At 35.7% G+C, this 144,179-nt stretch overlaps 8 protein-coding genes and 1 long non-coding RNA gene across 49 annotated transcripts; 5 read left to right on the top strand and 4 right to left on the bottom strand.

The window, feature by feature from the left end:
* Positions 1–24,499: 24,499 nt before the first annotated feature.
* LOC112276375 (exocyst complex component EXO84B) lies at positions 24,500–32,916 on the top strand. 15 transcript variants are annotated; one of them, XM_090247278.1, is made up of 13 exons: positions 24,501–25,008; positions 25,592–26,716; positions 26,919–27,005; positions 27,440–27,537; positions 27,876–28,494; positions 29,020–29,475; positions 29,893–30,027; positions 30,249–30,351; positions 30,526–30,629; positions 30,918–31,100; positions 31,822–31,958; positions 32,219–32,324; positions 32,461–32,916. In XM_090247278.1, the coding sequence occupies exons 2-13, from the start codon at positions 26,576–26,578 to the stop codon at positions 32,473–32,475; spliced, it is 2,184 nt and encodes a 727-aa protein (XP_090103404.1). In that variant the 5' UTR covers positions 24,501–25,008; positions 25,592–26,575; the 3' UTR covers positions 32,476–32,916. The 15 variants fall into 15 exon arrangements, 14 of the variants coding, with proteins under 14 accessions (XP_090103405.1, XP_090103404.1, XP_073387071.1 ...); XM_073530970.2 differs by having other exon boundaries at positions 24,505–25,008; positions 25,598–25,671; positions 26,486–26,716; positions 30,249–30,629; XM_073530969.2 differs by having other exon boundaries at positions 24,505–25,008; positions 25,592–25,671; positions 26,486–26,716; positions 30,249–30,629.
* Positions 32,917–32,922: 6 nt separating this feature from the next.
* Positions 32,923–41,770, bottom strand: LOC112276374 (ABC transporter B family member 25). Of its 16 annotated transcripts, none has more exons than XR_002967984.3 (15): positions 41,481–41,762; positions 40,757–40,898; positions 40,274–40,576; positions 39,564–39,751; positions 38,638–39,054; positions 37,928–38,169; positions 37,495–37,696; positions 37,091–37,312; positions 36,627–36,817; positions 36,271–36,513; positions 35,423–35,986; positions 35,047–35,143; positions 34,461–34,710; positions 33,468–34,289; positions 32,923–33,245 (listed from the first exon to the last, which is right to left on the bottom strand). XR_002967984.3 is itself a non-coding variant. In XM_090247273.1 (14 exons), the coding sequence occupies exons 4-14, from the start codon at positions 39,699–39,701 to the stop codon at positions 34,150–34,152; spliced, it is 2,706 nt and encodes a 901-aa protein (XP_090103399.1). In that variant the 5' UTR covers positions 39,702–39,751; positions 40,274–40,576; positions 40,757–40,895; positions 41,481–41,770; the 3' UTR covers positions 33,354–34,149. The 16 variants fall into 16 exon arrangements, 3 of the variants coding, with proteins under 3 accessions (XP_090103399.1, XP_024363403.1, XP_090103400.1); XR_002967983.3 differs by having other exon boundaries at positions 40,757–40,895; XR_016500793.1 differs by lacking the exon at positions 41,481–41,762 and having other exon boundaries at positions 33,468–33,553; positions 33,745–34,289; positions 34,446–34,710; positions 40,757–41,458.
* Positions 41,771–75,807: 34,037 nt separating this feature from the next.
* On the bottom strand, positions 75,808–80,483 carry LOC112276750 (homocysteine S-methyltransferase 2). 2 transcript variants are annotated; one of them, XM_073531029.1, is made up of 8 exons: positions 80,342–80,483; positions 78,698–78,920; positions 78,134–78,190; positions 77,741–77,964; positions 77,421–77,550; positions 76,935–77,138; positions 76,603–76,674; positions 75,808–76,165 (listed from the first exon to the last, which is right to left on the bottom strand). In XM_073531029.1, exons 2-8 carry the CDS (start codon positions 78,881–78,883, stop codon positions 76,004–76,006), a joined length of 1,035 nt encoding a protein of 344 aa, XP_073387130.1. In that variant the 5' UTR covers positions 78,884–78,920; positions 80,342–80,483; the 3' UTR covers positions 75,808–76,003. The 2 variants fall into 2 exon arrangements, with proteins under 2 accessions (XP_073387130.1, XP_024364158.1); XM_024508390.3 differs by lacking the exon at positions 80,342–80,483 and adding an exon at positions 79,699–80,175.
* Positions 80,481–83,328, top strand: LOC112276753 (uncharacterized). Of its 3 annotated transcripts, none has more exons than XM_073531031.1 (5): positions 80,481–80,622; positions 80,777–81,069; positions 81,254–81,493; positions 81,847–82,586; positions 82,987–83,328. In XM_073531031.1, exons 4-5 carry the CDS (start codon positions 82,217–82,219, stop codon positions 83,148–83,150), a joined length of 534 nt encoding a protein of 177 aa, XP_073387132.1. In that variant the 5' UTR covers positions 80,481–80,622; positions 80,777–81,069; positions 81,254–81,493; positions 81,847–82,216; the 3' UTR covers positions 83,151–83,328. The 3 variants fall into 3 exon arrangements, with proteins under 3 accessions (XP_073387132.1, XP_024364173.1, XP_024364174.1); XM_024508405.2 differs by lacking the exon at positions 80,481–80,622 and having other exon boundaries at positions 80,833–81,069; positions 81,847–82,021; positions 82,273–82,586; XM_024508406.2 differs by lacking the exon at positions 80,481–80,622 and having other exon boundaries at positions 80,833–81,069; positions 81,847–82,021; positions 82,266–82,586.
* Positions 83,329–83,628: 300 nt separating this feature from the next.
* Positions 83,629–89,107, bottom strand: LOC112276751 (uncharacterized). Of its 2 annotated transcripts, XM_090246875.1 has the most exons (7): positions 88,634–89,107; positions 87,784–88,438; positions 86,972–87,051; positions 85,775–85,984; positions 85,088–85,570; positions 84,732–84,932; positions 83,629–84,332 (listed from the first exon to the last, which is right to left on the bottom strand). In XM_090246875.1, exons 4-6 carry the CDS (start codon positions 85,966–85,968, stop codon positions 84,890–84,892), a joined length of 720 nt encoding a protein of 239 aa, XP_090103001.1. In that variant the 5' UTR covers positions 85,969–85,984; positions 86,972–87,051; positions 87,784–88,438; positions 88,634–89,107; the 3' UTR covers positions 83,629–84,332; positions 84,732–84,889. The 2 variants fall into 2 exon arrangements, with proteins under 2 accessions (XP_090103001.1, XP_024364162.1); XM_024508394.3 differs by lacking the exons at positions 86,972–87,051; positions 87,784–88,438; positions 88,634–89,107 and having other exon boundaries at positions 85,775–86,336.
* A 21,365-nt stretch (positions 89,108–110,472) lies between these two features.
* Positions 110,473–112,793, top strand: LOC112276341 (uncharacterized). 2 transcript variants are annotated; one of them, XM_024507576.3, is made up of 2 exons: positions 110,473–110,650; positions 111,016–112,793. In XM_024507576.3, exon 2 carries the CDS (start codon positions 111,023–111,025, stop codon positions 112,346–112,348), a length of 1,326 nt encoding a protein of 441 aa, XP_024363344.1. In that variant the 5' UTR covers positions 110,473–110,650; positions 111,016–111,022; the 3' UTR covers positions 112,349–112,793. The 2 variants fall into 2 exon arrangements, with proteins under 2 accessions (XP_024363344.1, XP_024363345.1); XM_024507577.3 differs by having other exon boundaries at positions 110,474–110,650; positions 111,038–112,793.
* A 4,310-nt stretch (positions 112,794–117,103) lies between these two features.
* LOC112276325 (uncharacterized) lies at positions 117,104–120,499 on the top strand. Its single transcript, XM_024507542.3, has 4 exons — positions 117,104–117,719; positions 117,826–118,328; positions 118,543–119,269; positions 119,587–120,499. Exons 1-4 carry the CDS (start codon positions 117,566–117,568, stop codon positions 120,216–120,218), a joined length of 2,016 nt encoding a protein of 671 aa, XP_024363310.1. The 5' UTR covers positions 117,104–117,565; the 3' UTR covers positions 120,219–120,499.
* An 896-nt stretch (positions 120,500–121,395) lies between these two features.
* On the bottom strand, positions 121,396–121,812 carry LOC149986370 (uncharacterized). The gene is made up of 2 exons (XR_016500465.1): positions 121,666–121,812; positions 121,396–121,528 (listed from the first exon to the last, which is right to left on the bottom strand). It is a non-coding gene; the product is annotated as an uncharacterized LOC149986370 (long non-coding RNA).
* A 219-nt stretch (positions 121,813–122,031) lies between these two features.
* Positions 122,032–127,657, top strand: LOC112276323 (putative SWI/SNF-related matrix-associated actin-dependent regulator of chromatin subfamily A member 3-like 1). Of its 7 annotated transcripts, none has more exons than XM_024507536.2 (5): positions 122,032–122,171; positions 123,266–123,348; positions 123,755–125,448; positions 125,772–126,078; positions 126,463–127,657. In XM_024507536.2, the coding sequence occupies exons 3-5, from the start codon at positions 123,922–123,924 to the stop codon at positions 127,275–127,277; spliced, it is 2,649 nt and encodes an 882-aa protein (XP_024363304.1). In that variant the 5' UTR covers positions 122,032–122,171; positions 123,266–123,348; positions 123,755–123,921; the 3' UTR covers positions 127,278–127,657. The 7 variants fall into 7 exon arrangements, with proteins under 7 accessions (XP_024363304.1, XP_024363300.1, XP_024363299.1 ...); XM_024507532.3 differs by lacking the exon at positions 122,032–122,171 and adding an exon at positions 122,604–122,819; XM_024507531.3 differs by lacking the exon at positions 122,032–122,171 and adding an exon at positions 122,604–122,934.
* The last annotated feature ends 16,522 nt before the right edge of the window (positions 127,658–144,179 follow it).

The following is a 144,179-nucleotide window of genomic DNA, read 5'->3' as shown; positions in this document are numbered from 1 at the left end:
AATGTTGAATTCAATGTAGATCAATATTTTGGTGCTACAACCAAAGGTTGCTTCATTGTAATTGAAGGCTGAATAACATCCAAATCCTTCAGAATGTCGTAGGGTTCCATATTGAGAATAATTTCCTATGCTCTTTTACGTTTCATTGGTTTCGATTTTACTCTGTTCGATAGTAATTCCTTCTTGGCGATTGGGATTGCCACAGGTAATTTTGCCAACTTTTCTACTACTAAAGGTTTCTTTAATGCATAAGATCTTTTATTGGACTATACAGGTATTGGTACTTGGTTAATTGGGATTGATCTTGATGGTCTCGACAAATTGGTATGTAGAATCAAATTGGGTTCCTCAGTCTGTTGAGGTCTCAATATTGGGATACGTCCCAATACTAATATTGGTTTATTTAGTCCCGTGGACTGCGCTACTTGTTCTTCTACGATTGGTTCATCCAGGTCCTGAATTAGATTCTTAACTTTTTATTAGCCTTTGGTAAGCACTACATTCACCATCTCGACACGATGTACTAGTGAGTCTCGTTGAACAGGGCCTGTCTTCTGTCGGTTGGCTTGTTTGCATTTGCTGGTCCTGATTATTATAATTAAAGGACGCATTGCACTACTGATAAGTGTGACCAGACTACTTATAATTTCCACATATTGGAGCATAGTCATCACTAGCCCTTGGATTAGGACATTCACTTACATAATGTCTGATTTATCGGCAACGATAGCAATGAAGTGGTCTCCTGCCAACTCTTTCAAGGATATTGGGTGTCTCTACTAGTATATAACGGCTAGGTCTGTTCCATGTCGGATGAGTAAAGGATCCTGGTTGACCCATTGGTACTGTAGACTCTGACATTGGCTTTGTCATGGGTGGATATTGATGGTATCCTAGATGGTTCATTACCAATCCATGAGTATTGGATACACCTTCTTAGAAAAATTCAGAGTTTAGGAAATTAGAATAATTCTTGTTTTGTTTATTGGCTCGATTTTCATTCCAACCAAACCTATTATTTTTTTGTACTTGATTGACATCCCACAAAGTTGGTTGAGTCATTATCTGATTATTGAGTTGTTGTTGCTTCCGTAAATTCCAACAGTTGGTGGTAATATGCTTGCCCCCGCAAAAGGTACATTGTACAGTCATTTGGGGTGGTGAAAGACATTCTATTATTAAATGACCTTACCCCTTACAATTGCTGCACCAGACATTGGGACACATATTGATTGGTTTATGCCTTTTTTCTTTATCTTTGGCTAAATTCACAGCCAATTCATCCATTTTTTTTGTCAATGTTAACAGCAATGACTCATCTGGATCCCTTGATACCAATGCATTTGGCAATTTCTTCGTAGGTGTTGGTTTTTGATATACAAAATAAGGTGCATACGGATGTGATGATGATGGTGATATAGCCTGCAATGGAACGACATCTATGATTCTCTGTGGAATTATACCATAATCATTCTTTCTTAGAAAACCTTTCGATGTGTCATTCCAATTTGTCATTTGATAACCTCCTTGAGATAGAATCATCGTGGCTCCAACTGTTAAGTTCTGGTCATAGTGACATTCTTTCCATACTTTTGCTCGCTTAAGAGATGATGCAATGGTGGCTGATTGGGCCTCCTTTACAAACATCTTCAATTCTGGTGGGTGTAGTCCATTAACCAATATAGACAACACAAACGATTTTGGCATTTAATTATTTGGCCATTTTTGAAGTATATCTGCTACACGACCATAGTATGACTGTATTGCTTTCTCTGGTAGTATTCTGTTGTTCATTAATTTTTCTCTAAGACGTTCTTTAAAACCAATTGGTCGAAAATGGGCTAAAAGTGCATTTTTCAATGCCTCCCAATTAATAAATTGTCCCACAAGTTGGCGGTTATACCACTCAAACGATGTGTCTTTTAATGTCGTTGGCAGCCATTGCAACCAAATATCTTCAGTTTTGCCATTATTAGCTATATTTGCTATAAGAAACTGAGACAAATGTTGATCTGGATCTGCACGTGGAAAATCCAAAAAAGTAGGTAATGGCACGACGCTAATCGTTCGATCACCCACTTCACCCATTTGAACTGCAATCGGAACTGTTGGTCCTTTGGACGTCATTAAAGATGTCAATGTTTCGCTCAATTCCTTATTAAAATAAAAAGTATCTCCCACAAAAGTCTTTTTCGAACTTCCAGGCCTTCCCGATTGACTATTATTATCTCCAAATAATTTTATTGCTTGAATATGAGGTAAAAACGACAGGTTTTGATATACTCTGAATTGATCTTTATTGGCAAGTGATTTATGCTCATCTTCAAAACCAATTTTGTTAGGATTGGATGTATTTCTAATTGAGAAAATATCCAGTGGGGTACCTAATTCCTCTATGCCTTCCTCGTTTTTCGTTAACGGCTTCGAGAGGTATGCTGGATTATTAGCAACGCTCTCTGCGAGTATTCTTGGGAATTTTTTTAATGGTATGTACTTCTGAAATATTAGAGGTCGAGCGACGTTTGGGTATGATCGAATATGGCAACAGGCATGCAACCACGGCTTAATCCAACTTTGTTGATGCTTCTTTTTCAATTTGCAATCTCACTCATTACGCAACAAATTTCTTGCTTGCAATCACTCTGTTCTTTCCTTTGATTGCTTTATTCTCTTTGTTGTTAAATTCTCATTCTTAATAACCATACTCTTTCATTATTTCTACTAAGTTTCCTTCCTAATCTCCTTTATTGCTTTGACAGTTAATTTCTAACACTCAATAATGTTGTCAATTCCCGGCAGCGGCACCAAAATGTGATTATCGTTTTACTTATTCTAGAAGAAACCTCCCAAAATAAACCTATATAAAGAAATTCGAACACAGGGAAAGACCATGTATATGAGCTCCAATTATTAGGGTCATGCAATTAACTGCTACTGCTGAATGCTTACAATACCAAAGAACACTTAACTTTTCTTCCTATTGTCCACTCTCTCATATCAATACAATAACATCTACGACATCAATTTTAGTACTCTGTATAATTCATGAACACACAAGCATATCCCAAATCCTGGAACGAACAACTTTCAATTCACAGAATCTGATCAAGATAATTCCTTCGATTACAATACCTCTCTACTGAACTTACAACCTTACGATAAAAAATGACTGGAAACTTCCATACGTCCTCAATCTTTCACAACAATTGATAAACAATGATCCTTAAACAACTTTATAAATCAAACATTGATTCATTAAATCGATTCTCTTCACTAGAATCAACACTAACACAAAAGAAACAAAAAAACTAAGAAGAAGAAATAGCACCAAGCTTATTCCCAGCTCAGTACTATCGTAGTCTGGCATTTTCTTCCCCTCTCCCATCCTCCTTATACTACCCTGAGATACCAATTCCTATACTACAGATGATAATTACTTTTCCTGACTATTCATCCATTTTACCTACTGAACCACCTTTTCAGTAGTTATCTATTCCTGTTTACACTATACACTAGGTATCTACATTTTGAAAATAACTACTTATTCTACAAGTACTAAACCTATCCTTTCTCTTTTCTTTTTTTGTAAGTAATTTAATAGCATCTTCAACAGCTCTCTACTTTGTTGTTAATCCTTCTTCTTCTTCCTTATCTTCAAGAAAAACCTCTAACTTCTCTTGTAATTCTTTATTAGTAGCTTGAAGAAACAATTCAACCTTGTTTGGTTCCAATGTTAACTTTTTTATTTTTGATAATCGAAAGAATTGCCTTTCAAATTCTCTTAATAATTCTGTAGCTTGTAAATTTTTGTTAGGTCGCTCAATCCATTCCAAGAATGATTTCTTGGTAACTCAATCAGTATCCTCCAAAAAATACTCACCCTTCAATGCATGTGAAAATACCTCCCAAGAACTTCCAAATTGCTCCATAATAGACCTTTTATGCTCTATTATCTTTGGTATCATAGCAAGCTCAAATAATTGAATCATTTCCTTCTCAAAAATGCAATTCAATTCTATTTTCCACATATAATATCTTAAATATTTGAAAATATCCCTTCCATCAAATTGGTCAACCTGTTTAACCACTGCTTGTAATGCTTTGGTTGCCAAAGCCTCTTTGCAATCATTGCCTTGTTGCTCTTGCATAAATAATGTAAATGCTTGAAACATTTTCGCAGTATTTGGATCAAGATACATACCTTATTCACTAGTAGAAATTCTACTTGAAGTTGTGCTTGAAGATCCACTTAAAGCTCTATCCAAAGCTCCATCAAAAAGTCCAAATTCAACCTTCTTATCTTCTGCGCCATAAATTCCAAATAACCACAAATATAATCCAATACCTTCCACCCCAAACTTTCACATCGGGTTCACTACTTATGTTGTATTATGTGTTGTTTTGCTCAAGAATGCACTAGGCACCTAGCTATGGAAGGTGAGATTGTGTTTCACAAACAGCCAAGAAATTCTAATAGATTTTGCCTATATAAAAAGAATATAATCTAAATTTCAATTCAAAAGTTCTTAAAACACTCTTCTTAGTATTTTTAATCATATATAAATCCCAATTACCTTATTACTTTTATATTTAAGTAATTTAGATTTTTCTTATAAGCCCCAATCCTAATCAATGAGCTTTAACAAGCTATAACATCCAATCCGACCGTCCACTTGATGTAGAATTTTGCATGAAATTGTCAATGTAAGTTTTCTATATGCTCAAGAATTTTTAGCCTAATCCAACTTACAGATTGTGAGAAAACCTCCAAAAATTGCACTGATATCACTCGGCTGCCAATTTAAAAAGTGAAGCACAAATCCCAGCAACGATTTTTCTCTTTCTAACTATTAACTTTGTCTCAAAATTGGTGTGTAGCTTGATCTTTAAGTCTTTCAATACCATGACAATTTTCACCTTAATCTGACTAATAGATCTTTAGATATCATAGAAACCCTATTCAACCTCAAACTACTACCTTCTAAAACCTTCTTGTGCTAAAAACTAGATATCTCTAAACCATGCTATTAGATTATCACAAAATTTTGTATATATTTAGCACACCTAATAATCCAAAGAGTTTCAAGTTTTCAACGACATCGGAGGGGGTGGATGTTATGTCATATTTGAGCATGATAAATAAAAACTAGATAAAAATTATTAAATCTATTAGTTCTTAGCTTATAGTTTTTTTTTAATAAAATATTTTTGAGAAATGATTAGAAATAAGAATTAATTAATTAATTAAATAAATATTAGATTAGAATAAATATTAATAAAAATATATATATATATATGAGAAAATTCTATTAGTAATAATTATTGTAATTATTAAAAATTAAAAGTACAAGGAGAAATTTATACAAGGAGAAATTAGGATTTAACATAATTAATTTTTATAATATCCATTTAATATAAATAATTATGGATGTACTCTCAATAGATCTATAAATAGGTATATAAAGTTTTATAAAAAAATAAGTTATGATTTGTGAGAAATAGAGATTTAAAGAAGAAGAAGAAGGTAGCAAGTTTATAAAGAGAAGAATTGACGCTATTGACATCAAGTAGTGACTTCGGCTTCTGGAGATAGATGGATGATAAGGTGCTTAGGTGGCATTTAGGAGGTTCCAAATTTGAATCTCCATGGTGATACATGAGAAGAGATGGAAAAAGAATATTTTCAAAAATCCTCAATTAATTTATTGAAGATATCTAGAGAGTTGGTCTCATAATGCTTGCATTAGAAGATTATGTTGGATGACAAGGGTGTTAGTCACCTGTGGATGAGAGTGAAGAATCTCTCTTAATAGTAAGATGATGTGTAATGCTCATGCCTTCTATATATACATCTTTCTGATAGATTGGTATATAGCTTCTCCTTAAAAAGAAGATGCTACAAGTTGGTAGTGGCTTAAAGTGAAATGGCATCAATCCTCTAGAATCTTGATTTCTAAATTTTTTTTTTTTATTTTAAGACATATATATATTGAAATAAAAATAAAAAGGTTTAGGATTTAGGATTTGAGAGTAGGGTTTAGGGTTTGAGAATAGGATTTAGGATTTGGGAGTAGGATTTAGGATTTAGGATTGAAAATTTTGAGAAAAAGGGGAGCAATCATCTTAGGAGGAAAATATAAGGATTCTTTAGGGGGGTTTTGGCTCTCTTGTGTTTTCTTTTGTAAATTTTTAAAGGAAGGGATTTCTAGATATGAGAGAAATTGAATTTTACATAGGGTTCATGTTTTATAGAGTGTTATGAATATTCTAGAATTACAATATAATAGAGCAATCAGTAGCAATAAGAAATCCAATGTTTTCTCAAGGCAAATTCTTTGTCCACCACACCGCATTGATCTTTTGTTGTTCTTGAGCTTCTTTTAACTATGCCTTTATTGTCACATGGTACTTTAAGAAATGATTTGTCAAATCTCTTGCCATAGGATTATCAGCTTCTGAAAAGTCAAAAGTATCGAGTCATAGAAGATAACCATAATTGATAAAGAAAGATGTTTGTTTTATAGAAGAATGTATTGTATTATTATAAGCAAACTCTACTAATGGCAAAAGAATTGTCCAATCATCTTGTTGGTAATTGATGGTATATTTTAAATATTTCTCCAAATCTTGATTAACACTCTTTGTTTGTTTATCAATTTGATAGAATGTCAAAGATAGTTTTATATTCACTTTTAAAATCTTAAAAAGAGTTTGCCAAAATCTTGATACAAACTGAGTTCTCCTATCGAATATAATATCTTTGAGTAATTTATAATAATGATAGATGTTGTCAAGAAAGTGTTAGGTGTTTCTTTACATATGATAGATATTTTACATAGTACAAAATGTGCCATCTTAATAAAACAATCTACTATCACAAATAGTCATAAAAACCTGAGATTGGAAGATCCATGATAAAATCTATAGAAACAAAAGACCATACTTATCCTAGAATAGATAATGGTTGAAGAAGTCCATAAGGTCAATGATGGGGAGTTTTTTTTATCTTGAACAAATGTCATATGATTAAATAAATTATTTCACACCCTTCCATATTTGTAGCCACCAAAATTTTTTAGATATAAGCTCCAAAGTCTTGTTGTATCTAAAAAGTCCTACTATTGAAAAGTCGTGACGTGCTTGAAGAACACATAGTCATATTTTTTCTTTGGGAACATATAAACGACCTTCAAAATAGAATATATTATTTTTGAACTCAAACATAGAAATATCTTGCGACTTAAAAGAAAGATTTTTGATATTTTGAACAAGAATATCAAAAAACATACTTAATTGGATTTTTTTCTAAGGATTGAATCAACAATCAATGTTGATTTCATTACTCGAAGATGAAAATGCTTTGGCTTTAAGAAAATTATTCTTTATTGATCAAAAGATGCATCTCCTTCTTTTGGTACAAGATACAAATGTTTAAAAAGGACATCAAATAAATCTTGTTATTTTTCTAGTCGATAAGTGATATTAAACTTAAATCTTGATAAAGACATATTTTAATAAGCCTGGTTACAATTCAAAACATGTGTTGATATGAAATACTCGAGGTTCTTGTGATTTGTATACATGGTGACTGGACTTAAAGCGCCTTCTAAATAATGATGCCATTCTTGAAAAGAATCCATGATTGCAAAAAGTTCCTTTTCATGGATCTCATAATTAATCTCAACTGCTAAAAATTTTCTTGAATGAAAAGCTATTTGATGAAGTTTGTCATCAGTTCCTATTTGTGACAAGACTATATTCAAAGCAAAGTCACATGTACCTCTCTTTATAAAAAATGCTTTCAAGAAGTCAATGTGATACAGGATTAGTCGAGAAGTATAAGCTTTTTTTATAGCTTCAAATGATATTTCTACTTCTTTATTCTACTTGAGCTTGTCTTTACAAGTTAAGCATGTAAGTGGTACTATAACTTGAGAAAAGTTCTTGATGAAGATCCGATAGTAATTGGCAAATCCTAAAAAATATTGTACATCTTTTACTGTTTTTGGAGTCTTCTAATCCATGATTATGTGAATTTTTTTAGAATCCATTATTAGACCATTGTTTGAAATGATGTATCTTAAGAAGTTAACTTGAATAGTCTCGAATACACACTTTTTCAACTTGGCATACAATCTCACATCTCTAAATTTTTGTAACACATGACAAACATGAACTTCATATTCTTTTGCGTTCTTAGAGTAGATTAAAATATTGTCTAAGTAATAGATAAGAAAATTATCTAGAAACTCACAAACAATATCATTCATAAAATATTAAAAAACAGCTGATACATTTGTGAGTCCAAAAGGTATGACATTATATTCAAAGTGTCCATACCTTGTTTGAAATGTAGTCTTCCATTCATCTCCTTCTTTAATGCGGATCAAATTATATGCTCTTTGTAGATCTATTTTTATATAGATCTTAGCTTGATTTAATTCATTAAGAAGTCTAGATATCAAAGGCAGAGAATACCTATTCTTGATGGTAATCTTATTGAGTCCTTGATAATCCACACACATTTGTAATGATCCATCTTTTTTTCTTTACAAATAACATAGAAGCTATTGCAAGAGATTTTGAATGGCATATGAAATTCTTGGCTAAGTTCTCACTAATGTACTTTTTGAATTCAGTGAACTCATTTTGTAATAAATTATAGATTGGACCAAATGGCGGTTGAGTTCTTTCTTTAAGATTGATTGAACAAGCATATGGATGATACTTTGGAATAATATCTGCATTCTTCTTCTCAAAAAGATCTTGAAAATCTTAATATTGACTTGGAATTTCACTTGAAATCTTTCTATCATTTAAAATAGATGTGGCGTAAGTAACAAAAGATGATCCTATTTTTGCAGCATGCAAAAAAGCTTTTGCACCTACAAGTACAAGTTTGGCTATACTAGATTCATGGCTTTCTACTAGATTAGAAAAACTCTTAATGATGTTTGAAAAAAAATTAAGTTTATGAAAAATCTAATCTATCATAGGATTATACTTTTTTAGCTACGATAAATCTAAAATAATTGGATTAGAGGGAGATCTAATTATATTAAAAAATTACGTTACTATTATGACCATTTATTACTATATCTACAGGAAGTGTTTCATGAATAATATCTCCAAAAGATAAGAGATGACCGTCTATGACTTCTATGTTTATGAGTTTAGTTTTTTGTACTAAGTGTATATTATGACTTTTAACAAATTCTTTATCTAAAACAAGTTGAGGCTCTTGAATCTATTAAAGTAGAGGCTTTGTAATTATTAGATCCTAAATGTACATCTATTATAAAACAAGAAGAGGATTATGAGCAGAGAAGAAGACCTTTATTAGGAATTATATAAGATTCCAACTATAGGGTCCCTATTATAATTGGATAAATTCATTTTCCGATGTCAGGGTAGAGAGAGTTTGCTTCAAGAAAGTGTTGGACTTCTGGCTGCCACTAAATACTCAATCAAGTCTAAGATATAAAGTACTAAGTTTATATATATAATATTTTTTTTTTCGGCAATTACATCAAAACACAAGCCCAAGTACCAAGAAAACATCCAAATGTATGATAAAGATCTTAAAACCTTACATATCCTTCTGAGAGATGTTTCCTAAACTTCAACAGCTTATATCTCACGATCTGATTGTTCAAACAACTTTAAATTTTGTAAGAAGTATTGATATACTTTCAAAAACTTATACAAAAAAATTCAACTACAAATTCATTACGAATCTTGAAATATCACCAAAACCTTAATAGTAGCTTTAAACCCTAACTTACTTACACCCACATGCTAATTTTTTTATATCTCACAAAATAAATATTCAAATACCATGAAACTTTGATCTATAGCTTCTTAACTTAATAACTCGCACTTATGAAAATTTTGAGCCAAATATTCATCCAAGAACTCAAGATATGGCTCTAACCATTATTAACAACAAAATGACTCACTTACTACCTTTGAATTACATGTGCTGTCTTCAATGTCCTATAACTTCTTTATGTACACTTAGAATTCATCAAAAAAATATATGTAAAATGTAGCAAAGAAAGTGCTCTCTCCAACTTCAGTCGCCGATCTTTCATTGCTCTCCGTACGCATATGTTATGCTTTGAAGACTGACAATGGGTACAAATTTGATACCTTAACTTTGAACACCTATATCTCCTTCACAAAAACTCGAAATCATACAAACTCTTTATCCAAATTATACCCAAAATCTTGAAATTTTTGATCTTAGCCTCCAAAGCTCGAATGACTTGGAAAAAAAAATCCTAATCTCTAATAAGGCCTCGGGCAGCCTCCTTGAAGCTCATTAGGCATGGCCTTCGACCAATAGGATAGAAGTTTTCCATTCCTTGCCTTCATCCAACTATGCCTTGCTTTCATTCCTTCCAATAAGCCTCCTATTAGTTAAGATTTTCTTCTTTAGGCCTCAACCTTCTTTGAAAGTTTATACTAAATATCTAAATCCTACATAATATAAACACTACAATCAAAATAGATAAATCTCCAAATAAATTTTTTTATATCAATTCTCTTTAAATTTATTTACTAACCACTTTAATCTACATCAAGACTTATAAAATATATTATATATTTTAATTAATTTTTACATACTATAAGCAATTAAAATATGACATCGACATGTTTTCATCTTTGACAGAAATATCCCTCATTTTGCATCATTTCTTTGAACAATATTGAGCAGTACGCTTAATTTCTCTACAATATAAAGATAGTTTTTCTTGAAAATAACAAATCTTTTCTTGTTTGGTAAGAAGTTTAAAATGTACTACATCAATTTGCATGTCTCCTACTTCCAAATATTTAGATTGAGAAGTTGTTGGTGTTGTCATAGAATTATAATAATGTTGAGGTTTCTTTATATAATTCTGAGATTGAAACTCAAAAAGCTAATTATCACATTTCACAACAAAGTCAATTAACTGACTCAATGTTTGAGGATATAGTAAATTGAGCATCAATTTCTTTACTTCATATTGTAATCCGTAGAGAAATTATCTAATGAATGCTACATCATCCCCGTTGATATCTTTCCTAATTGTCAAAATTATGAAGCGTATAATATCACTGATAGATTACATTATCGCAAGATACAAATCTCATTAATTGTAATATAGATTGCATCATATTTTCCATATATAGATCAAAATCCTACTAAAAATATTTCTAAATTATCCAATATTGGATCACATTATTCAAGAAATGATAAAAACTATGATAAAGTAGAACCTAAAAGTAGTATCCCAATAAACCTGACTTGTGATCCTTGAGTTGGATACCTTTGAGGTTGTAGTTCAATGACAGGTTGTACTTGATTGATAAATCACTTTAAAAGAGGGTAATCCATAATTTCTAATGCACTTATGTCTTATCAAGAAAAAAGACTAATCCACTCTTAATCAAGAAAGGACAAAGCTTTGATATTGTATGTGTACTCTTATCAATCTGTCAAGGAGACAAACTGAAAGAAGATGCATAAACTCGTGGAATTTGTGTCAAAAAGAAAGTGACAAAATAGAAGAAAGTATATATATTCAAGGAAGAACTAGAATGGCTATTGCCAAAGACTAGAAAACATAAGACTCTTGAAACTAGATTAAAAATAAGAAAGGAGTTGACAAGAGTGAAGAAAGCTTTATTCTTGTCTCTATATATACTATCTAATTAGGGGCTATATGGCGATGTCATATAGGACCTCCAATATGTGTTCACTTTGTAAGACACATGCCTTGACTTATAAGGGAAGTTTTTTCCATATGTGGACCACATAGTTAGCTTGGTCTTCAAACTAATAACATCTGTGGCACATGGCCAACTTGTTGATGACAATTTTAATCCAAAAAATCAATTATAGACACCTATAAAGTCAAAGTAGTATCTATAAAGCTTTTAAGAAGCTTCTATAGAAGATATTATAGAATTAACTTGTTTTTACTTATTTCTACTTATTTCTACATATTTATATAAGTAATTATTGATTTACATATGTATGTCTATGACACTTTGATAAATTAAAGGAAGTATTTATTATTGCTCTAATATTGTAATTGTATGATTTTAATCTCTAATGTACACTTGACATTGATTCTATTGACTTTGCTATTGAAGCACTCCTTTAACAAAACTTTGGTAGGAACCTTCAACCTAAGGTGTATGAATCACACAAGCTGAGAAGGACAGAGTGCAATATCTTTATATGTGATTGGGAGTACAATTAATAATTATTCATACTACAAAGGTATGGCGATACTATTTATTGAGGAAGCCAGTGGTTGTTTGGATTGACCATCAATCCTTGCTACATTATTTGCATCTAAAAAATATGAAATTATTGCATCATAGTTGTTAAGAATAATTGTAGCTTTTTGATATTCAGCTTCAGTACAAACAAGGGTGACAACATATTCTATTAGATAGTTTATCATAGAGACTAGACTTGAAGGACAAATTAAAAGATAGGACTGAAATTACTACCATTAATAGTATCATTTTAGATCTAACTAAAGAGAGAGAATGAAAAGAAACTATACAATGGGATGTTTATTTCAAGATAGTTAGTGATTGATTGAAAGTAAGTAATATACAATATCAAAATTACATTCTTAGTGAAGGCTTCTTCTATTTGAAGAAGAAAATTTATATATCCAACAATACTAAACTTTCAATACATATACTTCAGAAGGGACATGACATTCCAATATCTAGACATCTAGGATGAGAGAAGATCCTAGAATGGATCTCAAGGATATGATTTTGGATAAGTTTGGATTGTGATATTTGAGGCTTTGAACACACCTGCAAGTCATATCAATTTAACAAAGTAGGCAACATACTGTCTCTTGGATTATTATAGCTAATTTTACTATCTACAACACATTGAAAGTATGAGACTATAGATCTTATTATGTGTTTGTCGCAGAGGCCTCATAATCATACCGTGGTTGCCATCTTTGTGGATTGACTGTCGAAGCAACTTCACTTAGCTATTACGTACTTGGATATTGATGCGCCAATGCTTGCATGAGTCTTCTTTGATATTATCTTTTATCACCATAGATTATCTTGTATCATCATTTTAGATTAAAATCCATGCTTCATGAGAAGTTTTTGGCAAGCCTTGTTCAAGCTACTATGCACATGACTTGCCATGTCTATAGCTTTCTATCCTCAAATAGAAGGGCAAACACAATGTATAAATCAAACCTTGGAGGATATGGTGTAGGTATTTGTAGCAGTTCATCATAATAATTGGAATGAATACTTGACATCCTTGGATTTTGCTTATAATGATAGTATTTAAGCAAGTACTAGTCATTTACTATTTTATTATAATATTGATCAACATCTAATTATGCCAGTAATTCTCTATCATCCCATTGATACCAACAACTCAATAATGGAAGAATTTATATAATAGCTTACAATGGCCTTACAAGAAGCATGACATCACCTCTTTATTACATAAAATCGATAAAAGAAATATATGAATAACCATCAACAACACAAGATCTTCCAAGAAGGTGATCAAGTATTACTCTCCAATGCTAACTTGTCACTTGCTACATCAACTTAAATCTGTAAACTAGCACCTCGATGGCTTGGATTTTTTTACATTTCTACAGTGATATCTAATGTTGCATATCACCTTGAGCTTCTACTACATATTTGGATCTATCTAATCTTCTATGTTTTGCAACTGGAAGAATTTCATATTGAGCCAAATCGCTTTCTGGATTGACACCAACCACCACCACCACAATCAATTGTAGTTGATGACCAATAAGAATATGAAGTAGATAGTATTTTGGAGCTTTATTATTTTTATCATGGTAGTAGATGTCCACAACTTGAGTACAAAGTTCTTTGAAAAGGTTATTCTATTCATGATATAATGTCGGAACTTGCACAAAATTTCATCCATTGCTAAAAGACGATTTGGAGATACTATTAGGAATGAAATGAGGACGTTCTACATTAATAGAGAGGAATTAATTATAATAAGATATAGATAAGATAATTATATAGATAATTAGAACCATGGAAGTTTCTAGAATTGGGATAAGGTTAGTAGAGCAAGTTGGATCCAATGTAGAACATTCTAGAAAAGATTTAGGATAGTTATTTAGATGGAGCCTATGATAGAACCTTCTAGAAGAAAGCTTAGGGTAGTTATCTAAATAGGGTCCATCATGAAACTTTTTAAAAAAAGATTTTAAGATGGTTATCTAAATGGAGCCTATTATCTAAGAACATTCTAGAAAGTCTAGGGTAGTAGGACAAGATATAAATAGGACTAGCCAAGGCCTTTTGGAACATCTAGTCAAATATGTCTTTAGACCTTTTTTCTTATTAAAGTTTGGTTTTTCATCTTTCTATTCAAATCTATTTTGTTCTATTTCTATTTGCTCAGTTTTATCTTTTATGTCATAATTTATTTAGTTTTGTTCAATTTTCTTTTAGTTTGTTTTTTCCTATTTTGTCAAAAGGCCTTATGTTATTATTGATTGGAAGGATTTTGGATTTTTGAGAAAGTCTAGTCTTGTTTCATATATAGTATCTATATAAAAACTTGTCTCGTAAGTTAAGATATGTATCATACAAAGTCAACATATTTTTGGAGGTCCTATAAAATGTCACCATATAGATCTTAGTTAAATAGTATATATAGATGCAAGAGTGAGGCCTTTTTCACTCTTCTCAATTCTTTTCTTGTTTCTAGTTTAGTTTCAAGAGTCTCCAATTTCCTTTTTTTTTGGCAATAATTATTCTAATTTCTTTTTTAATATACATACTTCTCTATTTCTATTTTGACATATTTCTTTGAAAGAGTCTCATTTATTTATTTGCTTTCATTGAGTTCTTATCTTGGATACACTTATAAGAATGAATTCAAATCATAAATGATTTTTGAATCATTTTTCATTAATAGTACAAATCAAAAAAGAGCTCTTTTAGATAAAAGTGCATCTATGACTTAATTTCAGTAAATCTTTTAAGGTATTAGAAGAGATGTAACCTTAGATAAAACTTGACTTATTTCAAAAATCTTCAAAATTTTGATCTTATTCTATCAAACTTCTTGAGCATATTAATTCTTGTCCCTAATGTATTTGTAGAATCAAAACTTTTTAGATTTGGTTGTGAGGTTAATCTACTTACTTCCTTCAAGTGTACAACTTCTTAACGTAGATTCTAAATTTCTTCTATAGACATAGGATTAGTATTTTTGTAGTTGGTACTAGTGATGCTTTTAATTTCTATCCCAAGAATATTAATAAGCTTATAAAGATCTATAATAGTTGTAAATCTATTTTCACTTCCACCAAGTATAACATAAATGATTTTTCCTTCCATTTCACACAACTTGATAAATTTGCAAGTTAAATAAGAAGAAAGTAATCTACAATCTTAAATATTAAATAAAAATTTCTACAATGAAGGATGATTCACTCTCTTTAAGGAAAAAATTGGTATTAAAAAATTAAATAATAAGTTTAAAAGTAAATAATTTATAACTTTTATAACATAATAATAAAAATAAGATAATTTTCACACTTCTAAAACAAGATAAGAATAATGAGTTAGGACTCTTATCAAACTATCGAAGACATGAATCTCAAAGAAAGAAAATCTCAATACATTCATATGTCACTCAAAAAAAATAGAAAAACACTCAAAGATGATATTATATTAAACTAGAATAAATATTGCCAAAGACAAGAAGATTTGAAAGTCTTGAAATAAGTCAAAGGACTAAAAAGGCATTGAGAATAGCAAAGAAGGCTTTATTCTTGCTTCCATATATACTCTCTAATTAGAAGCTATATGGCAATATTCTATAGGACTTCCAATACATGTTGACTTTGCTAAATACATGACTTAATTTTTAAGGCAACTTATTTATATGTGCACTACATAATTAGCTTATTCTACAAGATATTAACACAAGTGTCTTGTGATTAACTTATTGACTAAATTTCTAACTTATCAATTAACATGTATAAAGTCAAAGCATTGTCTATGAAGCTTCTAAAAAGCTCATCTTAAAGATATTATTAAATTAATCTACTTTTACCTACTTCTACTTAATCATATAGGTAATTATTGATGTAAATATATATGTTGTGATATCTATGTAAAAACCTAACCAATAGGATTTACATAATAGAAAGCAAATTGGAAATATCTAGCTTATGTAAAAATTGGATATTATAATAATTAGAATATAGAAAATTAGGTTAAGAGAGTATATAGTTGCTATAAAAAAAATGAATAGTCACTAGAATTTGAAATAATATAATTAACTATCAAAATCAATGGTTGAAAGATAAAATACTATGTACAAGAAACAATTATTATGATTATTATTATTAATTTCAAAGTATTATTTGAATTCATTTAAATACATGTTACTTTCTAAATTATTATTTTATTTTATTTATTATTTAATCTAAATTAATTACTTATAATCCTTCCATTAAAGCTATATTTTATATAATTTGGATCAAAAAAATAATTGATGCAAGATTTTTTGAATACAAGTTTCAACTACAACTTTTCAACTTTGTCACAAAAGAAATTTTTCTTTGGATTGGTACTTGCAAATCAATATTCAAGAAGAGATATAAAAATCCATAGATGATTTGAGGTGATTACCAAGTTTTTTTTGAATCAAAGCTAAGTCTAAGTAAAACTTTCTAATCTATCAAATGTCAAGTTATTGATTGCTTCTAATGCAACTTTTTAAAAGTATAAATCTTATAAAAGAAGTTGAAATAGCAATGTAATAAACTTATGAAGATCTAAATGTTCAATTCACATGAAAGAAAAATTTTAAAGTTTTTGAAAGAAAATATTATCTACTTAATATATTCTATCTATTTCTATTTATTTCTATTTTCTTCTATTTTCTTAAATGATATTTGAATCTGTTACACCTACTTTAATTAATTACACAAGAACAAATTATAAATCAATTTTGCTACTAAGGCCATATGACTTTGCTTAGCAACAAATCTTATAAAATAGATATAATAATAAATTTAAAAGACAAAGCTAAAGATATATTTTTTAAAATACATAATTTTTATTTAATTATGTTTTATTTTAAAATATCTTTATTTAATTAAGAATAATATGTTATGATATTAAATCTTGCATTTTAAATCTGTAATTCTTTTTACATATAAAATTTAGAAGTTTAATTATTTTTATTATATTCATCAAATATAAAAACATATATTATATTTTTTAACTATTATAAAATACAATCATATTTTAAACTATAAATATTTTTAATTAAAATCATATAAAAAGATATAAAATGGTATAATTTAAATATAATATTTATTTATAAAATAAATATATCTTTATGCATATGTATCTTCATAAATCTTTTTTTAAGATGAATTAATTTTAAATTTTGGATTATTTTAAAATAATAAGATTATAATAAATTTTTAATGAAACACTTGATTAAACCATTGGTGTTACTAATGTTCATGCTTTGTTACAACCAATAAGAGTTAAAGAAATTAGAAGCAACCTATAACTTGATGGTTGGGCTACAAATTCATATGTGTGGATTAAAAAAATAATAATAAAGTATTGATGGAGAATAAAATATAGCTAAATTATTAAAAATAAATCAATAAAATTTAATTAAAATACTTTATATACTAAAAAAATTTACACGCAAAGAATTGAAACAACACTTAATCTAAAGTATGATTTTTTTAATGATTTGATTAGATACTTATAAGATAGAAGAAAAAATATATGTACATTATTAATATTAAAAATTATTCATATATATAAAAAAAATCAATTTAAAAAATATTTTCGATTGTAAATTGAAAGAAATTATAGGTTTTTATAGAAAATGCTTATAGAATGCTTTAATGCATTCATATCATGTCATTTTAAGTCAAAGACAAAGAAAAATTAGATAATTTTAAATCTTTAATAATAATAAATACTACACAAATATTTTTAAATATAGTATATAAAATTTTATAGCATATTCCCTAATTTTAGATATTATATATTATAACCAAACAACCAAATGACCATGGATAAAAAAAACCACTAACCAAACTAAACTACAAATATTTGATGAGATTGGCACTTGATGCCATATCATGTGACAACTTGCAATAGAACAGAAGGACATTTAGAAAATTATATCAATATCTTGATTATGTCTAAAATTATTTTTGTGTGCAAAACACAAAGACAAAGTCGACAATTTTATATCAAAATGTAATAAGAATATTTATCAAAGCTTACCTAATCCATTTCTATTCTTGCATTCTACTCTTGCATTCTTACAAGTTCTTTTTATGTACATTTTTCCAACTTTCTATACAAAATAATCTTCAATCAATATAATTTGTCATTTCTTAATGCCAATTCAAACTATTGAGAATATTTAAAAAGACACAAGAGTAATAGTAAGTAATACACACACACACAAGAGTAGTAGTAAGTCATACACACAAGAGGGTTTCTAAGGAGAGAGAGAGCTTCACACATAAAAATCTATTGTTCTAGTTGTGTCTCGTATACAAGAAGAAAAAAGGGGAGAGGATAAACAATACTTCTCCACTAGACTCTAAATACTGTAGCTATGGTATTTATTATAGTCTATAGTAAATATTATGGAGAGCGCCGACTACATTTAATGATCTCAGCACTCCTCCTCGCTCATCATAATATTTACATAATATAAAATTTGTATAGAATTATGATCTATACTTTTTTCAATCTTGCAAGATAACCAATTGTTGCCTCATTAAAACCTTATCTAGAAAAATCTTATTGTATTTAAAGACAAAACCATAGATGAAGGAAAAAGAATACAACATCATTTTCTTTAATTATTTAAAGAACTCATTAACTTTCTTATTGAAGAAAAGTAAGTCGCCACATACCAATGCCATAAGTAAGTCGACGATGGTTGCACAATGGGAGAGCTTTGGTGAAGAGATCAGCAAGGTTATTTGTAGATTCAATTTTCTTAATTTTAAGTGCTTGATCAGTAATCAAGTCGTGGATATAACTAAAATACTTTGGATCAATATGCTTTGTCTTGTTGCCTTTAATAAAACCAACTTACATCTGTACAATACAAGCATTTTTATCTTCATGCAAGATAGTTGGAGAATCATCATATGAAAATCCATGGATTGTTTAAATGAATTTATCAATTGATCACAACCAAATATATTCTCGAGATACTTCATGTAAGGCAATAATTTCTGCATGGTTGGATGAAGTTGCAGTTATTGTTTGTTTTACTAATTTCCATGATAATAGAACTCTATGTCTTAAAAATACATATCCTTTTTGAGATTTAGCAGTTGTAGTATTAGTTTTATATCCTACATCACAATATCCAACCAATTTTAGATTTGTTGATTGTGTGTAGTATAATCCCAAGTCTTCAGTACCTTTTAAATAATGTAATAAATGTTTGATGCCATTCATATGTCGTAGTGTTGGACATACACTATGTCTTGCAAGAATACTAACTGCAAATGTAATATTTGGTCTTGTAGATGTAGCTAAATACAAAAGTGCTCCAACCGATGCGAGGTATGGATATTGATCTCCCAATATTTCTTCCTCCTCCTCGTGTGGACGGTATGGATCATGACCATCACGACCACATCCAACCATTGGTGTAGACAATGGATAAGCATCAATCATAATAAATCTTTGCAAGATTTTTCTAATATACGTTAGTTGGTAGAAAAAAATTCTATCATCTGTTACATGCATAATCTAAAGACCAATGCAGAAAGTTATTTTTTCTAACATTTTCATCTCAAATTCACATATATGTAGGTTAGTAGCTGTAACACATTCAGATATAGTGTCCACTAGGTTAAGATCATCAACATATACAATGATGATCACAAAACTAGTTTTATCTTCTTTGATAAACAAACAAGGGATTATTGGATCACTTATAAAATTATTTGTAATTAAATAATCTCAAAGATATTGATACCTCATGCGTTCGGATTGTTTTAAATCATACAAGGCATTACATAATTTAATACCACGATATTATCCTAGAGCATGTCGATTTGGAGTTCCTATTTCTAAGTCAGGTGGAACTTTCATATAAATATTTGCATTAAGAGAATCATATAGATATGTAGTTAGTACATTCATCAGATGAATCTTCAAGATGGCATGAACTGTCATTCCAATAATATATCAAAATGTAATTGAATCCATGACTGGAGAATAAGTGGATTTATAATCAATGCCAAATCATTGAGTAAATCCTTAAGCAACAACATGAACTTTATAGCAGATTATTTGGTCTTGAGTATCTTACTTGCGTATTAATACCATCTTATATTCCACAAGACAAGATGTAAGAGTATCTACAATTGGACCAAAGACTTTTTTCTTATGCAAAGAAGCATACTCCTCCTCAATAGCAGTTTTTTATTTTGACCAATCAGAGTGACGCATCACTTCCTCAATGGTTTGAGGTTTAGAATTATCTTCTTTGCAAGAAAGGGCTTCTATAATCATATATGTAAATGATTCATCTACTATAATAGATGGCCGGTTCTAAATATCATGTGTAGCACAATACAGAATAGATAATTCTTTACTCAACTTGTTTTTATTCCTTCCAATTCCAAGATTGTTTTTCATAGGAATTAAAGGTACATTATGCATAGATATATCATTATGAATTGGTAGTCCCACAAGATGAGTGGTAATTTCTTGAGAAATAATATCAAGATTAGTCAATTTTATAGCTTTCTTCTTACGTGGTTGCTTATCTGATCCACGAGTTCTTTTAGTTATTGTTGTTATAACTTGAGGTATTGTAGTCAATGGCACTACAATCTGAGAAGGTGCATTTTGAGCCTCATTAATAGGAATTCTTGTAATTCTAGATACATCATTGAAGCCATCAGGTGTTTCATCTGCGATCCGTTTTGGATATAAAATCTTAACAACTTCAGTTTCTACCAAAGATGTCCTAGGATCGAGATTCATTATAAACGATTCTGGTGCTTCAAATATGAGTAATTTACTTTTTTGTTGATTAGATACTCCTCCTTAAAGAGATCGAAATATATTTTCTTCAAAACAGTAATTTTATAAATGTTCACGCAATAATGTGGCAATTGATGGATCAACAATATGAATAATGCTTGGTGAATTAAAACCAATATATATGCCTTCTTGTCGATGAGTTCCAATGGTATGTCATTGAGGTTCTGGTACTGGAATCCAAGCACAGCAACCAAATACTTGTAAGTGAGATATATTTGAAACATGATCCAAAATGAGTTCATGTGGTGAAACAATTTCAAGAAAAGAAGGACAGAGGCGTATTAATGCTGCAGCATGTAAAACTGCATGACTCTACATAGATACAGATAAATTTGTGTGAAGGAGGAGTGACCAGGTAATGAATTGTATACACTTTATAAATGACTCTGCAAGTCCATTTTGAGCATGTTCATATGGAACACAATATGTCAACTCAATTCTTGTTGTAGTACAATAGTCTTCAAAAGACTTTGATGCAAATTCTTTTGCATTATCCATATGCAATGTTTTTATAGGATAATCAGGAAAATGTGCCCAAAAATGAATAAATATAGATATAAGATTAGCAAACACCATATTTTGAGTTGATAATAATAAAACATATGATTGTTTACCTGATGCATCAACAAAGACCAAAAAATAATGAAATGGTTCTGATATTGGATTAATAGGACCACAAATATCACCATGCAATCTTTCAAGCATTGGTGGTAATTCTTGCGGAAGTTTCCAAATTGAAGGCTGAGTAATCATTTTACCTTGCATGCATGCATGACATAATTCCATAGAGTCTATATCTACAGGCTTTAAATTATGCACAGTTATACATGGAATGATCTCTCTAAATAATGTGGATCCTGGATGTCCCAATCATCCAAACCAAAGAGAAACACGACTCTCTGTGATAAATGATGCAAAATTAAATATAATAGAAAGCCAAATCACAATTTGGTATAAACCATTTTTTGTAGCAAAAGCTTTTTCAACAACTTTATGGTTCTTCGCAAGAACCAAAACCTCTTTTCTATTTAAAATTGCGGTCGAGAGGTCATAACCATTAATATGCACATCTCGATAGCTGATCAGACTCCGAGGTGCTGAAGGTGCAAACATTGCATATTTACATTTTATAATGGAACTCGTAGGTAATTTTACCATTGCTATGCCCTCTTGGAAATAAAAACGCATTTGTTCTAGCCATGGTCATCATATTTTTAGTTTACCAAGTTGAAGATTTTTCAATAAAAAATTGTCTATCTTGCAAGATAGTATGTGTTATTGTAGAATCAATGAGCGCATCATTTGATTCATCATTAGAGGTTTTATCATTCATATAAGCCTCTGAGTCATCAACACCAATTGAATCCATGGACGCATCCATGGTATGAACTTCATGAGCCTCAGCTCATAGTTTCTTATTTACTTGGAACATTTTAATAAAAAAATTTGAAGTATGGCATGCATGTGCTAAATGTCCAATCATTCCACACTTATGGCAAGAACACATCTTTGATTTTTGTTTTCTACTATAATTAATAATAGAACATTTATTCTTTCCATATGGGTAGAAATGGTCATGACTATGACTACTCTCATATTTATAAGCATGTTTTCTATGTTTATATAATTTTTTCTTAGATTTTGAAATATTAAGTGCATGAGATTCTGGAACTGTAGTTTCAATAGGACAAGCTTCCACATTGCTTAAGAATAGCTCATTTTGCTTCTTCACAAGAAGTAGATAGGACATGAGATCAGAATGACTCTGAAATTTCATGTTCCTATATTCTTGTGCAAGCACAGCAAATACAGGAGGAAATGTAGAGAGAGTTTTCTCAATCATTTCTTCTTCAGAGATGCTTTGTCCACATAATCGTAATTATGAGACAATACTATACATTTCACTATTGAAAGCATTTAAATTTAGAAAATCCAAGACACGTAAATGTGTCCAATTATGACGTGCGTGTGGAAGGAAAATGGTCTTTTGATGATGAAACCTGGATTTAAGATTCTTCCAAAGTTCTACATGATCTTCCATTTCCAAGTATTGATGTTGTAATGCAGGTACAAGATGACAACGAAGGAGAAGAAGTGCTTTCCAATGAATAGCATGAGGAATAAAAATACTTATTGTAGGAGATTCTTCAAACATAATGGCATTGAAGAGTTGTTCTGTAAATAAATTTGCTTTTGCCATTTTTGCCCATAATAAATAATTGTTTCCATCCACAGTCAATGGTGGAAATAAAAGAGCTTAAAAATGTTGGGGTGCAGTAGTAATAGTTGGAACCATAGTAGAGGTACTTGAAGATGTTGAAACACTCATTTTAAATGAATCTGTAAAGAAAATACAAAATCAAGTAGAAAAGTTGAATATAACGTACCTTAAAATATAAAGTCAAATAAAATGATAAACTTGAATTTTAAAAATAAATATATATATATATAGATAGGGAGAGATTATGGATTAAGGCAGCAGAATAGCAGTAAGATGGCAGCAGGGTGGCAGCGACGAGCAGTGACAGTAGCAACGGCAGGGTGGGCAGCAGCAACAGCGTCAGCATCAGCGTCAGCGGCGGCAGGGTAGGCGGCAGCATTAGTGTCAGCATCAGGGATGGTAGGGTGGCAGCAGCGGTAGTTCAGCGGTTGTTTGGTGGCTATTTGGTGTCTGTTTGGCAGTTGGCGCGGGGCGTAGTAGGAGCAAGGTGAAGCTAGGCTAAATCAAGTATTCTAAGCAAGTATTCTAAACAAATAAGGCAAAGAGTGGAACAAGTGCTCTAAGCAAGTAGCTAATGTGTGAGGGGCCAGGAAGAAGAGTAGCAAGATCATAAGGCAGACACTGAGCAAGAGTAGCAAGAAAAGTCAAGACTAGAGCAAAAAAAAATTGTGGTAGTGTGTAGAAGAGAGTCGTGCTGATAACGTGTTGAGAATTTTTAGAAAGATACAAGAGTAATAGTAAGTAATACACACACACACAAGAGTAATAGTAAGTAATACTCATACACACAAGAGTAGTAGTAAGTCATACACACAAGAGGGTTTCTAAGGAGAGAGAGCTTCACACATAAAAATCTATTGATCTGGTTGTGTCTCGTATACAAGAAGAGAAAAGGGGAGAGGATAAACAATACTTCTCCATTAGACTCTAAATATTGTAGCTACAATATTTATTATAGTCCACAATAAATATTATGGAGAGCGTCGGCTACATTTAATGATCTCAACACAAACAAAGCTCTTTTGTATCTTTTTTGTTAAAATAATAGATTTTGGATGTGTTTGTATTCATCTATTTAAATATTTATATATCTATTTATGCATCTATATATATATATATATATATATATTACTCTTTATTATATATTTTTGGTTTATTTTAACATATTACTTCTTAAGCAAATGAATAATCTCCCATATTAATAAAAATTATTCTAAAAGGTTTTGATGATTTATTTATTTAATTTGAGATAAAAAATTAATTGTATGTTTTCTTATTATTAATAAAAAAAATCTAAAAATAATTATTACAACAAATAAATGATCCAATTGTGATACATCTGATTGATTGGAATGTTTTTATTATTCAAAATAAATAATCATGATAATTTTTCAAAAACAAAATTACACAAAAATTTTGTGTTAGGGAGTAGCACTCAATCTCTGAACGTGACTTGCTATGGCATCGATGGAATTGTTGTGAAGTCATCGAGGAAGAGAATCAGGTCCAGGGAGCAGTCGTAGTGGTGGCTTATCGCAGAGGTTGCTGCTGCTGCCGCATTTTAGCCCCGTGCTTTGTTTCAGGGTTTCGTTTGTGACGTGAGGCGACCTTGCCGTTCACTCTTCGCATTAGGGATTCTACTGCTTGCCACCGATCTCATGGTGTGGTGATATGACTCTCATTCCTCGTTTTCGTCTTCTTTTTGAGTTGATGGCTGCTTGTGATGTTCTACAGTTTCAGTGCAATTGGAAAAAAAAAAATCACAGAAACTGTGGTGAGAAGCAGAGATTAGGGCGAGATTCATGTGTATTAGCCGCATCTCACCTTTTTTCTGTCTTTTTTTTGTTTTTTTTTGTTTGTTTGTTTGTTTGTTTGTTTTTTTTCTTTTTTTTTCTTAATTTTATGCAGATAACAGAACATGATCTTGTTTGATTTCTCCCCGCAAGGAAGTGTGTATTAGAGAGTGACAGTTTGTTTATAGGTGACGATTAATTGGTCTTGATTCGAGTGTGAGGAAGATGTTCATGGCTTCTTAGAAATTCACTGGAGTTTTTCATGCATCGACCGTAGATATTGGTGGAAGGCATGGTACTTGTACTGAAGTAACTTGTCAATTTGTTGAACCGCAAGTTATTTTTCATTGTTATCTCTCTCCAGGTTTTAAAGATTGGTTGGAGAATTTAAAGGCCTTGCGTGATTCAGGTGCAGAATGTGTTCAATGTATTCACTATGATTATGGTGCAGCTGCAGGCGTTGCAGGTTGCGCAACATCCGTTTTGCTTAGGAAAACTATAGCCAGCGTATCTTCTCGCCTGATGCGCGAGGTCAACCTCAGTGTTTCTTGAGATTCCACGTATTCTGTGAATTTTGATGTTCTTGAATTCGCTTTAGGTTAAATTGCTGACATGTACTCCAGATTTACATTGATGTTAACTGATTGCAAAAATTCCCCTTCGCTTTTTAAAAACTGAAGCTGAGCTCGACCTGGATATGTGCTGTTGCGACGAAGGTATCGAAGATGGTAGATCCACTGATTGAATGAGATTCAGTGCAACATCAGATTGCTAGTAGTGAATCACTGTCTTCTACAATTGTCTTTTGCTTGTGATTCATTTTTTTGTAGGATTTTATTTGTTTCAGTGGTTTAGATTTGTAATTAAGAATTTGCATACAAATGTTTTTTGGAAACCGAGCAATAGGTTACGTATGCCATTTTGGAAATCACCCTAACTCAAATAGGAATTTTGAAGTTAAGCGTCAGGAGAAGAATAAGTGGGGTACATTGTTTTTGAATCTCCTATTGTTTACCTATCTAATTCGCTGCAATAATGTTCCCTTCATATTTAATTGAAAGATCAGAGATACCGGTAAAGCACATTGCACATGCCACATTTCAGCCGGGAGCTAAGTTAAAGCAGGCTGGGGAGGTTCTGGTAGAAATTGTTGCATTTAGAATTATGGAAACCGTATGCAAGAGTTATGCACATTGTTTTGGTCAATGTGCTAACACGGGTGGAAGCTAGAAGCGAATTCCATTGCTGTAAGAGCTTTGTGTAAAGTGGAACAATAAGTTCAACGAAATATTTTCTGGTGTGGATGCCTGAAGCTGACACTAATTGACATCTGTAAGTTACACAGGTCGAATGTCCCCCTTTTCGTCGGCATAGGTATTTAAGAATTGAAGGGATAGAAGAAATGTAGTGCTCCACATAGAGCTATGATTTTTCAATGTCGTTCCGTAATACCCCTAATTATGAAAGCCCTGACGATGGATCTCGACGGCGCGAGCTTTTATTGTTTGAAGAGGAAGATTTTTCTCCCACTTCGTATGTGCTTGACAGACTCCGCCCAACGGAGAAGGAGAAAGAGGTGTGATCAGTTTTTCCACTTAATAATTCTTCCCAAGTCTCTATGAGCTTTAACGAGGATTGTGTCTATTTTATCAGATTTGTTGCCGCTAAGTTTCACATAAAATCTTACTTCAATTCACCTGATTATATCACGGCATGCTACATGGGAGAAAAATCTTCATGAACTCGTGATAATTGCTGGTGCCTCTTCTGTTTGCCAGACTCCATGGAAAGCTGTTGTCTACCGAAACTTCTGTGCCTGTGTAGGGGAACGCAAGGTCAACTGCAGCGCAGCTAACACAAAAAATGTAAGATAAAATTCTCTTCAAAAAAATGTAAGATAAAATTCTCTTCAAAAAAATGTAAGATAAAATTCATATAAACGTTGGCAGCTTGTGATAGTATTACTATCACCAAACATCGATCCCAGCACGTAAGTTTAGTATTACAATCATCCACGCGAACCAGATCAGAGTCTAGAGGCCACTACTCCACATTGTGGGATTTCATAAGAGGAATTCACCTCACGCTACATTGTTTTTAGCCGGGACTTGCTAGCCTTGTCCCTGTGTACCTGCAACTGCAGCTTTAGCTTTGTGCCCAGTCCTTTTCCGTGTGATGACTGTTAACATAAGCGCCTTCACGCTCTTATCAATTGTATCATATTTCTTCCTCATCTTGGGAGTGAAAGCTGAGTTAATCTTGTAGTCTTTCACTCAATGCTTCATCTGGGCATGGACAGGACCTCAAAGTCATGATTGCGGAGCTGAAAAAGTTGCAACGTAAATCCGCGAAAGAAATGATAAAATCCATGTTATCTCATTATGATGTCTTCATTCAGTAAGATACGTTGGCTTGCACCCTAGTAATTTCCACTTCGGGGAATATCTACAATTTTGGAATCATAGCTATCCTGACGCTTCTATATGTACAGTCTTCATGGGTGCAAGATAATCTTTGCCGGTTGGTGTGGGAACGCACTTAGTTCAGCCAATGTATTTACATGTGTCCCTGCATCAGAAACTCGCATCGAAGGGCATCAAATTTAGGCAAATCATATTGTGGGTCGTTTCCAGTTTTTTGTGCAATGGGATGTTGAAACCAAAGGTGGTGAGAAGAAGTTTATGTTTGGAATGAATATTCCAACCAGGATTTAGAAACTTGTTTACTGGTTGCAGGGCGTCCCGGGAGGTGACTGGTTTAGAAGTGGATATACTTAAATTACGGACTCTACTACGTTCCAGAGCAGATGTCGTCCTAAGTTTAGCAACCATGGAATGGCCAGTCCTAGATTCTAAGCATTCAGATATCAGCTCTGACATCCACATGGGAGAGGGTTCAATCACTTCAAAGTTTGACGATAAGGCAAAAACATTTCCTGACGCCTTTGACGTCTTATTGGAGGAACGAAGGATTGATTTAGCGCTATCAGCCTTGGAGGAAGGTGAAGATATGATAGACAAGGGCTATGATTCTACCAATGTGGAGGACAACTTAAATCCTGTGAAATCAATATCTGCAGCGGTTTTGCATGTTGCATTATCAGAGAGGAGGATAAGGCTTGTGAACTATTTGAGCGACGTGTGCCGACAGGTATCTGTCCGGGGTGTGGAGCTGCGCTCTGCTATATCTGCTCTAATAAGACTAGGCGAAGGAAATCGTGCGCACACTCTGCTGCTCCTCGCTCATCGCGGACGCCTTGAGCACAAAATTCATGGTCTTCGTCCAAGCGGAACATCCTATGGGGGCGCCTTTACTGCTGCTCTGTCTCAAATGACATTCTCTGCAATATCCCAGGCACGGTCATCGACTTCACCTCGCTACTTGGTTTAATTTTTCTGTTAAAAAAATAGTACGAAACTCGGCTAATAACAACCAAGGATGACGTTCTTTGTTGAATTTCCTGAAATACTAATCTCAGACCTTGACTGCCCGTTGCTCTGTTTTGTTTTCTGAATCCTAGTTTTCAAAAGCTCTGAGCAAGTTCGAGCTTTCTGTATGGAAATACTAGTTCAAGTGCAAGAACCAATGATAACAATGATAATTAGGTAGATTAACCATATTTGGTTGAGATGGAGGATAGTTATGTGACTTAGTGCAATGTGATTAGCTTTTAATTTTCATTGTCTGGCCATTGAAAAGCTTCCACATACACAAAAATATAAAGAAATACATTAGATTCATTCTTTCAGATCATGATATTACTCCATGAATATTTGTTTCAACTTTAATTTAACGTGCTCCATTATCATAGGCTGCACAAATCTTGACCAGAACGTTGCTCTCGTGTTGTCGATTTTGAACTAGTCTCGGATTCCACAGGCTGAAAGAGATTCATTGACAGTGTTTGGAGCAATTCCAGCTTACGCTTCAGAGCTGGTGGTGTGGGCTCGAGGCGTAACAGAGATCTATGCCCACCAAATCAAGCAACATGTGCTGTCGTCGGCTGCTGCAGCAGGAGGACTTCGAGCAGCGGCTGAATGCGTTCAGATTGCGTTTGGTCACTGTTCGTTACTGGAAGCTCAAGGATTGTCAATCTGTCCCTTGCTGGCTAAGGTCTTTAGGTCGAGTATCGAGCAGGCTTTGGAGGCAAATTTGAAGAGAATAGAAGAGAGCGTGACTGCTATGGTATCAGCTGATGATTGGATGCTCACGTTCCACCCGCAAACACCACTATTTGATTCACAACTAGGTCGGACCCGATCCGTCAAACGAAACTTGAACCGAGAAAGTGTAAAGTTATCTTGCAGCGCTCATCGATTCAACTGCATGGCCCAGGTTTTCTTCATCCGTTCTCTTTTGCTTGTCGGTTTTTGGCACCATATTCGTCACTTTTGTATGTTCAATATTACACTTTTAGACTAAGTTTGTCAGTAAACTTCAACTTGAAATTCATTATGTCACTGCTTCTGTCGTAAAATTATTTGTGTGAGACATCAAATAATTGCCACGGTTTAAGTTGATTGCTTTATCTCATCATAATTTGGAAAGATTATCATGGTTTCTTTATATATCCAATTTAGACAAATGATACAATGAACCCACAACCTTATCTCCAACAGACTGATCTGTAAGCTTGCTTTGGAAAAACCAAGGACTATATCCCATTGTCAAGGGACCTACGTTCATACCATTATCAGATGTTTTGCAGTATTTGTCACCCGCTTCTGATTGTAAATGACTAGTTTCTTGTAGGACTTCATGGCAGGCGTTTCTCCACTTGTGAGCATGCAATTAGCTGGAGTAGCATTAGAAGGTCTCGCTGTACGATTCAACAACTATGTCGACATGCTCATTAAAGCAGTACCTGATTTCTCAGAGGTCAAAAGGGTGAGAATTCTTCTTCGTATTGAAGACTTGTGATTAGATGGTCCTGGTTGGCTTTCAAAATTTATCTACACACAGAGTCTAGTTTCACAACGTTCACTTCTGCATACAAAAAAATCTTCACTGTAATATAATTGCAAAAACTCATAGTTATAGTGAATGTTTCATTTTAATAGAGCGTATTATCCACTTTTACAGCTGATAAACTAATTCTTCTGGCGTAGGAACAAACTGCGCGCACCGTGGTTGAGCAACTCGGTCTCTTAAGTAATGCTACAGCACTCGCTAATGAGCTGTTGCCTCGCTCAGCCTTAAAGCTACTACCAGGTATTGAAAAATCATGCGAGGGGATCCTTGAGAAAGCTCAGGTCAAAGAGGCAGATATAGAGTCAACATTCATCCCAGAATTGAAAGACTGGCGACAAAATTTACGGAAGGCGGTCAAAAGATTGCAATTTCATATTTGTAAATACCACGTCAAACTCCTGCTATATTCTGCAGATAGAAATGAACTTCAGATCAATCCTGCAACATACCTCATTCTTGACGTGGAAGAAACGAAAACGTCATTACAACCAGACTGCATGCCCTCGTTGGTTTTTCAGGTTCGTTTTCTTGTGATTTGGCTAGGCTGCAGGTTCTTGACTGTCTTTCAATTTGCTGAGGTTGAAAAGTTAATAATTGTAGGGGTGCATCGTTACGATTCTGAAGATACTCTAATCAATATTGCTGGAGACTGTACGGCTTTCGGAGTGGAGATTTTATTCAACTTTATATTCCCAAGTTTCTTACCATCTCAGTGTGTGCAAAAGTGCTGCACCACTGTAGGTTTTTCTTTTATTTATTGTGCCGCTTTTTTAGTATGTTGACGTGAAGTGCTTCTTTTCTGGCAGTTATTATTTGCTAGGTTGAATTCTATTAGCGAAGCTGCTGAAGTGGCATTTATCGACAGAGGAGTAGTTACCCCGTTACTCGCACGTCTCTTGGAGGTCTTCGTTATTTACATGGACGAGGATAAGTTTTGGAGCACAATTGAAGACTGTCCCAGTAGGATTGGTCCCACTGGCCTAAAGCAAGTAAACACTCTCTTCACCCTGTTAAAAATAATGAATTGTGGGGAGGCTGTTTTCATCATGAATTTCAGCATTCAGTTCCTTTCATGGCAGTCCATTCATGTTTCCTTAATGGTTGAAATCGTTAGGGTGGTTATAAATTGTGAACAGCTTTGTTGAATAAACGCTTATTGCTTAGTGATCCCAATGAACACAATCATTGGGGAGACGGTATGGACAAAATTAACCTGATAAACGCAACGACTTCATGGATACGGTTGGAGTTCCCTGGGAACTTTAATCTGTAACCAGCCCTGCACCACTTCATCATCTGCAGTTTGCCTGTCTCTGATCTACGACTTCATGCATGGAGATGATGCACCACATGGATACGAGCTAATTTACATAATATGAACTTCTTGTCCCTAATAGTAGGCGTCAGTCGGCTACCAATAGAAGATAAGTTAATGAGTCTCTTTTGACACAAGCTCAAGCTAATAATTCTTCCAATGATGTCTAGCGTATCGATCTGTGATTTCAGCAGAATGCAGGAATATGAGTCATGGGTCTCGAATGAGAGAGCTTAATGTACCGACAAGTACCAACAAGAAGTATAGTGGTTGTAGTTTGGTTTTGCAGTGGAGTATCTTTTTAACGTAGCCATGTGCATTATTTGCAGTGAAGTTTTGTAAATTGAATTTCAGTGCAGAGTTTACTAAGATGCACATGATGTTCTGGTCGACAGTTTGTTTTGAACATGCAATTTATAATCCAAATGGCATCAAGCAGCGGTTGGGGATCTCGCTCATTGCATTCTCTGTTGACTGGCCTAACTTCTCGGGCTGTTCACGCTTTTGCTGCAACGGGAGCCGATCCAGAAAGGTTGGCAGTTCAGGTCCAGGTGTAGTGTGATAGTATACATTATATAAAGGAAATGCATAGGAAGATCTCTCATCTTACATGTACCTGTCGGGCGGTTTCAGCGCATGGAATTTGATTGCATGCAGGGCTTCTGGAACCTGGAATTGTAATTGTTGATTGTCCAGGACTGAAGTTTTTGAGGTCATTGGCCGTCTATTATGAAGACTAACATGTACCAGCAGTTATCTTAGAAATTGCGTATGTGATCTTCTATTTTGTAGTGTGTTGCCAAGTGATGATTGGTTCTTGGAGGCTGCTCACACAGCCATTCAAAAGCTGACAGAAGTTTGGAATCAGATGTCTGTTCCTGCTGAGCCAGTTGCAGAGGTAAATTAGGAAATATAGTGTGGACCAGGGCCTGATCTCAAATGAATTATTAAATCTTTCGTAGATTTGTTCTGAAACCTTGGCAGGTTCCTAACGTGACTGGTCTCATTCCATTATGCTGTTTTTGGTATACCAGCTTTTGAAGGAATGAGACAGTTTCCTCGGTTCCCAAGTCGTAAAGGTGCTTCCAGTGGGAAGCGTTCAGACATGGTAGAGCAGGAATGGTTTTATTGGCCTTCGTTCCCGACTTGCTGTTTCTGATACCGTGGACGATGCTCATGTTCAATTCACATGACATATTTTTTAAACTTCTCGTCAGACGTGCATGAGGCTCACGGTTGAAGGAGGCGGCGTCTCAGTGACTATTGTGGATGACACAAAGAAGATACTAACACACATTCCCGACCCAAAGGAATCACTGTATGGAAAATAGACAAATTGAAATGAAAAGAAACATAGTTAGAAATGCGTCCTCGTAGACAATTATTATAAACATGTACTGCATTTGTTGGATTGATACAGCACTGGAAAACACACTGCCTTGAGAACGATTTTTATTTTAATCAAATATTTAACTACTCATTGCCAAAAACCACCATTTCAAACAACAATATTCCATTAAAAAATTCTCTGCACGGTATAGATCTTGATGGAAGTTCGATGTGTGTGGGTCAAAATACCAGCATTGAGTCTCTAGAACTTCTCCTGCCTAATAAATACAATTGTGTAGTAAGATTGACGTCACTGCCAATTTCTCTTGTTATGATATTAAAATAGCCTCAGTCGTCGAAGTATCAACCAGGTGCTGGCTGCTTGTACTCAAAAGTAATGAGGGTTGTTAAGGTGGGCATGAGTCACATTTATATCTCCTTCACACTATTTGAGGGTAAAGTTGACAAGGCACAAGTTCAGAGGACCTGCCTGGACACAACACAATAATCTCCAAATTGTGATGACATTCAGAAAACAACACAAAACAGCAAAGATAAACACCATGTGAACAGTGGATATTCAGCACTTCAGCCATAGTTTGTCAAAAACCGACTGTTGTTATTTATAAGTATAGCAGGGATTTCCCGTGAGTTGGGAAAAGAAAAGAAAAGAAAAGAAAAAGCTCACTAAGTAATTGAAGTCAAACTGCACCTTAAGAGATGGGAACGCTGCTTTGAGTATTTCTGGTCCTAATGATTGCGCCTTACATCCCTTGTAGAGTGACTGGGCGCCAATATCTGGGACAAGCCGGCTTTTAATTACAGATCAACTCTTGAAATGCCCAAATTACCAAATCCAAATTGGAAACTTAAACTTAAGAAAATTCAAAATTGTAAAGAACCTATGACCTTAAGACAAAACTCGTTTCCAAAAAATTGCCTATCTAAAGTAATTGAGAGGCAGTAACCCACATAGAACAATACTCTACCCAATAATTCTAAAAAAATATGGAGTTTCAGCCCATTCTCCAATTTCTCTCCGGGCGCTGCAAGGCACAACCAGATGAAAACATCCAATATGTGCTGCTAAAATTGACGAGTACACTGGTAGCCTCTTCGATAGGGCGGAAAATGTTTTCCAGGTTGGTGATAACAGGCAAATTGAGCCGAAATCGAGCTCGTGGGGGAGCCAGTCTGTAATCTGCACCTACTTCTCCATGTAGCGTCACATTGGCGTGGTAAAGCTCTGCAGCACGTGCTCTTGCCGGTAAAATTTAGCAATGCTATGTGTGAGAGCTGCTCTTCGAGTTAAGGAGATAGTTTCCTCTAAATCCTTGCAGAGGGTGACAACTGGAAATCAGATATAGTGCAAGATGTGCGGAAAGCTGTAAAATCTACAGTTTTCCATTCGAAGTCTCATCGATTAGCGCGTCGATTGTATCAGCAGCTGTGTCAAGCTCCTCAGGATCCTCCATAATGCGATTGCTTACTTTATGCAACTGCCTCCTCACAAGCTTCTCATAAACTCCACTCTCTGTAGAATATACCCATGGAGTGTTAGTATTGCAGAACATTTCACAGTTCAGAAGAGCTCTAATTCATCATCCATGACACTAGAACAATTGAACATAATATTAACCCAATTGCTGGATAGAAGGCAAAGCAAAATTACAAGATCCAAGAAGCGTACATATCAGTGACATACTCTGCATCAGGAGTTCCTCGTGAGTCCCCTGTTCAACAAGACGACCTTTGTCCAATACTGCAATGTTATCAGCGTTCCGCACGGTCGAAAGTCGATGTGCGACTAAAACGATAGTTCGCCCTCCCTCCCCAATAAGCCGATCTAGTGCTTGTTGCACCAATGCTTCACTCTCAGTGTCCAGAGAACTTGTCGCTTCATCCAATAGCAAAACTTTAGGTCGCCGTAGCAACATTCGTGCAATTGCAATGCGCTGTAACCATTCACACAATCAGAATTAAAACTCGAAACAGATCTAGAGCATCATGAACCCAACAGACAAGTTATGCCCAGATGAGCTTTAGGATCACGATATAATCAACGCTAACATTCCAAGACTTCCCAGAGCGCAAGTGTTTTAGATGGACATTATGTGGCCCAGTTGAGTGGCCCCTACCTCCAGACAGGCTATACATTAAACAGACACTAGCAAGGCAAAATTTTCCATTTAAAATGATAGTCTACTACGCAACACTGGACAGTGATTATAGAGCGTCGGAATTACATACAGGGAAGAAGTGTTTTGAAGAATGAAATGTGATTTAAGTACCTGTCGTTGACCCCCAGACAGTCTAACTCCTCTCTCCCCAACTCTTGTCGCATAGCCCTCGGGAAATTTCATAATGAAGTCATGAGCATTCGCATACCTGGTGTGCAAAATTAAACCGTGGTAAAACTTTGTCAAAAACCACACTAAGACACTTGTGTAAAACTAAAATAAATGAAGTTGTTGTGTAGATATCTGTGCAATGTCTGTCCCATAACCGCAGCTTTGTAATCCCTCGTGTACAGATTCCGCCAGTGCAATATGCTTACGTAATAAGCAAACTGGAAACTTAAGATGTACATCACAAATGAAACGAGCACAAAACACAGACAAAGCAGTTTCCCAGGTGACGAATGTAAAAAGCGAATGAAGGACCTACTTTGCAGCCTCCTCCAAATCTTCTTGCCGCCAACTTGACAATCCATAGGTGATATTTTCTAGAATTGAACAAGCGAACATTTGTGTCTCTTGTGCTACCAATCCCATGTGCTGGTGAACAGATTTAAGATTTAGATCCCTCAAATCCCAGCCATCCAAAAGAATTCGCCCTGCAGTGGGATCGTAAAATCGCATAAGGAGATGAACAATGGTCGACTTTCCACCGCCACTTCGTCCAACCAGCGCACACACGTCTCCTTTGCCAACTGTGAGATCAACACCCTGCAGGACAGGATGTTGTGGACGCATTTGATAGCAGAAGTACAAATTCTCAAGCTTAATCTCTCCATCCAACTTGGAAATCTGAGTGCCCGAATTCCGATCAATATCTGGGAGAGCATCCACCAACGACAGCACACGCTGTGCAGCACCTGCGGCTCTGGTCAAGGACATCAATACTGACATAATGCTCTGATATGCACTTTGAATTTGATTCCAATACAATTGAAACGTGATCAATTTTCCCGCAGACAGTCGATCATTCATCACGAGCACTCCTCCGTACCTGCAAATAAGGCTCATATTATTTATCCCATCATTACGTACACCGCATCGTTTCTGTATACTGACAGCAATAAATGCGAGAACTAAATAATTCAGAACATGTGCAACAATCGATAGTAAATCCACTGTGTTGACTTTTGAGAAACGCCTAGCGTTACATAGAACGTTTCTGACTCCAGTCGAACCAAATGCCAACCAAACAATTACTTGATCCTAAGTCAAAGTCTGGGGAAAAAGATATACCACCAATATCAAAGGCAGGGAATCAAGAAGGAAATAGTTTACCAAAGGATTAAGACTGATGCGCCTAAATCCAACCAATCGTTAACAGCAACAGCCCCTGCATAAGCATAAGCATCCCTAACACCTTTCTGCATAGCACCATAGGTTTTGGATTTAAAACGATCTAGTTCCGTATCTTCAGTGGAAAATGCCCTCACTGTACGAATGTTCCCAATAGCTTCAGAGGCGGCTGAATTTGCCTCAGCAAGCAATGCATAACGCTTGCGATTGAGTTCCCGAGACCACCTGCTCGACCCAAACAAGAAATATAGTGTTCATAACGTCAACTAAACAGAACATTGAAGGATAACCCAAAGAGAAATGTATGTAAAGCCCATACTTAACATCAAACCACATACCTTGAATAAACCGCTGTAATATGCATAATTGGAGCCATTGTTGTAAAAGCCAGCATACTCAGCTTCCAACTTATCATAAAGCACATTGTGAAACCACCCACGAGAGAGAGACAATTGCGCAAAAGAGCGGATAGCATCCAATTCACTGGCTCCGCCATTGAGGAGACATCATTTGTAAGCCTAGATGTGAGCTGTTCATAAAAGTTCACAACGTTAGTGATTTAGAGCAGGTAGAAGTTGTGCACATTTCATTACCATAACAATCTGAATTCCTGATGACAAAAAAAAAAAAAAAAAAAAAAAAAAAAAAAAAAATCCTTGAGACCATATCATCCGCTCGTAAACATGCCTTCTAGTTTAAGGTGATAATTTCAAGCGCTCTTTCCTATCAGTTGCAGAAGTACTGAAATTTACTTCTTGTATTCAAGCATCCACTAGTCTCAGATTGAAAGTAGCACGCCCACCTCGCCAGATGTAGTACCATCAAAATAAGCAATGTCTTGAATGACAATGCCCATGAAGAGCTTGTCTTGCAGAGTCTTTAAGACACGTTTCCCTACTACAGCAAAACAAAGGTTTCGCACAGCCTCAAACAATCCTGTCATTAAGCTAAAGGCAATCAGCAACAGAACATCCCTCTTGAACAGTGATACATCCCTCTGAATCACATGATCCAGGATACGGCCCTGCAAAAGGCGGGGATGAAGAACGAAAGACGTCAGTAAAAACACCTTACGTAGAACGCCACTAGGAGTGTGCACTGCAAAAATGTCTAAATATTCGGCTATGGCACTGGATCTCCGCGTGAAGAAAAGAAAGAGAAAAAATGCCTGGATAACAAAGAACAAGGTCAACATGCAATGTATACCTGATAGCTTGGTAGTATCAAACTTGATAGAGAAGAAAGACCAAGACATAAGAGAGCGCATGCCAGTAAACAAGCTTCATTTTTGGCCAATCTGATGGCACGCAATAAGTAGCTGTTCTGATCAATCTCTGTCTCGTTTTTCAAGCCTTTATCGCCCTTCAAGGTGCCTTCCTCGGTGGGATCTCCATTCGCAAGGTTCACGCTGCACTTGTCAAACAGAACTAAAATGAGTTTGTATTTCAGATAAGAACAGAAAATGCGATGATATCTAACTCCATAATGCTACTGTTCAAAGTATCGCTGTACTCCTTTGTTTTTGCAAATTACGCAGATAATCTAAACAGAGTAAAGTCTTTATCAAAAATTGATCACGCAGCGTAATAGGTCAGTTTCATGCAAAACTGAACAATTATAAATGATGCAATGAGCCGACCTGTTTGTGATCACGGAAACACGAGAATCATGTGAGTCCGGTCGACTACGCTTAGAATTCAAGAACATAGCACGTGCCAGAACACGGTTGGCATCCACAACCCTTGACAACAGAGAACTTTCTGCATTGATCCACACAACAGTTGTGCTCATCAAAACACTCTGCAATACTTCAACCCGGACGTTGAATAGAGAGTGTTCCACATCAAAATAGAAACTCACGCACTTCGCTCCTACATATGCCTGCATCCCAACGGATATCACATACGATCAAAAACCTGACACGCAACAAGCTTCCCATCATGCAAGGCTCCATGTCCACCAAATTCTGTAATCGAATTTTCTGTGTTCTCGGTTAAAAACACATGTACAATTTCTACTGCAAAATCTGCGAGGCACTCCACATTTCCTGGATTAGAACTTCCATGCGCGATAAAATACTCGATAAGCACAAGCAATGAACAAATATAAGCCACACGTGCAGACTCATAACTCCACATAAAACCAAAGGTAACCGTGACTGTAAATTCTTCACGCTTGAGAAGCCATTCGCGTCAGATACACAGGTCACGTGCTTCAGAACCTCTGCAAAAACTGGTAATTGGAGAGGTTCTGGAAATCTCATTGCTCCACTTCCTACAAGTTTCAAACTTGAAATAAAAAAATTAAAAAAAAAAAAAAAAAAAAAAAAAAAAAAAAAAAAAAAGTTACCTGAAATGCAGTGCAGATTAGAAAAGTCGCAAAGAGAACAATGTCTTTCTTAGATGATCCTGAAAACCACTCTTCGTATGCGGTAATTGACTTAACCTCCAACTTGGGTTCCGTTTTCGTGAGAAGAGGCTCTCTAATGCTACCAATTGCTTCACCATTTCGAACTTTTCCATTGACTTGAACCAAACCTTTCAGGTGATCATCCCTTTTTGGTTTTGGCTTAAACTTCAGTTCCTCTTTAGCAACAGCCTCACTCATAGCCAAAAGACTTCCCACATGTGCCAAACCAGCAAGACATAAGATTCTTATAACGCAAAGCACAATCAAATCTGACGTGTCCCTGTAAAAGTCTTTCAGCGAACTCCAAATCGGAAAATCACTCTTATCACTCCAGAGATGCACAATAGTGAATAACATCTGCATAAACCACAAATCATGTCAACAATACCGAAAACTCGCAACCACCAAAATCCACCAAAATGCGCTACGCATTACACCATTCCGTTGTGATTGAAGACACTAAGCTCGACATTACATATAAGGGAGATCCGTGCTGCAAACAAGACATAAAAACTTCGGCCAACACATCTAGGGAAAAAGAAAACCAGCTGTCGAGCCAAGTAAGTTCTATACTCAACATTTTCCTACGTCACAAATTATCTGATGGAGGAGATGCACGAGACCACAACCAAACAATCACATGAGGGACCGCAGCAGGATATAATTAAAGTCATCCAACTTTGAGAGCTACTGCTTCGGGGATTCCACGAAATAGCTAGACACTACGGATAGAGTGCAACTATCGTAGGATGCCGCCAGCCACTCTATCACTTCAGATCCTGAACGAAATTCCCTTCAGCTATATCTGAAGAAATTGTCAACGCCAGCGGACTACTCCAGGGTATAATATCAGAGTGAGAACATACCAGAGAGGCCACGATGTCGATGCAGAAGGTAACAATAAAAAGTGCGAGACGCCATGCTCGTTGCTTTCGTGCAAGGTTGACATTAGTTGTGCCCAGAAACACAGGTGTCTCTGGGTTATATCCGCTCTTCTTCCCCATCCAGTATAATGCGAGTCACGACCAAGAAATAATTTGAACTCTTGCAAACTCTGCGTGGTTGAAACAAACAGACTTCCGTTACCATATGCAAGAAGGAAGTACACCCTAGCAGACCTGCGCTAATCATCTGTGTAGGTTTGACTTCAACGCAAGCGACTAGTGTGCCCTACACCGAGTTTTGATGTTGAACCCTACAATCTGAATCATTTCTCTTACTAGCGTACATGTCGCTAATCAACTCCACTACAGCCAATGAATCTTCTTAGACGTCATCAAAATAGAACACAAGCCGCACATGCAGATTGTTCGCATTCAGTGCCACACCAAGAGAAGCGGTAAAAACCTCCATGGTTGTTAGTCAATTTGTCTGTTTCCAAGGAAACAACACACAAGTTCAACTACAGTGCTTAGATTTGCCACTGCGTCCTTGCCCAGCACTACGAGCACACGCACTCCAAAAAACACTACTCTACGTGGCTAGAGTAATACCGACCTCCTTCTCCATCTAAAAAATCCTCTCAGAGATTGCACTCAAAGCATCTATTTTTAACAGGGCAATTAAAGATGCCAACCTGAAAATGAAGTAGGGCCAGCAACGGTGGCGATAGCAGCCTTGACGCTGAAAAGTGACACTCGATTGATAGATTTTATCGGCAGAAAAATGTAATCCGCACGGAGGACTAGTTCCTTTGAGCCAAGAGGGTGAGATCGGCAAAAGGAGTAAATGCTTGTTCGATGCGTCTTCTGTCTCGTTCGAGAGAGAATTGATTCCAAATTGAGCCCTTCGACTCACACCAGATCTGTCAAAAGGCTTGGTCCAACATTTAAAAGACGTAGAAGCACATGAGACGCTGTCAAAAAGGAATAGCGAGGACCTGAGACAGCACGCACGACTTGTGATCAGGCGAAAATCAAAAGAAAGTGGTGCGGCTTCAGCATTACCTCAAAATACCTCCTGCAAGCACTTTCCGTAACATGCAGGAACTGCAGAGGACTTTATCAAAAATATGCAGGAGGAAACGGAATTAGCTACGATCCATATGTTAAGAACAGACCTGCGAGACGTACGGCTCCGCGCAGCAATTCTCCACAAATGCAATCTCGATGACAAAACTTGGACGTGTAACCGTCAGTACTTTCACACTTAGAGCAGATACATGAAAGCCTCCGCCGTGAGAATGGCCCATCAATTCGCTGCTAGACAACGATCATGGTAATGACGTTCAGATCCTAACAGCTCTTCAAAGACCGACGGCCTGAAATGCACGACAAAGACGAACACAGAAACCAGCACACGAAAAAATTGTTCAAATACATCTCTCTCTCTCTCTCTCTCTCTCTCTCTCTCACACACACTCTCTCTCTTTGACGCGCGATCGCAATTGTCATCTACCGCCAATTCCTGCTTCCCAACGACGCAGCAACCAGAATTACTAAACACATTGATCCCACAAACAAATTAATCGCCACCGTCATCGCCACCACAACTCAAAGGTCCCTTCAAGGATAACGAAGAAAGCCCCTGTGCCTCCCACCACAGACGCAACAAATACGACGCAATACTCGTGCCCTTCACCACGCGACGTCGCGCAAAGCAAGCTAGATAACCACACAAACCAACACCGAAACCATGGAAACGATCGCAGGACGGCACAACGGGTGGTAGAGTGGACGAACTCTCACACACAGCGAGGGAGAGAGAGGCCCCGTCGCGCAACCTAGCGAAAAAGGAACAAAAATAAACAGAGGAAACAAACCATGATCAGTGAGAGGCTGTACCTATTAAGAGCGGAACAGACAGACAGGTGTGAAAAGCCTGACACATGGACTGCGGCCTGCCTGCCTGCACCGTGGGACAGCCAGACAGCGCTTGCCGCTCGCCGCTGGCGCTGCCAGAAAACGGGACCGATCGAACAGAGAATTAGAGTTAGCCTCCCCCTCCGAGCAGCAGCGCCGCATTACATTCCCAGCATCATCGACACAACCGCTTCCTTACCACAACCACCGAGCGCTTGAATATTAGCCTCCTCTGAGGAAAGGAAAGGAAGGGCGGGAGAAGAAGAAGAAGGAAGGAGGCAGCAGCACGGGAAGAAGCCGAAGCAAGGGCGGGACTGGGCGGGGGCGGGGCGGGGCCGGAGGGGGGGTTATCACGGGTGGATGACTTGGAGTCAGTCATAGCACGGCCGGGCGATCCCAGAGGGAGGGAGGGAGGGAGGGAGAGAGAAGGGGTGCCCGTGGAGAGTGGGCGCCCATTCCCTTTCACGAAGTGGCCGTTGGTGAGAGGATGGAGACCGGGGTGTTGTGAATGGGCGGCGCAGAGCGACGTCGACCCCATCCACCCACATATTCATTCATATGTGTCTTATTCATTCATCCATTTTATCCCGGGTGCCGTGATGAGCTGCACCCGCTGGGCCTGCCTGCCTGCCCTCATGGACAGTGCATCGCGAGGGCGAGGAGGCGGAATTCCCGTTTTCCGAGGGAGGGCGACCTTTCCTGTGTCCCCCGGTGCCAACTCAGCCAAGTCCACGAGGGACGGAACGGATGTGGCCCTCCAGAAGGACGAGGCCAATTGCACACTAATTATAATAACAATAATAATATTAAATATTCCTATACTCAGAGCCCTCTGCCATGTCATCTTTTCCCTAACAACCCCCACTCCAACCTTCGGTGTTGACAAAGTTGACTGTATCTTTGTACCAGCTGCAAAGAATTAATCAAAAATGGGACTAAAGAGAGATAGAAAGAGCCCCCACCCCCCCAAAATACAAATACACACATATATTGTGGAACTCAAATCTATTACTACCAAGTCATGTAATGCGAGCTTGGCATGTGTTTGTGGGGCTGTTGTTTCCTGGAATTTGTGAGGCTTTGTTTTTCACTCTTCTTCAACTTGCACTTGGGCATGAAACCCCTCTGGCATTATATGAAAAATATTGGGGAGGGGGTTTGATTCTCCTTGAGTCTATATTAAACATCCACTTTTGTTGACCCCCTTGATTTCCAATTTCATTTTATTTTATTTTCTTCATTATTTTGCTTTCCCAACTACTCATACTAGATGTTGTTCCCAAAAACAATGGAACTTTTCTTGCACAAATCATGACTTCTGTTCTTTTCTTTTCTTTTCTTTTTTAATCTTAAAGAAATGAATAAATATGGATCCATATAATTGATATGATGTGTTTAGGAATTTTTGATGTGATTTTCCTATTCCAAAAGCAATGCCATGTTTCCTTGTGTAATGTGATGTAGTTCATCAATCCAAAAAGGGACATATATTAATCAAATTGTGTGATCTCAAGATATAATATCAATAGAGCAACGTGTTTGAGTTTATAACAATTAATTTTATTTCAAAATTCTTTCAAAGTAAAAGAATGTATTATATGGTTGCAAAATCATAAATACCTAAAATCAATTTCAATCAAACAAAAGACATGTGCTCATGAAAATTCATTCATACATCCTCACAAGCTTCTTCTTTTTGACAAATCTTTCTATTCCAAATTGCATAAAACATGTGAAAGAATCAACTAAAACCCAATTTAGAATCCATCCCCTTCAACACAACCAAACATGCACCTTGAAACGTGACAAATTTTGCAAGAATGGACAAGAAGAGAAGTCTTAACCTACCTTCACATATTGCATGTCGAATATACACAACAAAACGTTTTTGTTAGCCGAGCATGGGCGTTTAAACAAAATGCACCCACTAAACAACCAAGTCCCATTTGGAGTAGTGGTTTAAATCCTTTGAAGATAGGGACAAATAACAAAAAGATTAAGCAAATGAAGAAAATCCCTAATTAAAAATATACAAAGAAAAAAACCAAATAAAATGGATGCACTTGCCATATCAACAAGCACCCCCCTCCTTTTCAAATAATATTAGGATGGTTGCATCTTTCATGAATCTTAGATTTGGTCTCAAATCCTTCGACACATGTCTATGTGTACACAAGTTTTGGGCACTTGGGTGTGAAAGTGCACATGTTCTTTGGAATTTAGTAGTCATATTTTATATGTAGAAATAGAAAGAAATGTCTCCAATCCCTTTATCCTTGGATCAAGCCTCATGGGACCATTGCAAATAGTAATTTCCTAACCAAGAGGCTCTAATCATACATGTGTTTGATTTGGGTGTTTTTTATTTTAATAATAATAGTGCATAACAAATGCCCACCTTCAAACACTTTTGGGCCACACCACTTACAACATTATTATTGTTGTTATTATTGATTCATCACGTAGCATCAAAAATTTCATGTCAATTACCAAATATTGCATGAAAACAAACTTACCTTTCCAAAATGGAGTGCCTTAATTTAGAAAACATTAGATATTTATGTTGTAATAACCTCAGTTTTTTTTTTATTCAATTTAATCATAAAATTTTTCTATGAATGCAGAAAAGACAGTCTAGAATGAAGTGATTTGAGAATACTAAATTTGCTTGTACAAGCAACTTATTTTGATAATATGTAGTATGTTTAATATATATATATATATATATATATATATATATGAAGTTTTCACGTGAAAAAAAAATAGATGAATATAAATAAATATATGTATTCTAAAAAGCTTTGATATAGATCTTATTTTCTAATTATAAAAAAAAGGGGAAAGCTGGCGAGCATTGTAGAAATTAGGAGACAAATGCTGAAGTATGTTGAATGTATTTAAATTACACTTATTTTTTAAAATTACGTATAATTTGAAAAATATATTAGACACCATCTTTACATTGATTTCACTTTTAGTTTATTATTATTGATAATGAATACAATTATATTAAGATTTGTTAGAGCAACAAAACAGATCTTCTTATTGGCTAAAATATTTTATATCTTTTGGACTCTGTATTATTTTTAGACCATTTAAAAAAAAATTAAAATTAACATTCTTACAAGTATTTGAATAAAATAATTTAATATATATGTATATATATATATATATATATATATATATATATATTAATTTATTCTTAATATTGGCCAACTTGTTTTGGTTCCATAAGCATATGCCTTAATAAATAATATACTAATAGTATGATTTTATATAATATTTATATATTTCTATTTTTCCAAATTTATTTTTAAATTGTCGAATTGTCTTATGAGATAAGTAGGAGATAAAGATTAAATTTCCTTTTGGATACCAGTATTAATATTTTATTAGAATAATACATAATAAACACATATTTTAAGCTTTAAACGTTATTTGGAAAAACAAAGATGTAAAAGACATGTATCCATTATAGTCTATATATCTATTAGATTTTTTTTAATGTTTAAAATTTATTTTAAAATAGATACATGTATATACATATTTTTATTACTCTAGATTTTGGTGCATCCATTAAAAATATAAATTATATATATAATATAAACCAATAGATACATATACATACAAACACACACAATAATTTAATTTTTAGTAAGAAAAACAATGATATAATTACCTGAAACTTATATAGACAATAGTAAGGTATTTCTTGTCTTAATGTATTACTAATTCCATAGCCACTAAGTTCTATAATAGCTTTTAGATGAAGTTCTAAGAATTACATAACAACATAAGAATTCAAAACTATTTCTATGAAATCTACTATAAATTAATAAAATATCTTATTAAAAATTTTTAAAGAGTATTCTTATATTTTTTTGACATATACATATATATATATATATATATATATATATATATATAATATTGTGGGTTTTTAACTTTGCATTCTATTACATAGTAATAATACAAATAAAAATAATGATATATTTTGAATTGAGATTTTTAGAAACTGGAAATAGTAAAATTCATAACTAATTATTATGATTAGAATCATTTTTACCTCTATTTATATTTTACTTAATAATTATTATTAAGAATTAGTAATTTATATAAATTATTTTATTTTATATATAAATATTTCTTCTGAATTATAAAGATATTCCAACAACAAAATTATGTTGAGTAGTTTTATTTATATTAAAAGATTTAGGTTTTATGATTATGACAATCATATAAACAAAATTATTTATAAACCACTTACTTAATTGAAATAATAAGACTAAATCTTAAATAATAAACCTATTAGCCTAGGAAAATAAGACACAAGACACAATCTTGGTTTTGTATGAAGTGTGAATCTTCTATGTAGGTTAAAAAAATTTCCAATTGTAAATGTACATTACTATTTAGATCTTCAACAAGGTCTCTACTCATAATATTAATCAATCATATATATATATATATATATATATATATATATATAAGTTAATAAATATTTAAGTTGTATTGTTAGATATCAATGTATTCTAAAACTTATATGATTGATAATTTTTAATAAAAAATTAAAATCAAGTGTATAAAAATATAATTTATACATATTTTAAAAAATGTATTTATAATTGTGTAGTATCAAAAAAATGAGTTACATGTAAAAATATTAGAATTATAATTGATATATATATATATATATATATATATATATATATATATATATATATATATATATATATATTTTTATTTATTTAATACTTTGATATGAGAAATTTGATTACTCACTTGAACTAAATTAAGATTAACAAGTAAATATGTATAGTTACCATAAAAATAAAAAAAATAACACTCAAAATGCAATATTTGCCTTTCTTTTATATCTATTAACAAAATAAGGTAGTGGATACATATTGTACCAAATCAAACATGAAAAAACTTATAATCTCTATACTTTTAAATTTTAAATTCATAGTTTTACAATAAATACATTTATTATTCGTTTAAAGATCGAAAAGAAATATATATAAATATATATATATATATATATATATATATATGAGACAACTTGAGTATAATATAAAGAGACAAAGAAGTCTTTTAGGTTGTTGTGAAGTAGAAAATGCAAAGAACTTAGAAAACATGGGAACAAGGGAGTATGGATGAATGAAAAAATGGATGGATGTTCCAAAGATTATAGTGCTTAATGGCATGGGTTTCTGCAAATATATATCTATATATATATATATACATATGTTTTAGTAGAAAAGAATTCAACTTATTAAATTGAATAATTGTTTTAAAGAGGTGTATAAAATAAATCATTTAGTGCAGACTTCGGAAATCTATGTTTAATTTAATTCTAACATATTTTGTCAAATAGGATGATGAAAAAGATTTATTTTTCTATGATGCTTCTCTTTTATTTTCCTTAAATGGGTGAAGGTCACAAATACTATGAGTTTCTTTAAGGAAATGGAATTCACTTCTTGCTCTTTTTTTAAAAAATAAAAAAATAAAAAAATCAATCTATAAAAGCAAGTGAAAGCTAAGTCATAGTCTGAAATAGACATTAACATGATGGTGTGCTAGTTAAGAAAAGCCAAAAAAGAAAATATCACTGAAATGAAAAGCATTAAATTATATATATTCTTTTTTGTTTTGTTTTTTTGGTTCTGAAAGGAAGGAAATGGTTTTTAAATATTTGAGAAAGAATGATCTGAGTCAATTTTTTTTAAAAAATTAATGAAACACATACCAATATTAAAATTATAAATATTCAATAATAATAAAAAAAAATCATAAATGCCCAAATATACATAGTTTGTAATCAATTTTTCAATGCCTTAATTCTTCTAAACAAGTTGTAAAATCTTCAAATTTAGAGGGTAAGTGGAAATACGCGTGAATTATAATTTTTCTATTATTATTGAGTTTTAAAATTATATAGTGAATTATTTAAAGACTATCTTGATATTTTCTACATATTTTATTGAATATCACAAGAAGAAGCAATCTCTTTGAACATGTTCTGTACAAAACCTACTATGCAAAAAATTTGTTACACAGACACATACACACATCATGGACATTATTTTGCACTGGTTTGAGAAAATATGATTGTTCATTTATCATAATTCACTATGTTTTAATATGATCCATAAATTGTTGCCTATTATTGTGCATTATAACAATAGTAGAGCAATCCTCAACTCTCCTCATCAAAATTTATATTAAATGTCATAGTAAACCTAAGAAATAATAAGAATAACAATAAAAAGCTAATATTTTCTAAAATTAGAATAAAATGGATAAAATCCATTGTCTTTTTGCTATTCATATAATTATTTATTTTCCTTAACCATGTCTTTTTTAAAGAAGAATATCCTATTTACAAATTAAAAAATAATTTATTTATATATATATATATATATATATATATATATATATATATATGTGTGTGTGTGTGTGTGTGAGATAAAGTGACCCAAATTTTTACTAAATCAATACACATTTCATATTCCTAGTTGTTCTCCCATTCCCAATCGTTCTCTTATTACTAATTGTCATCCACGCCGAGGCTCCAAGGATGCAATGATGCTTAAGATAAAGTAGATCACTTTAGTAAAAATTTGGATTGCTTTATCATTCTTGTGTATATATATAATAGAAGCAGGAAATAAACTCCAAAGATTTTTGTTCTGTTGAGATCATTAAATGTAGTTGGTGCTCTCCATAATATTTATTGTAGACTACAATAAATTTCATAGCTATAGTATTTAGAGTCTAGTAGAGAAGTATTGTTTATCCTCTTCCCTTTTCTTTTCTATTACTCTTGTGACTTTCTAAACATTCTCAACACGTTATCAGTACGACTCTCTTCTACACACTATCACAATTTTTGGCTCTAATCTTGACTCTTCAAATCTGTTGCTATTCTTGCTCAATGTCTGCCTCATAATCTTGTTGCTCTTCATGGTGGCCCCTCTCATATTAGCTGCTTGTTTAGAGCACTTGTTCCACTCTATACCCTGCTTGTTTAGAATACTTGTTTAGAATACTTGATCTAGCCTAGCTCTACCCTAGCTCTACCCCAGCTTGCTCTCTGCTATGTCCTGCGCCTGCCGCCAAATCTACCGAGCTACCGCTACTACCACCCAATCACCGCTAAAGCTGATGTCAGTCGTTGTTGCCCGTCGTTGCATGCTATTCCCGCCTGCTGTTCCTCGCTACTGCCACTTGCCGTTGCCCGCTGCCGCCCACCACTGCCCATCGATACTATTTGCAGCTACCTGCCTGCTGTTGTCCGTCGCTGCTACCCTGCCGCCTTACTACTGTCGCCATCTTATTATTGTTTTGCTCCCTTAATCCACAATCTCTCCTTAAAAATATATATATATATATATATATATATATATTTAAAATTCAAGTTTATCATTTTATTTGACTTTATATTTTAATGTACGTTATATTCAACTTTTCTACTTGATTTTGTATTTTCTTTACAGATTTATTTATAATGAGTGTTTCAACATCTTCAAGTACCTTTACTATGGTTCCAACTATTATTACTACATCCCAACATTTTTAAGCTCTTTTATTTCCACCTTTGACTGCAGATGGAAATAATTATTTATTATGGACAAAAATGGCAAAAACAAATTTATTTGCAGAACAACTCTTGAATGCCATTATGTTTGAAGAATCTCCTAAAATAAGTATTTTTATTCCTTATGCTATTCATTGGAAAGCACTTCTTCTCCTTCGTTGTCATCTTGTACTTGCATTACAACATCAATACTTAGAAATGGAAGATCCTGTAGAACTTTGGAAGAATCTTAAATCCAGGTTTCATCATCAAAAGACCATTTTCCTTCCACACACACGTCATAATTGGACACATTTACGTGTCTTGGATTTTCCAAATTTAAATGCTTTCAATAGTGAAATGTATAGTATTGTCTCACAATTACAATTATGTGGACAAAGCATCTCTAAAGAAGAAATGATTAAGAAAACTCTCTCTACATTTCCTCTTGTATCTGCTGTGCTTGCACAATAATATAGGAACATAAAATTTCAGAGTCATTCTGATCTCATGTCCTATCTACTTCTTGTGAAGAAGCAAAATGAGCTATTCTTACGCAATGTGGAAGCTCGTCCTATTGGAACTACAGTTCCAAAATCTCATGCACTTAATATTTCAAAATCTAAGAAAAAATTATATAAACATGAGAAATGTGCTTATAAATATCAGGGTAGTCATAGTCATGACCATTTCTACCCATATCGAAAGAATAAACGTTCTACTATTAATTATAGTAGAAAAAAAAATTAGAGATGCATTCTTGCCATAAGTGTGGAATGATTGGACATTTAGTATATGCGTGCCGTACTTCAAAAAAATTTATAAAAATGTTCCAAGAAAATAAGAAACTACAAACTGAGGCTCGTGAAGTTCATACCGTGGATGTGTCTATGGATTCAATTGGTGTTGATGACTTAGAGGCTTATATGAATGATAAAACCTATAATGATGAATCAAATAATGCGCTCATTGATTCTGCAACAATACATACTATCTTACAAGATAGATGATTTTTTATTGAAAAATCTTCAATTTGGCAAACTAAAAATATGATGACCATGGCTAGAGCAAATGCGTTTTTATTTCCAAGAGGGCATAGCAATGGTAAAATTACCTACGAGTTCCATTATAAAATGTAAATATGCAATGTTTGCACCTTCAGCACCTCGGAGTCTGATCAGCTATCGAGATGTGCATATTAATGGTTATGACCTCTCGACCGCAATTTTAAATAGAAAAGAGGTTTTGGTTCTTGCAAAGAACCATAAAGTTGTTGAAAAAGCTTTTGCTACAAAAAATGGTTTATACCGAATTGTGATTTGGCCTCCCATTATATTTAATTTTGCATCATCTATCACAAAGAGTCGTGTTTCTCTCTCGCATGGACGATTGGGACATCCCAAATCCACATTATTTAGAAAGATCATTCCATGTATAATTGTGCACAATTTAAAGCCTGCAGATGTAGACTCTATGGAATTATATCATGCATGCGTGCAAGATAAAATGATTACTCGGCTTCAATTTGGAAACTTCTACAAGAACTACCACCAATGCTTGAAAGATTGCATGGTGATATTTGTGGTCCTATTAATCCAATATCAAGACCGTTTCATTATTTTTTGGTCTTTGTTGATGCATCAGGTAAACAATCATATGTTTTATTATTATCAACTCAAAATATGGTGTTTGTTAATCTTATATCTATATTTATTCATTTTTGGGCACATTTTCCTGATTATCCTATAAAAACATTACATATGGATAATGCAAAAGAATTCGCATCAAAATCTTTTGAAGACTATTGTACAACAACAAGAATTGAGTTGACATATTAAGTTCTATTTGAACATGCTCAAAATGGACTTGCAGAGTCATTTATAAAGCCTATATAATTCATTACCTGGCCACTCCTCCTTCATACAAATTTATCTACATCTATGTGGAATCATGTAGTTTTATATGTTGCAGCATTAATATGCCTCTGCCATTCTTTACTTAAAATTATTTCATCACATGAGGTCATTTTAGGTCGTATTCCAAATGTATCTCACTTACGAGTATTTGGTTGCCGTGCATGGATTCCAGTACCAGAACTTCAACGGCGTACCATTGGAGCTCATCGACAAGAAGGCATATATGTAGGTTTTGATTCACCAAGCAATATTTATATTGTTGATCTATTAACTGCCATATTATTATATGCACGTTTGTAAAATTGTTGTTTTGAAGAAAATGTATTCTCATCTCTTTAAAGATTAGTATCCAATCAATAAACAAATAAAGTACTCATATTTGAAGCACCAAAAATGTTAACAATGAATTCCAATTCCATGACATCTTTGGCAGAAATTAAAGTTGCTAAGATTTTGTATCTAAAACGGATCACGGATAAAATACCAGATGGTTTCAATGATGCATTTAGAATTATAAGAGTTCCTATTAATGAGGCTCAAAATGCACCTGCTCAGATTGCTGTTCCATTGACTATAATACCTCAAGTTAAAACAACAACAACTAAAAAAACTTGTGGACCAGATAAGTAACTACGTAGGAAAAAAGCTATAAAATTGACTAATCTTGGTATTATTTTTTAAGAAATTGCCACTCTTCCTATGAGACTACGAATACATGATAATATATCCATGCATAATGTACTTTCAATTCCTATGAAAAATAAGCTTGGAATTGGAAGGAATAAAAATAAGTTGAATAACAAATTATCTATTCTGTATTGTACTACAAATGATATTTAGGTCAGACCATCTATTATGATAGATGAATCATTTGCATATAAGATTATAGAAGCCTTTTCTTATAAGGAAGACAATCTTGAACCTCAAACCATTGAAGAGACGATGCGTCGCTCTGATTGGTCAAAATGAAAAACTGCTATTGAGGAGGAGTATGCTTCTTTGCATAAGAAGAAAGTCTTTGGTCCAATTGTAGACACTCTTACATCTCGCCCAGTGGAATATAAGATGGTATTTATACACAAGCCAGATGTTCAAGGCCAAATAATTTGCTATAAAGCTCGTCTTGTTGCTCAAGGATTTACTCAATTATTTGGCATTGATTATAAATCTACTTATTTTTCAATCATGGATTCAATTACATTTTGATATATTATTGGAATGACAGTTCATGCCACCCTAGAGATGCATCTGATGGATGTAGTAACTGCATATCTACATGGTTCTCTTAATGCAAATATTTATATGAAAGTTCCACTTGGCTTAGAAACAGGAACTCCAAATCGACCCGCTCTAGGACAATATCGTGGTATTAAATTATGTAAGGCCTTGTATGGTTTAAAAAATTTAGATGCATGTAGTATTAATGTCTTCAAGATTATTTAATTATAAATAATTTTATATGTAATCCACTAATGCCTTATTTATTTATCAAACGCGATAAAACTGGTTTTGTAATCATCGTTGTATATGTTGATGATCTTAACCTAGTAGGTACTATATCTACATGTGTTAAAGCTACTAACCTACGTATATGTGAATTTGAGATGAAAATGCTAGGAAAAACAACTTTCTGCATTGGTCTTTAGATTATGCATGTAACAGATGATAGAATTTTTCTCTACCAACTGTCACGGACATATTCATAATTACATATACAAATATGTAGAAGTATGTAAAAGAAGGAAAAAGTAAGTTAATTCTATAGTATTTAATATGGAAGCTTCTTAGATGCTTCATAGACATTGTTTTGACTTCATAGGTGTCTTTAATTGACTTTTTGGATTAGAAACGTGGTCAACAAGTTTGCCATGTGCTTCTCAAGGACAAAGACTCGATGAGAGAAAATATACACAAAAAGGCTATCTCGATATAATAAGTCAAAATATAAACAAGTATGTATATTAAAAGGAAACTAGAATGGCTATTGCCACAAGACAAGAAACTAAAGACTCTTGAACCTGGACTAGAAGCAAGAAAGAAGTTGACAAGAGTGAAGAAGCCTTCACTCTTGTCTCTATATATACTATCTAACTAGGGGCTACGTGGCGACGTTCTATAGGACCTCCAATATGTGTTGACTTTGTAGGACATATGCCTTGACTTATAAGGCAAGTTTTTCTACGTGTGGGCCACATAGTTAGCTTGATCTTCAAGCTAACAACATGTGTGGCACATGGCCAACTTGTTGACCACTTTTTTAATCCAAAAAGTCAATTAAAGACACCTATGAAGTCAAAGCAGCATCTAGGAAGTTTCTAGGAAGCTTTTATATTAAATATTATAGAATTAACTTACTTTTATCTACTTTTACTTACTTCTACTTATTTCTATATGTAATTATTAGCTTACATGATTATGGCCGTGACATTACCCCCCCTTTTAGAGATGAGTTCCACGAGGAGCGGTCATCATATGTTGAGGAAATCTATGATGCGACGAATTGTATTCACCACATACTCTGATCTCTGTTCTCTTCGAAGATGATTGATAGGGCCTCTCAACCATCGGTAGTGTCCCATACCAGGGCGGGAAGACCACCTATTTGTTTGATCATTGTTGATGCCTTCGTAACTTCCTTCGAATAGAATATTTAGAACACCATTAAGAATTGTTCCTACCTCTAGCAAAATCACCAAACATCGGGAGTCCCTACCCAAATCGTGATACCAAACGTGTTGTATCTCACCATCTATTCGAAGAAGAACATGTCGTTCTTGAAGATCTTCATCTCGATTACGTCGTCTTGAAGGTTGTGACAATCGTAATGTCTCGTCCGCCAAGTCAGCAAACGGAGGTTCTTGAGTTGAATCCGCTAGTTGTTGGCTCTCCATCTAATTAGCATCACAAATGCAAAGAAGTTACAAACAAGAATAGGAAATTGAATGTTATCTTGTCTCAATCTTGTCTCTTTTATAAGAGAGATTTTCATCTTGGTTTTGATGGATGTCGTTGATGAAAAACTTTGACTTTAACTGATGCATTTGTTAGATTCCTGGATGGCTCCCATGTGTGTTCACTAATATCATATCCGCGCCAATGAACAAGATATTTCAGCTTATTTCGGCGCCGCCTTGAGTCTAATATCTCTTCCACCTCAAATTCTTCATTATTATCTACTTCTATAGGAGGCGGTGGCATTTGTCTTCTTCCTTGTATATCCACTGTCTTATATAGTTCAAGAAGAGACACGTGGAATACAGGATGGATCTTCATTGACTCCGGTAGATATAACCGATATGCAACTGAGTTGATCTGTTCAGAAACAGAAAAGGGGCCAAGCCTACGATAGTCCAACTTGTCACAAGGTCGAATAGTCTTCATATTGTGACGAAGTAGCCATACCTTATCACCCACATTGAGTTGTGGTTGCTCCTTACGATATAGATCTGCGTTTATCTTTTGTCGTTCTTGAGCTTCCTTCAATTGCGTCTTCATTATTGCATATAACTCTGACAACCGATTTGCCATATCTTCTTCTGAGGATTATCAACTTTTGAAAAATCAAAAGTATCAAGTCGTGGATGATAGCCATAATTGGCAAAGAAAGGTGTTTGTTGCGTGGAAGAATGTACCGTATTATTATAAGCAAACTCTGCCAATGGCAGAAGGGTTGTCCAATCATCTTGTTGGTAGTTGATAGTATACCTTAAATATTGCTCCAAGACTTGGTTTATGCGCTCTGTTTGTCCATCAGTTTGAGGATGGAAAGCCGAAGATAGCTTTATGTCCACTTTTAAAATCTTGAAAAGGGTCCTCCAAAATCTCGACACAAATTGAGTTCCCCTATCCATTATGATATCTTTAGGTAATCCATGATATCGATAGATATTATCAATGAAAAGCTTAGCTATTTCTTTACCTGTGATAGATTTTGTACATGGCACAAAATGTGCCATCTTGGTGAAACGATCTACTATCACAAATATAGAATCATAAGATCTTGAGCTTGGAAGATCTGTGATGAAATCCATAGAAACAGAAGACCATGGTTGTTCTAGTATAGGTAATGGCTGAAGAAGTCCGTAAGGTCGATGACGAGGAATTTTTGATCTTGAATAAATATCACATGATTGTACAAAGTCTTTGACTGACTTCCACATTTGTGGCCACCAAAAATCTCTTGATATGAGTTCCAAAGTCCTATTATATCCAAAGTGCCCTGCTGCTTGAAAGTCATGACGTGCTTGAAGAACACGTAAACATGCTTCTCTTTTTGGAACATATAGGCGTCCTTCAAAATATAATAGATTATTCTTGAATTCGAACTTAGAAGGATCATGAGACTTGAAAGAATTATTCTCGATATCATAAACAAGAGGGTCTGAGGACATATTGGACTGGATTTGCTTGAGAAAAGTTGAATCAACAGTCAATGTTGATTTCATTGCTTGGAGATGAAATTGCTCTGATTTCAAGAGGACCAATATTTGTTGCTGAAAAGCTGTATCTCGTTCTTTTGGTGCAAAGTAAGAACGCCTAGATGGGGCATCAGACAAACCTTGTTGTTTTCTTGGCCGATAAGTGATAATGAACTCGAATCTTGACAAAGTGTTACGGCCATAATCATGTAAGCTAATAATTACATATAGAAATAGGTAGAAGTAAGTATAAGTAGATAAAAGTAAGTTAATTCTATAATATTTAATATAGAAGCTTCCTAGAAACTTCCTAGACGCTGCTTTGACTTCATAGGTGTCTTTAATTGACTTTTTGGATTAGAAACGTGGTCAACAAGTTGGCCATGTGCCACACATGTTGTTAGCTTGAAGATCAAGCTAACTATGTGGCCCACACGTAGAAAAACTTGCCTTGTAAGTCAAGGCATGTGTCCTACAAAGTCAACACATATTGGAGGTCCTATAGAACTTCGCCACGTAGCCCCTAGTTAGATAGTATATATAGAGACAAGAGTGAAGGCTTCTTCACTCTTGTCAACTCCTTTCTTGCTTCTAGTCCAAGTTCAAGAGTCTTTAGTTTCTTGTCTTGTGGCAATAGCCATTCCAGTTTCCTTTTAATATACATACTTGTTTATATTTTGACTTATTATATCGAGATAGCTTTTTTGTGTATATTTTCCCTCATCGAGTCTTTGTCCTTGACAGATTGACAAGACTACACTTACAATATCAGAGCTTTTTTTTTCTTGAGTAAGAGTGGATTACCCCTTTCTCTTGACAAGGCATAAGCATATTAGAAGTTTGCAGATTACCCACTTCTAAACTGATATTGTTCTTAGTATCTTCTTTGTTATCAAGTCTTTCTTTTCTTTTGTCTTGAGCAGTATCAAACAAATTTTTCTTCTTAGTGTCATTATGGCAGAGCTTGTTGAAATGAAGAGTGCAATGGCACAAATACAAGAGCAAATGAGGGAGTTAATGCTTGCGATGCATCAACTCAATTCACCAACACAGGAAAGAACAAGAATAGCAGAAAGTGGGGATATAGAGATGATCGGAACTGCTTCAACATCTACAACAAATCACGTTCCTTCTCCAATTGTACAACACCCTATATGCACTAGAGAACCAAGAGTTGCCTTATCCGAGAAATTTGATGGTACGAGATCAAAGTTTCGAGGGTTCATCAATCAAGTACAATTGGCAATTGAACTTCAACCGCAAAGCTATCCAACTCCAGGATCACAAGTCAGGTTTATTGGCACTCTACTTTCTGGTTCTGCATTATCGTGGTTTTCGTCTTTTCTTAAACAACGAAATCCAATATTGGACAATTTGGAAGCTTTTTTGGCGGAGTTTCGATCTATGTATGTTGAACACGATGCAACTCGTGTTGCAACAAATAAGATCCGAATTCAGCGACAAGGAAATCGCTCTGTAACAATGTATGCTTCACAATTTTGACAACTTACAATTGACATCAAGTGGGATGATGCTGCACTCATCAGTCAATTTCTTTATGGATTGCAATACGAAGTAAAGAAATTGATGCTCAACTTACCTGATCCTCAAACTTTGAGTCAAGCAATCGATTTTGCGGTAAAATGTGATAATCAACTTTTTGAATTTCGATCCGAGAACCATTCACGGGAACCTCAACGTTATTACTCAATGGCAACATCAACATCTTTGCCAAACGTACATTCGGAAGTAGAAGACATGCAAATTGACGCGGTATGTTTTAAATCCCTAATTGAGCAAGAAAAGATTCGTCGTCGTCAAGAAGGATTATGTTTATATTGCGGGGAACCTAAGCACACTGCTCAATATTGTCCAAAGAAACGACGCAACTGTAAAATGAGGGGTACGGCGGTCAAAGAAGACAACATGTCAGAAAACGGATTCGTCCAGCTACAATAGGGACCGTGCAGCTGAAACCTTATACAATTCCTAATGAAGGTCCTATCCTCTCCTCAGAACCCTCTTCTTGTTTTATAATAGACTTATATTTAGGACCTAAGAATTTCAAAGCCTCTACTTTATTAGATTCGGGAGCCTCAGCATGTTTTTTAGATGAACAATTTGTTAAAAGTCGTAAAATACCCTTTGTACAGAAACCTAAACGAGTACATGTAGAAGTCATAGATGGTCGTCCCTTGTCTTTTGGAGATGTCACTCATGAAACTCATCCTATAAAAGTAACAATAGACGGTCATGATAGCTACATAGCTTTTAACATAATTAAATCCCCGTCCAATCTAGTTATTTTAGGTTTATCCTGGCTAGAAAAATATAACCCTCGAATAGATTGGAATTCGCATAAACTTGACTTTTTCCAGAGCGTTATTAATAGTTCTACCAACTAAGTAAAAAATTATAAGTCTAGTATAGTAAAACTCGTACTGATAGGTGCAAAAGCATTTATACACGCAGCAAAAGAAGGATCAACTTTTGCTATTTATGCTGCACCTATTTCTGAAAACGTAAAGACTTCAAGTGGCATTCCAAGTCAATATCAGGAGTATCAAGACGTTTTTGAGAAAAAGAATGCAGATATTCTTCCTGAGCATCATCCATATGATTGTTCAATCGATCTCAAGGAAGGAACTCAGCCACCATTTGGACCAATTTACAGTTTATCGCAAGATGAGATGGCTGAACTCAAAACATATATTGATGAGAATTTAGCGAAGAATTTCATATGCCATTCAAAATCTCCAGCAGGAGCTCCAATTCTATTCGTAAAGAAAAAAGATGGATCTTTACGAATGTGTGTTGATTATCGAGGACTCAACAAGATCACAATCAAGAACAGGTATCCATTACCTTTGATATCAGGACTCCTTGACCAGTTGAATCAAGCTAAGATCTATACAAAAATAGATCTAAGAGGAGCATATAATCTAGTACGGATCAAAGAAGGAGATGAATGGAAGACTGCGTTTCGAACCAGGTATGGACATTTCGAATATAATGTCATGCCCTTTGGATTCACGAATGCACCAGCTGCTTTTCAACATCTCATGAATGATGTATTTCGTGAATTCTTAGACAATTTTGTCGTCTGCTATCTAGACGATATCTTGATCTATTCTAAGAACGTCGAAGAACATGAAATACATGTTCGTCAAGTATTACAAAAACTTAGAAATGCAGGATTGTATGCCAAGATGGAAAAGTGTGTATTTCACACTACTCAAGTTGACTTTTTAGGATACATCATTTCAAATGATGGTCTCATGATGGATTCTAAGAAAATCCAAACAATCATGGATTGGAAGATTCCAAGGACAGTAAGAGATGTCCAATGATTCTTGGGATTTGCCAATTACTATCGGATCTTCATCAAAGATTTCTCACGAATTGCAGCTCCACTTAGACGCTTGACTAGTAGAGATAGATTCCAATGGAATCAAGAAGCGGAAGCAGCATTTGAAGCCTTGAAGATATCGTTTGTCTCTGCACCAGTCTTATATCGTGTTGACTTTTCCAAGGCATTTTTTATGGAAACAGATGCATCAGATTTTGCCTTGGGTGCAATTTTATCACAAATGGGAACAGATGACAAACTTCATCCGATAGCTTTTCATTCAAGAAAATTCTTAGCAGCCGAGATCAATTATGAAATCAACGATAAAGAACTTCTTGCGATCCTGGATTCTTTTCAAGAATGGCGTCATTATCAAGAAGGCGCTTCTAGTCCAGTCATTGTGTATACAGATCACAAGAACCTCGAGTATTTCATGTCAGCACGTGTGTTGAGTCGTCGTCAAGCTCGTTGGAGTATGTCTTTGTCAAGATTCGAGTTCATTATCACTTATCGGCCAAGAAAACAACAAGGTTTGTCTAATGCCCTATCTAGACGTTCTTATTTTGCACCAAAAGAACGAGATACAACTTTTCAGTAACAAATATTGGTCCTCTTGAAATCAGAGCAATTTCATCTCCAAGCAATGAAATCAACATTGACTGTTGATTCAACTTTTCTCAAGCAAATCCAGTCCAATATGTCCTCAGACCCTCTTGTTTATGATATCGAGAATAATTCTTTCAAGTCTCATGATCCTTCTAAGTTCGAGTTCAAGAATAATCTATTATATTTTGAAGGACGCCTATATGTTCCAAAAAGAGAAGCATGTTTACGTGTTCTTCAAGCACGTCATGACTTTCAAGCAGCAGGGCACTTTGGATATAATAGGACTTTGGAACTCATATCAAGAGATTTTTGGTGGCCACAAATGTGGAAGTCAGTCAAAGACTTTGTACAATCATGTGATATTTATTCAAGATCAAAAATTCCTCGTCATCGACCTTACGGACTTCTTCAGCCATTACCTATACTAGAACAACCATGGTCTTCTGTTTCTATGGATTTCATCACAGATCTTCCAAGCTCAAGATCTTATGATTCTATATTTGTGATAGTAGATCGTTTCACCAAGATGGCACATTTTGTGCCATGTACAAAATCTATCACAGGTAAAGAAATAGCTAAGCTTTTCATTGATAATATCTATCGCTATCATGGATTACCTAAAGATATCATAATGGATAGGGGAACTCAATTTGTGTCAAGATTTTGGAGGACACTTTTCAAGATTTTAAAAGTGGACATAAAGCTGTCTTCGGCTTTCCATCCTCAAATTGATGGACAAACAGAGCACGTAAACCAAGTCTTGGAGCAATATTTAAGGTATACTATCAACTACCAACAAGATGATTGGACAACCCTTCTGCCATTGGCAGAGTTTGCTTATAATAATACGGTACATTCTTCCACGCAACAAACACCTTTCTTTGCCAATTATGGCTATCATCCACGACTTGATACTTTTGATTTTTCAAAAGTTGATAATCCTCAGAAGAAGATATGGCAAATCGGTTGTCAGAGTTATATGCAATAATGAAGATGCAATTGAAGGAAGCTCAAGAACGACAAAAGATAAACGCAGATCTATATCGTAAGGAGCAACCACAACTCAACGTGGGTGATAAGGTATGGCTACTTCGTCACAATATGAAGACTATTCGACCTTGTGACAAGTTGGACTATCGTAGGCTTGGCCCCTTTTCTGTTTCTGAACAGATCAACTCAGTTGCATATCGGTTATATCTACCGGAGTCAATGAAGATCCATCCTGTATTCCACGTGTCTCTTCTTGAACTATATAAGACAGTGGATATACAAGGAAGAAGACAAATGCCACCGCCTCCTATAGAAGTAGATAATAATGAAGAATTTGAGGTGGAAGAGATATTAGACTCAAGGCGGCGCCGAAATAAGCTGAAATATCTTGTTCATTGGCGCGGATATGATATTAGTGAACACACATGGGAGCCATCCAGGAATCTAACAAATGCATCAGTTAAAGTCAAAGTTTTTCATCAACGACATCCATCAAAACCAAGATGAAAATCTCTCTTATAAAAGAGACAAGATTGAGACAAGATAACATTCAATTTCCTATTCTTGTTTGTAACTTCTTTGCATTTGTGATGCTAATTAGATGGAGAGCCAACAACTAGCGGATTCAACTCAAGAACCTCCGTTTGCTGACTTGGCGGACGAGACATTACGATTGTCACAACCTTCAAGACGACGTAATCGAGATGAAGATCTTCAAGAACGACATGTTCTTCTTCGAATAGATGGTGAGATACAACACGTTTGGTATCACGATTTGGGTAGGGACTCCCGATGTTTGGTGATTTTGCTAGAGGTAGGAACAATTCTTAATGGTGTTCTAAATATTCTATTCGAAGGAAGTTACGAAGGCATCAACAATGATCAAACAAATAGGTGGTCTTCCCGCCCTGGTATGGGACACTACCGATGGTTGAGAGGCCCTATCAATCATCTTCGAAGAGAACAGAGATCAGAGTATGTGGTGAATACAATTCGTCGCATCATAGATTTCCTCAACATATGATGACCGCTCCTCGTGGAACTCATCTCTAAAAGGGGGGATAATGTCACGGCCATAATCATGTAAGCTAATAATTACATATAGAAATAGGTAGAAATAAGTAAAAGTAGATAAAAGTAAGTTAATTCTATAATATTTAATATAAAAGCTTCCTAGAAACTTCCTAGACGCTGTTTTGACTTCATAGGTGTCTTTAATTGACTTTTTGGATTAGAAACGTGGTCAACAAGTTGGCCATGTGCCACACATGTTGTTAGCTTGAAGATCAAGCTAACTATGTGGCCCACACGTAGAAAAACTTGCCTTGTAAGTCAAGGCATGTGTCCTACAAAGTCAACACATATTGGAGGTCCTATAGAACGTCGCCATGTAGCCCCTAGTTAAATAGTATATATAGAGACAAGAGTGAAGGCTTCTTCACTCTTGTCAACTTCTTTCTTGCTTCTAGTCCAGGTTCAAGAGTCTTTAGTTTCTTGTCTTGTGGCAATAGCCATTCCAGTTTCCTTTTAATATATCTACTTGTTTATATTTTGACTTATTATATCGAGGTAGTTTTTTTGTGTATATTTACCCTCATCGAGTCTTTGTCCTTGACACAAAGAAATACTCCAAGGAGCTTGACGACGATTCAATACGCGTGCTGACATGAAATACTCGAGGTTCTTGTGATCTGTATACACAGTGACTGGACTAGAAGCGCCTTCCTGATAATGACGCCATTCTTGAAAGGAATCCAGGATCGCAAGAAGTTCTTTATCGTTGATCTCATAATTGATCTCGGCTGCTGAGAATTTTTTTGAATGAAAAGCTATCGGATGAAGTTTGTCATCTGTTCCCATTTGTGATAAACTGCACCCAAGGCAAAATCTGATACATCTGTTTCCATAAAAAATGCCTTGGAAAAGTCAACACGATATAAGACTGTTGCAGAGACAAACGATGTCTTCAAGGCTTCAAATGCTGCTTCCGCTTCTTGATTCCATTTGAATTTATCTCTACTAGTCAAGCGTGTAAGTGGAGCTGCAACTCGTGAGAAATCTTTGATGAAGATCCGATAGTAATTGGCAAATCTCAAGAATCATTGGACATCTCTTACTGTCCTTGGAATCTTCCAAGCCATGATTGTTTGGATTTTCTTAGAATCCATCATGAGACCATCATTTGAAATGATGTATCCTAAAAAGTCAACTTGAGTAGTGTGAAATACACACTTTTCCATCTTGGCGTACAATCCTGCATTTCTAAGTTTTTGTAATACTTGACGAACATGTATTTCATGTTCTTCGACGTTCTTAGAATAGATCAAGATATCGTCTAGATAGCAGACGACCAAATTGTCTAAGAATTCACGAAATACATCATTCATTAGATGTTGAAAAGCAGCTGGTACATTCGTGAGTCCAAAGGGCATGACATTATATTCGAAATGTCCATACCTGGTTCGAAACGCAGTCTTCCATTCATCTCCTTCTTTGATCCGTACTAGATTATATGCTCCTCTTAGATCTATTTTTGTATAGATCTAAGCTTGATTCAACTGGTCAAGGAGTCCTGATATCAAAGGTAATGGATACCTGTTCTTGATTGTGATCTTGTTGAGTCCTCGATAATCAACACACATTCGTAAAGATCCATCTTTTTTCTTTACGAATAGAATTGGAGCTCCTGCTGGAGATTTTGAATGGCATATGAAATTCTTCGCTAAATTCTCATCAATATATGTCTTGAGTTCAGCCATCTTATCTTGCGATAAACTGTAAATTGGTCCAAATGGTGGCTGAGTTCCTTCCTTGAGATCGATTGAACAATCATATGGATGATGCTCAGGAAGAATATCTGCATTCTTTTTCTCAAAAACGTCTTGATACTCCTGATATTGACTTGGAATGCCACTTGAAGTCTTTACGTTTTCAGAAATAGGTGCAGCATAAATAGCAAAAGTTGATCCTTCTTTTGCTGCGTGTATAAATGCTTTTGCACCTATCAGTACGAGTTTTACTATACTAGACTTATAATTTTTTACTTAGTTGGTAGAACTATTAATAACGCTCTGGAAAAAGTCAAGTTTATGCGAATTCCAATCTATTCGAGGGTTATATTTTTCTAGCCAGGATAAACCTAAAATAACTAGATTGGACGGGGATTTAATTATGTTAAAAGCTATGTAGCTATCATGACCGTCTATTGTTACTTTTATAGGATGAGTTTCATGAGTGACATCTCCAAAAGACAAGGGACGACCATCTATGACTTCTACATGTACTCGTTTAGGTTTCTGTACAAAGGGTATTTTACGACTTTTAACAAATTGTTCATCTAAAAAACATGCTGAGGCTCCCGAATCTAATAAAGTAGAGGCTTTGAAATTCTTAGGTCCTAAATATAAGTCTATTATAAAACAAGAAGAGGGTTCTGAGGAGAGGATAGGACCTTCATTAGGAATTGTATAAGGTTTCAGCTGCACGGTCCCTATTGTAGCTGGACGAATCCGTTTTCTGACATGTTGTCTTCTTTGACCGCCGTACCCCTCATTTTACAGTTGCGTCGTTTCTTTGGACAATATTGAGCAGTGTGCTTAGGTTCCCCGCAATATAAACATAATCCTTCTTGACGACGACGAATCTTTTCTTGCTCAATTAGGGATTTAAAACATACCGCGTCAATTTGCATGTCTTCTACTTCCGAATGTACGTTTGGCAAAGATGTTGATGTTGCCATTGAGTAATAACGTTGAGGTTCCCGTGAATGGTTCTCGGATCGAAATTCAAAAAGTTGATTATCACATTTTACCGCAAAATCGATTGCTTGACTCAAAGTTTGAGGATCAGGTAAGTTGAGCATCAATTTCTTTACTTCGTATTGCAATCCATAAAGAAATTGACTGATGAGTGCAGCATCATCCCACTTGATGTCAATTGTAAGTTGTCAAAATTGTGAAGCATACATTGTTACAGAGCGATTTCCTTGTCGCTGAATTCGGATCTTATTTGTTGCAACACGAGTTGCATCGTGTTCAACATACATAGATCGAAACTCCGCCAAAAAAGCTTCCAAATTGTCCAATATTGGATTTCGTTGTTTAAGAAAAGACGAAAACCACGATAATGCAGAACCAGAAAGTAGAGTGCCAATAAACCTGACTTGTGATCCTGGAGTTGGATAGCTTTGCGGTTGAAGTTCAATTGCCAATTGTACTTGATTGATGAACCCTCGAAACTTTGATCTCGTACCATCAAATTTCTCGGGTAAGGCAACTCTTGGTTCTCTAGTGCATATAGGGTGTTGTACAATTGGAGAAGGAACGTGATTTGTTGTAGATGTTGAAGCAGTTCCGATCATCTCTATATCCCCACTTTCTGCTATTCTTGTTCTTTCCTGTGTTGGTGAATTGAGTTGATGCATCGCAAGCATTAACTCCCTCATTTGCTCTTGCATTTGTGCCATTGCACTCTTCATTTCAACAAGCTCTGCCATAATGACACTAAGAAGAAAAATTTGTTTGATACTGCTCAAGACAAAAGAAAAGAAAGACTTGATAACAAAGAAGATACTAAGAACAATATCAGTTTAGAAGTGGGTAATCTGCAAACTTCTAATATGCTTATGCCTTGTCAAGAGAAAAGGGTAATCCACTCTTACTCAAGAAAAAAAAAGCTCTGATATTGTAAGTGTAGTCTTGTCAATCTGTCAAGGACAAAGACTCGATGAGGGAAAATATACACAAAAAAGCTATCTCGATATAATAAGTCAAAATATAAACAAGTATGTATATTAAAAGGAAACTGGAATGGCTATTGCCACAAGACAAGAAACTAAAGACTCTTGAACTTGGACTAGAAGCAAGAAAGGAGTTGACAAGAGTGAAGAACCCTTCACTCTTGTCTCTATATATACTATCTAACTAGGGGCTACGTGGCGACGTTCTATAGGACCTCCAATATGTGTTGACTTTGTAGGACACATGCCTTGACTTACAAGGCAAGTTTTTCTACGTGTGGGCCACATAGTTAGCTTGATCTTCAAGCTAACAACATGTGTGGCACATGGCCAACTTGTTGACCACGTTTCTAATCCAAAAAGTCAATTAAAGACACCTATGAAGTCAAAGCAGCGTCTAGGAAGTTTCTAGGAAGCTTCTATATTAAATATTATAGAATTAACTTACTTTTATCTACTTATACTTACTTCTACCTATTTCTATATGTAATTATTAGCTTACATGATTATGGCTATGAGAGTGCCACACATGTTGTAAGCTTGAAGATCAAGCTAACTATGTGGTCTACACATAGAAAAACTTGCCTTGTAATTCAAGGCATGTGTCTTACAAAGTCAACACATATTGGAGGTCCAGTAGAATGTCACCACGTAGCCTCTAATTAGATTGTATATATAGAGACAAGAGTGAAGCCTTCTTCACTCTTGCCAACTCGTTTCTTGCTTCTAGTCTAGTTTCAAGGGTCTCTAGTTTCTTTGTCTTTTGGCTATAGCCATTCTAGTTTCTCTTTCAATATACATACTTATTTATTTATATTTTGTTACCTTTCTTTGAGTGGAAGCATACTTGTCTGAATTGGTTTTTCATCGAGTTCTTGTCTTTGACAGATTGACAAGAGTATATCTACAATATTAAAGCTTTGTCTAATCTTGATTAAGAGTAGATTATCTCTTTTTCTTGATAAGGTATAAGCATATTAGAAGTTGCGGATTACCCTCTTGTTAACTGATATTATCCTTAGTATTTTCTTTGTTCTCAAGTCCTCTCTTCTATTTATTTTAAGCGATATTAGACATCTTCTCTTTTTTAAGTGTTATCATGGCATAACTCATTGAAATGAAGAATGCAATGGCACAAATGCAAGAGCAATTGAGGGAGTTAATGCTTGCGATGCATCAACTGAGTTTACCACCACAATGAGCAACAAGATTGGTAAGAAGTGAAGATATAGAAATGGTTGGAACTGCTTCAACATTTGCACCAAACCATGTCCTTTCTCCTATGGTAGAACGCCCTTCAAATGTTAGAGAACCAAGAATTGTCTTACCCAAGAATTTTGATGGCACCAGATCCAAGTTTTGAGGATTTATCAATCAAGTGTAACTTGTGATTGAACTTCAACTCCAAAGTTATCCAACTCCAGGATTGCAAGTTAGATTCATTAGTAATATTACTATATTACTACTTAGTAATAAGTTATAAGTTACTTAGTAATAAGTTAGATTCATTAGTAATAGTAGGAAATCTAATCTATTTGAGGGTTGTATTTTTCTATCCACAATAAATCTAAAATGACTGGATTAGAGGGAGATCTAATGATATTAAATACTACAAAGCTATTATGACCATTGATTATTACTTATATAGGAAGGATTTTGTGGATAATATCTCCAAAAGATAATGGACGACCATCTATGACTTCTACATGAATAGGTTTAGTTTTCTTTACTAAAGATATGTTATGTCTTTTGGTAAATTCTTCATCTAAGAAACATGTTGAGGCTCCTGAATCTAATAAGAAAGAGACTTTGTAATGTTTAGGTCCTAAAATAATATTTAATATAAAACAAGGAGAGGGTTCTTAGGAGAGAATAAGACCTTTACTAGATGTTGTACAAGGTTCCAGTCGCACGGTCCCTATTGTAGCTTGACAATTTAGATTTTCCAAATTCTTAATTTTTCTAAAAGTATAACTAATAGTGTAATTAATTAAGTAGAGAATCATAAGTCCAGTTCAATTAAACCCATATTTATAGGTATAAAAGCTTTCTTGCATATTGCTATGAAAGAATCACCATATATTATTTATGCCACACCTGTTTCTATTGGTAGAGAGACTTCAAGTGGCATTCCAAGCCAATATCAAGAATTTTAAGATGTATTCGAAAAAAAGGATGCAGATACACTCTCAAAACATCGTCCCTATGATTGTTCAATTGATCTTCAAGAAGGAGCACCACCGCCATTCGAACCAATCTATAGTTTATCACAAAATGAGTTGACTGAATTCAAGGAGTATATTGAAGAAAATCTAGCCAAGAATTTCATATGTCATTCTAAATCTCCAACAAGAGCTCCAATTCTATTTGTGAAGATAAAAGATGGATCATTGAGGATGTATATTGATTATCGAGGACTCAACAAGATTACCATCAAAAATAGGTATCCACTACCTTTAATATCTAGACTTCTTGATCAGCTGAATCAAGCTAAGATCTATACAAAAATAGATCTCTGAAGAGCATACAATCTAGTACTCATCAAAGAAGGAGATGAATGGAAGAATGCGTTTTGAACTAGGTATGGAAATTTTGAATACAATGTCATGCCTTTTGGACTTACAAATGTACCAACAACTTTTCAACATTTAATGAATGATGTTTTTTGAGAGTTTTTGGACGATTTTGTAGTGTGTTATTTAGACGACATCTTGATCTATTCTAAGAATTCAAAAGAACACGAACTTCATGTTCGTCGTGTGTTACAAAAATTAAGAGATGCAGGACTCTATACCAAGATAGAAAAGTGTGTATTCCACACTACTCAAGTTGATTTCTTAGGTTACATCATTTCAAATGATGGACTTATAATGGATCCTAAGAAAGTTCAAACTATTATATATTAGAAGATCCCAAAAACAGTAAGAGATATCCAATGTTTTTTGGAATTTATCAACTACTATCGGATCTTTATCAAAGATTTTTCTCGAGTTGCAACTCCAATTACACATTTGACTTGTAAAGACAAACTCCAATGGAATCAAGAAGCGGAAGTTGCTTTTGAATCTTTAAAGACAATGTTTGTTTCTGCATCAATCTTATATCGTGTTGATTTTTACAAAGCGTTCTTTATGGAAACAGATGCATCAGACTTTGCTCTGGGTGCGATTTTGTCATAAATGGGAACAGATGACAAACTTCATCCAGTAGCCTTTCATTTAAGAAAATTCTCAACATTAGAAATCAATTATGAGATCCATAATAAAGAACTTCTTATAATTGTGGACTCTTTTTAAGAATGGCGTCATTATCTAGAAGGCGCTTTCAGTCTAATCACCGTATATACAGATCACAAGAACCTCGAGTATTTCATGTCAGCACGCGTATTAAATTATTGTCAAGCTTGTTGGAGCATGTCTTTATCAAGATTTGAGTACATCATTACTTATCGGTCAGGAAAACAACAAGGTTTATCCGATGCCTTGTCTAGACGTTCTTATCTTGCACTAAAAGAAGGAGATGTAGCTTTTGAGCAACAAAAAATGGTTCTCTTGAAGTCGGAGCAATTTCATCTTCAAGCAATAAAATCAACATTGACTATTGATTTAACTTTTATCAAGCAAGTCTAGTTAAGTATGTCTTCAAACCCTCTTGTTCATGATATCAAGAATAATTCTTCTAAATCTCATGATCCCTTTAAATTCGAGTTCAAAAACAACTTATTCTATTTCAAAGGATGCCTATATGTTCTAGAAAGAAAAACACATTTACGTATTCTTCAAGCTCGTCATGACTTTCCAGCAGCATGACATTTTGGATACAACAAGACTTTGGAGCTGATATCTAAGGATTTTTGGTGGCGTCAAATATGGAAGGCAGTCAAAGATTTTGTACAATCATGTGATGTTTGCTCAAGATCAAAAACTCCTCATCATCGACCTTTTGGACTTCTTCAGCCATTACCCATTCCAGAACAACCATGGTCTTCTATTTCTATGGACTTCATCACGGATCTTCCAATCTCAGGTTCTTATGATTCTATATTCGTGATAGTAGATCGTTTTACCAAGATGGCATATTTTGTACCATGTACAAAATCTATCACAGGTGAAGAAACAGCTAAGCTTTTTTTTGACAATATCTATCGCTATCATGGATTACCCAGGAATATTATATCAGATAGGGAAACTCAATTTGTATCAAGATTTTGGCGGACTCTTTTTAAGATTCTAAAAGTGGATATAAAACTATCTTCGACATTCCATCTTCAAATTAATGGACAAATGGAGCGTGTTAATCAAGTTTTGGAGTAATATTTAAGATGTACCATCAAGTACCAACAAGATGATTGGACAACTCTTTTGCTATTGGCAGAGTTTGCTTATAATAATATAGTACATTCTTCTACAAAATAAACACCTTTCTTTGCTAATTATGGTTATCATCCACGACTTGATACTTTTGACTTTTTAAAAGTTGATAATCCTACTGCGAAAGATTTGGCGACTCATTTGTCAGAGCTACATGCAACGATGAAGATGCAGTTAAAAGAGGTTCAAGAACAACAAAAAGTCAATGCGGATGTCTATCGAAAGGAACAACCAACATTCGTCTTGGGTGATAAGGTATGGCTACTTCATCGCAATATCAAGACTACTCGTCTTTGTGACAAGTTGGACTATCGAAGGCTTCGACCATTTTTTATTTCTGCACAAATCAATCTAGTTGCATATCGTTTACATCTATCGGAGTCAATGAAAATCCATCGAATATTCCACGTGTTTCTTCTTGAATCATACAAGATAGTGGAAATACCAAGAAGACGACAAGCTCCACCTCATCCTATAGAAGTGGACAATAATGAAGAGTTTGAAGTAGAAGAAGTCTTAGATTCAAGGCGGTGCCGAAATAAATTGGAATATGTTGTCCATTGGTACAGATATGATATTAGTAAACGTACATGGGAGCTAGTAAAGAATCTTGCAAATGCAGCAAAGGCGATAGAGGCTTTTCATCGATGACATCCATCAAAATCAAGATGAAAACCTTCTTTATAAAAGAAACAACATCTAGGCAAGATAACATTCTACTTTCAATCCTTGTTTGTTGCTTCTTTGTAGCTGCGACGCTCAGGAGATGGAGAACCAACAACCAGCGGATTTGATTGAAGAGCCTTTATTTACTGACCTGCCAGATGAGATATTACCATTGTTACAACCTTCAAGATAATGCAATCGAGATGAAGATCTTCAAGAACGACATGTTCTTCTTCGAATAGATGACGAGATACAACGCGTTTGGTATCACGATTTGAGAAGGGACTCCCGATGTTTGGTGATTTTGTTAGAGGTAGGAACAACTCCTGATGGTGTTCCAAATATTCTATTCGAAGGAAGTTACGAAGGCCTCAACAATGATCAAATAACTGGGTGGTCTTTCTGCCTTAACATGGGACACTACCAATGGTTGAGAGGCCTTATCAATCATCTTCAAAGAGAACAAAGATCAGAGTATGTTGCGAATATAATTTGTCACATCATAGATTTCTTCAACATATGATGACCGCTCCTCATGGAACTCATCCCTAGAAAGGGGGGGGAGGTAATATCACGGACATACTCATAATTACATATACAAATATATAGAAGTATGTAAAAGTAGGTAAAAATAAATTAATTCTATAGTATTTGATATGAAAGCTTCATAGAAGCTTTATAGACGCTGCTTTGACTTCATAGATGTCTTTAATTGACTTTTTGGATTAAAAACGTGGTCAACAAGTTGGCCATGTGCCACACATGTTGTTAGCTTGAAGATCAAGCTAACTATGTGGTCCACACATAGAAAAACTTGCCTTGTAAGTCAAGGCATGTGTCCTACAAAGTCAACACATATTGGAGGTCCTATAGAATGTCACCACGTAGCCACTAGTTAGATAGTATATAGAGACAAGAGTGAAGCCTTCTTCACTCTTTTCAACTCATTTCTTGCTTCTTGTCTAATTTCAAGGGTCTTTAGTTTCTTTGTCTTTTGGCAATAGCCATTCCAGTTTCTCTTTCAATATACATATTTATATATTTATATTTTGTTACTTTTCTTTGAGTGAAGGTACACTTGTCTGAATTATTTTTTCATCCAGTTCCTTTTCTTGATACCAACTAACGTATATTAGACAAAACTTGTGAAGATTTATTATGATTGATGCTTATCCATTGTCTACACCAATGATTGGATGTGGTCGTGATAGTCATGATCCATACCGTCCACACGAGGAGGAGAAAGAAATATTGGGAGATCAATATCCATACCTCGCAGCGGTTGGAGCACTTTTGTATTTAGCTACATCTACAAGACGAGATATTGCATTTGTAGTTAGTATTCTTGCAAGACATAGTGCATGTCCAACACTACGACATTTGAATGGCATCAAATATTTATTACGTTATTTAAAAGGTACTGAAGACTTGGGATTATACTACACACAATCAGCAGATCTAAAATTGGTTGGATATTGTGATGTAGGATATAAAACTAATACTACAACTGCTAAATCTCAAATAGGATCTATATTTTTAAGACATGGAGCTCCATTATCATTGAAATTAGTGAAACAAACAATAACTGCAACTTCATCTAACCATACAGAAATTATTGCCTTACATGAAGTATCTCGAGAATGTATTTCGTTGTGATGAATTGATAAATTCATTCAAACAACCCATGGATTTTCATATGATGATTCTCCAACTATCTTGCATGAAGATAACAATGCTTGTATTGCACAGATGTAAGTTGGTTTTATTAAAAGCGACAAGACAAAGCATATTGATCTAAAGTATTTTAGTTATATCCATGACTTGATTACTGATCAAGCACTTAAAATTAAGAAAATTGAATCTACAAATAACCTTGTTGATCTCTTCACCAAAGCTCTCCCATTGAGCAACCATCGTCAACTTACTTATGGCATTGGTATGTGACGACTTGCTTTTCTTGAATAAGAAAGTTAATGAGCTCTTTAAATAATTAAAGAAAATGATGTATTCTTTTTCCTTCATCTATGGTTTTGTCTTTAAATACAATAAGATTTTTCTAGATAAGGTTTTAATGAGGCAACAATTGGCTATCTTGCAAGATTGAAAAAAATATAGATCATAATTCTATACAAATTTTATATTATGTAAATATTATGATGAGCGAAGAGGAGTGTTGAGATCATTAAATGTAGCCGACGCTCTCCATAATATTTATTGTGGACTATAGTAAATACTGTAGCTACAATATTTAGAGTCTAATAGAGAAGTATTGTTTATCCTCTCCCCTTTTCTCTTCTTGTATACGAGACACAACCAGATCAATAGATTTTTATGTGTGAAGCTCTCTCTCCTTAGAAACCCTCTTGTGTGTATGACTTACTACTACTCTTGTGTGTGTGTGTATTACTTACTATTACTCTTGTGTCTTTCTAAATATTCTCAACATGTTCTATTGGTGTCGCATTCAGCATTTTTGCTTTTTTTGCTTTTTAAATAGTTTTTTATTCTTTGTTTACATTTTTTTTTTATTTTTGCTCACATAGTGTCTCTTTTTATTTCTTTATCTCACTTTGTTATTCTTATCCTCATCTTGGTTTCTTTTTCTTTTTCTTTCATATATTTATATATTTATTTCCAGTTGAATCTGAATGTAGCAAAATGGGCTTTCATGCAGACTCCAAGCCAATTGGGGGCTCACAATCCCTAAATAAAATGTTGACTCAGGACTTCCCATTCTCATACAAACAAAAACATTAATCCATGGCAAATAAGGAAAACTATTTGCTGTTAAACCATTATTATTATTAACTTCATTATTCATTCTTTTATATGTTTCTCTACAAGTGGTGTTTCTGATAAGTTCAAATTTTGGATTTTGATGAGTAACAAATGCTGGATTTCAGACACATGGAGCTTTTGTCCTTTTACTTGTAATGTTTATCATGTTATTTATTATTAATAGTATCATTATTGTCTTGTGGTGTGTGAAGTTTACAAACTTTTCTTCTGATGACATGGAGTGGGGATTTTTTATTTTATTTTAATGGAACACATAATCAGTTGGGTGTTACCATATGGAACTGGCTAGTGTACATTCAACTAACATGTCCTCATGTAGACAAACTTCCATGTGGCAGTACACTTGTGTATCCACCTAAAGAAAAAGAAAGAGAGAAATGAACATAGAAAAATATCAATAATTAATTAAATAAACAAACAAGCAGGAAAAATGAATGCAGATTCTCACAAATCGGACCAAGAACTGTTTGCAGAAAGTGATGTGGTAATCTACATCTCTTTCCCTTTTTCCAGAGGGGACTTGTCAGTAATAAAACAATAGGAACCAATTCTGCATTCATTGCACTGTTACCAGTAGCAGCTCAAATCCACACCACAAAGAACACAAATAAACAAAAAAAAATGAACAATATATGACAAAAACATATACGGGAGGAAAATACGGAGGTGGGTTCATGTGCAGAAAAACAATTTTTTCTTTTCTTTTCTATTCTTTTTCTTTTTTCCTTTTTTTTTCCTTTTTTTTTTTTTTTTTTTTTTTTTTTTCCCTGTCTGTGTTGTGATTGTTAGTTTAAAAATTAAAAATTAAAAACAAAAAAAACAACAACTAGCAGACGGTGATGAGAATGCAACCAGATGCTGGAACTGGTGCCCACAATTAAGTCAAGATGCGGCGTGAGGATGCACTGATGGTGGTGGGGCTGGTTGACATTGCGCAGCAGCCTGCTCTTTCTGTTGCCGGAAAAGCCTTTTTTTCTCCTGTTGTGGATTGATTCTCGGGCTAGCTTTGTCTAGATTCCTAACAACTTCTCAGGGGATATCCCACGCGTCACCGGTTACCAATCCACGCTGCCTGGTTGCAGCAAAAGACCAACCGAACATTCAACACACCCACACACAGCCACATAACCCACATTTCATGAGGCATGGATTTGGTTTTGTTCCAGAATATTAGGTGACAACATCGCAGCTCGATCGAAGTCAGCAATCTTCTCGTGTTGTGAATCCGTGTTTCGAACTTCGGTCCCCCTGAGCGGTGATGAGTTTCTCAGTTTGGGTTGGGCGTTGTGGTGGTGAATTGGAGTTTGCAACCGGGGTCCTCATTGTTCGATGGATTTGCAAAAGCTGATTTTTTTGGTTCTTCATCAATAAAAAAACATCAGCAGTCAGTTGGGTAATGTTGAGAGTGTGTGATTTTTTTTACATCTAACTGGTCAGATGTTTGCATGGGTTCTCCTGCATGCCATCTTTTTCCAGGGTTATCACTTCTATCAGTTTAGAATCGAATTTGTTGCCTAGAATGGTGATGAGAGAAAAAAAAAGAAAAAAGAAAAAGAAAAAAAAGGAATAAATCTAATCAACTTATAACCACTGTTTAAATCCATCATACTGAATCGCAATAGTAGAAAGCACACTTGAAAAAATAAAGAAAACACTACCATTGCAGGTGGCAGTTGTGATTTTTTCATAAACTAAGATGAGCTTTTTTCTCAGTGATAGGTCGATAGCACCGTTTTCTAGTTACGAAAATAAAAACCAACAAAGAGATGAATCGAGGACCCAGTAGACTTTCCTGATTAATAAATAAATAAGGAATGTTAGCTTTGTAACAGAAAGGTCGGTTGGGGGCTTACGATATAGCCACGAGGCAACCGTGACGTGGTTGTAATGCCGGGTCTTCAACAGAATACGAGGTGGCTGCCGGCTGCGGACAAAGTAGTGACGAGGCCGCAATTGTACCAGGGGTTAAAGGACCATGTGCAACGGGATCTAAAGCTTGGTCTTGGTTTCCTAAATATACGGGCTTACCGGAAGATGTTCTAGAGAGGGGATGAGATCTCGATCGTAGAGACGACGCGGCTGCAATGTTGTAGGAATCTGCAAAAGGTCGTCAGGAATGAACTATTAAATTCCAGGTTGGAATGATGTTCCCTCGAGTTAGGTAATGGCGACGGGAGTGAAGATCAGCAACAGTCGAGAGAGAATTCAAGCCTGCAGACGGTCATCGTTTGTTCGTCCCACCGAGACCTGGTTGAGAGCTGAACATCAATTTCCAGGTTAGGAGGGGAAAGAGGTAAGATAAAACGAAAACGACTTTCGATATGGGTGTAGGAACATACGGGAATCTAGTTACAAGATCCGAATATGCGTTTATGGGATAACGGGGAACATGTCAAATGATGACATTCAATGATTCTGTGAGGAGTGTTCTAAGGAAGAAATAACTGCAGCTGACCTATCAATGCTTGGAATGAATGTCATTTCTCACTGTTGTGCTGCCACTGTGTTCTAGTAAAAAAACAAAACAAAAACCACTAGAACACAGTGTTCTTTATAGTGTTGATGCTGCCACTGTGTTCTTTATTGTTTCAGTCTCAAGCCAGCATTTCTCTGCCACCAGATCCAACCTGGGAGAAGCTTTCATGGCGAGTAAGCGATCCAACCTGCGCGGTCAGTACACTGAAATCCACCAGTGTAGTGGAGAATGCAAACTGGTTTCCGGATGCCAAAGCCTCCAGACATCATTCTGTGCTCTCTCAATGCAGTGGGTTTACTCACAGGAAGCTTACCTGATACACGTTATTTATATGATTGCGAATACTTAAATGCAAGCACAGAAATAGAAGATTACAAGGAACTCTTCACGGACAGAATACACGGAGAAATAATTCCACAGTAATCTATATTCATATAATTTTACATTCGCCAATGTGTAAGATATACTTCGCTCGAAGAATAATACCGAGATATCACAGTCACCTAGCTGTGAAATCTTCAAAACAAAATTTCAGCAACCCCTGCATGACTCATGGCAGCATATCAGCAAAAGATGCTTTTGTCTAACATACAGGTTAATTGGTAACGTGTACATGAGGATGTTCATGCAAGGCTTTGTAAATGGCTCCTATAGTGTTGGGAGTGGTCCGGCAGCATCCCCCTATCAGCTGAGCTCCTGCTTTACGCCACTCATGCACATATGAAACAAAATCTGTGTCTGTGATACCTGTAGACTCCTGCAGGTTTTATGGAACACCACAACGGATCTTTTAGGTATCTGAAAACATTGAAGTTCGTACTACAAAGGCCCAATAGGAATACAATTGTGACAGTTCAACGCAAGACCATCCGAATACAACTGCCACAAAATGATGTCCATCACTGAATCAGGACCAAATTGATTCCAGAAAATATTAAAACATTCAAGTTCAAATTAAGGCCAATTTTCAAGGTCCTTTTCAGAGTGGAAGTGAAAACCAAGCACTAATATCATCAGTGTCCTCGTAGAGAGTAATTTCAGGGACTGCAAAAATAATAGTATGCAAGACCTTTTCTAAAAATGTGTATTAGAAATACCATAGAACTTAAAAACTCCAAACTACAAAAAGCAGTCACCAAGGTTGTCAAAGAAATCAAGGTCCAGGGGGAGTAGGCAAAGGAGATAGAGACTTACCACCCACTGCTTTATGACAGGATCATAGTGCTCTCCGCTATTAGGATAGACCACTATGGGCTTGTTTGTCACCTGCTTGGACACCAACAGTGGCGTTTCTTGGTCAAGAAACGACGCTTGCAAGTTCTCCGCATGTCTTTGTTGTTACACAATAATCGCACTGCTTTTTTAAGAAAATGTAAAGCAGGCTACTTAGCGGTAAGCTAATTGTTTGAAATTAACGTGCGTAGGCACAATGTATGCAAGTTAAAAATAAAAATAAAAATAAAAATAAAATGTCCTTGGTTACGCACTAGCAACATAAAATAGTCCAATAAATTAGGAATATTTACCTTCCGCGCTGCATGTATGAGGTCAAGGATGAAGCGAGGGGGAGTGCAGTTGATACCCACTGCTGCCACTTCGGGGCATTTGTCTACCAAGGCAACACAGTCAGAAAATGAATCCCCGCTCACGACGTTCACGCCATCTTTTGAATTAAAAGATATCCAAGCTGGAATCCGCAAGTCCTCTTCATGTAACAGCTCGACAAGGGCCTGCACATGATCAGAAAGCAATACTAAGAATCACTATCCGCCTTGAAAGTATCAACTCTGATACTTTGTCTGGAACCTAGGCACCGCCTCAAGAACAACACAAATTTGTAGTTTTAGAAATCTTCGGATGAGAAATCAAAATGCTCACACGGGGTTTTCATCGTCATGAGAGAATGACATGTGCATAAATCCGCAAACAAAATACCTCAGAATCAATTTAACACCGCCCTCATCACATCCTGCCAATTTTCTCTCTACTTCTAGACCTGAACAGTAGCAGACCTGGGTTTCCAATTTGCAGGGAATGGTTTCTATTGCCAATAGATCAGGTCCTGCATCTGCAAGCACAACCAGACGGCGGCGATGGAAATCTTTTAACTTATCGACTGTCATGGATGGGCCGTAGTCTCCACTGCACAGAGTCCACACAGTAGTAGCTAGGAAGTCAAAATATGAGCTGGTCATGGCAACGCCTGAACGTGACCAACTGAGGCCGCAATCAATGCTCTAAGCACTCCAAACGAGCGGATGTTTCACTTGTAATTATTCTGATACTCCAAAAGAGTTTCAAACCACTGGAGAAAGGTGGAGTACTGGCATACCTGTACTCAGAACCATCAGCTAAATACGCTCCATAACTACCAATAGAAGCAGCAACAAGGGCACGCAGGTTTGAACCCGCTCGAGCAGTCCGTGCATGCTCCCTGTTTTGGGATTCTTTCCAAACTCTGTCGCGCTCTTCTTGAGCAATACGGACACTCCTCTGAAGCAAATCTTCCGCTTCGTTCGTTGACAAGCCTCGACTCTGGAAACCCTGAATCGTAGCCTGCCAACCATACAAACACTTGTGCACAGTAACTATCATTGTTCTTGATAGCATATGATACCCTCAAACTTAAGTCGTGCGTCAAGCTACGTGGCTTCACGCTGCCGGACAAGGCAAAGAGGAAAACTTCCTCGTCTACAAAATTGATGTGGTATTGAAGAATAACCACCTGATAAGAAGCTGTTGAAATTACTCCAGCTCCTGCTTCCAGATATTCCCTATGCACCTGACAATTCAGCACCACAACAGACAACATGAAGGATTTAGCTTGCTCATACAAATGGACATCACAAAGCAATTGCGAAACAAATAATAAAAAGAATTGAAACCTTCCACATACTTCTTCAAAACGTTTAATCACAATTTTCTTCTCTGAAACCTTAAAGTTCACAACTAGACAACAAGTCCCAATATCACTGCTTTCAACATTGTAAAACAAAAAGCTGTAAATAATTCGGTTGGACAGCTCCAGAAACTATCTCAAACGCGCAGGCGTAAAAACATCCCTGTGCTACCAGTCAACCCTTACAACACAAGGAGCACGTCCGCTATTCAAAGCACAGATTAGAATACTTACTGTAGTGCAGGAGCTCAATATTTCTATATCATGATTCTGATTGAATGCAGCAGACGGTAGCACACTGAGAACGTCCAAAATAAATAAATTTCACACGGTTTAAGTGCCAACAAAACTGAACTTGTGGCAGTTTTTATTCTTCAACTAATTATTTACCTTTCGGACGAGTTCGGGAATGGTGATTAGGCAACTCGCACTCCACAATGGGTCATTAATATCTGCACCATGACGTTCCAACTGGGTTGCAAAACCTCCATCAGTCGTCACACATCCTCCTGCCGTTTTCAAAAGCTCCGAAAGAGCATTCAGCTTGTCTTCAGGAATATCCACCGCGCGACCCATGTTCACCTGGTCCTTGCACAAACCTTCTGCTGATATTCTGCAGGAATACATACGTTGAGTTCAACCGCCCAGCTCAAAACAGAGACTGTTGCAATGCATGAACAAGCAAGTTGCATATCCGCAGTAAAAGTGGGTAAGCCACGTCTTTCAATTCGACTACAAAAGGTGAGAATGCAACGTTGAAGAAAGGCAACATATATAAAAAAAATAAATAAAGGAATTTAGTTAAACATTTGCTACTAGACCCAAGTAGATAAACCCCTAGAACGCCCTGCTCCCAGAGACTTTCAAAAGTATGTTCAAAATATAAGGGGAAAACTAGCATTCATAACAACGTACTCTCTCACAGGTAGATACCAAGCATAGAATGAGTACATAGTATTTGAGATTGCTATTTCTAAATTGGCTCCTCTTGAGCCTTGCTACAGAGAAAGAAATCAGCCATTCTATATAAAAATCTGCACTCTTCCAAGTGCACACAAGAACCTGTGACTGGGAAGCAAGACGGTAGCAGAACAACAATGCCAGGTGCGACGACATTAATTAAAATCCAAAATACAAGAGCACCTACAGAATTCTCCAGGAAGGTCGAATATCGCTTCACAACACACTACAAAAACTTCAAAGATCATGGAACAAGGTGTGTTTACCTCTTACAACATAACAACAAAACGATAAACTAGCAATATCCACTCCAAAGAGAAAGCCTGGAAAACTACATTGAACGACCAAAATGCCCCTAAGAATGCATAACACCCATCGCCTCTTGTAACCTTATCAATTGTACCGGACTTCAACCTTACGAGATTTAATACCTTCGACGTCAGCTCCAACTCTAATTCCTCCCGGCGTTGATCGTCAACGGAGTGCAAAACGAAGAATGCAATCCAACTCGCAACAACAGCTTTCTCTACAGGGCACGAACTCAGATTGGAAGAGGGAATGGGAAGCTGAGTGTTGGCATGGCGGTTGAAGGCAGCAAGAAGCGCGTGGCAGCGTGGAATGAACGTAGCGTGGAAGCAGCGACGTGTCCTTAAGGCACGCCTCCCCACACCAGACACACAGAGAAAGAGAGAGTGAGAGACGAAGCGGGAGCTGCGGGCACCCCTTCTTGACAGAACAACGAATACTCCGCCCGCCTTAGCGACGCAACGGATTGAGGTCGGGGCCGAAGCCCTGATTGACGCCATGGCGTGGGCAATCCACAGAGGTTTGACGTGTGCAGAAGATTTAGTCTATTCTCACGCTTTTTGCTGACTCACAGGCTGAAGTGGAGCGCCGTCGCTCGGATCTCTGGCTGTGAGACCAAACACAACAAAAAAAAACACACCCCAGCGTTGTGCGGCTACGATTAGGGTTTTTCTTTGCGAAGCCGAAAGAAGAGCGGATTGGGGATTACCGCGAGTCTCTGACCCAATCTGCAAACCCAAAAAGCTTTCTCACACGTTTGGAAGTTACCCATGATGGAATGTCAGGCTTCGTCTCCGAGAGATCCTGTCCTTTTGACGCCAAACCCACTTCGTCTATCCTCCTCTCCCGGACCCTGAAACTCTTATCCCAACTGCCAGGTTTATCAATGAATCTTCCTTTTTGTCTTCTTCTTTAATCTTCCTTTGTTTCGGGAGACTCCGATTCCACGTTCCGCCGGCATCGCGTCCAAACAACAATCCCCTATTCTGACGTATCCGTGAGAAATGCATCTGTAGAACAAGGTCCTGATATGAAGAAGACATAACTCGGTGAGTATTTACCACCTTTCGTCCACAACTCACTACACCATGTGCTATTTTATATCAGTTTTTTGTTTTTTTATTTTTATTTTTTACGACGTTCTGCTTTGTTATAAAGTTACATTCCTGCACGTGAATGATATATTTTTTTTATATACTGTAGTGACAAGGGAATTTTATAAAGCAAGGCCGTCCACTTCTTTTCAACGACTGTACATTCCTAACGTTGTTGCAAGTTGGAGTTGCTCACATCAACGTTTCCATTTCAATGAAAACTGTTATTGTTATAGTTATTGATATTTTTTACCAGATCAAAGTAGCGCAGATATTTCTAACAACAGTTTTAACGTCTGTGAACACTGGAGATTTCATGAGTTCAACGTCATGGGTGTTGTCTTCAAAGACGTCAAAAGATACACGTATGCTGCAACTATGTACACCACAAGATCGACGCTTGTGGGTGCTCCTTTTCCTTTCTTATGTTTTGTTTTGTTTTTTTTTTTTTTTTTCCTTAAAATGTATGGAAAGCAAATCATTATTCACATTTTGGGTTCCATGAACCTGGACATTTGGACCACCTTCCAAAGTCACAGGTTCAATGAATCTGACTCTGTTGAAGGGCAAAAACCATGCATGGCAGGCACATTCCTAGGTCATGCCAAAACCGTGAAATATAATCCTAAAAGCTGCAAATTCTTGCAAGTCTGGCCTACCCTTGTGGCCCTCATATAAAAACTCGTTCTTGGGTACACCATGGTCACGAGGTGCACAAGAATAAGCTTGCCGAAATGGTGCAAATTAATGGTCTGTGGATCAACTTCCGAGGTCAGGAGGCGATGAACCGACGACGACGACGACGACGGCGATGATCGCTGACCCGGTATTGAGAACTTGTCATGGACTATACCCGAGAGGTTGCATGGGACGTAGGAACGGATCACAGCAAGTATATTCTAGATAACCGGATGCATAAAATAGTCGAGGAACCTTTGTGATGCGGTTTTCGATATTTATTATTGACATCCTGTTCCTTTGTTATCCGGTATATACCCTTTGTTCATCCTGGTCGAGGCACCGTTGTTTTGGGGCCTGACTTTGGCGATGGCTGCTCGGAATTTGTTGGTGAGTAGGATTTCCGAAGCGGATTGAAGAGTTCACTCCGCGGATAATTATTATTATTATTATTATTATTTTTTTCACGCATTATTATTTATTTTGTCTATGTTTGTGCAGATTAGATTGTCAGCTTGGATTGGATTCCACCCTCCTTGTGAGCCTGCATTTTTTGGTTGGCTGTAGCGAATTTGGTCATTTTCTTAGGCGTTTGTATCTCGAAAGTCACCCAAGAAGTTGAGAATTCGTAGTTCGGGGGTTCAGTTTGACTTTCACCGTGGGATGGATTGATGAGGTGAGGAGATTCTGGATTCTCTCCTAGGTTAGAGGGGCATTGAGAGAGAAATAGAGAGAGCCAGGGCGAGTGTGCGTGGTGGGTGTGGAATGAGAGGATAGGAGTGTGGACCTGTCTATCTGGATTTGAATTTTTTGTTGCGATCAACTTGGGAGACTAAAAACTGGGTTTGAGGGCCGCATATCCGCTGAGAGGATGCCTGTGGGGAGTTTACCGGCTTTTAATTTGTTGGGTGGCGATGAAGCTAACAGGAGAGAAGCTGAAAAGAAAGAGGCGGAGAGGAAGGCAAGTGAGAAGAGTGGGCTCTCGCAGATGTCGGGGCTATGGGATCAAGCTATCGGAAAACGGGACGGAGGTATGAAAGGTGATAAGGGAGGACTTGTGCCACAAGTAGGCAATCTATGGGATTCTGCGATTGGACAGGGGAAGAAGCGGGAGAAGGTTAGAGATAAGAATAATTTTAGGTTATTTGGCGGAAGTAACACGACGAAACCAGCTGTAGATTGGGGTCCTGGTGGAGCTCTGGGAATAGGATGTGGTGCTGGCGTTGGTGTTGGTTTGACAGGTACGGATTACAATCCAATGTTAACATTTTATTCAACTCTGTTGGTCATGAATTGTCAATTTGATTTGGTTGAAGAACATTGCATTTTGTAATTTGGATAGAATTCAATCCTGTGTTAGTATTAAATTCCTAGTAACATTCGCCTCCTTTGCGGGGACTTCATGCTTGCAAATACTCTCCTCCCAGATTTTTACAAGTTTTTCAATCAACTTTGGGATGGTATTACCGTTTGTAAATAGTTCTTGTCGCATAGTTTGTATGTCCAGTTTCTCAATCCCTGTTTTCTCTTTCTCTACTTGGTTTTTACAGTTTGATTGTGGATCGCATCTTCGGAGTCTTTTCTTGTTGATAAATTTTGTGTGTGCAGTTGCTAATCATTCTGTTTATTGGTATTATTCAGGAGGAACTGGGATTGGGGCAACACCTTGGAGTTCACTTAGATTTGTATTTGGTGTTGGAGCTGGATGTGGGATAGGTGTAGGATATGGCTATGGCTTTGGTTTGGGAGTACGCTGGGATAAACCACCACAGGATGTGCCAAAGCGTGTTGTGATTGAGCTCTAGATGAACTCAGTTTCCGAGAACGCAGTTGAATTCAATGGGTTTAGTGGTAGATCAGATTCTCTCATTGTTCAGAAATATTCAATCATATGTCACATCTCATGTAATTGCAGTTGCAGTCAACATGAAGCCAACATGAAGTTCAATGCCGGATTCCTTTTTGCCTGCATTATTATTACCATACTAGTGTGACCCGGGGAGAAACCTGTGTCATGTATCATGCCTTTCATGCGTTGTAGGATTCTCTAGAGTTATGTTTTGGCACTAAGGTGCTGCTTCAATGCTGCCTACTGCAGGGGATAACAGAAGATTTATGCATGGGGCCATTAAGGATGCTGGTATTAGAAAAGATTTTGCGAAGGCGACTGAAATCATTAAGAGAATTTTAAGAATGTGTTTTACATTGGAGACCTCGGATAATGAGAATTATAGAACGTTGTTGTGAGCTTTCAGCTATCAGAAAACTGAAAAAAATAAGTCGTTTTCGCAATCATCTTTGACGTGTTTGCTTAGCAGCCAGCTAGAGAAGGCTCGCAATATAGATGATCAAATACAAAATCGTTCCATGAAGAGCTGTACAGAGCTCATAAAAGGAACAAAAATAATCTACAGGATTCATTCTACTAACTGTCTTCTACACCACAGCATTAGCCCTTCGAGACATATCATTCATGATAGGCTCCACATGACAATCATCTTACTCTAAGTGATAGTATCTAGATTATAGCGTAAGTTACTCTAAGCTGTAGTCTCTATCTTCTTCGCTGTGATTTCCATCTGGATGTTTGTGGGTACAACGTCAAACTTGGACAGTTGCATCGTGTACTGAGCTCTGCCCTTCGTCATGCCCCGCAAGGTACGTCTCCGACAGCGGCATAGAAGCAGTAATCAGCTTCATGCCGCCGGGCTTGTCATCAAGCGTCTCAATTTGTCCACATCGGGAGTTCAGGTTACCAATAACATCACCCATATGTTCCTCCGGAGTCACCACCTCCACCTACTGTCAACAATACAGAAGACTCAGCCTTTCAATTCATCCAAAATACCACACCCTCACATTCCACCTCCAGCTTCCAATGGCTCAAAACGAACTTCGATCTCAGCGAATTGCCCTTGGCCTCTGGACTGCTTCTTGTGAGTGTACTTGACGGTAGCAGGCCTTGAAATACTCTCCCTGTGATTCACCTGGTGTGCACCCACGCATAACAAACATTTCAATACAGTATGATGAAATGAATTAAATCTAGGACTACACATGAATTGAATATGTGCAAGATCACTCACGTGTTTTCAGTAAGCAAGTTCTATGGCAGGTATATTTCTTTTCGTAAGAGAGGGTAGAGAGGAAAGGATTAAAATCATGGTTCTCTCATTTCGTTCTAAACTCTTTCTTGAAAATAAGAGATAAACAGACGCAAACATACTGAAATTATTGTTCAATTGTCGGTTTTTTTCCTAAATAGATCCGGCTCTCACCATCTGCACACAAGGTAATAGCATTTTGCATGACTGATCTCCTTTCATCCAGTTCACATGAATGCTTTAGTTGAGAAAACAATGGGTTGAGTTAGATAAAGGTCTTACTTGAAAGAATACAAGTTGGCAGCGATCTTGCCAGCGATCTTGCCAGCGACCTTGTCACGGATTCAGGATTTTCCTCCATCCTTGTCCTCAGCAAAATGCCTCAACAAAATGGTATCCTTTTACCAGTATTCTAGTCTTCACGCTTACCAATGACACAGTTATGAATTGCTCAATGGTAGTAGAGGCTGGAGATTCATCGAACTGTAGGTCAGCACAATCACTCGTTAGCACTGAACTAGACCAATTTTCAGATCACCAGACACCAAGTTCCTTCAAAACACCAGCCAACACAGACATGACGTTCAACTTTCGTAGCGCAACTTTGCACATGAGCCCAGTGTGTGAGATATGCCTACCCAGTGCCTTCGCTGACGTAAAGTCCAGCTCCGCGGACAACCAACCATAACCCACCATTCGCTTGCCACCCCATAATTTGGATTCGGCGTGCACTTGTCCGATTGTGTGGTTGGAGGCATTCCAGGGATATTTTTCGGGATAAATTACCAGCTAACGATCCGAAATTGCACGTCGCGAAGCTGGACAAATCCCCGCGCACCGCCGGTCCTGAGCTGCACAAAAGGGCTTTCGAAGTTGGCCTCTCCAACCCAGTCCAGTTCTGGGCCTTGATTCCATCAAGCGCGTACTCCGCCGGAATGGTGAACTTCATGAATCCCACGTCGCAAGCACCCTCAATCACGCCCTTGAATGCTCCCTGGTAGTCATAGTACTCATCCTTCGTCGTGCACCCGGAGCGTATGATCGTCTTGGGGGCGTTCAACGCTGCGCACTTCTTCGAGAAAAACGCCATCACCAACTCAATGTCATTGATCTGGGGCGTTCTACCAACCACACAACCATACTTTTCTCGCGTCAGCGCCTTGGCTAAAATCCCGCTCATGGCAGCGGTTCCTCGCTGTGAATTCACACCCATGAAGCACCAGTTACCGTCGTACAAGTCACCAAATCGAACACAACTGTTCACACCATCTCTACTGGCAATCCCACAAACCACGAGCGCCACAATCCCCCACACCCATGCTCACCTCGACACCGTGGAGATCAGGTTCGCATCGATCATCGTCGCAATCGGCACAGTCCACCCCACGCTCCTCCCGTACCGACTGAGGCACGATCGCTTCCCCTTCATGTCAGCCAACTTTCCAGGGCAGCTGGCCTTCTTCACAATTCCCACAGGGTGATACTGATGCGGTGCCGTCCCCGCATTGATCCTCTTCATGCAGTTCTCTTCAATACTGCACATTCCCAACCACGTTCCAGTAAGTCTCACCAGTCCTCTCGCAACACCCTTCGCTAAACCACCCGGATTACTCTCATCCGAACACAACCGCACCCTCCTCGGTAAATTCAAGCAACATTCACAAACAACAAGCGCATTCCAAACTGCCTCAATCCCTCACTCCTTCCTCCTGACCCCGCAACCGTCTTATTTCCATCACCCTCTCCGTCGACTCTAAAATCACTTGCTAAAATCACATGTGATTTTAGCATGTGAATACCAACAAAAAAAAAAAAAAAAAAAAAAAAAAAAATAGAGAGAGAGAGAGAAAAAAAGAAAAGAAAAAAAGAAGCATGTATATGTATATATAATGCTTTATCCAATATGAATAAATTCACAATTTTTTAAAAATAAAAAATAAAAAATGAGGCACATCTCTAAATAGAACCAACTTTAAGATTGGCAATTCAAATCACATGTGTTAATGCATTATTTGTACAATAGAGTAATTGATTTTGATTGTGTAAAAGCAACTACAACAAAAAATAAATAAACATATGAATAATGAGAATATACTCAAGCTTTGCATTTCAATAATTCATAATTAAGATGCAGCAAAGTGCTCAAATGGAAATGAAAAAAGCTAACTTTGAATAATTTATGATTGCTTACTGTTTAGAGGATTATCGAATTTAATTAACAAAAAAACGTGCAAAAATCACCAACAGTAAACCTCCAAAACTTTGACACAATTTATGAACCTCCTTCACATGGAACTAAACCAATTCATTTTAAACAGTGAGGTTAAAAGACACTCATTGTGTATGCTCCAAATTTTGATAATCTACCATTTCAGTATGCTCCACACTTCAAAAATGTAATACGAAGTAATAAAAAATAAAAAAAATAAAAAAACCAATCACTGTAGATCAAACTCAGATCACAGATTTATATACTCTTTCAAGCTACAACTTATCGGCATCAAGCACGGTCCCTGGGTTACCAATTGATTGGACAACGGTGTTTAGTCGTGACTTCTGCATGCACCACCACGTAAGTTACAGAAACTCAGAATCCTGCAGCCTGCATATAAACCATTTCACTTGACACTGTTATTGCAAAACTTCAGAAACCTCCACAGTAACGCAACATTTCACTACATATCACCCATCACGTTGCGTACTATTCTGTGTCTTCAAACGACGTATATTTGTCAAAAAAAATATCTGCTGTTATCTTGCAAAGAAATACATGAATGAGCAGGCAAAGATCAAGGCATGAGCTAGCTCTACACCAGCCTGTATCGAACAAAACAATAGAATTGACTAGAAATAGTTGCAACTCACTTAGATTATATGAATGATTGATGCAAAGCTGCTTTGAGAAGACTTCGAGAATGCCTTCGTTATACACAGGTTGTACACAGGTTTTCTACGAATTACATGCATATAAACTGATTTCTTATCCATACTTCATTTCTGATATTGAATTAGTTTCAGCCAAGAAGTGACTCAAATTGCAACACTAAAAAGAGGATTTCATAAAAAAACAAGAACACATCTCGATAACCCAAATTCTCACTCACGCCATTAACTATATTTACAGTACGTGAAATGAATATTTCAAGTGACTACTCGCACCTCCCTACTCTGAACGGATTTGAAGTTGAATTGTTTGGCCCTCATCTCGACGTTGATAGGAGAATGATAACATACAAACATCAGAAAAGTCTTATCTGAGCATAATACTTCACATTCGACCTATTTTTGGTACTATGAAAAAGCCAGAAACAGTGCACATGACGAAAGGACAAACCTAAGTCAAACGGACAGTCGAGATGGGTGCCCCAAGGACTCCAGGAACTCGCATGGTCTGCTTCCAAGGCGCTGGAAATTTATATAAGCCGATGCATTTGCACATAAATGATTAGACGCCACATTTGCACATAAGGAGGGGTGAAGAGTTGCGGCATGGCGTCGCTCGCATTGATCCAGCTGAAGAGTTGTGAAGGAGAAGCCAGGGAGACACCGGCATGGATGTCGAAGCTGACGCACCAAACGATGAAAACAAATGGTATTGATCTGCACTTCGTCGAGCAGGGCACGGGGCCACCGGTGCCACTCCTGCACGGATTTCCTGAAATTTGGTATGGCTGGCGCTATCAGATCCCTCCGTTGGTAGAGGCTGGATGTCATGTCGTGGCACCGGATTTGCAAGGGAATGCGAGTCTAAGGGCCCGACAGACATCGGGCTCTACACTACATTGCATGTCGTGGGCGACTTGATTGGCCTCCTGGACGATCTGAAGGAAGAGCGCGTGTTCGTCGTTGGCCATGACTGGGGTGCCCTTATTGCGTGGGAATTAAGCTTGAAGAATTTGAAGTGAGTAGCTAAAAGAATCACTCACGGTGCTCCAGCTGATGCTAAAAGCAAAGGATCCATGGACCCAAGATGTGTCGATCGAGCCTCACTGCACACTTGGTTACACCATCTCGATTAGTGGTTGAAGAATACTTGTGAACAACAGAATCTTGTAACAATGATTATCCAACTGTATTGCCATTCTTGTGGTTCATAAGCAGGTTGAAGGTGTTCGGGGCTGTATTCACACAGTGTTCGGTGCCATGTGCGTTGGAAGTTGATATAAAACAGACAACAAACTCACCTGGGATCATCGTAAGACAATGAAATATGCTTATCATATAGCTTGTTGATTCACCAATAAGACAATGTTCACTAGGGGATATCACGGGTCCACAGAAAGACAACAAGAATTTGCTTATCATATTTCGCCGCACCACCAGCCTGTGCGCTTCACCGCACTACCAGACATGCACCTCGCAAAATCCAACGCCCATCGCCCCTCACAGCTCGTGTCTCGCAGGGACCCGATTGTGACCCGATTCGTTAGGCTTCTCTCTGAATTGTTCACGCATGCTTTCCCTCTTGGATGTCGCAGTTGATATGTGAGTTAATTTGAGTTTTGGTTCACTTTTGATGAAAGCTTTTTGATGAAAACAATGAGGCATGCGGCCAATGGGAGATGGTTTTTATCTCCTCTTGTTTATCCCTTGTATTTGTCTCTCGGTGATATATATATAGTTAAATAGGTGGGTTTTGGTAAGCACTGTTGTTAATTCTACCCTGTCCCCTCCCAAGTCTCGTCGGCCAGATTGTTGTGCGTACATAACTTAATCCATCCACACCTGTGGGCGTTACTGTCACTGTGTGGTACAAAATCTCACCTAGTGGGTGCTACTGTCAGTGTAATGTAGATTCCAGTGTTAATTTCAATTGTACCGATCAACCCACGCCTAATTGAAGCCATTTCTACAGCTATATAGATATATATATATATATATATACACACACAAGTGTTGAAGAACCAACTTTGACCTGGTTGATGCAACAGCGTGCGAACGAGGATCAACAATTTTGACAAGTACATATTGATTTACAGGAGAATATCAATCACGTACTTTCCAGTCAATGTTATCACGAAACAGACAGGGACCTCGTCGAAACTATCGGGGGTACAGTACAAATTCTTTAGTATATTATATAGAACCAATTATGAATTATCAAATCGCTTCTTTCTTGCTGGTTTTACAGGATGAGGTTGCTGCTCACCGGACACAACACTGTGGTATACAATCCAAGAACCCTGCCATCCTCATGACCAGGGGTGATTAAAAAAAGAAAAAAAAAAAGAAAAAAAAAAAGATGAAACCACTGAATGTATTCTGGAAAGTCTCGTTTTAAAAGCTTCGAACAAAACCAGTGATTCAACTGTGAAAAACTAGGGAGTACACAGTAAGATTTTTCAGGTTATGTGTGCATACTTCTGCACGATTCTCCGAGGTAAGAGTCAATGAGCCTTGTCCATCAGCAAATTGGTGGACTGTGTAGGTGAAGTCGGTTTTTGGCTTTGTAAACTGACCTCTGCGAGAACGACCCTTTGCTGTGATCCTGTAACAGAGATGAGCATTGCACAAAAACCTGCTGAAATCACCGCAATCTGTGAAGTATCCCACATCCAAATGACTGTTTTCTTTAGTAGAATGAACAAGATTGGCCCTGATAAATAACAACCGGTCTTCTCTGAAATGCAAAGAGCCAGTTATTTCATTGTGTGATGTCAATATTGCCAATTACACCTCACAAACAATGTAGGTTTTTCCTCCTCTTCTTATTGAAGGTTGGTGAATACATTGTATGAGGAAAATCTTTGCATGTACTGTAATTACTTAATTAGACCCGTAAATCCTAGATTTGAACCAGTAGCATACTAAGTTCACTTTTACAGATTGCCCTTTTGTACTACCAGGATCACAGTTTTGAAGTGTACACACAATGCTTAGAAAATGGTATGTGTATTTAATGTTTTTGTGGTGCTGTAAGTTTGCAAATTTCTTAGTTGCTTTGGAGGTCTTGATTGATGCACGTCTTACAAAATGTTTTAAAGCTCGGCTTACATAATTTTTTTCTAGGAGTACTAATGATATGTCCTTATTGAAATGTGCACATTAAAGTTTTGCAAAAATGTCATAAAATATTTTGTAAAATATTATAATGATTTTATAAAGAATCCCAAACTTATTTTTGACTAGTGAATAGTTTTATTTTATTCAAGAAGGTTGTTAATAAATCATTGTAAATTCTAAGTATTTGTGCAATTTAGAATAGACACTACACATCTTTTAACAATATGATAGACTATCTTTTTAGTTTTATACCATAAATATAATTGATTGATAATAATAAAATAAAAAATCATATGTTTTATGCAATTCTCAAAACTTTATCTGAATATTAATTAATAAACTATATATACATATATATTCATTGAAATTAAAATTAAAATTTGTTTATAATTAATCATATATATATTTAAATATAATGTTTTATAGTTTAAGAATTTTTTTAATATAAAGTTGATAGAATCACAATTGATTCTTAAATTTTCAAAAGTAATAATCTAATAATATCATATGTATCATTGATATAACCTAAATTTTGGTTTTAGTAAATTTCTAAATTCTAAGTTTCCAATTTGCTTGAAGACAAAGCAATGCTAGGAAGCTTCTTAAGAAGTTTCTATATTGCTTGAAGACAAAGTAATGCTAAGAAGCTTCTTGAGAAGTTTCTATGTTGCTTGAAGATGAAGCAACCTTAAGAAGCTTCTACAACAACTCCTTTAATTTTTCTAAAATATTCTAAAATCTACTAGAATATTCTTTAAAAAATTAAAATCTTTTAGAATCTTTTTAAAATCTTTTTAAAATCTTCTATAACATCCTATTGAAATATTTTCAAAATCTTTTGAAATCTTCAAGAATATGATAGAATATTTTTAAAATATTTTCAAAAACTTCTTATTAAATGTCTCTAATATCACATCTTCTTTTAATTCCAAGTTCCACAAGGAGCATTGGTTTCATATCTGCAATAAAATGATTAAAGCTTAAGCATCTGTCAAGGACAAGAACTCGATGAAAAAAAAATTCAAACAAGTGAGCATTCACTCAAAAAGAGGTAACAAAATATATATAAACAAGTATATATATTGAAAGAGAAACTGGAATGGCTATTGCCAAAAGACAAGAAAACTAGACACCCTTGAAATAGACTAGAAGTAAGAAAAGAGTTGACAAGAGTGAAGAAGCCTTCACTCTTGTCTCTATATATACTATCTAACTAAGAGCTACATGGCGACATTCTATAGGACCTCCAATATGTGTTGACTTTGTAGGGCACATGCCTTGACTTACAAGGCAAGTTTTTCTACGTGTGGGCCACATAGTTAGCTTGATCTTTAAGCTAACAACATGTGTGGCACATGGCCAACTTGTTGACCACGTTTCTAATCCAAAAAGTCAATTAAAGACACCTATGAAGTCAAAACAGCGTCTAGGAAGTTTCTAGGAAGCTTTCATATTAAATATTATAGAATTAACTTACTTTTACCTATTTTTATTTACTTCTACCTATTTCTATATGTAATTATTAGCTTACATAATTATGGCCGTGACATTACCCCCCCTTCTAGGGACGAGTTCCACGAGGAGCGATCATCATATGTTGAGGAAATTTATGATGCGACGAATTGTATTCGCCACATACTCTGATCTCTGTTCTCTTCGAAGATGATTGATAGGGCCTCTAAACCATCGGTAGAATCCCATACCAAGGCGGGAAGACCACCCAGTTATTTGATCATTCTTGAGGCCTTCGTAACTTCCTTCGAATAGAATATTTGGAACACCATTAGGAGTTGTTCCTATCTCTAGCAAAATCACCAAACATCGGGAGTCCCTTCCCAAATCGTGATACCAAACGTGTTGTATCTCACCATCTATTCGAAGAAGAACATGTCGTTCTTGAAGATCTTCATCTCGATTGCGTCGTCTTAAAGGTTGTGACAATCGTAATGTCTCGTCCGGTAGGTCAGCAAATGAAGGCTCTTGAGTTAAATCCGTTGGTTGTTGGTTCTCCATCTCCTGAGCGCCACTACTACAATGAAGCTATGAACAAGAATTGAAAGTAGAATGTTATCTTGCCTAGATGTTGTTTCTTTTATAAAAAAGGTTTTCATCTTGATTTTGATGGATGTCGTCGATGAAAAGCCTCCACCGCCTTTGTTGCATTTGCAAGATTCTTTACTGGCTCCCATGTGCGTTCACTAATATCATATCCGCGCCAATGGACAAGATATTCTATTTTATTTCGACGCCGCCTTGAACCTAAGACTTCTTCTACTTCAAACTCTTCATTATTGTCCACTTCTATAGGAGGAGGTGGAGCTTGTCGTCTTCTTGATATGACCACTGTCTTGTATGGTTCAAGAAGAGACACCAGGAATACAGGATGGGTTTTCATTCTCTTCGGTAGATGAAAACGATATGCAACTGGATTGATTTGTGCAGAAATAGAAAATGATCCCAGCCTTCGATAGTCCAACTTGTCGCAAGGACGAGTGGTCTTGATATTATGACGAAGTAGCCATACCTTATCACCCACGTTGAGTTGTGATTGCTCCTTACGATATACATCTGCGTTTATCTTTTGTCGTTCTTGAGCTTCCTTCAATTACGTCTTCATTATTGCATGTAACTCTGACAACCGATTTGCCATATCTTCTGCTGCAGAAATTATCAACTTTTGAAAAATCAAAAGCATCAAGTCGTGGATGATAGCCATAATTGGCAAAGAAAGGTGTTTGTTGCGTGGAAGAATGTACCGTATTATTATAAGCAAACTCTGCCAATGGCAGAAGGGTTGTCCAATCATCTTGTTGGTAGTTGATGGTACACCTTAAATACTGCTCCAAGACTTGGTTTACGCGCTTTGATTGTCCATCAGTTTGAGGATGGAAAGCCGAAGATAGCTTTATGTCCACTTTTAAAATCTTGAAAAGGGTCCTCCAAAATCTCGACACAAATTGAGTTCCCCTATCCAATATGATATCTTTAGGTAATCCATGATAGCGATAGATATTATCAATGAAAAGCTTAGCTGTTTCTTCACTTGTGATAGATTTTCTACATGGCACAAAATGTGCCATCTTGGTGAAACGATCTACTATCACAAATATAGAATCATAAGATCTTGAGCTTGGAAGATCTGTGATGAAATCCATAGAAACAGAAGACCATGGTTGTTCTGGTATAGGTAATGGCTGAAGAAGTCCGTAAGGTCGATGACGAGGAGTTTTTGATCTTGAACAAATATTACATGATTGTACAAAGTCTTTGACTGACTTCCACATTTGTGGCCACCAAAAATCTCTTGATATGAGTTCCAAAGTCTTATTATATCCAAAGTATCATGCTGCTGGAAAATCATGACGTGCTTGAAAAACACGTAAACGTGCTTCTCCTTTTGGAACATATAGGCGTCCTTCAAAATATAATAGATTATTCTTGAACTCGAACTTAGAAGAATCATGAGATTTGGAAGAATTATTCTCGATATCATGAACAAGAGGATCTAAGGACATACTTGACTGGATTTGCTTGAGAAAAGTTGAATCAACAGTCAATGTTGATTTCATTGCTCAGAGATGAAATTGCTTCAGTTTCAAGAGGACCGTTCTTTGTTGCTCAAAAGCTGCATCTCCTTCTTTTGGTGCAAAATAAGAACGTCTAGACAATGCATCGGATAAACCTTGTTGTTTTCTTGGCCTATAAGTGATAATGAACTCGAATCTTGACAAAGACATACTCCAACGAGCTTGACGACGATTCAATATGCATGCTGACATGAAATACTCGAGGTTCTTGTGATCTGTATACACAATGACTGGACTAGAAGCGCATTCTAGATAATGATGGCATTCTTGAAAGGAATCCACGATTGCAAGCAATTCTTTATCGTGGATCTCATAGTTGATCTCGGCTGCTAAGAATTTTCTTGAATGAAAAGCTATCGGATGAAGTTTGTCATCTGTTTCCATTTGTGATAAAACTGCACCCAAGGCAAAATCCGATGCATCTGTTTCCATAAATTATGCCTTGGAAAAGTCAACACGATATAAGACTGGTGTAGATACAAACGATATCTTCAAGGCTTCAAATGCTGCTTCCGCTTCTTGATTCCATTGGAATTTATCTCTACTAGTCAAGCGTGTAAGTGGAGCTGCAACTCGTGAAAAATCTTTGATGAAGATCCGATAGTAATTGGCAAATCCCAAGAAACATTAGACATCTCTTACTGTCCTTGGAATCTTCCAATCCATGATTGTTTGGACTTTCTTAGAATCCATCATGAGACCATCATTTGAAATGATGTATCCTAAAAAGTCAACTTGAGTAGTGTGAAATACACACTTTTCCATCTTGGCGTACAATCCTGCATTTCTAAGTTTTTGTAATACTTGACGAACATGTATTTCATGTTCTTCGACGTTCTTAGAATAGATCAAGATATCGTCTAGATAGCAGACGATAAAATTGTCTAAGAATTCACGAAATACATCATTCATGAGATGTTGAAAAGCAGCTGGTGCATTCGTGAGTCCAAAGGGCATGACATTATATTCGAAATGTCCATACCTGGTTCGAAACGCAGTCTTCCATTCATCTCCTTTTTTGATCCGTACTAGATTATATGCTCCTCTTAGATCTATTTTTGTATAGATCTAAGCTTGATTCAACTGGTCAAGGAGTCCTGATATCAAAAGTAATGGATACCTGTTCTTGATTGTGATCTTGTTGAGTCCTCGATAATCAACACACATTCGTAAAGATCCATCTTTTTTCTTTACGAATAGAATTGGAGCTCCTGCTGGAGATTTTGAATGGCGTATGAAATTCTTCGCTAAATTCTCATCAATATATGTCTTGAGTTCAGCCATCTCATCTTGCGATAAACTGTAAATTGGTCCAAATGGTGGCTGAGTTCCTTCTTTGAGGTCAATTGAACAATCATATGGGGGATGCTCAAGAAGAATATCTGCATTCTTTTTCTCAAAAACGTCTTGATAATCCTGATATTGACTTGGAATGCCACTTGAAGTCTTTACGCTTTCAGAAATAGGTGTAGCATAAATAGCAAAAGTTGATCCTTCTTTTGCTGCGTATATAAATGCTTTTACACCTATAAGTACGGGTTTTACTATACTAGATTTATAACTTTTTACTTGCTTGGTAGAACTATTAATAATGCTTTGGGAAAAGTCAAGTTTACGAGAATTCCAATCTATTCGAGGATTATATTTTTCTAGCCAGGATAAACCTAAAATAATTGGATTGGACGGGGATTTAATTATGTTAAAAGCTATGTAGCTAACATGACCGTTTATTGTTACTTTTATAGGGCGAGTTTCATGAGTGACATCTCCAGAAGACAAAGGACGGCCATCAATGACTTCTATATGTCCGGGTTTAGTTTTCTATACAAAAGATATTTTATGACTTTTAACAAATTGTTCATCTAAAAAACATGCTGAGGCTCCCGAATCTAATAAAGCAAAGGCTTTGTAATTCTTAGGTCCTAAATATAATTCTATTATAAAACAAGAAGAGGGTTCTGAGGAGAGCATAGGACCTTCATTAGGAATTGTACAAGGTTTCAGCTGCACGGTCCCTATTGTAGCTGGACGAACTCGTTTTCTGACATGTTGTCTTCTTTGACCGCCGTACCCTTCATTTTATAGTTACGTTGTTTCTTTGGACAATGTTGAGCAGTGTGCTTAGGTTCTCCGCAGTATAAACATAATCCTTCTTGACGACGACGAATCTTTTCTTGCTCAGTTAGGGGTTTAAAACATACCGCGTCAATTTGCATGTCTTCTACTTCCGAATATACATTTGGCGAAGATGTTGATGTTGCCATTGAGTAATAACGTTGAGGTTCTCATGTACGACTCTCGAATGGAAATTCAAAAAGTCGATTGTCACATTTTATCGCAAAATTGATTGCTTGACTCAAAGTTTGAGGATCAGGTAAGTTGAGCATCAATTTCTTCACTTCGTATTGCAATCCATAAAAAAATTGACTGATGAGTGCAGCATCATCCCACTTGATGTCAATTACAAGTTGTCGAAATTGTGAAGCATACATTGTTACTGAGCGGTTTCCTTGTCGCAGAATTTGGATCTTGTTTGTTGCGACACGAGTTGCATCATGTTCACCATACATAGATCGAAACTCCGCCAAAAAAGCTTCCAAATTGTCCAATATTGGATTTTGTTGTTCAAGAAAAGACGAAAACCACGATAATGCAGAACCAGAAAGTAGAGTGCCAATAAACCTGACTTGTGATCCTAAAGTTGGATAGCTTTGCGGTTGAAGTTCAATTGCCAATTGTACTTGATTGATGAACCCTCGAAACTTTGATCTTGTACCATCAAATTTCTCGGGTAAAGCAATTCTTGGTTCTCTAGTGCTTACAGGGTGTTGTACAATTGGAGAAGGAATGTGATTTGGTGCAGATGTTGAAGTAGCTCCGATCATCTCTATATCTCCACTTTCTGCTATTCTTGTTCTTTCCTGTGTTGGTGAATTGAGTTGATGCATCGCAAGCATTAACTCCCTCAATTGTTTTTGCATTTGTACCATTGCACTCTTCATTTCAACAAGCTCTGTCATAATGATACTAAGAAGAAAAATTTGTCTGATATTGCTCAAGACAAAAGAAAAAGAAAAGACTTGATAACAAAGAAGATACTAAGAACAATATCAGTTTAGAAGTGGGTAATCCGCAAACTTCTAATATGCTTATGTCTTGTCAAGAGAAAGGGGTAATCCACTCTTACTCAAGAAAAACAAAGCTCTGATATTGTAAGTGCACTCTTGTCAATCTGTCAAGGACAAGAACTCGATGAAAAAACAATTCAAACAAGTGAGCATTCACTCAAAGAGAGGTAACAAAATATATATAAACAAGTATATATATTGAAAGAGAAACTGGAATGGCTATTGCCAAAAGACAAGAAAACTAGAGACCCTTGAAATAGACTAGAAGTAAGAAAAGAGTTGACAAGAGTGAAGAACCCTTCACTCTTGTCTCTATATATACTATCTAACTAAGAGCTACGTGGCGACATTCTATAGGACCTCCAATATGTGTTGACTTTGTAGGGCACATGCCTTGACTTACAAGGCAAGTTTTTCTACGTGTGGGCCACATTGTTAGCTTGATCTTTAAGCTAACAACATGTATGGCACATGGCCAACTTGTTGACCACGTTTCTAATCCAAAAAGTCAATTAAAGACACCTATGAAGTCAAAACAGCGTCTAGGAAGTTTCTAGGAAGCTTTCATATTAAATATTATAGAATTAACTTACTTTTATCTACTTTTATTTACTTCTACCTATTTCTATATGTAATTATTAGCTTACATGATTATGGCCGTGATAGCATCATCTTCATTATTTTCTTGTTCGAGTTAACTATAGTAAGAATATTTCTTTTCTTGAGAAGATCCTGCTTCATCTCAAGGATGATTGTATGAAGGTTACAAAAGCTAAAATGATTGATTTGATAGCAATGATAAGGAAAGCTCCAACTCTAACTTTACTTTAAAATTTATGATTTAAAAACTTTCCAAATACTCTCCAACTCAATATATAAGATCATAAATTGGATATACTAAACTATAAGGTTGTTTAGAGCAATATTTAATCTCTTCATTATATACAACATCTTAGCAATAACTTTATAGAAAAGGTATTTTAAAATAGGTTTAGATTTTTGAAAATAATATTTATGAAATTCTTGTATTTTTTGCAATGAATTAATTATATTTTTTACTAATTTCCACATATTTTCATTAATATTGTAGCTGCATCAATGAATAAAATATTCTAACTTGTTTCTTTTTTGCCAAAAATCAAAGGTCTTTTCTACCTCATATTCCACATGATTATTTATTTCAATACAAAGCAATGATGGTTGTATTCTTCCTAAAATAGTTTATTTTAAATAAGCTTCTAATAAAAAAATATAAAAGATCATATATACCTTTATGGAAGTAAATATTTCCAATTAATAATCCACTAGATTGATTTACTATTAAATACAAAATGATTCCAATCTTTGATAATTTAACTTATCAGAAGACCAATAGATCTTGGTATTTTATCAAAAAAATCATACTTTATCTCCAACTTCTTGCTTTTTTGGTCAATATATAATTACAAAATCAAAAAAATATAATGATATATTTCAACAAACTTAGTAGTGATTCAAAATCCATATTGATATGAAATATTCTAAATTTTTATGATTTGTATATATATTTATAAGATGCATAATACCTTCTAACAAGTGATGCCATTTTTAGAAAGAATGTATAATTATAAGAAGTTCTTTATTGTGAATTTCATAATTGATCTTTGTAACTAAAAACTTTCTAAAATAGAATACAATTGGATGGAGCTTTCCATCTTTTTCCATCTATGATAGTACAACTTTTAATGCAAAGTTGGAAACATCAATCTCCAAATAGAAGGTTTTTGTAAAATTTAGATATATTAGGATTAAAACTATGTTAAAAGTTGCCTTTAAATCTTGAAAAGTCCTTTATGCTCAATGCTTACATTCCAATTTGTCTTTGGATATCAACTAAGTGAGAAGAGTAGCAACTTTGAAATAATTCTTGAAAAATATCTAATAAAAATATTGAGAAATAATATTCTCAAGACACCAAATAACAAACTTGTTCAAGAATTTTTGAAAAATATCATTCATCAAATGCTCAAATATAGTTAAATCAATTTTCAATCCAAAAGGCATGACATTATATTCAAAATGTTTATATCTTGTCCCAAATATTTTCTTCCATTCATCTCTTTTTTTAATCTATACCAAATTATACACTTCATAGAGATTTATTTTGATGTAGGTCTTGCCTTGACCAAGTTGCTCCATAGTATTGATATTAATAACAATGGATAACAAATCTTCACCATTATTTTGTTGAGGCCGTAATAATTAATACTTATTTGCAAAGATCTATCTTTTTTCTTTATAAAAAGTATTAGTGCACCTGATAGAAATTTGAAATGTTGAATAAAGTTCTTTATAAGATTTTTGTCACCATAATCTTTTAATGCCAAAAGTTGATTCTATGATAAATTATTGATTGAGCTAAATAATAGTTGAGCTCTTTCTTGAAGATTGATGGCACAATCATATAGTCGATACTTTGGTAATATGTCAATATTCTTCTTTTTGAAGACATGTAAAAATTCTTTATATTGCTCTACGATAGCTACTAACAAGCTTGCTTCTTTGCAAATTGAGGTTGAATATATAACAAATGATATTTTTTTTAGCCATCTTCATAAAAGTCCTTGCTTTAAGAAATAAGGGCTTTGTTGTTCATGACCTCTTGATATGTTTTGCCCAAAAGAGTATTATAGGAAATTCAACCTTATGAAACCTCTAATCTATAGATGGATTGTATATTTTCAACCATGAAATTTATAGAATTGGATGGAATTCTAATAATAATGAATATTATTTTGTTATTATAGTCTTCTAATGATATTTCTAGTGCTATGGTCTTATGAATAATATTGCCTAAGGATAATAATTAACCATCTATTATTTCTATATGTATAGGTTCTAACTTTTGTACTAGAGGAATTTTATAAATTTTGGATAATTTTTCATCCAAAAAACAAGCTCTTAAATCTAATAAGGCATTTGTTTAAAAAATTTGTATATAAAAAAATAAAGATATAGTAAAATAACAAATAAGTTAGGCACAGAGAGTGAGACTTTGATGAATTTGAAGTATTTGAATGTCCAGCCACATGGTTCTTATTGTGGTTGAACCTCCTTATTTTCTTGAATGATTACACTCTTAGTCTTAGTTGTATATTATTTTTTAAGATAATTCTCAGACTTGTGGCCTCCTTCACTATAATATAGGCATAGAAATTTTTAAAATAAACACTTTTTCTTTTATATTGTAATAGGTTTGAATTGTACCACATCAATTTATATATCATTAGCTTTGAAATATAGAAGTAATATATTTTTTAAAGCATCAAAGTTCAAATTTCCAATGCATTGCTTTGTCAAAGTTCATAAGCATTGATCTTGATGATATTGAAATAATTGATTATTGCACTTCATAACATAGCTAATGATTTCATTGAGTGTTTGAAGATAAGATATTAATAATAGTAGTGATAATAATAATAATAAGTCTTTTACATCATCCCTTAGTGTCACAGACATATACATTTATTCCAATAATTACTTATATAATTAGGTAGAAATAGATGAATATACATAAATTTCATAAAGTCTTGTAGAAAAGCTTCCTAGAAGCTTCATAGATGCGGTTTTGACTTTAGATGTATTTATAGGATAGAAACTTGGCCAACAAGTTAGTCACATGTTAGTAGCTTGTAGGACAAGTTAACTTTGTGTAGTAGCTTGTGGAACAAGCTAACTATATGGCACATACATAGATAACTTGCCTTGTAAGTTAAAACATGTGGCTAATAAAGTCAACATGTTTTGGAGGTTCTATAGGATATCACCACGTAGCTCCTAATTAAGATTATATATGGAAGCAAGAGTGAAGCCTTCTTCATTGTCGTCAATGCCTTTTTAGTCCTTAGTCTTGTTTTAAGACTTTCTAGTCTTCTTGTTTTTGGCAATAGCCATTCTAGTTCAATATTATATTATCTTTGACTGACTTTCTGGTTTCTTTCAATGACACAAGAGTGTATTGAGGATTTTCTTTCTTTGAGATTCATATCTTTGACAGTTTAACAAGATTGCTAAAATACTATTTCTATATTATTTTAAAAATGAGTGGATTATCCCATTTTTATTATTGTATTTTGAAGGTTGTAGACTACCTACTTTCAAACAAAAAATCTTATTTTCCAACACTGATTTTTTTCTTAAAGAGAGTGGATTATTCCACTTTGTAGAAATTTTTATTAAAAGTTATAGATTATCTTCCTCTAATTTAATTTTTTGGATTTTTTTGAGTTATCTATAAAAGAAAAGATTATGGATGCTATTTCTAGTAGAAGTGAGAATAGATTTGCATCTATTGCAAATCTTCATGAGCTCGTCAATACTCATAAGGTAAAAATTTTACGCATCACCAATGATAATCATAGGAACATTACTTCTATATCTATGGAAGAAGTCTAGAATCTACATTAAGAAGTTGTGCACTTAAGGAAAATAAGTCAATTAGTTTCATAACCAAATTTAAAGATCTTGCTTCTACAAGCTCAAGAGAAACAAAAATTAGTATGCTTAAGAAGCTTGATAGAATAAGATCAAAATTTTGAAGGTTTTTAGAACAAGTTAAGCTCTATTTAAGATTATATATTTTCCAATATACGGATGGATTTACTCAAGTTAGCTTCATAGGTACATTTCTATCTGGAAGTGCTCTTTTTTGGTTTGCACATTTGATGGAAAAGGATTCATGAGTTCTTTATGATTTAAATATATTCTTAAAAGTATTTACAGCTACATTTGGAAAAAGTGATCAAAAATAAGTAGCAGAGACCAAACTCTTATCTTTGTAAGAAGAATCACAATCACCCATTACATATGTTGCTAAATTCCAAAACCTTACTTGTGCCATGGATTGAAATGACAAAGCACTTATCAATCAATTTCGATATGAATTGAAGGATAGTGTCAAAGATTTAATATTAAAAATACAAAAAACTAAATCTTTGGAAGAATTTATTACTCATGCGATTACATACAACAATCAATTATTTGAAAGGCATCAAGAATAAAGACTTGGCTAGAGAGGAACAAGTCAAATAATGGCAGCAACTCCTAAGTTTTCTAAAACATATTCATCAAGGCCCGAACCAATACAAATTGTTATGATACATTTTAAATCTTTCACAAAAAAAAATAAAAAAAAAAATAAAAAAAAATAAAAAACTAAACGTCGCCAAAAGAGTTTGTATTTACATTGTAGACAAGCTAAGCACACTACTCAACATTATCCAAAGAAACAACGTAATTACAAAATGAGGAGCATAATTACCAAAGAAGATAAAGTGTCAAAAAATGAGTTTCTCTGGCTGCAATAGGAACCATGCAGCTAAAATCATATGCAATACCTAGTAAAGGTCATACTCTCTCTTCAGACCCTTCACCTTATTTTACAATAGATGTATATTTAAGACCTAAAAATCACAAAGTCTTTGCCTTATTAGATTCAAGAGCCTCAACCTATTTTATTGACAAAAATTTTGTCAAAAATCAAAAAATATCTTTATTCAAGAAAACTAAATCCCTACATGTAGAAATTATAGATGGTCATTCATTGTCTTTTGGAAATATTATCCATGAGATTGTTCTTTTAGATGTAGCAATTAAAGATCATAACAGCATAGTAATATTTAATATAATAAGATCTCCCTTCAATCTGATTATTTTAGGATTTTTGTGGCTAAAAAAATATAATCCTCAAATAAATTGGATTTCTTGTAACCATAACTTTTTGTGTAATATAATCCAAAATCAGATTAGTGAAATAAAAGTACATAAGTCTAATATATCCAAACCTTTATTAATAGATAGAAGAGCTTTCATGCATGCTACAAAAGAAGGATCATCTTTTGCTATATATGCTACATCCATTTCCAATGATAGAAAAATGTCAAGTAGTATTCTTAGTCAATATCGAGAATTCAAAGATATTTTTGAAAAAAACAATGCAAATATTCTTTCAAAGTATCAATCTTATGATTGTTCAATTGACCTGCAAGAAAGAGCTCAACTATCATTTAGATTAATCTATATCTTATCGCAAAATGAGTTGGTTGCATTAAAGAAGTATATTGATGAAAACTTGGCAAAGAACTTCATACGTCATTCTAAATCTCCAACCGAGGCTCCTATCTTATTTGTAAAGAAAAAAAATGGATCTTTGTGATATGTCTAGATCATTGACGACTCAATAATATCATTATGAAAAAAAGGTATCTTTCGCTTTTAATTTCAAGACTTCTTGACCAACTCAATCAAGTAAAGATATATACCAAATAGATCTACAAGGAGCATACAACTTAATTCGTATCAAAGAAAGAGATGAATGAAAGACTATTTTTTGAGCTAGGCATGGACATTTTGAATATAATGTCATAATGGAGTTTAAGAAGATTTAAACTATCATAGATTAGAAGATTTTAAGAATAATACGAGATGTGAAATGCTTTTTGGGCTTTATTAATAACTATTGAATCTTCATCAAGAATATTTTTTGAATTGCAGTTACACTTATACATTTAACTTGTAAAGACAAACTTGAGTGGAATAATCAAGAAGAAGCATCATTTGATACTTTAAAGAAGAAATTTACTTTTGTACCAATCTTGTATTCCGTCAATTTTTTCAAGGAATTTTTTATAGAAATAGATACATCAAACTTTGCTATAAATGTCGTATTGTTAGAAATGGGAATAGATGACAAATCCCACCTAATAGCTTTTCATTCCAAGAAATTTTTAATAGCCAAGATTAATGATGAGATCCATGACAAAAAACTCCTTGCAATTCTGGATTCATTTCAAGAATGGCATCATTATCTAGAAGGCACCTCAAGTCTAGTTATCATATATATATATAGATCATAAAAATCTCAAGTACTTCATGTCAACACGTATTTTTGAATCATTGTCAAGCCCATTGGAGCATGTCTTTATCAAGATTCAATTTTAAGATCACTTATTGACTCAAAAAATAACAAGGTCTATCAGATGCCTTTTTTAGATATTTTTATCTTGTACCAAAGGAAGGAGATGCATCTTTTAATTAACAAAAAATGATTCTTTTGAAGCTCAAGAATTTTCATCCACAAGCAATAAAATCAATATTGATAACTGATTCAACTTTTATCAAGCAAATTCAATCAAGTATGTCCTTTGATCTTTTTATTCATGATATCAAGAATACTTCTTCTAAGTCTTATGACACTTCAAAGTTTGAGTTCAAGAACAACCTACTACATTTCAAAGATTGTCTATATATTTCAAAAGATGATACACAATTACGTGTCCTTCAAGCTCGTCATGATTTTTCAATAGCTCGACATTTTGATACAACAAGACTTTGGAACTAATATCAAAAGATTTTTAGTGGCTTCAAATGTGAAAGGCAGTCAAAGACTTTGTATAATTATGTGATACTTGTTCAAGATCCAAAACTCCTTGCCATCAATCTTATGGATTTTTTCAATCGTTACCAATTCCAAAACAACCATGGTCTTCAATTTCTATGGATTTTATCATGGATATTTTAATCTCAGATTCATATGACTCTATATTTGTAATTATAGATCGCTTCACCAAAATGGTGCATTTTATACCATGTATAAAATCTATTTTATGTGAAGAAATAGTTAATTTTTTTATTGATAATATCTATTACTATCATGGATTGCCAAACAATATTATATGAAATAAGAAGACTCAATTTGTATTAAAATTTTGAAGACCCTATTCAAGATTCTAAAGATGGATATAAAGTATTCTTCAACTTTTCATCCTCAAATTCATGGGCAAACGGAACTAGTGAATCTAGTTTTGGAGGAATATTTGAGGTGTACCATCAACTATCATCAAGATGATTGGACAACTCTTTTACCATTGACAAAGTTTGTATATAATAATTTGGTACATTTTCATATTCAATAAATAACTTTTTTTTGTCAATTATGGTTATCATCCATGTCTTGATACTTTTGACTTTTCAAAAAATAATAATCCTATGGTGGAAGTTTTAGCAAATCATTTGTCAGAGCTATATGCAACAATTAAGATAGATTTAAAAGAAGCTCAAGAATGGCAAAAAACCAACACAGATGCCTATCGTAAAGAGCAACCATAATTCAACATAGGTGACAAAGTATGGTTACTTTGTTGCAATATCAAGACTATTCGTCCTTGTGATAAGTTGGACTATCGTAGGCTAGGACCTTTTCTTATTTGTGAACAAATCAATCATGTTGCTTATTAATTACATCTATAGGACTCTATAAAGATCCACCATGTGTTTCACTTATTCTTTCTTGAGCTGTATAAGATAGTGAATATCTTGGAAAGAAGACAAATGCCACTTCCTCCTATAGATGTGGATAATAATCAAGAATTCAAGGTAAAAAAAGTCTTAGACTCAAGGCAACACCAAAATAAGTTAGAATATCTTATTTATTGGTGCAGATATGATATTAGTGAATGCACATAGAAGTAATGAAAGAATCTTGTAAATGTAGCAAAGAAAGTTGAAACCTTTCATCAATGAAATCCATCAAAACCAAGATGAAAAATAAAAAAATCTTTGTTATAAAAGAAACAAGATCAAAGGAAGTTAATATTCTACTTTCTATCTTTCTTTGTAGTTTTTGTGTATTTGTGATGCTAAAGCAATAGAGAACCAATAACTAACAAATTCAACTTAAGAGCTTTTATTTGCAGACTTACAAGATGAGACATTGCAATTGTCACAACCTTCAAGACGACAAAATCAAGATGAAGATCTTCAAGAATGATATGCCTTTTTTCAAATAGATGGTGAGATATAACGTCTTTGGTGTTAAGACCTTGGAAGAGACTCCCAATGTTTGGTGATTTTATTAGAGGTAAAGAACAATTCTTGATGGTATTTCAAATATTTTATTTGAAAGAAGTTACTAAGGCCTTAACAACGATTAAATAATAGGATGGTCTTCTGACCTTGGTATAGGATACTATCAATGGCTAAGAGGGCCTATCAACCATCTTCAAAGAGAGCAAAGATTGAAGAATGTGGCAAATATAATTCATCACATCTTAAACTTCTTCAACATATGAAGACCACCCTTCATGGAACTCGTTCCTAGAAAGAGGAATAATATCATGAACATATACATTTATCCCAATAATTACTTATATGATTAGGTGGAAGTAGGTAAATATAGATTAATTTCATAAAGTCTTTTAGAGAAGCTTCCTAGAAGCTTCATAGACGAGTTTTGACTTTAGATATATTTATAGATTAGAAACTTGGTTAACAAATTAACTATATTGTTGTGATATAAAATAGCTAATAGATGAAAGGATGAAAAAATATCATATTTTTTAAGATCTTCTTTCAAATATATTGTAACAAATTATCTTAGAAAAATAGATAATAGTCAAGGGATAAAAAAATTAAATGTGTTAATGCTACCTTTTTATAAAATAGGCTTCTACTCACTTTGTAGGACCACAAATAGAAAAAAATAAAGTAGATTAAAAAAATAAACAGTATAGGCACCTTTGAAAAGAAGAAAAGAGTAGTTTGTGGCGAAAATCACCTTAAAAACTCAAGATTTGATACCTAGAGAGGACCAGTTATCAACCAGGGTCGAAATTAGATGCCAAGGCACAAAACCAAGCCTCAATGATAATTTTGGGATTCTTTTGGAGATCAAAGAGTAGGGCCTTAGAGTTGACTTGATGAAATTTTTTTATGCATTAATTTGAAGTGATTTAAGTGTATATTGACTTTGTAAGAGCTTTACAAAGTCAGGATTTGTTTTGGATGACTCTAGATTTATGAAATAAAATGAGTGATACTTTTTGGAGAATTTTGTAAGTTTGGTAATAGATCTACAAGTGAAAATTTCTAGGTTTGTGGATGTAGTTGTGCTTGATATGTGCCGTGAATTTGGATTTGATCAAACGGTAAGATTGAAAAGCATGAAGGTTTTCGTGGATTATGGTCTCAAAATTTAGGATTTTGAGGACTAGTGAGGTTTTCTTAAATATCTATCAATCTGCCAATTAGATTGAGGCAAATATTTTTTACAAAAGTAGTCAATTTGATTTCTAATAAGTGTGTAAAGATTGGAAGTAAAGTAATAGTTTAATGAGGAATAATTGGCTTTGGGAGATTAGCAATAAGATTGGAGAAGGAGGCTGATTGACATCCGAGTACATTTTTGAGATTATTATCTATTTTATAATTTCGATTCTTTTTAGTTTTTTTTTTTCATTTTTTTTCAACTTAATTATTAAAAAATGTGCAAAATTTGAGTTAAAATCAATGGTTCATTCATTAATTATTGAGGTTCAAATCTGCTATAGGAATTACTTGGAATTGATTAAGATTTGATTTAGAGTTAGGATTAGGGTTTTGAGTTGATTTAAGGTTTAATTAGGATTAGGATTTGATTAGGATTTTTTTAGAATTTGACTTGGATTTGTTTAGGATTTGGTCAGGACTTATTTAGGATTTTTTTAGGATTTGATTAAGATTTATTTAGGATTTGGTTAGGATTTGTTTAGGGTTTGATGAGGATTTTATTAAGATTTTATTAGAGTTTGACTAGGATTTGTCTAAGATTTGGTTAGGACTTATTTAGGGTTTTTCTAAGATTTGATTAAAGTTTTATTAGGATTTGATTAGGGTTTAACTAGAGTTTGACTAGGATTTGTTTAAGATTTGGTTAAAACTTATTTAAGATTTGATTAGGATTTGATTAGGATTTGACTAGAATTTGACTAAGATTTGATTAGAACTTATTTAGGGTTTGTCTAGGATTTGACTAGAATTTATTTAAGATTTTTTTAGGATTTTTTAAGGATTGATTAAGGTTTGACTAGAATTTGATTAGGATTTGTCTAGAATTTGGTTAGGACTTATTTAAGGATTGATGAGGGTTTGATAAGGATTTTATCAAGGTTTGACTAAGGTTTGATTAAGATTTGTCTAGATTTTGAATGGGATTTAATTAAGATTTTTATTTTAATATTTTATTAATATTTCTATTTTAATATATATTTTTTGAATTTCTATATTATTCTTTTATGATTTTTTTAAAAGGTCTCTAGAAATTCTTTGAATTTCTTGTATAATTCCTTTGAAATTTTAATTTAATTTGATTGATGTTTGATTATATTCGCTAATCTTTAATTATAATTTATTTAAGAAACTATTAGAGTTATTAGGACTTGTTGTTGCAATTTTCCTTTCATCTTCAACAACTAGGTGCATGATACATTCTCAAGCCAAATACCACATAATGCAACAATGTATTGGTACCTTGTGAGGCAAGTTAATTTTGTGTAATAGCTTGTGGAACAAGCTAACTATGTGGCGCATACATAGATAACTTGCCTTGCAAGTTAAGATATATGGCTAACAAAATCAACATATTTTGGAGGTCCTATAAGACATCGCCATGTAGCTCTTAGTTAAGAGTATATATAGAGGCAAGAATGAAGCCTTCTTCACTCTTGTCAATGCTTTTTTAATCCTTAGTCTTGTTTCAAGACTTTCTAATCTTCTTGTTTTTGACAATAGCCATACCAATTCAATATTATATTATCTTTGAGTGACTTTTTAATTCCTTTCAATGACACAAGAGTATATTGAAGATTTTCTTTCTTTGAGATTCATGTCCTTGATACTTAGTCTTGAATAGAATTGGCTCATAACAACTTGGTCATCTCAATTGATGACACAAGCTAATAACCTAAAAACAGATGCATAAACAAATATATAATGTGACTCTTCACATAATAAGCAAAATATAATTATGCAATGTTCTTTAAATGCATCTACAAATGCTTCTAAGAAAGCTTCAAAATTACTCAAGATTGAAGATCTCTTTTCAAATCAAGGAACAAACCAAGCTAAGGCTTGTCATGCAAGCAAGGTTTCAACTAAATCAACTTGTAATTCCTATGTTAAATAGCGCTCACATTGTAGAAAAGTTACTAATCAAATTTGATTAACAAATCATTAAAACTTGAAGTGTGTGGCATTAATTTTTTCTAAAAGACTTATTCAAGGCTCCTTACATTATTGAATAAGTAAATTTTCTTCATGATGTATAAATACCATTGCCTCTTTGGATATAAAAGCTTGAGAAAGTGGTTGCATCATAGGTTGAACTATTGAAGATCTTACATCACCATAAAATCTTACAAAAATTCCTTCAATTTTAGCAATTCTATGAAATGAAACGTTTAACATATTCATAATAACATCTAACTTGGACTCAAGAGATTCAACTATATTATCTTCACTTCTAGCCATCTTGAAAGATAGAAAAGGAATTTCTAAACAATATTAGTTTAGAGGAGGATAATCCATAATCTCTAAAGCACTTAGGTGCCTTTAAGAACAAGGATAATCTACTCTTTATTAAGAAGGATCAAACTCTAATATTGATAAGAGAATTAGTCTCGACAAACTATTACTAATATACTATAAAGAAGACTGAACAAGAAGTTGAGCAAAAGAATTTCAATAAGAAAGTTAATAAGAACTTGATTAAACTAGATGAGTACAAGATCAATACCAAGAGAGGTGAAGTGAAGCTCCAAGAGATGTGTTATCAAGATTGAAGATCCCCTCAACCTCAACCAATATATACAAGGTATTAAAAAGATTCTCTAGAAGTTTCTATGTAGCTTGAAGACAAAGCAACTTTAGAAAGCTTCTTGAAAAGTTTCTATGTTACTTAAAGACAAAACAACTCTATGAAGCTTTCTAGGCAACATTTAAGAAATTACATATATGATCCATTCTTTCATACTATGTTGTAGTTGAAGCAACTATCATATAAATTTGTCAAAATGTCCTCCACTAAACAATAACTAATTCCTATAAATAAAAATGATTTCTTTGTGTATTACTCAATTTGGCCAACATAAAGAAAAAGCCTCTTCTCCACCACTCTAAACCCTAACTTGACCGGTAGAAGATGTCATTGAGAAACCCTAATCCAAAATCCTAATCCAAAACCCTAAATCTGCTATCAGAAAGCAGCGACAAAACCAAATTGGCTAACCTTCTTTGCTACAACACAAACACGCTCACTGCCTCTTGTTCCAACTCCATCCATCGCACGCCCAACCTAAACCCCCTGCCTTCCTCTATTCCGACCTTCGCACGAGACACCGAGACGAAATTCCATTTAAAAACAATAATCTCACTTGTATCTAAACAATGTAAGTAAAAGCAAAAAAAAAAAAAAAAAAAAAAAAAAAGTACAGAAAAGAAATGGCGATATTGCGAGGTTTCTCGGTCGAATTTGCCCCTAGCAACTTTTGGAGGCAATCGAGCGCCCCGCCGTGTTTCATGTGTAAAGAGCTTTTCGCAGTCCCTTAATTGCATAGGGCTCTGGAATGTCTGGGAAATGTTCAACACGTGATGATATATCAAGGCGTGTTGCTGAAGAACTTGCTTGTTGTAGGTGAGGGATAAGTCTCAGTTGTATATTTTTTTACATTTTGAAATTCTCTGATGTTGAGATTTGTGGTGATAGTGTAATGGTTTGTTATTTTTGGAAGTAATTCGGAATGTATTAGCAACATCAGTTTTGTGTGATATGTATTTTAAGGGGGATTTCTGGCAAGTTTAGAAGCCAACATTGGTATCGATGGTGATGTTGGTTGTGAAGGTTTAGAAGGGTGGAATGTGAGAAGCAGCTGTGTGCACTTGTCGCGTTGTTTTGATTCTGTTCAGTTTAGGGTATGGTTTTTGCATAGCCAGCTGCAGCTCTGTGTGTGTGTGTGTTTTAATTTTTTAATTTTTTTTTTTTTTTTTTCCCGTCATAAGTGCATAAATGGCGCAAATGCAGACTGTCGGTATACGAGGACGGTTTTTCTCCTTCATCCGCGCTCCCAAAGGGCCTGGTGATTCGGGGAGTTACCTGTACTTGAGAGATGGCATGCTTGTGATTCAAGATGGGCGAATTGTTGCAATCGGACCTACTAATGAGGTGGAAGGAACTTTGCCACCCGGAACCATCGTCACACATTACGAGCGTGAGTTGATTTTGCCGGGGTTCATTGATACTCACATCCATTTCCCTCAGACCCAAGTCATTGCTTCCTATGGCACGCAGCTTTTGGACTGGCTAACGCGCTACACCTTTGTGGAGGAGCAGAAGTACTATGATCCCGCGCACTGCACCCGACAGGCAGCGTTCTTTTTGGACGAGCTGCTGCGGAATGGCACAACGACGGCAGTGGCTTATGGATCGGTGCATCCGCAGTCAGTGGATGCGTTCTTCACGGAGAGCGAGGAGCGCGGGACTTGCATGATAGCTGGTAAGGTCATGATGAATCGAAACGCTCCACTGGGGCTTACAGACACAGTGGAGACGAGCTATGCCGACAGCAAAACCCTAATTGAGCGCTGGCATAAGCGGGGACGGCAACGATATGCTGTGACACCTCGATTTGCCATAACCTCCACCCAGGCACAGTTAGAGGCCGCTGGAGCCCTCCTACGGGAATTCCCGGATGTGTACATGCAGACCCATTTATCCGAGAATTTGGACGAGATCGCATTCGTCCAGAGTCTCTTCCCTGATTCCAAAAATTACACAGACGTATACGACCGAGTTGGCTTACTAGGTCCACGGTCTTTGTTCGGCCATTGCATCCATCTGAACGAGGAAGAACTGCAGCGCATGGCAGATACAAGCTCCGTTGCCGTGTTCTGCCCAACATCGAACCTATTCATCGGCAGCGGCCTCTTTGACATGGCGTCCACGGAAAAGAGCAAGAGACCAGTTCGAGTAGGGCTTGGGACTGATGTGGGTGGCGGCACCAGCTACTCCATGCTGCAAACAGCAGCCGAAGCCTACAAGGTGTTGCAGCTCAAGGGCCAGAACTTGCCACCAGCAACTGCATTCTACATGATGACTCGTGGAAACGCAGACTTGCTGAGCATGGGAGGTGAAATCGGTTCTCTGGAGTGTGGTTGCTTTGCTGATTTCGTTGTTCTGGATTCTAAAGCCACTCCTGCCATGCTCCACCGCATGGAAACCATTGGCGACATGATCGAGGAGGAGTTGTTTGTTCTGATGACACTCGGGGACGACCGTGCTGTGCGTGCCACATATGTGCAGGGCCGCAAGCTCCATGACCGCAACCTCGCCTAGAATTGTGCATTCCAAGTAGGCTCCACTGCAGCTCTCGCACAAATACTCTCCATGGATTCCCTCCCATTCAGTTTTTCCACCATTTTTTTTGTTTTTGTTTTTGTTGTTTTTAAACTTCCGGTTAGTCCGCTCACGCAACCCTGAGTGATGATGCAAGTGGGTCTCACAATTTCCTGTCATTTTTGCAACAATGGCTGGGCCACTGGGTTGCTTTACTTTAGTTTTTTTGTTGACTGCTGTCAAAACAAGATGGTGGGTTGTTGGTGGCTTCACTGCATCACCACTTCTTCATCCGTTCTTGTGAAGAATGCCAAACTCTGTAACATTATGCTTTCATTAGACTTGTCTGCTCGCCCTGGATAACCACCTTGGTGAACTGAACAAGTGGAATAACACTTTGTAGCTTGTAGCTCTCATTGCAAATTGCAGTTTTGTATTTTTTCAACATGGTATTAGTGCGTTTTGTTTGCTAAGTGTATGACTCCTCTCGCTTCTGTAAATGGAACTTATTCTTCAGTTTCTAAAGTTGTAATGGTGAGTGAGTTTGAGTTTCTTTACCTTAGCGTATCAAGCTTCAGTTGAATATTTGTAGGAAGCAATAAGTGATTATTTGTGGATGACATAATAAGAGGTGGTTCGTGCTTACAGTTCATAACAATGTTAAGCTTTAAAATTTGGTTGTTGTGGATGAAATAGACTTTACAATCAAACAAATATATTTTAGAACTGCACAATGGAAGGATGAACGAATTTGACATACACAACCATTTTAACCAACTAAATAATGTTTAATATATATATATATATATAAAAATTAATATGACTGTTACAGAAAATTTAGCAACCAGTTCAACTACACAAAGCATGTGAATGAAAGTTTTTATTTCTAATTCAAAAAATGAATTTAACTTTCAAATATTTTTACATTCAAAGTTTATATCATGGATGTTATTAAAGAAAAAAATATAAAGAAAAGTAGAAGATATTTATATGTGTATGTATATATATATATATATATATATAGATAGCTAATTTTATAAATTAGCTAAAATAGTTGATAATGTATCAAATGAAGGGCTAATATTTGTATGTTAAGTTATTTACAAAGAATTTATTCTACTTTTATACTAAGTTTGAAGGAAACTTCTTTCATTACATATATAAAAAAGTTTGATCCAGCAAGAATAAATTGCAATAAAAAAACATATTAAGATTAAAATGTAGAAACATCTTATAATTAAGTCAAAAAATTACATTATTGTCTTCTTACTAAGAGTATTTGTATACATAAAAATGCAAAAGACCTTCCAAATCATTGAAGTAAAGACATATCTTGTTTTGATGAAAAATCATATACAAATAAAATTTTAAGAATTTAAGATATATATATATATATATATATATATATATATATATATACATAGATATATTTTACTACAAAGAGTAACAAATTATGATTTTTACTCTTATAATGGTGGTAGACACACACTATCCAAATAATTTCAAAAAATTACAAATAAAAAGTTAAATAAGAACAAATCAAAAATATAATACAACAAAAAAAAGAAATTTATGACTTTTTTTAATTTAAAAAAAAAAACAATGATGAGAAAAATCAGAAATTATAATTATATATAGAAGCTAAATGAATTTTGATTGAAGTAATTAATTTATGGATTTTAGAGAAATAAAAGAGTATTATTAAAAATATATTAATGATTTCATAATTCAAAGAAATCAATTTATATTTAAAACTACTAGAGAAGCATTAACAATGTACATAGGGTTATATGATGAGTAAAAGTATAAAAGATAAATATATATATATATATATATATATATATATATATGTATATATTCATCATATAACCTTATGTACATTTATAATTGTATATACTCATCATATATATATTTTTATCTTTTATACTTTTACTCATCATATAACAACAATTATAGATTTATACATATGGAATTGATAAAATTTTAAACAAATGCATGTAATATTGAAGTAAAAACAAATAAATAAAAATAAGTAGTAGTAAATAGATTTTATATGCTTCAAAAAAGCATTGATATTTTTTTTTTAAATGCAAATTAGATCATTAGATTCATTTGGAGATATCACATGATTAGTTTTTGGATGCAAATGTGAAAACAACTTATAACTTAAACACTTACATTACAAGCCTCATAGTTCTTATGAAGCTTTTATATAACCTTCTTAATAGCTAGTATACAAGTAAGACTGAGGCCATATTCAATCATATGAATGTTATAATTAAACATCAAACTTAATTCAAGACCATTTACTATCTTTGTGTTTAACAATACTTATTTTTATTTTTATTTATCTTATTTATGGTTGTTTACTTTTGTAATTTTTTTCTTTGGCTACTAAGTCATTTTTAAGTAATACATGTACATGGTGTTGTTTTTAAAGTTTTTTTGAAAAATATTTCTTATACAATGTTTTTGAATAATATATAAATAGAATAGACTTATATGTTAGTTCTTTAATATATATATATATATATATTATAGTTCAAAAACTAAAAGCGTATTTGTAAAATTAAAAAATTAAAAATAATAATAATATTAGAATCTATTTTAATTTGAATTTTAGAAAAATAACTTTTCAATAAAAAAAATATCAAAACTTAAATTCAACAATAATTGTTAAAGTTTATAAATTATTTGTAAAATTAGTGGAATTTGATGATAATACATGTTTTTTGATTTTATTTTGTATAAAAAGACATTATAAGTTGTTTAAATAAAACATCAATAGATAAATTTCTTAATTCGATTATTGAATAAAATCAAAAATCTAGCTGCAATAAAAAATGAAACAAACAAAGAATATTTTAAAAATATAATATTAAATAAAATATTTTAAAAACATTTCAGTCTATTTTTTTAAAAAAAATAGTAAGATAATAAGTTTATTCTTTTTAAAGGCATAACAAAGAATTTAATATTAAAAAACTGCTTATATTTCATCAAAATCTAATTTCTTTTCGATTTTGTTTTACTATAAAAATAAGATTTTGTCTATAAGACAAATTAGAATTTGTTAAAAATTTTGCAATGAAAAAATTTACAAGTTAATATATAGAATCCATAATTTCTTGTTTAAAGTTGCTATTTTTTTTTATTATTATTATTATAGTATATCAAAATTTTATATTATTAATGTTTAATGTTTTTATAAAAAACTTAAAAAAAAACTATCATATTTTTATCATATCTTTGTTTTATTTAAATTCATAGGACAATATTTTAGAGAAATATAAGTTTATCCAAGTGCATAAAAAAATACTATATCAGTTTAAAAACTATAATTTTAGAGAACAACATGTTATAAAAAGAAACAAAATTAAGACTTTTGTAATTTGACAAATGGAAATAATTAGATCAAATGTTGTGTTTTACAATTAAATATAGGAAGAATAAAACTACATGGTCTAAAATTTTATTCTATTTTTTTAAGTATTGTTTAATCCTTATTTAACTAAAGCATGATTATCAAAAGAAGTAGATCTAGTGGTAAATACGAAAATCTATACAAAAACATATGCATTTAAATTTTATCAATATAGGTTCTTACAAAAAAATTAAAAACCTAAAAGAAAAGATTATTATAACTTTACAAATAAGATATTAGTCAAAATTTAAAGTTTAAAAATACATGATAAGAATAATTAAAATGTTACTATGTAAAAAAAGTGATCACAAGATTTTCAGTACCAAAATATTAATTTATATTTTTGATGTATGAAAAAAACATCTATATATATATATATATATATATATATAGATTTTTAAAATATTAAAATTGGTATTGGTTAAAGAGATATGTATATCTTGAACAATGTCTTTGGTTTCTTGAATTATCTTACATAACATTTTTTTGATCTAAAATTCTATAAATCAGTACAATAAATTGAGTATAGCTTGAATTATGTTGTGTATATATATTAAAAAAATAACATATTGTAGAAAAATCTATTTACTACAATATTGAATTTTGAGTGACTTTTACAGTAACTCACACAAAATTTAATGAAATAACAAGTATAACAATGTAGAAAAAAATATGATTAATTAGAAGCTAAGAAAACCTATTGACATCCAAAAGTAAGTTAAAATTTAGAAGAAACACAAAAATCCAATAGAACTCAAGAATTTCACACAACAACCCAATAATTCACAAGGAGGAAGAATATTAGCAAATTCTCTTTGAGTTACATAGAATAAACCATATGCTCTTTAATGTGTCCTATACACATGGCATTACAACCTAAATATGCTATTTTATTGTCACCAATCAAATCTACGCACTAAATAAACAAATAAAAAAATAAATATATATGTATAAATACCCCCTCTTTAGCATCAAAGCTCCAGCCATGCGGAATCACTAACTTGCTCCCCACGCACAAACAGATACCTAGGTACTCCCGGGGATCGTAACTATTGATACCCGAATCCAGATCGATAGCCAATCACGCTTGAGGAAAATCAGGGTATCATTAACGAAACTGTTTGGTGCCTACCACCACCAGGTCGGGTCCGCGGAAGCTGCAGAAGAAAAGTCGGGACGCGGTGGGCGGGCAAGTCAACCAAAACTGACCGCGTTTACGAAAGTGCCATCTTCTAGGGGGTCGAGGGCTTGCCTTGTTACCCAAGTCTCGTTCGGGCTGCCCGGGGAAAAAAAGGGCAATTCCAGCCTGGTTCAAGGCCTCCGAGAGAGAGCCATCATTGTTGATTCGTTGTTGTTGAAGGAGGAGATGCTGCTGCTTTGACGTAGCAGTAATAGTTGTAGTTCTTCGTTGCGAATGTGAGAGCCCCGCTGCGATTGTGTGTCTCTTGTGGTGCGTCCATGAGAGTCACTCTGTTGCCTATAGCTCTTCTTCTTCTTCTTCTTCCTCTTCCTCCACTTTCCTCGTTTACAGTGTGGGAAGTTAGTTGACGGTGTCGGTTTCTACCGCTATTTGAGAGGGTTTCTAGTTGCAGAGCGTTTTCTTGTAGTACTTCGCGGTCTGTATAGTTTTTTCGAGACTCCTCGACGCTGCCTCAGTGCAACCCTAGCTTGGTTGGGGTTGGATAGCTTTTGGTCGTTTTTTTTTTTTTTTTTTTTTTTTTTTTTTTTTTTTTTTTTTTTTTTCTCCTTTTTCTTCCAGATTGTTGATTGAAGGAGAGATAGTTTCTGAAGTCATGGCTCGGAGACTTCCTCCTGGTTACCGCTTCCATCCCACTGATGAGGAGCTTGTTGGGATTTATTTGAAGTGTAAAATCAATAACAAAAAGATCGAGGACAACCCCATCGCCGAGGTCGACCTCTATAAGTGCGAGCCATGGGATTTGCCTGGTACGTGTCGATCCCAATTTGTCCTATTTGTGCTATTATTGGGTTTAGATTTGTGTGTTTTTCATGCTTTGGGAATTCTAATTCGGGCTATGTCTTGAACATGCAGATATGTCAGGTGTTAGAGGGAATGATCAAGAGTGGTACTTTTACAGTGCTCGAGATAAGAAGTACCCGAATGGTTTCCGCGCCAACCGAGCCACATCGCGCGGCTACTGGAAGTCGACTGGAAAAGATAGGACTGTGAAGTGTACTATTTCAACTGGCATGAAGAAAACCCTTGTTTACTACATAGGGCGAGCTCCTCGCGGGGAGCGCACCGATTGGGTTATGCACGAGTACAGAATGGAGGATAAAGTTTATGAAAATCTTAGAGGCCCACAGGAACCTTTTGTGCTGGCTCGAGTCTTTAAGAAGAGTGGTTCAGGGCCAAAGAATGGGGAGCAGTACGGTGCCCCGTTTATTGAGGAACCTGACAGCCCTCTTGCTGGTGAAGAGGACGAGGTGGCCCCTGTGGAGCATCCTCAGCCGGAGGTGAAGGTAGAGCCTGCATTAACTCCACAGGTGGAATACAGTGAAAGTGAAATCAAACCAGCGGTCGGGAATGACATGGTAGGTAACTTGTAGGCTCCTTGTGAGTATGCAAGCTCTTGGAATTTCTGGGATTGCTTTAGTTTGAGTTTTAATGTTGCATCATTGCATAAGTTTCATCAATTATTTAACCTGATTGTCTGAGAGATTGCACGGGTTTGTTGCGAAGTCTTTCATTTGGTAGAAATGCTGATGATTTTTTTTCCTATGCTCAAGTGTGATTTTCTCTCCGCAGGGTTTTAAGGAGTTGGAGGATTACCTTTCTGACGAGCTCTTCGAAACGAACGATGACAATCTGGCGGATGACAACCCAGATGGAGTGCCTGACAACACTCCTAGGTCTGCAGAAGATGGCATCACCTTGGAGGATTTCATTGATGAGCAGTCTGAGGCAGATAATGTGGACGATTCATGGAAAGAGGGTGTAATCAACAATGTAGATGACTTCATGCTAAGCGATGATATCTCGGATGGGGATTTCGATATCAGCAGCATACCACAACATGGGATGGACATAAATGATATGCTCGCGGGTCCTGCGGAGTTCGTTTTTACTGACGGCTTTTTGGAGATCAATGATCTGATTCTTCCTGGAGGAGATCTGGAGAACTTTAGCTCCAACATTTCTGCTGGTGAGCATGAAGGCCTCAGCTCCAGGGGTTCTGAAATCCAATTACGTCCTCGAAGAAGCAGCCCTAGGCGGATGCAGTTTGACCCTCAAGGTGACACTGCAAGACGAATGTTGTTGATGCGTCATTCCGAGAGCCAGCAGAATGATCTTGACAGAACCCTGTCTTCTTCAAGGAATCTACATACCAGTGCGTCGTCTCGGAATCTGTCGGAGTTTGCTGAGCGTGCGACATCCAGTCTTGGATTTCAAAGACAATCAGAAGAAGGGTGTCCCGTTGATGGAGATCTCTTGAGTATGGCGCGAGAAGATACCGGTGATCTACCAGACTCAGGTACTTGCAGTGGCCGTCACTGTTGATGAGACTAAGTGGTTGTGAAGTGCTTATTTGTATATACAAGCGCGGCAAAAGTAAGTTGCTGACAATTCTAAAGACGATGTTTAGGTCGATACTTCCATAGGTTGGAAACCTCCCGAGTATTATGAAGATTTTTTGAAATACCACTCCAATTTTTTTATATGTACGACCTGATTTGGGTTATGGATTTATCTATCTGTAGTGTAGGCATTAAATAAGTAGTTTCATGCACTGTGTTGGAAATTGCAGCTCGCCATCCCAAAGTGTTGATAGTATGTTCTCCTCTTGTACAGATCTCTGGTGGAATTCCGTAGGTACGCCGCCTTCGTCTAGCAGTGTGGATCGGCAGGATGCTACTTTTCCATCCCATGAAGGAACTTACAAATCAGAGTTGGATATTGCATCTTCTATTACTGATTCTGCTTCTCATTACTGGCAGACGCCAGATTGTCTTCCTTCATCCTCTCCTCCAGTTGCAGACAATCCAGAGAAGCCTCCTGGGAAATTGTCGGCAAGAATAAATAGTCTCCTTCCGCCGATTCTTCCAGCTTCAGCTGCTGAACTACCCAGCTTCTCGAATACTTATGTCACAGCTTCTGATACACATGTGACTGCCTTAACTATAACCTGTTCATGCTCTGAAAATGGTGCCAAGACTGTGCAGGCTGTTATGATGAATATTGCTGGAGGGAAGGTACACCAAGAAATGATGTCTGGCACATGGAAACCCTGCACCGAAGATTGTAAACAACAAAGCTGTGTTCAGTGCAGTCAAAGAAGAAAATCCCAAAGACCAGTGGCGAAGGGATCCAAGAGTGGCTTTGTGTTTGTTTTCTTGTTAGGAGTTGTCTCGACAGTTATATGGTTCTTGCTATTGCGAAGCTCTTGGCGAATGGCAAGATTTATGCATGATCTGATTTTGTAAATTTGCCCATTTCTACTCTTAGTTTGTAGGTGAACGGAGACCTGAGCTGTACATTTTACTCTTTTCTGAGCCAGACCTTGTAGATTAGTTGATATTTTATTGCCTTAGGTCAATTCAATCCATGGGCGATTGATTTGCGTTATACATCCGAGAGAAATCGGGGCAGATTCCAGACTGCAACCATTATGAAATCCAACGACTGTAATTAGTTGGAGTTAATATTTTGAACTATGTGACTTTTGCAAATTGCTGGTAAAAAGAACAATAATATTCCGATGCAATTTGTCTTACTGAATTCAAGTTCCCTTGTATTCGCTTCAGAAGAGTTCTATAGCCCCGAATGTTAAAATTAATGGTTGTATAACTTGCAGCCTTTTGATAAACCATTCGTGAAATGTATTTCTGATGTGTACGTGCGAATGTCTCGAGTGTGTCTGTTAGATGCTACTTATGACACAATGGATGTAACACGCCCAGTTGCTGTATTTTTCATACATGTTCAGATACTTAGATGCTTTGAGAAACTCGCTACAATATCGAAAGGAAAAAACAGCAGTCATAACTTCGTAAAGTGAACAGAACCCTTCAATCTATTCCAAAGTTCATTGCATGATCCAATTGGGCAAACCACAAAATTCCAACATCTAAACATTTCAGATGTCTGCCGAGCAAATGCCTCTCTTCACAAGAACTGGAACGGAGCTTCGAACAAGCCACGCTGTACGCCTCAAGCATTCAAAGAGCATTGCAGATGATTTTGCAAAGCTCTTCCTACGCATCACCCCTCATGAACGACACCGACGTAATTCTACTCAGATCGAACTGAGTGCGTTGATCCTCCGTCTCTGATACCCTTGGAGAATGAGAGATCAAAGACTATTATCTTGAAAAGAAGAATTGTTCTCGTCGTCCACAATCTGAGGATCATTACAATCCTGTTCTGTGGATAAGCTGTCAAGGTTTAGGGTTCAGAGTTTGGCGACACGCATGCCCCCAGAACGGGCTGCAAAGCATCCGTCCAACTTCAGCCTGGGGTTGCACCGGCGTTCTGATCATTTTCCCCAAGTCATGCTGAGAATTTCACAACTGTAGATGATTGTAGGCGATGATTGTCAGCCGCAGAAATGGGGACTCTACCCTCCGTGACCCGAATATGCCGCCTATCTCTCTCTCTCTGGAGCATATTGCCTTCATATCTCGTCGCTATGGTTTGTTCCTCTCCCTGTGCGTCGTTACTGAATATAGTGTGGGTGCGTCACGCCGCTCCTATCCGCAGCGACGCTTCCAGCGCTACAAATCAGCTTGAGGCTCTGGAGAGAAGAAAACACCGAGGTTTAGAGGCACTGACTAAGTTCGACATCTCTCAGACAGTGCAGGCCGGGAGAGTCCAATGGCGTCCGATTTCATCGTGGGGGCGGTGTGGGAGCACACGCGTCCAAAACCTTACCCGATTCCGCACATTATCTCGATTCTCCAGCGCTGTTTGGACAGAAATTAGTCCCGTATCCCTTCGCCAATACATCTTCAGCAGACACGTCTTGCACGAGACCCGCCTCCAACCGCAATTTGTATAGGAATTGAAACCCAGCTTCATGGCTTGGGATTATCCTCCGCCTCACCCTCCCACTTTCTGACTCCTCTCGAAATGACATTTTGGAGGACGTTTGTCTGTAGACGTGCACTATTTGCAGATGTTTGTTTCTGCCATTGGAGCAGAAAGGCCTCGGGTTACGGCGCAGTCTTGTAGAAGTCGGTTTTTAATTTTTGGATTACATGATTCCTTTAATTACTTTGTGTTTCGGGAAAACTCTCATTCCTTTGCTTTTCGAATCACACCGAGGATGAAACAAGAATCTCGAAGTTGTATATAACTGGCTCTCATTAGTGAAGCAGACGGCGGCTAATCCAGTTTGGATGTCCTCAGCAACACTTCATAAGCTTTATGTCAATCGGGTGAGCTAGAAAATGCCAGTGTAGACACCCAAGCCGATTCTCCTAAACTCGCATCACTAATTAAAGAAGTTAAAGTAGTCAGTCCAAGGTTTCTGATTCTCACAACGTAGGATGATCAACAAGCTGCTACTTCATCACACATTTGCAGAAGTGCAACAACACTAGCAGACTTGTACGCACATCTCGAAGACCTTTCACTCGTGACACATCGTGACTCGCCCCACTCATTCAGAGATTAATCCTTGAGAGCTTTCCCAAGCAGTTAAACCCACAGCGAAGTCTTAAGAATGCAAACTATGACCAAGAATAAGGAAATTTAAGTTTCGGAGCACCCTAAACCTAGCACTTGAGCACGAATAAGCCCGAGCCTACTCACAGTGTAACGTAAAAAACGCACAAATACTTGAAAGCTAGCCCTAATCCTTCTCACAACCTAGATTGGGTCGATTTTGCCCGTAAATATGACTCAGTACAGTCTCGGTATCCAGGGTCCAGCATCAAATTCTGCTTTAGACTTGGAATTGCGACCAAGTTTTTTACTCTGAATTTTTACAACACTGAGAGGCTGGAAAGAACAACACCACTGCATGTTTCTTTAAGAATTTCGCTTGGAGTTCGTGACGATGAGTTCTCGTGAGGTATTCTAATGTGAGTGAAGCCCTGCGACTCGTGCTCTGTTCCTGCGTGGCGGCTGTAATTAATGCTCGACATTGTTGAGAGAGTTGGCATTCAAGCGTTTATAAGCGTGTATCGTGTGTGAATCGTGCGTTAACCTTCCCTAAGATGTCTTTGCTCTTTTCGTAATTCATTAATGCATCTTCAGGGTGAGGAGGTGTCGGGATTGCTGAACCTTCTGTTCGGATTGTGTGAATTGTATATTTACTTAGTTTTCTGAACTGTCTTTTCGCATTAACTGAACTGCACTGGGCGTTACGAGCGATTTGTGACCCACAGTATGAAACACCAAAACCCTATCTGCGGCATGGTTGAGAATGAATTTCTGATACGTCATAGGTTGTGTTGTGTGGGCGATTGGAACGAAGCTTGTATTGCATTGCGAAGATTTTCATGACTTGCTCAATTTAGCTTTTCAGTTGAAGGGGAGGTGTAATTTCGGTGGCGTATGGATGGCTGAGAGAAGACAGTGTGAGTTCCCTGATGCGTCAAATTGGTCCAGGTATATTGCAAGATTTGTAACTGTAGCTTCGATCTGTGGCTTGCATTATGTTGGTGGGAGCTGTTTTTTGTCCATTTTGGTTTGTGACTTAAGATTGTCATGGCTGTAATAAATTCTATTGTTGCTTTAGCTTTGCATGTGCGTGGATTAGGGACTTGAATATTTCTCCTGGGGTTTACAGTTTGGCCAATCTTATAGGGATAGCAGGTATTGAGAGATGTTTCAGGATGGTTTTCAACGCTAAGAGAATTTTGGTTTTTGTCTTTGAATATCAATGTAGAGGTCTTGTATTGCACTACCATTCTTCTTGGAGCTTTTTGTCATTGTCTGTTCTTCATTCATTTGTACACGTGTTTGGTGGATGCAACAATGCACGGTCCTCTTTCAAACTGCTCAGTTCTTGCAGGTCACTGAAGTTTCATTGAGACATTTCACGCGAATGCAGAAGCGACGCTTCTGCTTGAAAACACTTTGTGCATGAGGACTTCTTGGTTGGCTTGCCTGAGGTTTTGTGGTGGGACGGAAGCTTGCAGTTGGTCCTTCCCGTAAGGGAGCTTCAAACAAGTCATAAGTATGGCATATAGGCGTCCTTTTCCGGACTTGGAAATGCCCACAAGTTTGTTGGGCACTAGTTCGCAGGCCACGAGTTCGCAGGCCAGAAGATCGCTAGTCGACCTTGGGGATAGCGATGATGAAGGCGACACTCAAGTAGACGAGAATGCGGACAAATTTTTATTGGGTGTCGTGGAGGTCAATGTAGTTGGTTTGCAGTATTACAGCGGTAGGGTTTCGGATCGAGAGATGGTGCGCCTGATTCGAGAGCCGAGCAATCCTTATGACGGGAATGCTATTCAAGTAGTGAACATTCTTGGTGATCAAATTGGTCACATTGAGAGGTATAAAGCATGTCATCTGGCTCCTCTTGTGGATCAGGCACTCGCTTTAATTGAGGGAATTGTGCCACATGGGAGCAAAAACAAGTTCAAGATGCCATGTTTGGTGCATATCTTTTGCAATTCGGTAGCTGAGAATATTGTGAAGCAGCGCTTGCGGGTTGCAGGCGTGATATTGCAACCCCCGAAGACAGAGCTGGAGGGTTCAGAATTGCAAGAATATGCGAGCAACGTTAAGAAACCCAGAAAGGAGCAGAAGAAATGTCTTGACGACATATTCGACGAACTGGTGGAGGGAGCAGGTGATCGTTGTATCATGGACCCGTCTCCCGCGATCACTTCCACCATGTTTTCTCATCAGAAAGAAGCGCTTGCGTGGATGGTGCGTACTGAAAATTCGGCCAGTTTGCCGCCGTTCTGGGTCACCCAAAAAGTCCGGGGTAGTAAAGATCTCATGTACAAGAACATTATCACTAATTATCTTACCGATAAGCGCCCAATCCCCTTGCGTGGTGGGCTTTTAGCTGATGACATGGGGCTTGGGAAGACGCTGTCACTTCTGGCTCTAGTTGCCACGAATCGACCGGGAGCTACACTGTCACCCATTGTGAAGGTAAACCCAACCGTTTCAGATGCATCGGAATCTAGGCCTAAAAAGAAACGAAAAGTTGCGGCGGCTGATGAAGTCGGGTTTGAATTAGGAGTCACCGATTACCCCCCTCCAGTAAGCGGACCCAGAACCACCCTTATTGTCTGTCCCTTGTCGGTGTTATCGAATTGGGTAACGCAACTGGAAGAACATACAATGCTCGGGAGCTTGAGTGTGTGTTTGTATCATGGTGCCGATCGAATTCGAGACCCAGTAGTTCTTGGTCAGTTCGACATTGTTCTGACTACTTACAACATCTTGGCCACAGAAGGGTGCTCTGAATTTTCACCTTTACAGAAGGTGAATTGGTTGCGCATCATCTTGGACGAATCTCACCTCATAAAGAGCCCAAGTGCTCAGCAGACCAAGGCTGTTGTGGCTCTCAAGGCTGAAAGAAGATGGGCTGTAACAGGCACACCAATCCAGAATACAGCTCGGGACTTGTTCAGTCTCATGCAGTTCCTTCAGTTGGAGCCACTTAATGACAGCTCGTACTGGAGGCGAACCTTAGAGCGACCGTTGACGAATGGTGATCCAAGTGGATTGACTCGATTACAGGTAACGCTGTATACTTGTGACCACTTACAGTCTTTACCCTCATCATACATCTTATTTAATTAGTTTTATTTCCTGTTTTAGAGTACACAGTTGGATCATTCAGCACAATCTTATCAAATAATTCTGTGTTGGTCATATTGTATGTGTGTCTCTAAGGATGCTAGTTAGAATGGAGTCGGTGGTAGCGTTTAGTCTGGACTTTTGCTTTTTTACTGATGTATTTTATATTCATAGTAACGGAGGGATATCTGAGTGGATTTTAAAACTTGGAACTTCATGCAGAAGTCTGTAATTGTAAGTTGTCAATCTTGTGTGGCATGCAGGCGCTCATTAAGGCAATTGCATTAAGGAGGACAAAGAACATGCAAGTGGATGGACGGAGGCTAGTAGAACTCCCTAGCAAGACGATTTCCTTACACTCTGTGGAGCTGACTCCAGAAGATAGGGAACTGTATGACAAAGTTGAGGAGAATGGCAAAGAAGTTATTGAGCGTTTCATGGAAAGTGGTACTGTTTTGCAAAATTATGCTACGGTATTGCAAATTATTTTGCGACTGAGGCAGATTTGCAACCACTCAGCCCTTTGTCCAGCTTATACTGAGATGTTTGCTGCTGAACTCAATCAAAAAGGTAAGATGGACACCTCAACATTTTAGCCCTGTTTATGAAGGGAATGATTCATTATCTTCGCTTGTAGCCATCAGTTGAATGTATTGGATAATTCTAAGCATTGTCAAGTTGCATGTAGTGAATCCTTTGTCGTATGAGATTATGCCTGTTTCTCGGTAGACTTGTTAGTATACTGTGTGATCCGCTGTGAATGTTCCAAAGGATCTAATGGAGGTATGTGGCTTCGTATTCCACGGGCTTGCTTATTTTTTTGTCCATAGCCTAATCACATCGATTGCTATGCATTACATTAGATTACACGCCTACAGTTTAGGCTGATGAGCTGTTATGTGAGTGAAAGCAGTAGTCGTATTTATTTTAACAAATGCTTGCTGATTTGTGCAGATCCGAAAAATGTACCACCACCAGAACTCCTAGACAAGCTTCTGAATATCATAAAGGGTGGGGCGGACTTCGATTGTGCAATCTGCCTGAATCAACCAACAAATGCCGTGATCACTCCTTGTGCGCATGTTTATTGCCAGAGATGTATTGAGAAATCATTACTTCGCAACAAAGAGCAATGCCCAATGTGTCGCTCTAACCTCTCGGCTTCAGATCTCATGGCTGCCCCCAAGGAGGAGGGTGCTGAGAGAGGCCAAGCTGTTGAACAAAATTCAACAAAATCTAGTGCAAAAGTAGATGCTCTTATTAACTTATTAGTTGCTGCGAGGGAGAAGGACCCTACTGAAAAGTCGGTAGTCTTTTCTCAATTTTCTCAAATGCTGAATTGCTTGGAGGGCCCTTTGGCGGATGTAGGATTCCGCTTTGTGAGGCTGGATGGGTCAATGACATCTAAGAAGCGACAGGCAGCATTGACGGCGTTTCGTTCCAAGGACCCCGACAGCCCTACAATCTTCTTACTCAGTTTGAAAGCTGCTGGAGTGGGTCTCAATTTGGTTGCAGCGTCTCGTGTGTACATGGTGGATCCATGGTGGAACCCTGCGGTTGAAGAGCAAGCTATGGATCGTGTTCACAGGTTGGGTCAAACCAGGGACGTAACGGTAGTGAGGCTCATAGTTACTGACACCATTGAAGATCGAATACTGGAGCTACAAGAGCGCAAGCGTGAGCTGGCCACTAGTGCATTTGAGAAGCGCTCTGCAGAGCAACGTCGTCTTCTTCGTATACAAGACGTCCAGCTCCTCATGCGGCTGTAAGGCTTCCAAATACTATGGCTGGGACTGGAGTCCAGTCATCTGTGAAGGTTTATTTTTTTATTTGCATAAGCCTTTCAAGCGATTTAACATGTGGATACATCATGAAGGGTTTAGAGTATTTCCTACACGACTTATCACAAGTTGAATATATCTGTAGACTCGATTTGCTTAGGATAACTAACGCATGTAGCAGCGAAAGTTTCGTCTCATTGTTGCTCTCGAGGTTCATCTCTGCCTCATGTTGGCCTTTTGGATCTAATTTGTTCATATAGAATTAGAGCTAACCAGTGACCACATTTTGGCAAACTGGGTTGAGTAGACGAGCAGAGATATCTGTCTACAAATTTTTCAATGTGAACAAAGCTGGCCGTTTGTAGATACATCGACTGCAACATTGTAGAATTTGTGATGTATTGAAGCATGCATGGTTAATGATGGAACTATTTTAGAAAAAAGAAGATAAAGAGGATACTATGATACAAATTATTGCAAATATCATTTTCTGTTTTGTTTTTGAAACTAAAGTTAAAAGCTGAAGATTTAATTCAAATCTAAAATTTTAACAGGAACCTGTTTTAATACACAAGTTAAATGCCACTTTGTACTGTTGGAAAACAAAAACAAAAATGAAGCAAATAAAACTTGTTATAAACAATAGATGTGATGTGTAAGAATCCAACAACAAAACAAAGGCAATTTTTTCAAATATGATTTTTGTTTTTGAAATCTTTCAATGGCCAAAAAATAAACAAAATAATTATAGGGTTAAAATAAGTTTGGCATGTAGAGATTTCAAAGTGTTTTGGAAAATAATCATGTTGAAAGATGAATTATGAAGAATAATAAAGTCATGCAAATACAATAAAATGGTGAATATTTTGTTGAAAATTTGATACAACCTATTCAAGCCATTCTACTTATTGAGTATATTCTAAGGTTGGTCTAATAGATTTGGAACATTAAGAATTTCTTAGTACATTTCTAATTAAAAAATACAAAAAAAATTTCAAAGTATAATTTATCTAATTCCTTCACTTTCTTGGTACATCTCTAAAGAAGTATAAAGAACAATTTATTTATTATTTAAAATCAAAGTACAACCATAATTATTGAATTCCTTCAATTCTTAATTCTAATTATATTTGATGAATATTTTATTAATGTATGCAAGTTTTGTGATTTTTTAGTACCTTTTTAAATTTTGGAAATAATTACTTAGCTTTAATTATAAAAATAAATATATAGAATTACAATTCAATGAATTTTATATTATAATTAATCCTATTTCACTTAGTAGTTATTATATAATTATTTTAACTACTTTATTAAAGGCTAGTAGTAAATTTGTATACTTATTTAATACTTTGGAATAATATTGCATTATACTACATTTAAATATTTTTACTAGTGATCAAAATTTAAGTAGTCTAAGTTGTAATAGGTAGAGCTTTTGTCCAACACAAAGGAGAAGAAAATTGGTAGAAGGAGATGGAGCTTTGCAATTTACAATAAAGGGAGGAAATACTAAGGAGAATCTGACAACTTACAATCACTAACAAGGATTGCAGATCTTGTAATGTGTAGTCCTTAGTAATACATTGAGTAGACTCTTCTTATCAATTTAACATGTATTAGGTTTTGGTGGAAAATGCATCCACAATGGTTGCTTTGTCAAAAGAGTGGAGCAATAATCTTTTTAGACATGTCTTAGTATTAAAATTTTACTAAATCTCATGTAGTATATAGATGGTTGTCATAAGCTATGCTAATGTAGTCTTATTGGGTGCAAGAGAATATAGCCTAATCCAATTGATAGATGGCATGATTGAACCAATGATAAATATAGAAGAGGACAAAGTTACTATTGATGATTTAGTAGAATTGGTCTAAGAACAATATGAGGCAGCAGTATTAAATCCCACCAAACCAAAAAAAAATTGTCTTGCTAGAAAGATACACCTAGAATTATATTGAGTTCTTCATTAAGAATAACAAAAGAAGATTCCTATCACAAAAGAGGTAGTAGCTACTAATGAGCTATTTTTATAAGACCATATGGTAGTGGCCATTTTCATTGATAGGAAGCTATCTCTTCCAGCCTTCAATAGCTGGCTATCGCGGTTTAATAGAAGACTAACAAATAACAACTTCTCCTCTAGTAACATCATATAATTTAATTTCTTTAGTCTCAAGGCTTGATACAAAGAAGCAATAGAACAATTTTTTTTTTTTACACCATATCACAATAGAAACAACTTGTACATGTTTCAACTATGGATATCAAATTTTGACCACAACTATAATAAGAGTATGCTAATTTCAACTTAGATTACATTGAAAAATCTCTTATAGCAATTCATTTCAATAACTATGGAGATTATTAGATCACTAGGCAAAATAATAGGAATGGATGTTAGGAATAGCCTCTTTATTGAGCCCTATTATTGCATAGCTCTTAACATCAATAAAAGGTAGAAAATTAACTTGGAAATTGAAGACAAACATACAAATAATATGACAATAGTTATGATAGATTATTCAAACTTGTCTATCCAATGCCACTTTTACTTCAAAGTTGATGACAAAGTGAGCCAATTTCCTCAAAGATTAAGTATAAATTGAGCAAAAAATCTTGCATAGCCAATAAATGAACAATAGTAGGTGAGATTTCAAGGCTAAGAGGCGACATCAATAAGACAAAGTCATAATATGCAAAAGAAGAGAAATAATAAGTTTTAAGCTTAAATAGATAAGACAATACAATCCAATGAAGCGCAATCCAATATAGACTGCTTTATTAGAATACAAAGACACAAGCAAGGCATGAAAAGACCACCTCAGCTTGACAACACTCAATAAGTGCTCACAAGTACAGAGACAAGAAGTACCAGTGAAGCTATAAGTTTCATAACCTCTATTTCAAGAAGAACTACATGTCTACAACATTGATCTAAATCATACCATACAAACATGTAGCCACCACAACAAGGAAGAAAATCTTAATCGATATGAATTAACCACATTTAATTCTAACTACAAAGTTTTCCAATAAGGCATTTCTTTGATTGTAAAGGTCAAGTTGACTACTGTCACGGATACACTATACAACAAGAAAGCTAATAAGAACTTTATTAAATTAGATGAGTACAAGATCAACACCAAGACAGGTGAGCTAAAGCTCTAAGAGATGTATTGTCAAGACTAAGAATTCCTTTAGCCTCGACTCCAATATATAATAGGTATAAGCTTCTTAAGAAATTTTGATGTTGCTTAAAAATAAAGTAACCTTAAGAAGCTCCTTGAGAAGCTTCCATGTTGCTTGAAGATAAAGCAATTCTACGAAGCTTCTCAGACAACTTCCTTAATCTTCTTAGAATTTTTTAGAATCTAGTGAAATATTCTAAGAACCTTTTATAAATTTTTAAAAATCTTCTAAGAATCTTCTAAAAACATTTTAAAGCCTTCTAAAATCTAATAGAATATTTAAAAAATATTCTTAAAATCTTTTGATTGAATGTTTGTAACAACTATTTTATGTATATAAAAGATATAATTATTCCAAAATAATAAAGTAAAATAACTTCAATGGATCTAAACGTAATAGCCAAGTAGTAACAAGTAAACAATACTATATCTACTTTTAAGCCAAGAGGTTGAAAAAAATAAGGCCATGTCTTTCATAATATCTAAAATACAACAAAGCATGCATGAATCAGATCAAAGAATAGAATCAATGTACCAAGGTTAGTTCAACGTAACAAAAATTTCTATACTATGCAATATCATGGCATGGTTAAATAGGGACCTTTTTTCAACCTAGAATCTAGTAGACTCATCACCAACTCTATTTCTACTCAGTGATCTCAACATCAATATTTTAAAACCAATAGATAGAACTTAGTCATAAGCATATCTTCAGGCATAGTATTTTGATTAGAATAAAAAAAGATAAATATTAATTAGACATTATTTTATATAAATTAGCAATAAAAGCAAAAGCCATAGTTCTACTTGAGATCAAATAAGCCAAAACATACCACAATGGGCGTCATTACACCAAATAGTAAGGACAATACTATACAATCAAGATAATTTCTTATTTTAAGGTAATACCACCATTATATCATCATGATCTTTAAGTCACTTATATTTAATCTGTGGGGCTTGAACATACCAAAGAAAGTAGATAGATTGAGAGATTATATTAAGAATTATGAAGGAACATAGATATGGTCATGCTATGAGAATATAAACTTTAAAAGAATAAGTTCAATAACATAACAAAGTAACTTTAGTTGGAATGTGCCAACTAGATGGCATAAAGAATATTTAGGTAGAATATAGATGGTTTAGAAGGAGCAAGCAAGGATGGCCTATACACCCTTTTTCATGAGAAATTAGTACCATTGATGATAAGTAAAGATATTATCTTAAATAATAGAATATTTTGGATTAAATTAGAGGGTCTTCAAAGAAGAGACTTAGAATTGTGTAATGTATATAGTGTGCAATTATTCATCTAATAGAAAATTATTACAATACTCCTATCAAATTATAGATAGTAATTTAGTGGCAACTTTAACATAGTTGAATGCTTATACAATAAGTCTTCATATTGTAATTGATTCCTTACTACATAAAAAAGACTCTTCTAGCACCAACTTAAAGCCACCTTCTGCTTGAAAGATCTATTAATCTAGACAAATAAACTGCAATATATATAAAACAACCACATAAAGGATGGAAGTAAAGTTCTAGTACAATTAAACTATCTTAATGTATTTGCATACCTTAAAAACAAACTTCATGATCCCACCAAGAATTACATCATCAAAGAAGAGAATACAACCTCAGACCACTTATTAGTGGAAATGGAGCTTGTGTTTTAAGACATAGGGTTGAAAAAGACATACTATAAGATAAATACTCTTTTCATATATATGAAAGAAGTTAAGGAAGCAATGGCCATTATTTGATTTCGAGTAAGGAATATAACCTCCTCATACTTCATAAGAATATAAAAATTCATACGCTTCTATAAACTATTCTTCCAACACCAAATCAATGCAAGAAGAAAGTAAAAGCAAATGGCTAAAGCAACCTTAGAAGCTCCTCATAAATATTTGCAAGGTCATCTATATGATATGAAATAGAAATCTCAAATACAAAAATACAGGGCCAAACTACTTACAATTGAAACAAGAAAATACAAAGAACATTGACTACATGCCAAAATCCAATGGTAAATAAAAATAAAATATATGACTTAGGAGAATTTTTTAATTGTCTTAAAAAAGCCACCAAAAAGATCCAACTCCTTGATAAGTCGGCAACTACATGAAATCCAACTACAGAAGTAGCATGTTTGAAATTTTACTTTAAATCATATGCTAAAATCAAAAAAAGCAAAGTGAATAGAGAGGCAAAGAAGAAAATTTTGGAGGCAGTACCTCTAAGCATCATGGCTTTAATGACTCATAACCTAATGCAACCACTTAATAATAATAAATTCTATACTACTACATGCAACATAAAGAAGGAAAAAAGCTCTAAGATTAGATGAAATGGCCATCAACTTCTTCATTAATTTTTGGAAGTATATTACTTTTAATTATAGTTCAATGATTTGAGCTTCTATATAGAGTGTTTTTCTTTTAAAAGAAGTGAAAAAAAATTAATCATATTATTTTTAAAGATGGGGATAAAAAATAATTGAATAACTAGGTGTCACGGACCAAAAATACAAACAAGAAATCTAAACAAGAAGTTCAAGAAGAAATGACAAGAACTAGATTATCAGATGAATATAAGAGCAACGCCAAGAGAATTCAGCTAGAGCTTCAAGAGATGCGTTGTCAAGACTGAAGAACTCTTCAGCCTCGACTCCTATATATACTACTGGCCTATGGTTCTAAGGAAGCGCATCAAGAAGCTTCCCAAGAATTATGAAGCTTCTCGAGCAACTACCCGAGAGCTAAGAAGCTTCTCAAGTAACTTCCTAGAATCTACTAGAATATTCTAAGAATCTTCTAGAGCCTTCTAAGGGAATCTTTAGGGAATCTTCAAAGAATCTTTAGAAAATCTTTGAAGAATATTCTAAGAGTATATTCAAGGAATCTTCTGGAAGTTTCTAGAGACTTCTTTCTAGAAGGTTCTAGAAACTTGTCTCTAGAAAGGTCTAAGGACTATGTCCCTAACATCACCTCCTCCTTTAGCTTCGAGGTCTCCGAGAAGCAATATTATCGTCAGTCAATACCAACGCAAGAAAATGAAGATCTATCGCATAACCTCTGCTATGAACTCCAATTGTTGTTCATGAGGCAAGTGATTCAATCGTCCTTGAAGCCAACGGTACTGGCCTACGCCTTCAACTTCTGACCAAGCATGAACCTCCGTGTCTTCATTGTGAAATTGTCCTGCAAACACTCCTTCTGGCTGACCATTGTAGGCAGGCTCGACCTCAAATACAATCACTAGTGATCTGTTGCTCGAAATCCTTCGACGTCGTCGTGGTGCAAGCGATTCTTCATCTCGCGGTCGTCTTCGTGAGCTAGTTGCTTGAGATGACATGACAAGTGTAGTATCTTGGCTATCCATATTCAAAGGCTAAAACAATAAGAACAAACTTGGGCTACTAACAAAGTTCTACGCTATCTTGGAGAGAATGACTACATCAACTATGGATTTTGGTGGTGCTCTCTCCTCTTTTCTGTTTTCTGGATGAGCAAGCTTCAGTAAGAAGCTATCGTTGAACCGGCTTGGGTTTCTCAGGATATCGTCGATGAAACTCCTGTACCTTTTGCGGCGCATTCGCGAGATTTTTGGCCGGCTCCCATGTTCGTTCATTAATATCGTAACCGCTCCAATGCACAAAGTATTCTAATTTACCCCGTCTTTGCTGTGAATCCAGGACCTTTTCCACCTCGTATTCTTCGTGGTTCTCTATTTCTATGCTAGGTGGTGGACATTGTACTCTTCCAGGAAAAGACGATTCTCGATAAGGCTCCAACAAAGAAACATGAAAGACAGGATGTACCTTCATAGTAGTTGGTAACTCCAGACGATACGCTACAGGATTGATCTGCTTCTGGATAACAAATGGTCCCAATCTCCGATAGTCCAATTTGTCACATGGCCGCTTGGTCTTAATATTTCGTCGAAGCAGCCAAACTTTGTCTCCAATCGTGAATTTAGGTGCCTGATTCCGAAATTTATCCGCGGACGCCTTGTAAGATTCTTGGGCAGTTTGCAATTGAAGCTTCAATGTAGTTTGAAGCTGCGAAAGCTCCTTCACCAATCCTTTAGCTGTCGGATTGTTAATCGTTGACGAACTCCATAAGTCAAGCTTCGGATGGTATCCATAATTGGAAAAGAATGGCGTTTGTTGAGTTGACGCATGAAGGGTGTTGTTATATGCGAACTCAGCTAGCGATAGATATGCGGCCCAATCATCTTGTTGATAGTTGATGGTGCAACGTAAATATTACTCTAAAACTTGATTCACCCGTTCTGTTTGGCCGTCCGTTTGAGGATGAAATGCCGAAGAAAGCTTGATATCCACCTTCAATATCTCAAAAAGAGTTTTCCAAAACTTTGACACAAACTGGGTTCCTCGATCCGATACAATATCATCTGGTAGACCATGATATCGATACACATTATCAAGAAAGAGTCTTGCTGTGTCTTCGCTTGACGATGTCTTCTTGCAAGGGACAAAATGTGCCATCTTTGTAAGCCGGTCTACGACAACAAAAATGCTGTCAAATGAATTCGATGGTAGTAGATCCGTAATAAAGTCCATGGAAATCGAAGACCATGGTCGGCGCGGAATAGGCAATGGCTGTAGAAGTCCATAAGGTTGATGTCGAGGGTTTTTGGATCTTGAACAAATGTCACAAGATACAACAAAATCTTTCACATCCTTCCACATTTGAGGCCACCAAAAATCACGGGAAATAAGTTCCAAGGTCTTATTGAATCCAAAATGTCCCGCAGCTGGAAAGTCATGACGAGATTGAAGAACTCGGAGTCGTGCTGGCCCTTTTGGGATATACAACCGCTCTTCGAAATATACTAGATCTCCTTCCATCTTGAATTTATCATCACTAGCATATTGCTTGATATCAAGGGCTAGAGAATCTTCAATGGTTGCGGCCCGTACCTGGTCGAGGAAGTCAGCATCAATTGGTACAATAGCTGCGTTGAGCCGAAATTTCTCTGGCTTCAATAATGTCGTGCACTGTTGATCAAATGCTGCATCTCCAGCCTTTGGCACGAGATATGATCTCCTTGATAATGCATCGGACAACCCTTGTTGCTTCCCAGGCCGATAAGTAATAACAAAGTCGAACCTGGATAGCGACATACTCTACCGAGCTTGACGCCGATTCAAAATCCGAGCCGACATAAAATACTCCAAATTCTTGTGATCCGTATATACGGTCACTGGATGTGCAGTTCCTTCGAGAAAGTGGCGCCACTCTTGGAAAGAATCTACTATAGCAAGGAGTTCCTTATCGTGGATCTCATAGTTGATCTCAGCAGCAGTGAATTTTCAAGAATAGAACGCAACTGGATGGAGCTTCTCATCTACGCCCATCTGTGAAAGTACAGCTCCCAAAGCAAAATTCGAAGCATCTGTCTCCAAATAAAAGGCCTTTGTAAAGTCCGGATGTACCAAGATTGGAGCTGTAGTAAATACCATCTTCAAATCTTGAAATGCTTTTTCTGCGATAGGTCCCCATTCGAGCTTGTCCTTGCACGTTAACCGAGTGAGGGGGGCAGCAACTTGAGAATAATTCTTGATGAAGATCCGATAGTAGTTAGCAAATCCAAGAAAACATTGTACGTCCCTAACCGTCTTCGGAACTTCCCAAGACATGATTGCTTCCACCTTCTTTGGATCCATCTTCAATCCTTCCGTAGTCGCGATGAATCCCAAAAACTCCATTTCAGTTTGGTGAAATAAGCACTTCTCCAATTTGGCATAGAGTCCTCGCTCCCGTAGTTTTTTGAGTACCAGACGAACGTGCTTCTCATGTTCTTCCTCGTTCTTAGAAAATATCAAAATATCATCTAGATAGATGACAACAAAATCGTCTAGATGCTCTCGAAAGATGTCATTCATCATGTGTTGAAAGACCGCTGGAGCATTAATAAGACCAAATGGCATGACATTGTATTCAAAATGGCCATACCTTGTTCGGAAAGCTGTCTTCCATTCATCTCCTTCCTTGATTCGCATAAGGTTGTAAGCTCTCCTTAGGTCAATCTTTGTAAAGATCCTTGCATGTCCAAGTTGTTCTAGAAGACCAGAGATCAAAGGCAGTGGGTAGCGATTCTTTTTTGTCACCTTGTTGAGACCTCGATAGTCCACGCACATCCGTAGTGAGCCATCTTTCTTCTTCACAAATAAGATTGGTGCCCCAGCTAGCGACTTCGAATGACGGATGAAGTTCTTGGCTAGATTCTCGTCAGTGTACTTCCGCAACTCAGTCAACTCCGTCTGCGACAAATTGTAGATTGGTCCAAAAGGTGGTTGTGCTCCTTCTTGCAATTCAATGGCACAATCATAGGGTCGATGCTTTGGCAGCATATCAGCATTCTTCTTTTCAAAGACATCTTTGAATTCTTCATACTGCTTTGGAATAACCAAAGTCGGAGTTGCATCTTTTCGAGTCGGAGTTGCGAAGATGACAAGAGGTGTATTTTGCTTGGCTTCCTTCATGAAAGCCCTTGCACCTATAAACAAGGATTTGTTTCTAGACATTGTCTTGGCAGATTCCACCTTCAAGGAGTTTGTTGGAAATGTCACTTTCCGCAACTTCCAATCTATCAATGGATTATATCTATCAAGTCAAGATAGTCCCAAAATGATAGGACATGAAGGGGTCTTGATAACATTAAACACAATATTGCTCTCATGGTTTTCAAGACGTACCTTCAATGGTTTAGTTTCATGGATAACATTGCCCGAAGACAATGGTCGTCCGTCTATGACTTCTACATGGACAGGCTTAAGTTTCTTTATAAGAGAAATATTGTGAAGCTTGGCAAACTCTTCATCTATAAAGCAAGCGGATGCACCTGAGTCTAATAAAGCATCGACTTGTAGTTCTTGAATACCCAGATGTAAAGGTACCATAAAACAATCTGAAGGTTGAGCTGAGAGAAAGGGACCTTGATTAATTTTGGATGTTGAGATGTCCAGCCGCACGGTCCCTATTGTGGCTGGGCGTCCTTGTTTTTCTGCATGCTTGTACTCCTGAGTCTTGTTGTTTGAGGCTTTTGTTTCTTTCGACAATCTACAGCTTTATGGCCCACTTCTCCGCAATATAAACACAAGTTTTGTTCAAACCGTCGCTTCCTTTCCTCAGTTGTGAGGGGTTTGAAACGTACCGCATCAATTTGCATGGGTTCAGGATCTGTGGAGTGATTCTCTGGACCTTTTGAAAATGTAGCAAATGCTCCATCATTTCTCCAGCCTGATCGTCTTTCTTGTCGTAATTCAAAGAGGCGGTTGTCACAAATAATTGCTTGAGATATAAGTTCTTCTAAAGTATCCGCCTTAGGCATGGTGATCAATAAGTTCTTGACATCATCTCTCAGTCCATATCGAAATCGTGTCATGAACGCCTTATCATTCCAATCAAGATCACATGTAAGCTGTTGAAATTCTACAGCATAGATTGCAGCAGAACGTGATCCTTGTCGCAGATTTTGTATCTTTCTTTCAGCCACTCTTTCTCGATCGCTATCTCCAAACGCAGCAGTAAGTCTCTCTATGAAAGCCTCTAGGTCGTACAATATTGGAGAATCCTTCTCCAATAGTGGAGCAAACCAAGAGCAAGCATTTCCTGATAGAAGAGTACCTATGAAAGCAACCTGGATAAATCCATTCGGATAACGAGAAGGGTATAGGCGTAGGTAAAGCCGTACTTATTGCACAAAACCTCGGAAGTTGGCTCTTGTTCCGTCAAACTTGTCTGGCATACTCGCTTTTGGTTCTTTCATACTAATCCTTGAAGTATCTATAGGGGTCGTATGTGACACATGTCTTGCTTCTCTCAATCAAATAATCTCTTGTTGTAGGCTATGAATTTTGCGTCTAGCTTCTTCAGTCACTAGATCAATTTGAGGTTCTTTACTTGGATTGCGAAGAAATGCAATCTCCTTTCGTACACTATTCATAAGAGCTTGAAGATCTGCAAGAGTTGCCACTCTATTGTCTACTTGTGGAGATGCACTGTCTATGACCTGGTCTACTTCCATATTTAGAGAATAGATGGATTAAAATTTTGAGAGAAGAAGAAATTGCTAAGTCTCTTGGAGAAAATTGTAGCACTACCTGTCACTAAAACCTACTCGGAGAAAAGGAAAAAAAACACTAAACGATTTCAGTTTTAAAGGAGGGTAATCCGCAACCTCTAAAAATGCCTCAATGCTTTCGAGAAGAGGGGTAATCCGCACTCTATCAAGAAGGCAAAGCTCTGAAATCGATGTTAACAGTCTTTTCTACTAGCTATGCTAAACAAAAAGAAGGAATTAATATCAGTCCAAGAGAGGGTAATCCGCAACCCTTAGAACGCTCAAGTATCTCCAAGGAAAGGGGTAGTCCACTCTCTGCCTCAAAGAACTAAGCTCTGATATTGTGATTGAGAAAATATCAGTTTAGAGGAAGGTAATCCGCAACCCCTAAAGCGCTAGAATACCTTCAAGAAGAGGGGTAATCCACTCTCAAACAAGAAGGATTCAGCTCTGATATTAAGATAAAGGTAGTCTCGACAAACTGTCACGGACACAAAATACAGACTTGAAATCTAACAAGAAGTTCAAGAAGAAGTGGCAGAACTAGATTAAACAGATGAGTACAAGAACAACACCAGAAAGGTGAGCTAGAACTCCAAGAGATGTGTTGTCGAGACTGAAGAACTCTTCAGCCTCGACTCCTATATATACTACTGGCCTATGGTTCTAAGGAAGCGCATCAAGAAGCTTCCCAAGAACTATGAAGCTTCTCGAGCAACTACCCAAGAGCTAGGAAGCTTCTCAAGTAACTTCCTAGAATCTACTAGAATATTCTAAGAATCTTATAGAGCCTTCTAAAGGAATCTTTAGGGAATCTTCAAAGAATCTTTAAGAAATCTTTGAAGAATATTCTAAGAGTATATTCAAGGAATCTTCTGGAAGTTTCTAGAGACTTCTTTCTAGAAGGTTCTAGAAACTTGTCTCTAGAAAGGTCTAAGGACTATGTCTCTAACATTAGGAACTAATTATATTACTGAATGTAGCATATAAGATCTATGTGAAGACCCTCTAAATATTATTACAAAGCCTTTTTGTAAAAATTATAAGTCCAAATCAAAGCCTTTTCATCTAAAATACATTTGTTTTTTTATAATAATTTGCTTATCCATGAAATTTCTACTTATATAAAGAAATAAAGATAAAATACAATCATCTTGAAGTTGGACTTTTTAAAGGTATATAATTTAGATATTGGCAATTCTTGTTGAATACAATGAACAAAATGAGATTCTTGGTGGCTTTCATTTAGATGGTACAACTCATCTTTAATAATATAGAGGCCACTATTAATATGAAATGGTAGCCCACTTTAGCCTTTCTTATTTATAAGATGATATACCAAGGTTGTGTATTAGTTTCCTACCTATTTTTGATCATAGAAAAAATTTGAATGCAAAAGTTTGGCAAGCATAAGAAGACGAGATGATTAAAGGAATTAAACTTTTAAGCTTAAAGGCATAATAGCTCAATATACTATATATAGATGATATATTATTTATAGTCAAGGTTGATCAAGCATCTATTATGAACATAGTGAATATATTGAATGTATTTTATCAAGCCCATGGATTGATAATCAATTGGATAAAGTCCGACATATTTTGAGTCAAAGATTTGAAGCATGCTACCTGATTAAACACAAGGCTTTAGTTAGGTGTGGATTGAGGAAGGTCAAGTAATAAAGCTACTAAGAACTCTATTTAGGCCTTCCATTACTACAACTAATATTAACAAATTCTTGTTTAATAAGGTCGGAGGAAGTTGACATATTAGAGTACTACCAAACTTTCATTAAGAAGGCATTAGGTGATTGTTAATCAAGTCTTAATGTTAACAATATGGTACTTCATTGGAGTCTAAATAGACTCAAAAAAAGTCATTAAATAAATACAAACCCTTCTTTGTAATTATTTCTAGACAAGACATGAATATTACACCTAAGTTAGAGCTATATAGAAAACTTGCACCTTAAAGAAGAAGAGTATGGGACTTAGTCTAATCAACTCAAATGATCCTCTAAATTTCCCACTAAGAAAATATGTAGTAAAAACATGCAAATCTAGTCACTTGAATTTACTCACCTATTTTTGTTGTAGACTCTCAATATCAATCTATTAAGGATGGTAAATGAAAGACATATCCTAATTAATTCATGTATCCAATACATAAAAGCCTATTCAATTCTAAAACATGGAATAATATCCAAAAGTCCTAGAGGCAAATAATCAAAATAATGCAATGGAATTTGCCTTAAACATACAAAGAGGCTTACAATGGAGAGCTTTGGTTTAGCTCTTAATTTGAGGCTTTAATTTAATCCCCCTTCTCTTAACAATGCCTCTCAAAGTTATAAAATTACAATCTTTATAGTGTTGGTGACTACTAGATAGAAAATTAGCAATACCACCTCATTTAGTCAAAGGCTTACATAAAATTTAACATGGGAGATGGCAAAGAGTGAGAGTAGGCATCCATCATTTGAGCAATATATGAGAGCAATAGTGGTATCTTAGCAAAAAAGAGTCACAACAGACACCTCAGGGAGTAATTAGGCTTCTATGTCCAAGTTCAAGATCTTGACCTGATTTTTGTTACCTGCTTTACATAGGGCCTCAATCTGCCATATGAATAAGCTACTAGAGTTTCTCTCTAAGAAATCTTAAGAACCATCTTTATAGTAAGTCTTACTTTGTGAACATTGATGGCTATCACAAATATTCTTACAAAATTATAATCCAATTTCTTCCTAAAAGAAACTCTAGCAAAAGATAGTGCCAAGAAAGAGTATCTAGTCGTCACCTTCTACAAAGTCTATATGGTGGGGGTATCAAAAAAAATAAAAGAATACTAGATCCTATACTTTTATGATTTGATTAAAGACAAAGATTTTGATCTAGTCAAATATAGATAGAAGGACAACATCTCTTCTTGAAATATACCATTAAAGAGGTCAAGAATTAAGTGTCGAACTTAAACATACAAGTTGATTTTGTGAAGATTAGATAGAATAATCAACTCCAACTAGTCCTCTCGATTAAATGGCAAAATATATGGTACCTCTCCAAAACCTAAAAAGAAGAGACTTTTCTACAGAGTGTCTGGCATAAAGCTATATTTATGAATAAGTAGATGGAAAGATGAAGCATCAACATTGATACTTTATGCTCATTTTGTCCATGCATTATATAGTCTATCATATTCAAAGACTCAGAAGGCAAAGGAGTGGAGCTTAGAGGTTTTAGACAATATACAATAAAAGCCATAAGATTTGACACCATATTTTTTACAGGATTGGATTTGTTGTATATTTACTTAAAAAATCTCAAGGCAATGTAGTTGATTTTTGGTCATTTGATTAATGCTATACAAACTAATTATATGAGAATTATAATTAGAACAGAACAACAAAGTCTTCAATGACATTAAGTGATGCATAGAAAAACTAAAGGCTTAATTCGAAAAAAGGCTAAAAGAATATACTAAAAAAACCTAAATAACAGTCATATAAAAAACCTCCAGGATATTTGCAGTATCTAATAGAAAGACTTTGACACAAGATGAAGAAACAACAACGTGCAATGCAAAAAACATGGCAAAAATATCAAATGGTTACCAAATAGTTGTTAGGGACATAGTCCTTAGACCTTTCTAGAGACAAGTTTCTAGAACCTTCTAGAAAGAAGTCTCTAGAAACTTCCAGAAGATTCCTTGAATATACTCTTAGAATATTCTTCAAAGATTTCTTAAAGATTCTTTGAAGATTCCCTAAAGATTCCTTTAGAAGGCTCTATAAGATTCTTAGAATATTCTAGTAGATTCTAGGAAGTTACTTGAGAAGCTTCCTAGCTCTTAGGTAGTTGCTCGAGAAGCTTCATAGTTCTTGGGAAGCTTCTTGATGCGCTTCCTTAGAACCATAGGCCAGTAGTATATATAGGAGTCGAGGCTGAAGAGTTCTTCAGTCTCGACAACACATCTTTTGGAGTTCTAGCTCACCTTTCTGGTGTTGTTCTTGTACTCATCTGTTTAATCTAGTTCTGCCACTTCTTCTTGAACTTCTTGTTAGATTTCAAGTCTGTATTTTGTGTCCGTGACAGTTTGTCGAGACTACCTTTATCTTAATATCAGAGCTGAATCCTTCTTGTTTGAGAGTGGATTACCCCTCTTCTTGAAGGTATTCTAGCGCTTTAGGGGTTGCGGATTACCTTCCTCTAAACTGATATTTTCTCAATCACAATATCAGAGCTTAGTTCTTTGAGGCAGAGAGTGGACTACCCCTTTCCTTGGAGATACTTGAGCGTTCTAAGGGTTGCGGATTACCCTCTCTTGGACTGATATTAATTCCTTCTTTTTGTTTAGCATAGCTAGTAGAAAAGACTGTTAACATCGATTTCAGAGCTTTGCCTTCTTGATAGAGTGCGGATTACCCCTCTTCTCGAAAGCATTGAGGCATTTTTAGAGGTTGCGGATTACCCTCCTTTAAAACTGAAATCGTTTAGTGTTTTTTTTCCTTTTCTCCGAGTAGGTTTTAGTGACAGGTAGTGCTACAATTTTCTCCAAGAGACTTAGCAATTTCTTCTTCTCTCAAAATTTTAATCCATCTATTCTCTAAATATGGAAGTAGACCAGGTCATAGACAGTGCATCTCCACAAGTAGACAATAGAGTGGCAACTCTTGCAGATCTTCAAGCTCTTATGAATAGTGTACGAAAGGAGATTGCATTTCTTCGCAATCCAAGTAAAGAACCTCAAATTGATCTAGTGACTGAAGAAGCTAGACGCAAAATTCATAGCCTACAACAAGAGATTATTTGATTGAGAGAAGCAAGACATGTGTCACATACGACCCCTATAGATACTTCAAGGATTAGTATGAAAGAACCAAAAGCGAGTATGCCAGACAAGTTTGACGGAACAAGAGCCAACTTCCGAGGTTTTGTGCAATAAGTACGGCTTTACCTACGCCTATACCCTTCTCGTTATCCGAATGGATTTATCCAGGTTGCTTTCATAGGTACTCTTCTATCAGGAAATGCTTGCTCTTGGTTTGCTCCACTATTGGAGAAGGATTCTCCAATATTGTACGACCTAGAGGCTTTCATAGAGAGACTTACTGCTGCGTTTGGAGATAGCGATCGAGAAAGAGTGGCTGAAAGAAAGATACAAAATCTGCGACAAGGATCACGTTCTGCTGCAATCTATGCTGTAGAATTTCAACAGCTTACATGTGATCTTGATTGGAATGATAAGGCGTTCATGACACGATTTCGATATGGACTGAGAGATGATGTCAAGAACTTATTGATCACCATGCCTAAGGCGGATACTTTAGAAGAACTTATATCTCAAGCAATTATTTGTGACAACCGCCTCTTTGAATTACGACAAGAAAGACGATCAGGCTGGAGAAATGATGGAGCATTTGCTACATTTTCAAAAGGTCCAGAGAATCACTCCACAGATCCTGAACCCATGCAAATTGATGCGGTACGTTTCAAACCCCTCACAACTGAGGAAAGGAAGCGACGGTTTGAACAAAACTTGTGTTTATATTGCGGAGAAGTGGGCCATAAAGCTGTAGATTGTCGAAAGAAACAA

The sequence above is a fragment of the Physcomitrium patens genome, chromosome 24 (genome assembly GCF_059467195.1).
Source record: "Physcomitrium patens ecotype Gransden chromosome 24, ASM5946719v1, whole genome shotgun sequence".
Lineage (NCBI taxonomy): Eukaryota > Viridiplantae > Streptophyta > Bryopsida > Funariales > Funariaceae > Physcomitrium > Physcomitrium patens.
This window is presented reverse-complemented; position numbering and strand designations above follow the sequence as displayed.

What these genes read in the sequence shown, in the direction of transcription:
- LOC112276341 (XM_024507576.3), top strand. Translation starts at nt 111,023, where the DNA reads ATGGCGCAAATGCAGACTGTCGGTATACGAGGACGGTTTTTCTCCTTC.
- LOC112276325 (XM_024507542.3), top strand. Translation starts at nt 117,566, where the DNA reads ATGGCTCGGAGACTTCCTCCTGGTTACCGCTTCCATCCCACTGATGAG. An exon ending in CGAGCCATGGGATTTGCCTG is followed by an intron (nt 117,720 to 117,825) that starts GTACGTGTCGAT and finishes TTGAACATGCAG; the next exon opens with ATATGTCAGGTGTTAGAGGG. An exon ending in CAGCGGTCGGGAATGACATG is followed by an intron (nt 118,329 to 118,542) that starts GTAGGTAACTTG and finishes TTCTCTCCGCAG; the next exon opens with GGTTTTAAGGAGTTGGAGGA.
- LOC112276753 (XM_073531031.1), top strand. Translation starts at nt 82,217, where the DNA reads ATGCCTGTGGGGAGTTTACCGGCTTTTAATTTGTTGGGTGGCGATGAA. An exon ending in CGTTGGTGTTGGTTTGACAG is followed by an intron (nt 82,587 to 82,986) that starts GTACGGATTACA and finishes GGTATTATTCAG; the next exon opens with GAGGAACTGGGATTGGGGCA.
- LOC112276751 (XM_024508394.3), bottom strand. Translation starts at nt 85,992, where the DNA reads ATGTGCAGTATTGAAGAGAACTGCATGAAGAGGATCAATGCGGGGACG. An exon ending in CTGATCTCCACGGTGTCGAG is followed by an intron (nt 85,571 to 85,774) that starts GTGAGCATGGGT and finishes TGTGGTTGGTAG; the next exon opens with AACGCCCCAGATCAATGACA. An exon ending in TACGTCAGCGAAGGCACTGG is followed by an intron (nt 84,933 to 85,087) that starts GTAGGCATATCT and finishes GCTGACCTACAG; the next exon opens with TTCGATGAATCTCCAGCCTC.
- LOC112276374 (XM_090247273.1), bottom strand. Translation starts at nt 39,701, where the DNA reads ATGGGGAAGAAGAGCGGATATAACCCAGAGACACCTGTGTTTCTGGGC. An exon ending in ATGGTACTACATCTGGCGAG is followed by an intron (nt 36,818 to 37,090) that starts GTGGGCGTGCTA and finishes TTTTATGAACAG; the next exon opens with CTCACATCTAGGCTTACAAA. An exon ending in GATTTGGAGGAGGCTGCAAA is followed by an intron (nt 35,144 to 35,422) that starts GTAGGTCCTTCA and finishes TTTGCACACCAG; the next exon opens with GTATGCGAATGCTCATGACT.
- LOC112276323 (XM_024507536.2), top strand. Translation starts at nt 123,922, where the DNA reads ATGGCATATAGGCGTCCTTTTCCGGACTTGGAAATGCCCACAAGTTTG. An exon ending in GTGGATTGACTCGATTACAG is followed by an intron (nt 125,449 to 125,771) that starts GTAACGCTGTAT and finishes TGTGGCATGCAG; the next exon opens with GCGCTCATTAAGGCAATTGC. An exon ending in TGCTGAACTCAATCAAAAAG is followed by an intron (nt 126,079 to 126,462) that starts GTAAGATGGACA and finishes TGATTTGTGCAG; the next exon opens with ATCCGAAAAATGTACCACCA.
- LOC112276750 (XM_073531029.1), bottom strand. Translation starts at nt 78,883, where the DNA reads ATGGGTCGCGCGGTGGATATTCCTGAAGACAAGCTGAATGCTCTTTCG. An exon ending in TCATACATGCAGCGCGGAAG is followed by an intron (nt 76,675 to 76,934) that starts GTAAATATTCCT and finishes GTGTCCAAGCAG; the next exon opens with GTGACAAACAAGCCCATAGT. An exon ending in CTGTCATAAAGCAGTGGGTG is followed by an intron (nt 76,166 to 76,602) that starts GTAAGTCTCTAT and finishes TAAAACCTGCAG; the next exon opens with GAGTCTACAGGTATCACAGA.
- LOC112276375 (XM_090247276.1), top strand. Translation starts at nt 26,576, where the DNA reads ATGTCGTTCCGTAATACCCCTAATTATGAAAGCCCTGACGATGGATCT. An exon ending in GCGCAGCTAACACAAAAAAT is followed by an intron (nt 27,006 to 27,439) that starts GTAAGATAAAAT and finishes GGGCATGGACAG; the next exon opens with GACCTCAAAGTCATGATTGC. An exon ending in CATTATGATGTCTTCATTCA is followed by an intron (nt 27,538 to 27,875) that starts GTAAGATACGTT and finishes TACTGGTTGCAG; the next exon opens with GGCGTCCCGGGAGGTGACTG.